At 43.0% G+C, this 144,179-nt stretch overlaps 3 protein-coding genes across 5 annotated transcripts in view; 2 read left to right on the forward strand and 1 right to left on the reverse strand.

Annotated features, from left to right (window-relative positions):
- Nucleotides 1-10,424: 10,424 nt before the first annotated feature.
- Nucleotides 10,425-27,345, reverse strand: dohh (deoxyhypusine hydroxylase/monooxygenase). The gene is made up of 4 exons (XM_072244110.1): nucleotides 27,027-27,345; nucleotides 20,204-20,280; nucleotides 15,325-15,559; nucleotides 10,425-13,058 (listed from the first exon to the last, which is right to left on the reverse strand). The coding sequence occupies exons 1-4, from the start codon at nucleotides 27,298-27,300 to the stop codon at nucleotides 12,745-12,747; spliced, it is 900 nt and encodes a 299-aa protein (XP_072100211.1). The 5' UTR covers nucleotides 27,301-27,345; the 3' UTR covers nucleotides 10,425-12,744.
- Nucleotides 27,346-38,366: 11,021 nt separating this feature from the next.
- fzr1a (fizzy/cell division cycle 20 related 1a) lies at nucleotides 38,367-95,644 on the forward strand. 2 transcript variants are annotated; one of them, XR_011883306.1, is made up of 15 exons: nucleotides 38,367-38,899; nucleotides 41,273-41,385; nucleotides 49,420-49,545; nucleotides 51,799-51,862; nucleotides 53,473-53,600; nucleotides 54,121-54,203; nucleotides 63,387-63,570; nucleotides 66,550-66,615; nucleotides 67,112-67,214; nucleotides 71,437-71,621; nucleotides 72,489-72,722; nucleotides 76,700-76,804; nucleotides 78,507-78,599; nucleotides 78,705-78,861; nucleotides 92,679-95,644. XR_011883306.1 is itself a non-coding variant. In XM_072244629.1 (14 exons), the coding sequence occupies exons 1-14, from the start codon at nucleotides 38,764-38,766 to the stop codon at nucleotides 92,718-92,720; spliced, it is 1,662 nt and encodes a 553-aa protein (XP_072100730.1). In that variant the 5' UTR covers nucleotides 38,368-38,763; the 3' UTR covers nucleotides 92,721-95,638. The 2 variants fall into 2 exon arrangements, 1 of the variants encoding a protein (XP_072100730.1); XM_072244629.1 differs by lacking the exon at nucleotides 78,705-78,861 and having other exon boundaries at nucleotides 38,368-38,899; nucleotides 92,679-95,638.
- A 24,504-nt stretch (nucleotides 95,645-120,148) lies between these two features.
- The window catches only part of mob3a (MOB kinase activator 3A), a 26,433-nt gene continuing 2,402 nt past the window's right edge, over nucleotides 120,149-144,179 (forward strand). Inside the window, exons 1-2 of one of the 2 annotated variants that reach the window (XM_072244184.1) lie at nucleotides 120,149-120,275; nucleotides 139,938-140,480. In XM_072244184.1, coding sequence (XP_072100285.1) covers nucleotides 140,063-140,480 — 418 coding nt within the window. In that variant the 5' untranslated portion in view covers nucleotides 120,149-120,275; nucleotides 139,938-140,062. Of the gene's footprint in view, nucleotides 120,276-136,113; nucleotides 136,225-139,937; nucleotides 140,481-144,179 lie in introns of those variants that run through there. The other variant, XM_072244185.1, reaches the window with a different exon arrangement.

Below are 144,179 nucleotides of genomic sequence, written 5' to 3' on the forward strand. Positions count from 1 at the left end.
CGTTTTGCATCTCTTTTCGTAATATTTACTTTTTTTTCTTTTATCTATATATAAATACAGTACTGTACAAGTCTTAGGCGTATATATATATATATATATATATTATATATGGAGAGAGAGAAATAGAGTGAGAGATTGGGGGGGAGAGCCTAAGACTTTTGCACAGTACTGTAGTAATTTTATATATTGCACTGTACTGCTGCCACAAAGAAAAACAAATTTCATGACATGTGAGTGATGATAAACCTGATTCTGATATGGGTCTCTACTGTGGGCTGAGAGTGGGAAGGGGAATCATGGTTGGGAAAAGGGGAAGGGAGAGGGGAGGGAGAGGAAAGCACTAGAGAGACATTCTGTAATGATCAATAAACCAATTGTTTGGAATCAAATGACCTTGCCCGGTGTCTCAGGGCTGGGTGTGTCTGCACCCGTGGCCACCCCCTACTCTGCAACCGCGTACCCGCTTACTCCTTCTCCGCCACCTGTCCCACACCCCTCCCACAGTGCTCCACTCTCACCAATCCCAACATCCTTTGCTCCCACTGTACTGCTGCCACAAGGCAATGAACTTCATGACATTGGTCAGTGATAATAAACATTATTCGGATTCTTAGTCTGATTCGTTATAATTGTATGGGAAATAAAGGCCAAAACCTAAACTATTCAATTCCATTTACCAAGCTGAGTCAGGAGACAGAAATATAAGAAAAGGGATTTATTTTTGTTTATTCAGCGAAGTATCATTTGATTTCACAAGTATTCAGAATTAGCTACACATGACAGTGCGTAACAATAATAGTGTTCACAAATCTTTGTCTCATGTTGGAACAGACTGCAAGTCTTCACAAGATTGTAAGGTGTCATTGTCATAGCTCCCCTCCATCTCACTAACATCAGCAGCTGGGGTGCATACTGGAAAGGTTAGCAGGTCTCATGGCTCGGTGTAATACGGATTTCAGGAATACCAGCTGCAACGTTGACTTGTTCTTCTGTTTCTTCAGCCTGCACCTCAGAATCTTCATCGTAGCTCTCCACCTTCCACTCCTCTGGATCAGGACTTGGCCCAAGGACACAATCTGTAATGGGAGATAAATACAACTGTTAAAATTAGCATCATTCTATCTGCCCTCAGTCCCACGCACCAGCTTCAGGAGCAGTTATTACCCTACAAACATCAAGCTCCTGAACCAGTATGGATAACTTCAATTACCACAACGCTGAATAATTCCATAATCTACACACTCCACTTTTAAAGACTACAACTTGGGCTCTCAGTATTACAACTCTTTACAACTCATGTTAGTCCATAAGACCATAGGATATAGGAGCAAAATTAGGCTCTTTGGCCCATCGAGACTGCTTCACCTTTCATCATGGCTGATCCATTTCCCTCTCAACCCCATTCTCCTGCTTCCTCCATAACCTTCACGCCCTGACTAATCAAGAACCCATCAACCTCCATCTTAAATGCACCCAGTATTTTTTATTTGCATAATTTGTCGTACTTTCATATTGGTTGTTTGTCTTTGTTTATGCCTCTACTTCCTTAGAAGTTTGCTGAGATTAGGCATGACATCTAAAACTTTGCCAGACTTCTATTGATGTGCAGTGGAAAATGTACTGACTGGCTGCATCATGGCCTGGAATGGAAAAACAAATGCCTTGGATTGGAAAATCCTACAGAATGTAGTGGATTTGGCCCTGCCATCATGGGTAATGCCCTCTCAACCACTGAGAGCATCTACATGAAATGCTGTCAAAGGTCGTCATTGTCGTGGCTATCCCTCGAGGTCGAGGATGATGGTCTTCATTCTGAAGAAGTGGCCCACAGAGTGAAGACTCCTGTGCGTGTACCAAGAAGCACACAATACTTCACCAATCAACCAACTGATTCCAATGGCATGCAAACCACGACGACTGGAGCTGAAGGATTTGTTGCAGCCTTCATCCGCCTTCACAGCCGTTGAGTTCGAAGTAACTTCGTCCGCCTGTCCCACCATTGAGGTCTTGGTTGGATTGTTCTCTGTCTTTGATATACAGAGGCTAGAACCCAAGATGGAGCTGACTAATTTTACATCTTTTAGTAGCTTCTTTCAGCACCCTCCCCCTACCAGACAGTAATGCAGCCTGTCAGAATGCTCTCCACAGTACATCTATAGAAGCTTTCGAGTGTTTTAGGTGACAAAGCAAATCTCTTCAAACTCCTCATGAAATATAGCCACTATCTTGCCTTCTTTATAGCTGCATCAATATGTTAGGACCAAGTTAGATCCTCAGACATCTTGACACCCAGGAACTTGAAATTGCTCACTCTCTCCACTATTGATCCCTCTATGAGGATTGGTTCATATTCCCTTGTCTTACCCTTCCTGAAGTCCACAATCAGCTCTTTCATCTTACTGACATTGAGCGCAAGGCTGTTATAAGGTTTATATATGGTAAAATGCATTGTTTGCACCAATGGCCAACATGCTTCTGGTGTGAACATAGCATGCCCACAACTTATTAGCCCTAACTATACCTCGTTAGACCGTGTGAAAAAACTGGAGTACATGAAGGAAATTCATGCGGCCACAGGGAGAACATACCAACTCCTTACAGATAGTGGCAGGAATTGAACTCCTATCGCGATCACTGTTGCTGTAAAGAGTTATGCTAACTGCCGTGGTACCTTGCTGCTCCCTATGAAATGTATAGGTGAAATCCACTGTAGTTACTCATCCAGGCTACTCTGATAACAATCCATCCTCCCTTGCACAAGCCACAATAAAGACGTGAGACTGCAGGCACATTGGAACACCATGACCTGGGCCTTCCCCTCCAGGCCACACACCATCACTGATCTCTCACCGTCAATCCTAGAACCACCAACCCACAGTTACTCTTTACTGTTTACCTATGCTGCACACTACATTGGGTGTATGGGGTGTCTAGAGTGGTGCAGTACCTCTGTTGAAGGGGCTTATTGTGTCCATTCTGGGGAAGCTTGTTCGCCTTTGGCCCGCACCAGACCCTCAGCTCTCACCTGTGGCTCCAAGTAGGTGTTTGCACGTGACAGTGGCCACACCCGAGTACAGCACTTCAACAGGCAGGCTAAACCAGGTGACTGTAGCTGGCGGGCCTCATGCCCCAGTGAGATAGGGACATGCCTGACTTAGCATGAAAAGTCAGCCCTGGTGGACTGGGTAGATGAGATCTACAGTGAGAGCCAACGGCCAGGAAGGTGATTCGGTAAGGCTCCATGGAGAGCGAAGGGCATGACCAGGCACAGAAGACATCATGGTTATTCACTGCAACCGAGAAAGTCCCCAGTTTGTGATGCTTGTTCGTACCACTGGACCTGGAACTTGAGGCCAAAAGAAAGGAACTGCCCCATTGCCACAGCTTCTCCACTTTACAAACTCTCCTGCACTGGTTTCCTGTCATTGTTGGAAGCGATGGACAACCACCACATTACATGCATAATGAATTGTATTTTATTAACTTATTTATGGTAATATTTTGGTTTGTGCACTGTATACGATACATGAATTGTGGGGGCACCATAGTCCAGAGGAAGGTTGTTTCGTTTGGTTGTACATACGTACAGTCAGACGACAATAAACTTGAACTGAAGCAGCACCTTTGGCAGGCCAACTTTGGTGGTTTAAAGTTCAAAGTTCAAAGTAAATCTATTATCAAATTACATATATGTCACCCTGGGATTCATTTTCTTGTGGGCATACTCAATAAATCTATAGAATAAGAATCATAATGGAATCAATGAAAGACAGCACCAACTTGAATGTTAAACCAGTGTGCAAATACGAAAAGAAAGAAATAATAAAAATAAATAAATAAGCAGTAAATATCGAGAACATGAGATGAAGAGTCCTTGAAATTGAGTCCGTAGGTTCTGGGAACATTTCAGTAACGGGGCAAGTGAAACTGAGTGAAATCATCCCCTCTGGTTCAGGAGCCTGACGGCTGAGGGGTGATAACTGTTCCTGAACCTTGTGGTATGGCAGCAGTGAGAAGAGAGCATGTCCTGGCAGAGGGGGTCCCTGATGATGGATGCTGCTTTCCTGCAACAGTGCTTCATGTAGATGTTCTCGATGGTGGGGAGGGCTTTACTCATGATAGACTGAGCTGTATCCACTACTTTTTGTACGATTTTCCATTCAAGAGCGTTGCTGTTTCTATCCCAGGCTGTGATGCAGCCAGTCACTATACTCTCCACCACAGATTTTCAGAAGTTTGTCAAAGTTTTAGATGTCATGTCAGATACTGAAAAACTCCTAAGAAAGTAAAGGAGGTGACTCACCTCCTGCTTTTAGGGATAAACTTACAGCAGGCCTGGCCAGTATCACTCAGGCCCATGTGTGTTTGAATATAAGAAACAGTGAATAATGAACATATTAGGTGCAGTAAACCTTTAACAAAAGTTTCAATTGCCACAGTTTAACTTATAGATTTCTACATAATTTTTATTCCTTTTGACTATGACATGCAGATGATTTCCCACTGAGAGACTTGGGTTGACTGACTTAATAACTGTATTCCCCCCACCCCACACTTCTTTTGTCATTTGCAACTCTCCATTCATTCAGTAAAACTTCCTTTCCAAAACAAAACAAAGACAATGGCCAGAGTCCACAGTGATTGTCCAACCTGCCTTTCCCATCAATTTAAACTGTGCACAAAAGGCTGTCGCCCTCTACCTCGTTGGCAGGTTAAGTATATTTCACAATCATACACAATCACATTTCCTTTTCCGGTTTCTGATACGGACAGTGTGGCGACATGGAGCTCACGATGATTTGTGAGCAGATTTTGTTATTGTATAGTGCTATCAAGCCGTTGTTGACTCATGTCAATCCTGTGGATAGTGTAGTTGTCCATAGGGTTTTTGTGGCAAGATACGGAAGTAGATTGCCAGGCCATTCTTCGCCAACATACTGCTGCTGCCCAGGCTGGGACCCGGCCAGATTCCAACTGAGGACCATCCGCCTCAAAATCCAGCACTGATACCACCACACCACCGGCCAGCCCTAATCTTAGAGCCACAGATTTTAGAACTGGCTTATTTACTTTTCTTTTATTTAAGAAATTATTGATTCACTATGTCGAATTCCAAAGCAGCAAAGGCTGTGAAGTGCAAAAATGCAGAATGCTTAATGAAACAGTAGGAAATGCTACACTGAAAGCTGATGAGGTCAGGAATGCACAGCAACGAGAAGTATTTATGTACAATACATAAACTGGTGCCACCTGCGTGTTTTGTTGCAATGCAAAAGTTGCTGGAGAACTTACCAGTGGGAAGAAGTGGAGTGATACTCAGAAACGTAACTTTTGAAAACGTCATTTAGCAAGCAAATCACATATGGACAGTGGCTAAAAGCTCCAGCGAGAAAATCCCGCTACAGGCCTGTTCTGTATGTTTTGTGAGAGAGCAGATGTATGAGAGTGAAAACAATAAAACAGTACAAGCCAGAGGAGATCAAAGTTTCTTATTGATAGCTATTATATTTCTTTTAAACAATGAACAACAAACTGGACTTAGAATAGCTTCAGCTTTACTTCCACTTCAAAATTCAGTGCGCACTTGTTGTCATCACTGGGCAAAAAGATGCACAGCACAAGAATTTTGCGCACAATGGTCGTTACAAATTAGAGGGAACAGTGCGTTGACCCATGACCGCTTGTGCTTGCTCCGACGTTCCAAAGGCATGCAGGTTAATGGGTCACATTGATGTAAATGGATGGCACAGAAAGAGCCTCCAAATAAAATTAAAATAATTTATAATTGGAGGTATCTTACGAGTATCTTACCTGCAAAGTTGTGAAATAAGTCCTTGATTAGGTGCCCAACAATGGCATATGCGACTGAGACAACAATCAGGCCTGCCAGAAGCAAGTAGAGAAGATATTTCGGAATGTGAATTGCATCTCTTGATGGTGGTTTGTAGTCTTTGTACATAACTGCCTCTCCAGATGTGTACTGGAAGGGATATTCTGCATAGTCTGGCATATTAGTCATACTTTTAACTTGATCTGTGTACAAACAGTGCTCGCATGTCTGGAGGTCCTCCTTCCAGCTGCCTAATGAATTGCAGAAAGGCTGCATTGCTAAATACATATTGTGCAGATTAACCCCAGCTGACACATTTTATTAAATGATATCCTTTATCCGCTCCTGCTCTTAATCCTCTAAAATCTCCATTCCTTCATGCCATTGAATGGGATCATGGATATGAACCTTTACTGACTACACCATGCAGGACATGCCCTTTTCCCACATCGGACAGGAGGTACATAAGCCTGAAGACACACACTCAACATTTTAGAACAGCTTCATGAACTAGATGGGCTGAAGGGCCTGTTTCCGTGCAGTATCTCTCAATCAAAAAAATAGAGGATTGGCGATGTGGAAGCAAGAGTCAGTGTTTTTTTACCATTCTCCTTCAGATTTCTGAACATACAGTGAACCATTGATCATTACCTCATTTTTTTTCCCAATGAAGAATCTCAGCTGAAACATCAAATCTTTATTCCTTTCTGAACTTGAGTGTTAAACCAGTGTGCAAATACGAAAAGAAAGAAATAATAAAAATAAATAAATAAGCAGTAAATATCGAGAACATGAGATGAAGAGTCCTTGAAATTGAGTCCGTAGGTTCTGGGAACATTTCAGTAACGGGGCAAGTGAAACTGAGTGAAATCATTCCCTCTGGTTCAGGAGCCTGACGGCTGAGGGGTGATAACTGTTCCTGAACCTTGTGGTATGGCAGCAGTGAGAAGAGAGCATGTCCTGACAGAGGGGGTCCCTGATGATGGATGCTGCTTTCCTGCAACAGTGCTTCATGTAGATGTTCTCGATGGTGGGGAGGGCTTTACTCATGATAGACTGAGCTGTATCCACTACTTTTTGTACAATTTTCCATTCAAGAGCGTTGCTGTTTCTATCCCAGGCTGTGATGCAGCCAGTCACTATACTCTCCACCACAGATTTTTAGAAGTTTGTCAAAGTTTTACATGTCATGTCAGATATTGAAAAACTCCTAAGAAAGTAAAAGAGGTGACTCACCTCCTGCTTTTAGGGATAAACTTACAGCAGGCCTGGCCAGTATCACTCAGGCCCATGTGTGTTTGAATATAAGAAACAGTGAATAATGAACATATTAGGTGCAGTAAACCTTTAACAAAAGTTTCAATTGCCACAGCTTAACTTATAGATTTCTACATAATTTTTATTCCTTTTGACTATGACATGCGGATGATTTCACACTGAGAGACTTGGGTTGACTGACTTAATAACTGTATTCCCCCCACCCCACACTTCTTTTGTCATTTGCAACTCTCCATTCATTCAGTGAAACTTCCTTTCCAAAACAAAACAAAGACAATGGCCAGAGTCCACAGTGATTGTCCAACCTGCCTTTCCCATCAATTTAAACTGTGCACAAAAGGCTGTCGCCCTCTACCTCGTTGGCAGGTTAAGTATATTTCACAATCATACACAATCACATTTCCTTTTCCGGTTTCTGATACGGACAGTGTGGCGACATGGAGCTCACGATGATTTGTGAGCAGATTTTGTTATTGTATAGTGCTATCAAGCCGTTGTTGACTCATGTCAATCCTGTGGATAGTGTAGTTGTCCATAGGGTTTTTGTGGCAAGATACAGAAGTAGATTGCCAGGCCATTCTTCGCCAACATACTGCTGCTGCCCAGGCTGGGACCCGGCCAGATTCCAACTGAGGACCATCCGCCTCAAAATCCAGCACTGATACCACCACACCACCGGCCAGCCCTAATCTTAGAGCCACAGATTTTAGAACTGGCTTATTTACTTTTCTTTTATTTAAGAAATTATTGATTCACTATGTCGAATTCCAAAGCAGCAAAGGCTGTGAAGTGCAAAAATGCAGAATGCTTAATGAAACAGTAGGAAATGCTACACCGAAAGCTGATGAGGTCAGGAATGCACAGCAACGAGAAGTATTTATGTACAATACATAAACTGGTGCCACCTGCGTGTTTTGTTGCAATGCAAAAGTTGCTGGAGAACTTACGAGTGGGAAGAAGTGGAGTGATACTCAGAAACTTAACTTTTGAAAACGTCATTTAGCAAGCAAATCACATATGGACAGTGGCTAAAAGCTCCAGCGAGAAAATCCCGCTACAGGCCTGTTCTGTATGTTTTGTGAGAGAGCAGATGAATGAGAGTGAAAACAATAAAACAGTACAAGCCAGAAGAGATCAAAGTTTCTTATTGATAGTTATTATATTTCTTTTAAACAATGAACAACAAACTGGACTTGGTAGTTTATTGGACTTAGAATAGCTTCAGCTTTACTTCCACTTCAAAATTTAGTGCGCACTTGTTGTCATCACTGGGCAAAAAGATGCACAGCACAAGAATTTTGCGCACAATGGTCGTTACAAATTAGAGGGAACAGTGCGTTGACCCATGACCACTTGTGCTTGCTCCGACGTTCCAAAGGCATGCAGGTTAATGGGTCACATTGATGTAAATGGATGGCACAGAAAGAGCCTCCAAATAAAATTAAAATAAATTATAATTGGAGGTATCTTACGAGTATCTTACCTGCAAAGTCATGAAATAAGTCCTTGATTAGGTGCCCGACAATGGCATATGCGACTGAGACAACAATCAGGCCTGCCAGAAGCAAGTACAGAAGATATTTCGGAATGTGAATTGCATCTCTTGATGGTGGTTTGTAGTCCTTGTACATAACTGCCTCTCCAGATGTGTACTGGAAGGGATATTCTGCATAGTCTGGCATATTAGTCATACTTTTAACTTGATCTGTGTATAAACAGTGCTCGCATGTCTGGAGGTCCTCCTTCCAGCTGCCTAATGAATTGCAGAAAGGCTGCATTGCTAAATACATATTGTGCAGATTAACCCCAGCTGACACATTTTATTAAATGATATCCTTTATCCGCTCCTGCTCTTAATCCTCTAAAATCTCCATTCCTTCATACCCTTGAGTGGGATCATGGATATGAACCTTTACTGACCACACCATGCAGGACATGCTCTTTTCCCACATCAGACAGGAGGTACATAAGCCTGAAGACACACACTCAACATTTTAGAACAGCTTCATGAACTAGATGGGCTGAAGGGCCTGTTTCTGTGCTGTACCTCTCAATCAAAAAAATAGAGGATTGGCGATGTGGAAGCAAGAGTCAGTGTTTTTTTTTTAACCATTCTCCGGCAGATTTCTGAACATATAGTGAACCATTGATTATTACCTCTATTTTTTCCTAATGAAGAATCTCAGCTGAAACATCAAATCTTTATTCCTTTCTGAAGACGTTGCCTGACCTGCTGCGTTCACCAGCAACTTTGATGTGTTGCCATTATATTTAGTATTCACCTTTGTATATTGATTAATTCACATCGATGTGCACAACAGACTTAATGATCTTTGTATCAGACACCTTTAATGACTGTGCCCATAGATTTAAGATGGATAAACAGTGATGATTTGTAGTCACCTTATAAGACATCTCTAGATACACTTTGAATTTCAAGCAGTAATGCATGTGTTCCACACTTCTATACACAAGATGTTCAACTGCAAGATTGTGAGGATTGCTGACAGAATCATCATTTCTCTCTCTCTCCCACCGCATATCCAGGACATCTACCAGAAATGCTGCATTTCCAACAACTTCTCCCAGGCTGTGAGACTACCACCCAGTAGACATTACGTACGACAGCACCAGTAGCAGTATGTTTAACTATATGCCACACACAAATTTTGTCAACTTGTACACCGACAGAAATTTTTGTCTGTTAGTATTATTTTAAGTGCTATAGGTTTTGTGCTTTGCACCTTGGTCTGAGGAATCTTTTGTTTAGCTGCTATAACAAACTTGAACTAGTCACATGGCATGTGTGTGTGTACACACACACACACACACACACGTGTTAACAGGAACATGAAGGGCTTGTGGGAAGAAATTAAGCTCCATCCTTTCCACAGTACAACTTGATTACTTTCTTAGCTCCACTAAGCTTGCATTGATCTAAACATTTCTGATCGCAGCCATACCTGGCACCAAGCTTACTTCTCCAAATGCCATCCATTTATACTTTTATTGATTGAAGTAACCAAAGCATTGAATTCAAGACTCAAGATACTTATGTTGCAGCTTTACATACTCTAGGGATACACATTGGGAGTATTATTCAATTGTGGTTGCCCTAATATTGTAAGAAGGCAGAGGCTCTAGAGAAGGTACTGAGATTAGAGTATGTGGAATAAGGAGAGGGTGGACCCAATGGAGTTGTTTTCTATAAAGTGGGAGAGGCTGAGAGGAGACCTCACAGATGTTTATCAGGTTATGAGAGGCATAGATACACAGTATCTTTTTCCAAGGGTTAATACTAGAAGGAATGGATCTGTGTTGGGTGGGGGTGGGGAGTGGTGGCAAGCTTCATATTTTAGAGTGATAGCTACCTGGAATGCACTGCCATTTAGATTTTTAAAAGTGTCTGAGACAGACATGAATTTGCAGAGAACAGAGGAAGATGAACATTACGTAGGCAGAAGTCAATAGTTTAGGCAGGCATTTAATTAGTTGAAATGCTTTGCCTCAATGCTGCACGTACCTTTGTCCTGTTTCATACATATTTGAAGCAGTGGCAACATGCACCTTAATATGGTTCCTTAAGGTTGTTATAGCCAAGGGCGGTAGTGGGGACAAGCTCCCATTACCTAATAAATGCTCTCAATGGTGTGTGCCTCAAATAGCCTTTAACAACCAAGTCCAGGTCCTGGCCTGGTGAAACAGTTTCTACTGACAGGACAAGGGGGATTACTGGTGTCTTAAAACCAGTCGCTTTGGGGAGATGGGCTTGTCAGCCATAGTTGGCAGCTCATCTAGAAGGAAAACTCTGATCTCAAACCTCTGCTGCCTTGTGGCTGTACCCTCTCATGGGGAAGGGTTCGGGAATAAACCTCAAGGTTAAAATCCAGAGCTGGAATTCCTAAAGCAGTCTTGCACTGAGTTCAATGCTGACTGGCAACTCCTGACACTGCTGGTACCAAACCATACCTGGCTACGCCAGTTCTTTGGGTTCATCAGATTCATGGAGAGGGGTAGCTTGCTACATGGGTAACAGCTTGCTCTCCATATCGTACTGCCCCAGGCTTGCGTATCTAGACAGCTAGGATGCAATATTCATGGTCAACTGACTGACAGGCCTCAGGCTCAGAATACCATACATTCCATAAGCTAACTAGATATCTGTTGCCCAATAAGCAGGCTTTGGCCTGGTGACACGTATTACTAAGATTCAAGCCAATTTCAGATTTTATTTTAACATAGAACACTACAGCACAAGCTCTTCAACCCACAATATCGTGTTGACTGTAACCTACTTTAAGACCAATCTAACCGTTCCCTTTTACCCACCCTCCATTTTTCTATCTGAAGAGTTCTTTGAAAGCCCCAAATGCATCTGCCTCTACCACCACCCCTGGCAGGGTGTTCCATGCACTCACTATTCTGTGTAAAGAATTTACCTCTGACATCCCCATTACACATTCCTCCAATCACCTTAAAATTATGCATCCCTGCTATTAACCATTCCCACCCTGAGTGCAGGTCTCTAACTACCCACTCAATGACTTACCTTGCACAAGTCACTTTTCATCCTCCCTTGCTCCAACCTTTCCTAGGATATGTTCTCTAATCCAGGCAGCATCCTGCACCCTCTCTAAAGCTTCCACATCCTTGATATAATGAGGTGGCCAGAAATGAACACAATTTTGAATTCCTTAATAAATTAGACAGAAGATGAAGACCAAGTCTGGTACATCTGACCCGGGTTTAGAGCCTCTTGTACTGGAGCAAGTAACAAGCCAAGAATGTTGTGCTCACTATATCGTGTCCCAACCTCTTCCAACATTCTCCCCCGTTACCTCAGCTTGTGTAGAATCTGCACATTCTCCATCACCTCACAGACCTCACCCAGCTGCTTCACACATGCTGGTGGAATAATCAGTTCCTGCAAGTTGTGCCTAGTCTGGCTGGATGGCAGGGAAGTAGAGTACAAGGTGAATTTAGTAGGGTGGAGATGCATCTCTACCAAAGGTGCTATAAGGCACTCCTCTGTTTTCCTGTAGGTCACTCTTGGACAAGGTATAGTACCTACTTAGCCCCCCTGATCAGGGTCAGGGTCACAAGAACCCATGGGAGCAGGTGGTAGGTGATGGATGGTTATATGAGCAGCTGGTGAACACACAAGTCCTAGTAATGTGACCACTGCCTTCAGGCAATCGCTGAAGAATATTGATAATAGCTGGGGTTACCTGTCTTGTAAAGATACTGCCCAGAAGGCAGCAATAACAAACCACTTCTGTAAAAAAAATTTTGCCAAGAAAAATGATGGTCATGGAAAGACCATGATCACCCACGTCATATGAAACAAAGATGACAGCAGGGAAGTGATTAGAAATAGACAGAGCCAGAATAGACTTAATGGGTCAAATGTCTTCGATCCATGTTGTAATAGGACACACAACAGATAAATAACGCTCCATGTATTGTTTTAAATTCTACAACATAATTCAGGAACTATATTTGAAAATACATGCCTCAAACTGGAGAAAGTTTGTTCTAAGAATTGAGTACTGTACTCATTGCATCAAATCCCAAAAAGCTTCCAACAGTCTTTTAGTGATTAACATAAGTCCCATAAAGATGTTAGAGTCTCCAAATCAGCTTCTCTGTAATTTGACCAAGCCATCAGCATACTGAAGGTCAGTACTGTTTTCATATTCAAGCATGTCCAATGCCACCTCACAGCTCTCTTTCACAACACGTTCCTTGTCGTACAAGTATTCTTTCAGTACTTCCATGCACGCTTCTTTGGCAATGGACCCCAAAGCCTCCGCACACTCATGACGTACCATGGGATTTTCATCCATGTTTCGCAATGCTGTTATCAGCGGAGGAATACTGGAATCATGTTGCATCTGACCAAAGACATAGCCAATTTCATGTCGAAATAAGGCACTGCTACACTGTAAACCTAGACAGGAAAATGCATATTCAGTTAGACATCACAAATTATATTTAGAGGATCCCACATGCAAGACCTGGGTATGTCTAAGTCTGGAAACTCATCAAGACTATAAACAATGAACTAATTTCCTACTTCACAGGGGCATCTTTTTCTGAACTGCATGGAAACAGTTTTCTGGTGTAATTTATGAGGTACAACCGCTTATTAATGCGAATACCCAATTGGCAACTCAACACATAAAAGCATGTAGACATATTCACGAGGTTGAGCTGTTGTTCAAACCGAACATCAGAATGGGGAAGAAATGTGATCTAAGTGACTTTGACCATAGTTTAAGCATCTCAGAAACTGCTGATCTGCTGGGATTTTCATGCACAACAGTCTCTACAGTTTACAGAGAATGGTTTGAGAAACCCCAAAAAAAAAAGCACATCCAGCGAGCGAGCAACACCCTGTTAATAAGAGAAATCAGGAGGAGGGCCAGACTGGTTCAAGCTGACAGGAAGCAGGCAGTAACTCAAATAACCACACGTTACAACAGTGGTGTGCAGAGCATCTCTGAACCTAGAAGTGGATGGGCGACAGCACAAGACCACGAACGTATTCTCAGTGGCTACTTTATTAGATGCAAGAGGTATTGAATAGTAAATAGCATCTGATGCACAAAAATTGTAGCTAAAAACCATTTAAATTAAAATCCATTGCCTTTATTTGTTATTTTGGGCAGAGAGAGAGCACTAGGTTTCCCCATCCCAAAAAGCCTGAAGACTAATGTTGAATTGAAGTGGATGATTTTTTTTAGTATGGCAATGAGGTGCCTCCCCTCCTTCTTCCTTCCCAGTTCTGATGAGAGGTCTTGGCCCAAAATGTCAGCAACTGTTTATTCCCTTCCACAGATGCTGCCCGAGTTGCTGAGCTCCTCCAGCATTGTATGGGTGCTGCTCTGGATTTCCTGTCGAATCACTTATGTTTATGAGATGCCTCAGCCACTTTCTAATGGCTACATCATACAGTTTAGAATGGTTTACTTTACAAAGAGCTCAGTCTAGATTTAATATTACAGGTGATATCTTGAATTACTTTTTAATTTAAAAAAATAATCCACTTTCTCCTTGAGCTGGCTTTGCTGTTCAGTAAGAACTTTTTAAAAAGTATTGAGAGATACAGCGTCAAATAGGCCCTTCAGGGTGTGCTGCCCAGCAACCTCTGACAACCCCAATTTAACCCTAATCCAATCACTGGACAATTTACAATGACCAATTAACCTATCTGGCAGCTCTTTAGACTGTGGGAGGAAAACAGAGGACTCAGAAAACCCACGCACTCCATGCTGAGGATATACAGGCACTCCTTACAGAATGGCATTGACATTGAGCTCCGAGCTCCAGAAGACTGAGCTGTAACGGCATCGCTCTGACTGCCATGCCACTGTGGCACCCTTTCAATCCTGGCAAAATGCTTCCATCCAATTGTAAACGCTAGAGATTCTGCAGATACTGGAAATCTAAAGTGCTGGAGGAACTCAGCAGGTCAGGCAGCATCTATGGAGATGAATGAACCGTCCTCAGGACTGGAAAGGAAGGAAGGAAGCAGCAGCCAGAATAAGGTAGGGGAGGGGAAGGAGGACAAGCTGTCAGGTGATGAGGAAGGTCGGTGGGTAGGGGAGGGAGACTGAAGTGAGAAACAGAGGGAATAGCTGGAGAAGGTAAAGCAATATAATAGGAGAGGACAGTGGAGTATTGGAGAAAGCACAGGGAGGTGACAGGCAGAAGAGAAGGTGAGAAGAGAGAGACAGATGAGAAGAGAAGGGGTAATGTTACTTAAAGATGTGATTATATAACATGGGTGATGTCCAGCTCTTACATTATAGATTTTCACAGTATGACAAGACACTAATCACTTGTATTCCTTGCCTTCCCAGTTCCAGTTTAAAGACAAGCTGGCAGGTTGATAGGTGAGACCAGGTGAGGGGGGAGGTGGTGAGTGGGGGGGGGGGGGGGGAGGAAGAAGAGAGATGAAGTACGAAGCTGGAAGGTGTTAGGTGGTAAAGGGTTAGTGGGAAGAATTTGACTGGAGAGGAAAGTACAGCACAAGAGAATGGGAAGGAGAGGTACCAAAAAGGGTGATGGCAGGTGAAGAGAAGGGTTAAGAGGGGAGCCAGAATGGATATGAAGAGAGAAGGGGGAACAAATTACCGGATGTTGATAAATCAGGCTGGAGGCTACCCATCCATGACTTTAATAATGTGACAGGAATACAATAAAATTCATACCATCTCCCAAAGCCAATACTGCTTCTTTGCTTCCAATATTCCGAAGGGCAAACATTGCTCGGTATCTATCAAACAAGGGCAAGGATTCATCCAGCAGCGTTTCCCTCAACTTGCTGATGTCTTTCTCAGAGGCTGGTGGAGCAGGATCAATGGAACAGAATTGGCTTTCACTCTGATCTTTGTTGTTCTGTAACCACTCAATTCGTTTCACTGCTAACTGACAGGTTTCAGCCACCTAAAAAAAATAAATACAGAAGTTAAATTTCTAAGTGTAGGACAGCTACAAGTGATCAAATTTAAATTAAAACTACCCAGTCTCTCTAAATCCACAACTTCCCTCTTTCATTTAGATTCCATTACAATCATCTAGAAAGAAAACTCCAACTTAGACAGGCATTCAGATGGAGGATGAAATAGTTAGATCTAAAACTAGTGTATTATGCTTGAACAAGGGAGACTACAACGAGATGAGGGGGGAGTTAGCTAATGTGGATTAGGAGCACAGGCTATTTGGTAGGGACAGTTGAGGAACAGTGGAAAACTTTCAAAGAGATTTTTCACAGTGCTCAACAAAAGTTTACTCCAGTCAAAAGGACAGTAAGTGTGGGGAGAGCCAACCATTGGATAACTAAGGAAATAAAAGATAGTATCAAATTAAAAGCTCGCGTACAAAGTCACAAAGAATAGTGGGAGACTGGAGGATTGGGAAAACTTTAAAAAGCAACAGTACAACTAAACAAGAAATAAGGAAAAAGAGAGTATGAAAGTAAATTAGCACAAAATATAAAAACAGCAAAAGTTTTTATAAATATAAAGCTGACGAGGGTGGCTAAAGTCATCAAAAGTCCCCTGTAAGATGAGAAGGGGAAATTGATATTAGGTGATAAGGAAATGGCTGAGGCATTGAACGACAATTTTGTGTCGGTCTTCACAGTGGAGGACACATCTAATATGCCAAAGAAGGATGTTGTGGACAAAATGGGAGGTGAGGACCTTGATAAAATCACTGTCACTAAAGAGATAGTGATGAGCAAACTAGAGGGTCTGAAGGTAGATAAGTCCCCTGGTCCTGATGGGATGCGGAGTTTTATAGTAGATGTGTTGATAATCATTTATCAAAACTCTTTAGACTCTGGGCAGGTCCTGGCAGATTGGAAGACAGCAATTGTCATGCCACTTTTTAAAAAAGGATGTGGGCAAAGTACGGGCAAATATAAGCCAGTTAGCTTAATGTCTGTAGTCAGGAAAATGCTTGAAGCTGTCACTAAGGAAGAAATAGTGAAACATTTAGAAAGGAGTGGTTCCATTATACAAACGCAGCATGGATTCAGAAAGGGCAGGTCCTGTTTGACAAAGCGCAGTGGATAGAGGGGAACAGATGTATGTCGTATACTTGGCTTTCCAGAAGGCATTCGATAAGGCGCCGCACAAGAGACTTATAAGTAAGATATGGATGCATGGAGTCAGAGGAAGTGTATTGGCATGGATAGTGGATTGGTTAACTGACAGAAGGTAGAGAGTTGGTATAAATGGGTGTTTCTCCGGTTGGCAGTCGGTGATGAATGGAGATGCCGCAGGGGTCAGTGCTAGGCCCGCAGCTGTTTACCAATTACATTGATGACTTGGAAGAGGGGTCTGAGTGTAGGGTAGCAAAATTTGCTGATGACACTAAACTGAGTGGAAAAGCAAATTGTACAGAGGACATGGAGAGTCTGCAGAGGGATATAGATAGGTTAAGTGAGTGGGCCAAGGTCTGGCAGATGGAATACAACGTTGGTAAATGCAAGATCATCCACTTTGGAAGGAATAATAGAAGAGCAGATTATTTAAATGGCAAAAAATTGCAGCATGCTGTTGTGCAGAGGGACTTGGGAGTATACTTGTTTATGAATTGCAAAAAGTTGGCTTGCAGGTACGAGTTATTAAGAAGGCAAACGGAATGTTAGCCTTCATTGCTAGAGGGATTGAATTCAAGAGCAGGGAGGTCATGCTGCAACTATACAGGGTACTGGTGAGGCTGCACCTGGAGTACTGTGTGCAGTTCTGGTATCTACACTTGAGGAAGGATATACTGGCTTTGGAGACAGTGCAGAGGTGGTTCACTAGGTTGATTCCAGGGATGAAGGGGTTAACTCATGAGCAATCGAGTCACCTGGACTATACTCTCTGAAGTTCACAAGAATGAGAGGGGATCTTATAGAAACATAAGAAATTTTGAAAGGGATAGATCAGATAGAAGTAGGAAAGTTATTTCCATTGGTAGGTGAGACTAGAACTAGGGGACATTGCCTCAAGACTCAGGGGAGAAGATTTAGGACAGAGATGAGGAGAAACTGTTCCCCCCCCCCCCCCCCCGAGAGAGTGGTGAATCTGCAGAATTCTCTGCCCAGGAAAGCAGTTGAGGCTTCTTCACTAAATATATTTAAGAAACAGTTAGATAGGTTTTTACATAGTAAGGGAATTAAGGCTTATGGGGAAAAGTCAGGGAAATGGAGCTGAGTTTACAGAGAGATCAGCCATGATCTTATTGAATGGCGGGGCAAGCTTGATGGGCTGGATGGCCTACTCCTGCTCCTATTTCTTATGTTCTTATCTCAAACCTCTGCTACTTTGCAGCTATACCCAATCATGGGGAAGGCTTCGGGAGTAAACCCCAAGGAAAAATTCTGAGCTGGACTCCATAAGGCAGTCCTATGAGGGCAATGCTGACTGGCAGCTCCTGCAATACCACTGGAACCAAACTATCAATCACTGTTGTTCACAAGAGAATATCTGCAGATGCTGGAAATCCAAGTAACACAAACAAAATGCTGGAGGAACTCAGCAGGCCAGGCAGCATCTAGGAAAAGAGTACTGTATTTTCAGGACTGCCGAAGGGTCTCGGCCTGAAACCTCAACTGCTTTTTCCATAGATGCTGCATGGCCTGCTGAGTTCCTCCAGCATTTTGTGTGATCTCTGTTGTTCCTTTGGATTCATCAGCTACGTGGAGAAGGGGAGTTTGCTGCATGAGCAACAGCTTGCTCTCCATATCATACTGCACTGGCTTGCATAGACTTAGAGGGCCAGGATGCAATATCCATGATCGACCCCGACCAATGTCGACTCTACTCTTTTCCACAGATGCTGACGGGCCTGCTGAGTTCCTCCAACATTCTGTGTGTTGCTCAGATTCCAGCATCTGCCGATATTCTCTTGTTTGTGAACAGCAGAGATTGATAGTTTGGTACCAGCAGCATCCTACTACCTATTAAATGCTCCCAATGGCATGCTTCTCAAATAGCCTCGGGCAACCAAGCCCAGCTCCTGGCCATCACACTTGGCTTAGCTACTAAGCCCAGCAGAACCATTTACACTAACAGAAAAAGTCCAGAGCTCCAGTCCCTAAGGCAGTCCTCTGTTGAGTTCAACACTGATTGGTAACTTCTACAATGCTGCTGGTGGCAAACTGTATCAGTCACTGCCGTTCCCTTGGATTCATCAGCTGTATGGAGAGGGAGTCTGCTCTCCATGTCATACTGCTTTGGCTTGTGTATCTAGACAGCTAGGACTCAACATCCATGGTCGACTCTGACCGGAGGCCTCAGTCAGGCTAGGGTTAAACACAGGTGGGATGCTAGGCAGCACGTCTCCTCGGACTGGAAGGACCTGTTCCACTGTCTCCAAATAAGTAAAAGGTACCAATGATAAAACGCAAATCCTACTAAATGAGCAACTCAAGACCAACTACCCCAGTGATTCACAATCCAGTGAATGTGACCGCATCAAGAGGGCATCGCTGTTTAAATGGTGAGGCTTTAATGAGAGGCAACTTAGTCTGAGGAGTCACAAAAAGTACCCAAAAATAAACATACTGTACATTCTGCAAGTCGGCTACCTAGGCTAATGTTGCCAGCAGACTCAGGGAGAGTTGGAACACGGATATTCCCCAGCATTGATGGTAACGTATACTGTATATTGTACAAAGGTGAAGAGCGGGGTCAGGATCTATGTTCCAAAAAAAAAAAAAAAAAAAAAAAAAAACTAATGGACTAAGTAATCCAAAAATCAGCAAGTCAGTTCAATTACTGAATCTATTTCTCTGTGATCGCCACTGATTTATGCTCCCTAATAATTCCGTTACCTTTCCCAAACACAAACTGGAACTTAAAAGGGCAAGACACATGTGCAGCAGCCTCCCACCCAGATGTTTGTTTTCCAGCTGGTGCCCTTTACTGATTGATCTCTGGACATGGAGAGTGGTGTCATTAATTCCCATCAATGGGGTCAAATTGAAGCAAGAAAATGAAGAACAGTAGAATTAAATGGCTAGTCACAGTTCTGAAATTACCAGAAACCCTGAGGGGGAGAAAATAACCACTTAAATAGATAAATTCTACACCAACAAGAACTATATGGTTATATAATGAAATGAAAGCAGCATTGGAATTTAATAAATTAATCCATGATTTGTCTTATAGAAAATTTGAAGTTATTACCACACATCTACCAATAAATTAATTTTCCCATTCAAAGTGGTGATACGATACACAACACTTTACAAGACAGGCAACCCAGATTCAATTTCGACTGCTGCCTGCAAGGAGTTTGTACGTTCTCCCTGTGATTGCACGGGTTTCTACCAGGTGCTCTGGATTCCAAAGATGTACCTGCTGGTAGGTTAACTGGTCATTGTAAATAGTCCTGTGATTAGGCTAGGATTAAGTTAAGGAGCTGGAATGGCTTGAAGGGCCGGAAGGGCCTATTCCGTACTGTATCTCAACAAATAAATCAAAATTATACTATACAATGAAAAGTGCATCTTTCAAAATCTTTAAACTAATACAAGGCATGCAATCTATTAAAATGATGATCTGTAAAATTCTGTTAAAAGTACCTTACTTCTATCACTGGATCATGTGAATATTTTCTTAATAATTCAAGGACCTCTGGTTTTCCGATAGCTCCTAATGCCTCTCCTGAAATAACATTACAAAAAAAAAAAGACATCAGTTCAAATGCAATTCAGGAAAAGTTCTTTGAATGTTTAATGGTAATCTGATCTAAACTGATTAGAAACATACACCATGACTGCAAATAGAAACAAAAGGCAATCAATTTGAAGCTGCTTTAAGACCAGTTATTGCTGGTATTGTCAACGGTATGAAGATCACAACTTCAGTGGAAGTACTTGCTGGACAAGGACAACGTCCCACGCGCCATCAATCAACAGGCCATGCCATTCAGAGACTTGGGCTTTTTATATTTTTTGTGATTATAAGACCATGAGACATAGGAGCAGAATCAGGCCATTCAGCCCATCGAGTCTGCTCCACCATTCCATCATGGCTGATCCCAGAATACACTCAACCCCATACAACTGCCTTCTCGCCATATCCTTTGACGTCCTGACCAATCAACTTTTGCCTTAAATATACATACAGACTTGGCCTGCACTGCAATCTGTGGCAGAGCATTCCACAGATTTACTACTCTCTGGCTTAAAAAAAAAATCCTCCTTCCCTCTGTTCTGAAAGGTCACCCCTCAATCTTGAGGTTGTGCCCTCTAATTCTGGATACACCCACCAAAGGAAACATCCTCTCCACATCCACCTTATCTAGTCCTTTCAACATTCAATAGGTTTCAATGAGATCATCCGCACCCCCCCCCCCCGGCATTCTTCTAAATTCCAGTGAGTACATGCCCAAAACTGCCAAAACCTCCTATGTTAACCCCTTCATTCCCAGAACCACTTCTGAACTCTCCAATGAGAGTTTAATTGACTTTATTACTTACATTCATACGAGTAAAAATCTTTACGTCACATCGCCATCTGAATGTGCAACTTATAGCAATTTATGATGAATAGTATGTACAACATGATAGTCAATATAACATAGAAATACAGTTGCGTCAGCATGAATTATGTAGTCTGATGGCCTGGTGGAAGATGATGTCCCGGCTTTTATGCTGTGGTAATGCTTCCCAGATGGTAGCAGCTGGAACAGTTTGTGGTTGGGGTGACTCGGATCCTTTTGGCACACCTATCTTTATAAATGTCCTGAATAGTGGGAAGGTCACATCTACAGATGCGCTGGACTGTCTGCACCACTCTCTGCAGAGTCCTGCAATTGAGGGAAGTACAGTTCCCATACCAGGCAGTGATGCAGCCAGTCAGGATGCTCTCAATTGTCCCCCTATAGAAAGTTCTTACAATTTTGGGACCCATACCAAACTTCTTTAATCGTCTGAGGTGAAAGAGGTGTTGCTGTCCCTTTTTCACCACACAGCATGTACAGACCACGAGATCCTCTGTGATGTTTATGCCGAGGAACTTAAAGCTGTTCACTCGCTCAATCCCAAATCCATTGATGTCAATAAGGGTTAGCCTGTTTCAACTCCTCCTGTAGTCCACAACCAGCTCTTTTGTTTTTGCAACATTCAGGGAGAGGTTGTTTTCTTGACACCACTGTATCAGGGTGATGACTTTTTCTCTGTAGGCTGCTTCATTATTATTTGAGATTAGGCCAATCAGTGAAGTGTCCTTTCTGAAATATGGGGCCCAAAACTGTTGACAATACTCCAAGTGTGGCCTTACTAGTGTCTTATAAAGGCTCAGCATTATCTTCTTGCTTTTATATTCTATTCCCCTTGAAATAAATGCCAGCATTGTATTTGCCTCTTTTACCACAGACCCACCATGTAAATTAACCTTCTGAGAGTCTTGCATGAGGACTCCCAAGTCCCTCTGCACCTCTGATGTTCGAACCTTCTCCCCATTTAGATAATAGTCTGTACTATTGTTCCTTTTACCAACATGCATTATCATATATTTCCCAACACAGTATTCCAGTGGTCCAATATCAACTCTCACCTCCCTTTTACTCCTTGTAATAACTGAAAAAACTTTTGGTATTCTGCTTTGTTATTGGCTAGTCTGTCCTCATATTTCATCTTTTCCCTTCTTACAACTTTTTTTAGTTGTCTTTTGGTGGATTTCCCAATCATCCAACTTCCCACTCACTTTCGCTATCTTATATGCTCCTGTCTTGGCTTTCATGCAGTCCTTAACTTCCTTTGTCAGCCATGGTTACCTAGCCCCGCAATTTGAGGCCTTCTTTCTCTGTGGGACATATCTATCCTGCACCTTGTGAACTATTCCCAGAAACTGCTGTCATCCCCATCAGTATCCCCCTCCAATCCACCTCCTCCATGCCTCTGTAATTCCCATTATTCCATTGTAATACTGATCCATGTGACTTGTGCTTCTCCCTCTCAAACTGCAGTACAAATTCAATCATGTTATGATCACTGCCTCCTAAGGGTTCCTTTACATTAAGCTCCCTAACAAACTCTGGGTTGTTACACAACACCCAATCCAGGATAGCCTTTCCTCAAGTCGGTTCAAGCTGCTCTAAAAACCCATCTCAGACTTTCAACAAATTCCCTCTTGGCAATCCAACACCAACCTGATTTTCTCAATCCCTTTGCATATTGAAGCCCCCCGCCCCATTACAATTGTGACATTACCCTTATTACATGCCTTTTCCAGCTCACTTTCAAATCTTAACCCCACATCTTGGCTACTATTTAGAAGCTTATAACTGATTCCCATAATGGTTTCTTTACTCTTGCAGTTTCTTGGGTCACCCTACAAAGATTCAACATTCTCTGCTGACCTTATGTCACCTTTCTCTAAAGATATAGTTCCTTCTCTTACCAACAGAGACACATCACCACTTATGCCTTCCTGCCTGTCCTTTCAATATAAAGTACATCCTATGATGTTATGCTCACAATTATGGGCTTCTTTCAGCCACAACTCATTGATACCCACAATTTCATCCCGACCAATCTATAACTGCGCTGCAAGTTCCTCCATCTTACTCCAAATGCTACGCACATTTAAATACAGCACCTTCAGTTCTACATCTGCACCCATATAACCATACAACAATTACAGCACGGAAACAGGCCATCTCGGCCCTTCTAGTCCATGCCAAACGCTTACTCTCACCTAGTCCCACCAACCTGCACTCAGCCCATAACCCTCCATTCCTTTCCTGTCCATATAGCTATCCAATTTTACTTTAAATGACAATATCAAACCTGCCTCTACCACTTCTGCTGGAAGCTCGTTCCACACAGCCACCACTCTCTGAGTAAAGTAGTTCCCCCTCGTGGTACCCCTAAACTTTTGCCCAACTCTCAACTCGTGTCCTCGTTTGAATCTCCCCTACTCTGAATGAAAAAAGCCTATCCACATCAACTCTATCTATCCCCCTCATAATTTTAAATACCTCTATCAAGTCCCCCCTCAACCTTCTACGTTCCAAGGAATAAAGACCCAACTTGTTCAACCTTTCTCTGTGACTTAGGTGCTGAAACCCAGGTAACATTCTAGTAAATCTTCTCTGTACTCTCTATTTTGTTATTATTGGATTATGAGGACACGCAGTCCTCTTTTATCATTTTAGTAATGCATGCATTAAGAAATGATACAATGTTCCTCCAATGTGATATCACAGAAACACAAGACAGAGCAAGACTGAAAAACTGACAAAAACCACATAATTATAACATAGTTACAACAGTGCAAGCAATACCGTAATTTGATGAAGAACAGATTATGGGCAAGGGAAAAAAAGTCTCAAAGTCTCTCGAAAGTCCCAACATCTCACGCAGACGGTAGAAGGAAGAAAACTCTCCCTGCCATGAGCTTCCAGTGCCACAAACTTGCAGATGCAGCATCCTGGAAGCACCTGACCACAGTCCAACTCTGAGTCCATCCGAAAACTTCGAGGCTCCGACCAGCTCTCCGACACCGAGCACCATCTCTGCCGAGCGCTTTGACCCCAGCCCCATCCGCCAGCAACAGGCAAAGCCGAGGATTTGGGGCCTTCCCCTCCGGAGATTCTTGATCACACAGTAGCAGCGGCAGCGAACCGGGCATTTCAGAAGTTTCTCCAGATGTTCCTCCGTGCTTCTCACATCTGTCTCCATCAAATCAGAATTGTGCACATTGTTGACATCTTTCCTGCAATTCGGTGACCAGAACTGTACACAATACTCCCAATTTGGCCTTAGCAATGCCCTATACAATTTCAACATTACATCCCAACTCCTATACTCAATGCTCTGATTTATAAAGGCCAGCATACCAAAAGCTTTCTTCACCATCCTATCCACATGAGATTCCACTTTCAGGGAACTATGCACCATTATCCCTAGATCCCTCTGTTTTACTGCATTCTTCAATGCCCTACCATTTACCATGTGTGTCCTATTTTGATTAGTCCTACCAAAATGTAGCACCTCACACATCAGCATTAAACTCCATCTGCCATCTTTCAGTCCACTCTTCTAATTGGCCTAAATCTCTCTCCAAGCTTTAAAAACCTATTTCATTATCCACAACTCCACCTATCTTAGTATCATCAGCATACTTACTCATCCAACTTACCACCCCATCATCCAGATCATTAATGTATATGACAAACAACACTGGACCCAGTACAAATCACTGAGGCACACCACTAGTCACCAGCCTCAAATCTGACAAACAGTTATCCACCACGACTCTCTGGCATCTCCCATCCAACCACTCCTCAATTCCACCCAGATAGCCTCTCTAGACAAGCCCTCTAATCTATCCTGTCAGAGCACCGCTGTAATATTTTCTCTGACAAGCAATGCAACATCTACCACTCTTGTCCCTCCGATTCGATCACACTTGAAGCAATTAAATCCAGGAATGTTTAGTTGCCAATCACACCCCTCCTGCAACCGTGCTTCACCAATAGCTACAGCATCATATTTCCAGGTATCAATCCATGCTCCAAGCTCATCCACCTTTCTTACAATGCTCCTAGCATTAAAATAAATGCATTTAAGAAATTTTCCACCTCTTACTCTGTTTATCACTAACAGTGCAAACAACTTTACTATCTCCTTTTCCTTCCTTCTCCCCTACATCTGTTCCTACTCTCTGGTTCCCCTCCCCCCTTGTATCTAGTTTAAATCCACTGGAGCCTCTCTAGCAAACCTACCTGCAAGAACGTAAACCATTCTGCCAGAACAGGTCTCACCTTCCCTGGAAAACTGCCCAATTATCTATAATTGTGAAGCCCTCCCTCCTGCACCACGTCTTCAGCCACGTGTTGATCTGCGCCATCTTACTATTTCTAAACCCCCCTGAACGTGGCACTGGTAGCAATCCTGAGATTGCTATCCTGGAGGTCCTGTCTTTTAACTTGGCGCCTAACTCCCTAAACTCACCTTTCAGAACCTCCTCACTCTTCCTGCCCACGTCATTGGTCCCTACATGGACCACGACATCTGGTTGCTCACCCTCCCTCTTGAGAATACCGAGAACTCGATCTGAGATATCGCAGACCTTGGCACCAGGAAGGCAACAGACCATCCAGGATTCTCGATCTCTTCCACAGAACCTCTTATCTGTCCCTTTTGAATTTTGCCTGTGGTACCAAATTAACTTTGTTCTGTCTGCATTTGTACCCAATTATTGGCTTGTCCTTCTTTGCATTCATGTTACACTCATCTACTTGTAAATCTGCTGAGTCGTCAGCTCTATCACACTGGTTCCCATCCTCCTGCCATATTAGTTTAAACCACTCCCAACAGCTCAAGTAAATCTGCCCGAAAGAATATAACCCTCTCGGAATCAAGAGTAACCCATCCTTTTGTACAGGTCTTATCTGCCCCAGAAGAGGCCCCAATTATCCAGAAATCTGAATCCCTGACTCCTGCTCCAATTCTTAAGCCACACATTCATCTGCCACCTCATTCTACTCCTACATTCACTGTCATGTGGCACAGGCAGCAATCCCAATATTACTGCCCTTGAGATCCTGCTTCTTAACAACCAATATTCTTTTTTTCAGAACCTCATCCCTTTTTCTTCCCATGTCATTGGTTATCAATATGTACCACAACCTCTGGTTGCTCACCTTCCCTTTTCAGAATATTATGCTTTCTACTATCATACCATATGTGCTATGTGCTGTTGATAGTGTGCTTTGCCACTTGGACCCAGAGGAATTCTGTTTTGTTTGGCTATATATGACAAACTTGAACTTAATATTCCCAGTTATGAATCACGTTGGGGGACAGGAATAATCCAAAACATTAGGTTATGTAAGCATTAAAACTAAACACAGATCTAGAAATGCTGTGAAATGCTTCCATATATTTTCTTTGGAAAATTATTTCTCATAACATTGGAAACAGCCATTTGGCCCATCAAGTGTGCACCAGCTACCTGGACACACATCAGTCCTGATGTAGTTGCATGACTCAAACATCAACTCCACATATGCTACCTGACCTAAGATTTTCCTTGTTTCTTTTTAAAGCAGCGTTAATGATGGAAAGAGTTAACTATCTTACGAACTATCCACCTGTCTAGCACCTACAGCCTCATGTGATGGCACCTACGGATTTGACACCTTCCACGTCAGTTACCTCAGAACATAGCACCGAATGAGACTATTTTAATCAAAAAGTTGGACATGGCACCATCACCCCAACAACAGTTACCTTCTCCAGTGCCAGTAATTAACTGCTCATTCACCACAATACCGTGTTAGTTTCCAACATGACGACACGCAGCACAAGTTTCACGACATATGCCAGTGACTCTGTGGCTAGTGTGTCAGACCCACGGAAGCAGGCAGAGGTGGTACACCTGCCAATGCTGCCCACCTGCTTCGTGCCGGACCATAGGCTCCTGGTTACCATCCTGAAGCACCCGCCTGAGCACCGGGATGGCCCGCTCGTCCTGCATCTGACCCAGGCAGTAGGCCAGCTCATGCTTCAACAACGCTGACTCGTCCGCGAACCCCCTCGAGATCCACTCAATGGCGGCCAGTCCACCCAGGTTGCGGAGGGTGAACAACGCCCGGAACCGCTCCTTCAGCGGCTTCGATACGTCCACCAGAATCCTGCCGATCACCTCCACCACCCCACCGTCCGCCATCTTTCACCAGCCGGAACCACGTGAAATCGCGCCTCAGCCCGTAACCACGTGACTCCGTCCGTGAAACCACGCCTCTGCCTGGAGCCACGTGACTCCGTCCGTAAAACCGCGCCTCAGCCCGTACCACGTGACTCCGTCCGTGAAACCGCGCCTCAGCCCGTACCACGTGACTCCGTCCGTGAAACCGCGCCTCTGCCTGGAGCCACGTGACTCCGTCCGCAAAACCGCGCCTCAGCCCGTACCACGTGACTCCGTCCGTGAAACCGCGCCTCAGCCCGTACCACGTGACTCCGTCCGTGAAACCGCGCCTCAGCCCGTACCACGTGACTCCGCCAGTGAAACAGTCCGCTGTCTCAAACCACGTGACTCCGTCCGTGAACCCGCGCCTCTGCCTGGAACCACGTTGCAACATCCTTGTATCCGGCCAATCGGAATCGGGTCCTGTGCTCTTTGGCCGGGGGCAAAGGACAGTGGCTTTGAGAGTAGGTTGCTTGTCCAATATTTGAGAAGCCGTGAAATGTCACGTATTTCATCAAATGTTTAAAAAGCCGTAAAGTTATATGTAAACACAAGAAATAATACAACAGGAGAAAACTGCAGATGCTGGAAATCCAGAGCATCACACAAGATGCTGGAGGAACTCAGCAGGCCAGGCAGCATCTATGGAAAAGAGTAAATTCTGTAGTTGCCGTAAATCTGAAGCAACACGCACAGAGTGCCGCTTTATATATAACCAAATCTGTGTTTGGAAAGACCATCAAGTTGTAGTTCAATCTCGTGTACCTCATTCAGTGCTTAAAAGCCAGAAGTTTAAGTTAAATCTCGGACTGGTTAGTTTTTTTCACGTAGGATCGTGAATATAAACATACAATGCTGGATGTATTTGCAGGTCGGGAGGTAGCTGTGATCAAACTAATAATTGATGTTTTGAGGCAAGGATCTTTCAAAATGGAGCGCCCCTCCAGCTAGGATATCTTCAACAGACGATGCCTCAGTTAATGGTAGCGGTCCATGGCATAAAATAGGTTGGGGACCCCTGATCAGGAAGAAGGTACAGGACTGAAGACCCACATCATATGATTCAGAAACAGTTTCCTCCCTTCCACCATCAGATTCTTTGAGTGGTCCATGAACGCTCCCCTGTTATTCCTTTGTATATACTATTTGTTTTGTAATTTATTGTCATTTTACAGTTACAAGTAAAAGTTTGTGAACCCTTTGCAATTACCTGGTTTTCTGCATTAATTATTAAATGTGGCCTGATCCTCAAAGTCCCAATAATAGGCAAACAAACACAGGACAGTCAATATAACATAGAAATACAGTTGTGTCAGTGGAAGAAGCTGTCCCAGAGCCTGTTAGTCCTGGCTTTTATGTTGAAGTAATGTTTCCCGGATGGTAGCAGCTGGAACAATTTGTGGTTGGGGTGACTCGAGTCCCCAATGATCCTTCGGGCCCTTTTTACACACCTGTCCTTGGAAATGTCCTGAATAGTGGAAAGTTCCCATCTACAGCTGCGCTGGGCTGTCCACACCACTCTGCAGAGTCCTGCAATTGAGAGGAATACAGTTCCCATACCAGGCAGTGATACAGCCAGTTGGGATGCTCTCAATTGTGCCCCTGTAGAAAGGACTTGAGGGCCCAAACCAAACTTCTTCAACCGTCTGAGGTGAAAGAGGCACTATTGTGCCTTTTTCACCATACAGCCAGTATGTACATACCACGTGAGGTTCTCGGTGATGTGTATGCCGAGAAACTTAAAGCTGTTCACCCTCTCAACCCCAGATCCATTGATGTCAATAGGGGTTAGCCTGTCTCCATTCCTCCTGTAGTCCACAACCAGCTCCTTTATTTTTGAGACATTGAGGGAGAGTTTGTTTTCTTGATACCGCTGTGTCGAGGTGATGACTTCTCTATAGGCTGCCTCATTATTATTTGAGATGAGGCCAATCAGTGTAGTATCATCAGCAAATTTAATTAGCAGATTGGAGCTATGGGTGGCAGAGAGTAAAGGAGAGGGCTTAGTACACAGCCCCGAGGGGCACCTCCGTTGAGGGGCAGAGGTGAGGGAGCCCACTCTTACCACCTGTTGGCGATCTGACAGGAAGCCCAGGATCCAGCTGCACAAGGCAGGGTGAGGTCTCTGAGCTTCTTGTCAAGCCTGGAGGGAATTATGGTGTTGAATGCTGAACTGTAGTCCACGAACAGCATTCTCACATAAGCATCCTTCTTCTCCAGACGTGTAAGGACGGTGTGTAGAGCTGTGGCTACTGCGTCACCTGTCGATCGGTTGTGTCTGTAGGTAAATTGTAAGGGGTCCAGTGTGGGTGGAAGCATGCTGCAGATGTAGTCCTTGACCAGCCTCTCAAAGTATTTGCTTATTATTGAGGTGATTGCGACAGGACACCAGTCATTCAGACATGTTACCTTGGTCATTTTTGGTACAGGGACAATGATGGATGTTTTGAAGCAGGAGGGCACTCTACACTGGGAGAGGGAGAGATTAAAAATGTCTGTAAACATGTCTGCCAGTTGTGCCGTGCACGCTCTGAGTACCCGCCCTGGGATGCCGTCCGGTCCTGCAGCTTAGCGACTGTCCACCCATTGGAAACACCTGTGTACTTTGGCCTCAGAGATGACCAAGCTACAGGTCTCTTCAGGGACTCAGTGTTGGCAACAAATTGAGCGTAAAAAAGATTTAGCTCATCTGGGAGAGAGGCAGCAACATTAGAAACTTCACTCCGTTTAGCTATGAACTCTGCGATGGCGTGCAGACCTTGCCATAACCTGCATGTGTTGTGTCTGGATCTTGTCGCTGTATTGTTGTTTCGCTGGCTTAATGACTTTGTGCAGATCATAGCAGCATTTCTTGAGTGCCTGTTGGTCACCAGCAGTGTAAGCTCTGTGTCCCGCAGTGAGTGCTACTTGCACGGAATTGTTTATCCAGGGTTTCTGGTTAGAATAGACCCTGACCGAGTTCTGGGGGACAACATTCTCAATGCACTCGGAGGCATCCTCATCATGGAAGACATTCCAGTTCACTTCATCAAAGCAATCCTGTAGCATGGAGGCCGTTTGGTCAGACCAACAGTGGACAGTTTTAACTACGGCCATCTCTTGTTTCAGTTTCTGCCTGTACCTTGGCAGCAGCAAGACGGAGAAGTGATCCAATTTTCCGAATGGCAGACAGAGGAGCGCTTTGTAAGTGTTGCGGAAGGGAGAGTAGCAGTGGTCAAGTATGCTATCTCCCTGTGTGCTCACCTGGATGTGTTGACAAAGCTTCGGAGAGACTTTAGTCAGTGACACTTTTTTAAAGTCACTGGCGACGATGAAGGCAGCCTCCATGAAATATAAAGCGTTGCTCCTCCATCCTGAGGGTTACCTCATCGTGGCACAAGAGGAGACTGTGGACCAACATGTAAGACCAGGAATGGGAATTGGAATTAAGATACTTGTTCACTGGGAAGTCCCGCTTTTGGCAGATGGAGCGGAGGTGCTCAACAAAGTGGTCCCCCAATTTATGATGGGTTTCACCAATGTAGAGGAGGCCCAGACACAATAGACGACCCCAGATTTGCAGGTGAAGTGTTGGCTCACCTGGAAGGACCTGTCTCCAATCCCCCTTTCCTCCAAGGCTTTCATCACCTCAGAAATTCATCAAACCTCAGACAAAAGCAATTTACTGTCATGCACTTCTACCATATTTAGATCTCAACTAATGCAACTTTCCCCTTTTTATATAAAAGCAGATCCATGATAAAGGACCACAATCACCCAGGTCATGAGAAAAGACCCTCATTACCCAGGACATGCCCTCTTCTCACTGCTACCATCATCACCCCAGACATGACGAAAGACCCCCATCATCCAGGACATGATAAGGGACTGTCATCACCCCAGACATGATGAAAGACCCCCATCACCCAGGTCATGAGAAAGGACCGTCATTACCCAGGACATGCCCTCTTCTCACTGATACCATCATCACACAGGACATGCCCTCTTCTCATTGCTACCCTCGTCACCCAGGACATGATAAGCGACTGTCATCACCCCAGACATGATGAAAGACCCCCATCACCCAGGTCATGAGAAAGGACCCTCATTACCCAGGACATGCCCGCTTCTCATTGTTACCCTCGTCACCCAGGTCATGAGAAAGGACCCTCATTACCTGGGACATGCCCGCTTCTCATTGTTACCCTCGTCACCCGGGTCCTGGCCTCTCCTCATTGCTACCATCAAGTAAGAGCTACAGGAGCCTGAAGACACAACCTCAGTGTTTTAGGTACTGTGCCTTCCCCTCTGCTATCAGAATTCTGAATGGTCAGTGATCACTACATCACTATTTTGCTCTCTTATTGTACTGTTTGTATTTTGTGCTTGCACTCAACTGCTACCACAAAACAATAAGTTTCACGGTAACAGTGATAAACCTGGTTCTGATGTACATTTTTTCTCTGAACCAAATATAAAAATCTATTAATGATTGTTTAACCAAATTATTGCAAAATGTCATTTGTACACAACAAATACAACAAGCTTTAACTGCAATAATTGAGGCAAATGGAGTTTTATTATTGGGTTGAGTTGTTCTCCAATCCTGGCAATTTACTTACAAATGTTTTGTCACCATAACGAGGAGACATCATCTGTTAACTGGAGTTTTATTGTAATTACGTCATAATATCATGACGTTCCTGTATTCAATATCTGTATTGAAAAATATTTACAATTTCTAAAAAGTTCTGCAACTAAAATATAACTTTCTGTTCTGTAGACCTATGAAGTAAACAGACAATACCTCACAGATTTCTTCAGCGTGACTGTCAACTGTTCTATCTGACATAATTTGGTTTGGTTGACGAAATTCCTCCTGCCCAAGAACACTCAGCCATTCACTGTTAAAACTGTCACAATGTTTCTCACGGACATTGTGAAGTACGCAAAAGGCAGTGATCATCGTTGGTTCCAGCTCAAGGCTACAATCGTTCCTCTTCAGAAGACACTGCCAACGTGCCTTGAGCTGTCTAAATGCATCATCTATTAAAGTCTGAGTTTGACTTAAGCACAAGTTGCTGGGGTGTTAACGCTTCAGAACCCATTGATGCAGTGGATATGCAGAATAGCCTGTAATGGTTTTTGAACAGTCAGGGAACAATAATTTTTTAGTAGCCATTCTCCACAGAACAGAATTCCTCACAAGTTCTGTATTGAGAGAACTACTGGAAAATCCAGTACACACAACCCTGAACTTCCCAAAGTCATCAACAACACATTGTAAAACAGAATGCCACCATTTTGTATTCAAATAATTTTTGTGATACTGTACTGGCAGGAGCTATGATGGGATGTAGCAATGATCATTAGCAGCAGCACACAGGGGGGAAATTCCACTTGCTGCCTAACACCTGAGCCCCAGTTTCAAATTCTCCATCAGAAGACAGCCTGAGGTACAACGGTTTGAGAAGAGATACAATGGCATGACATACCTCCCTTACACATTTACACATGGTTGAATGGCCTATCCCAAACAAATGGCTAATAGTTCTATATTCCACGTTTGTAGCAAGTCACCAAAGTGCCACCACAACCCTCTTTTCGAGGGGCAGCACGATACGTAGGTGAGAAACCCTGGGCTTCAGTTTGTTACAGGTGTGAAAAAAAGTTTCCGCAGACATTCTGAAATTTTCCAACCAATCACTAGGTTGAAATTCCTTCAAAACCACATGTTCCCACCATTCTGAGTCTCTCGGTTTACACCAGGTTCTTGTGCAGCAGTTACAGATACCACCTCCACGTGCCAGCACCATCTGCAGACAAAGAGTAAAATCTTTACAATATAAGTATATGCATTTAGAGATACAGTGTCAAATGAGCCACACCACCTAGCAACCCACCTACCTAACCCAAGCCTAATCACATAACAACTTACACTGACCAAACTTTGGACTGTGGGAGGAAACCCACACAGTCCTGGGGAGAATGTACAAAATTCCTTAGAGACGGTGCTGGAATTTAAACTCCGGAATGCCCCAAGCTGTAATGGCATCGCGCTAACCACTATGGTTGCACTAACCTTAAACATACAAAAATACCGCAGGATTTGATGTATTTTTTATATAAAACTATATTTTGAAGGGAGTTCTTATTACAATTAGTTCCTGTCTTAAGGTATCATTAGACCATAAGCAATAGGAGCAGAATTAGGCCATTCAGCCCATCAAGTTGGCTCCATCATTATGGCTGATTTACTATCCCTCTCAATCCCATTCTCCTGCCTTCTCCCCACAACTAATCAAGAACCGATCAATCTCCACTTTAGATATACTCAATGACTATTTTCCCCAGAAATGAGGAGGAAAGGCTTTCACCCCATAACCTTTGATACCCTTACTAACCATGAACCTGTCAATCTCTGCTTTAAATATACCCAATGACTTGGCCTCCACAACCATTTGTGGTAATGAATTCCACAGATTCGACATCCTCTGGCTAAAGACATTCCTCCTCATCTCTATTTTGAAGGGGTGTCCTTCAATTCTGAGCTTAGCATGCAAAAGAAAACATTGGCAATGATTTCATTCAATGTTGGACACTTTCCATTTCAGGCACTCAGTATCAGAATTAATTACTTTCGGGTCATCATAGGTTGTGCAGCAAACTGCAACAAAGATCTCTCCTGTTTTGCCAACAATATTTTACAGGGGAAGAAAAAATCCAGGTTACATACAATTTCGGAAGAAAACCTCCACGAAACCAACTTATTTAACTGTTAAAATAAATAGACCTACAGTGAGATCCAATAACGAGGAAGACTGTTCTGCGATGCTTAATGGAGAGCAAAGAGCATTTCGAGGCGCAGAAGAAGCCATGGTCACCCACTGCAACCAAGGAAAACGCCAGTTGTGACAGTTACACGTCTCACTGGATCTGGACTTCTGAGGTCGAAGGAGTGGAACTGCCTCATTGCAGTGGCTTCTCCACTTTAAAAACTCTCCCACACAGGTTCCCTGTCATCGTTGGATACAAGACAACCAGCACACAGAACTGATCTATCCAATATCCTCATCATCACTCTGCCCTTTTTATCTACTGATCATTATCATCATGGATCCTATACTGGAGCCCTGAGTCTGCAAATCTCTGCAGGTCCGCTGGGGAAATCAGCCCAATATCTGCAAAGCCCCAAGTCCACTGGAGGCTGGAAGCCTAAGATAGCCTATCCTGGGTTCAGAGAACTGTGTACATGCATAACTGGGATGAACATAGCTTGTTTTGCTATTGTTTGCTGTGTTCCGTGTCGTTCTGCTGAATATTGTGGACATGCTTTGTTGCCGCCAGAATGTGTGGTGACTTCGGACTGCCTCCAGCATGTTCTTAGGTTAAGGTAAAAAACACATTTCCTTGTATGTTTTGATGTACATCTGATAACTTAAACGCATCTGAATCTATCCTAAATGAGAGTAGCATGTAAATCTCATGCTGCATAATTCTTAGATAATAAAGACAAATGCTGAAACAGAGGAGACGCACTGGTAATGAACAGGAAAGGGGCCTCTCCTCACAGATCGGAAAAAGCTCCATCATGGGCACTGGCCTCCCCAGCATCGAGGACACCTTCAAAAGGTGATGCCTCAAAAAGGCTACATCCAGCATTAAGGACCCCCATCACCCATGACATGCCCTCTTCTCATTGCTACCATCAGGAAGGAGATACAGGAGCCTGAAGACACACACTCCAACACTTCAGGAATGGGCTCTTCCCCTCCACCATCAGATTTCTGAATGGACAATGAATCCATGTACACTACTTTTTTTTTGTTGCTCTCCTTTTATACTACTTAATTTATATCTTAAGATATATTTCTTTTTGTAATTTATAGTTTTTTATTATTACATATTGCACTGTACTGCTGCCACAAAGCAACAAATGTGGCAACATATGCCAGTGATATTAAACCTGATTCTGATTCATCATTTGATCAAGATAAACCCAGTTCCAGAATTGTTTAAACACATTTGCCTATTTTGCTCATCAGCTGTAGGTACACTCACAACACGCTGGAGGGACTCAGCAGGTTGGGCAGCAACCGTGGAAAAGATCAGTCAACGTTTCGGGCCGGAACCCTTTGTCAGGATTGTAGAGGGAAGGGGCAGAGGCTCTATAAAGAAGGTGGGGGGAGGGTGGGAAGGAGAAGGCTGGTAGGTTCCTGGTGAAAAACCAGTAAGGGAAAAGATGAAGGGATGGGGGAGGGGAGGCAGGGAGGTGACAGGCAGGAAAGGTGAAGAAGGAATAGGGGAAAACACAATGGGTAGAAGAAGGAGGCAGAACCATGAGGGAGGTGATAGGCAGCTGGGGGAGGGGGCAGTGACATAGGGATAAGGGAAAGGAGGGGGAGGGAATTACCAGAAGTTGGAGAATCCGTTGTTCCTACCAAGGGTCTGGAGACCACCCAGACGGTATATGAGGTGTTGCTCCTCCAACCTGAGTTCAGCCTCATCATGGCAGTAGAGGAGGCCAGATCCTTAGCTCTAGGTACAAGTCCTTGGATCAATACACCTCGTCTGAAACACTTGTCTTATTACCCCAAAACATTGCAACTTCTTATTTGTCTCTGTTTCCAGTAACATTCAATATTCCTAATAATTCTGACAGGATTACAATTGTAAATCTTAATCCCATTTGTAGTGTTGGAATATTTCAAAGGGTATCAGTGGATTTGCTTTTTTCTCTTTCTAGTAGATTTGAGATTTTGACTGAAATAGATCCAAGCAAAGAACCACCAAGGTTACCATTCATTCTGACAACGTGGATCTGCCTGGGAAGGCAAGTACTGCTGGCTGTCTGTTCCGACTGTCTCACAGGCAGTCCCCAATTTAGAGTGGAGACACGAGTGACTGCAGCTGCTGGAATCCGGAGTAATACACAAAGCGCTGGAGAAAATCAGCGGGCAAGGCAGCACCTGTGGAGAAAAATGGACAGGTGACATTTTGGGTAAGATAATATCATCTTTGGCCCTACCACCTCCCAGCTTCCGACTGTTACCTGCCTGTCAACCCCATCTCAGTTGGACCTACACCTATCAACCGCCAGTTCTTGCTCCAGCTTTTTACACTGGTTAACTCCCTTCTGAACTCAGCCACAGATGGTCCCAAACCCAGCAGTGAAAGCAGGGTTGGACACGGGGCTAACAACCCCATCCATTAAAAACCCCCAGCTAAATGCCAACCTCATTCCTGGGAGAGGAAGGCTTCTCGCCTGGAATAGTTATGCAGCCGCGTGGAATTCTGTGGAAGCTGCAGGGCTGGTCACCATTCTATCATCCAGAACCACCACTGGGACATGGAAAAAGAATTAAGGAAAAGAAGATGGGAATGGAAAGGTCACGCTGTGTAAGCCAAGTACCAACATCACCAGGCAAGCGTTAACGTGGAATCCCCAGAGAATGCAGGAGAGAGGCTGGCCAAAGAACGTCTGGCAACGCAACCCTGAGGCTGACACCAAGGAGATGGGCTACACCTGGGGACAACTTGAAAGAGGACTCTGGCAAGCTGCCGGTGGCCTATAACCCAGTAGGGGTGATGGGCATAACTACGTTCCCTCTATCTTTCAGATCAGGTGAAAGGTTTCACCCTGAAATGCTGACTGGTCATTGCTGCCTGATCCGCTAGTTCCCCCAAATGTCTTGAACGCTGAGCACCCAAGTTGTGGCAGGTTTCCGTTTCGAAACCAGAAGCGAGCCTGCAGCTGCTGGAGTCAGAGAGCACAACACAGAAACAGGTCCTTCAGCCCATTTATTCTGTGCCAAAATGTTATTCTGCCTAGTTCCATCATCCTGCACCTGGACCATGGCCCTCCATATCCCTCTCGTCCATGTACTTATCCAATTTATTCTTAAACGGCGAAAATAAATCCAAATCCAGCAATCTGGGGGTTTATTCCATACTAAAATCTGGAGCAAGACAAACAAAATTGAGGGAGGAACTCCACAGATCAGGCAATACAGGTGGCGGGAACTGCCCGAACTGCAGAGTCATAAACACAAGAGATTCTGCAGATGCTGCAAATCAAGAGCAACACACACAAAATGCTGGAGGAATTCAGCAGGACCTGGTGAAGGGTCTCAGCCCGAAATTTTGACTGTCTATCGAGTTCCATAGCTACATAGCACATAGTGCTTTGTGTGTACTAAGCTGATAAATTCCTCGAGTCTATGTCTATCCCTCTCTTCGTGTGTCCACATACATTCGTCACCCGAATTGGTTAACGCTGGGAAAGGAGAGGATGCCACAAAGCTGCTGTGATGGGAGAGCGAAAGGACATCTGCTGGCCTCACTGACTCAGAGTGTCTGTTCGGCCCTCCCTGCGCTGTTTGACCCGACACCACCTCTTCTGGGTTGTTGAGCCTCAGGGGTGAGGGGTGATGTGGAAAAGGACCCGTTCCCAACCAGCACAAGGTGACTGCAGCCGGCAAATTCATCTCGGATGGTCCTAAGTGCAGAGAGTCGGGCCGGGAACGGCGGGCAGGGGAGTCGGGCCGGGAACGGCGGGGAGGGGAGTCGGGCCGTCGCCCCGGTAACGGCGGGCAGGGGAGTCGGGCCGTCGCCCCGGGAACGGCGGGCAGGGGAGTCGGGCCGGGAACGGCGGGCAGGGGAGTTGGGCCGTCGCCCCGGTAACGGCGGGCAGGGGAGTCGGGCCGTCGCCCCGGTAACGGCGGGCAGGGGAGTCGGGCCGTCGCCCCGGTAACGGCGGGCAGGGGAGTCGGGCCGGGAACGGCGGGCAGGGGAGTCGGGCCGGGAACGGCGGGCAGGGGAGTCGGGCCGGGAACGGCGGGCAGGGGAGTCGGGCCGGGAACGGCGGGCAGGGGAGTCGGGCCGGGAACGGCGGGCAGGGGAGTCGGGCCGTCGCCCCGGTAACGGCGGGCAGGGGAGTCGGGCCGGGAACGGCGGGCAGGGGAGTCGGGCCGGGAACGGCGGGCAGGGGAGTCGGGCCGGGAACGGCGGGCAGGGGAGTCGGGCCGTCGCCCCGGTAACGGCGGGCAGGGGAGTCGGGCCGTCGCCCCGGTAACGGCGGGCAGGGGAGTCGGGCCGTCGCCACCCCTCCCCTTACCAAAGTCATCTTCTTCTGTCGCTGCTGGAAGAAGCGCCTGATGCGCAGCCTGCGCCACGCGTCGCTCCTCCTGCCGGTGCCCGCAGCAACCCGCACGGCCCGGCGCCTGGCGAGCAGCGACAGCAGCAAGAACAGCAACGGCACCGCCGCCTCCGCCATACTCGGGGCCGGAAATCCTCGCCGCCCGCTGACCCGGAAATAGCCCTGCTGACATCCCTGCGCTTGCCGCCGACCAAGCGATCGGAGCCGGACTCACTGAAGATCAAAGTCCAATTGAGAGTCGGCAAATACGACAGGCGTCACGTTGCCAAGGGAACCCGCCGTCAGGCGGCTGATCGGCGGAGTCCTGTATGTCTCCGTGGCAACGGCGCACTTCCTGCGCCGGTTTGAATTCCAGTGACGTCACAAAGGTAACGGTCGGGCCGCCGGAAGGAGGGAAGCCATGTTGTGCGGAAGGCTGGGCTGAGCCTCGGAGCCGGGCCGCAGGTAACTGGGGGGGTAGGGGAGGCGTGTGGGACCGGGTCCGGTGACCAGGGGAGGGGACTGTGTGTGGGACCGGGTCCGGTCAGCAGGGGAGGGGACAGTGTGTGGGACCGGGTCTGGTGACCAGGGGAGGGGAGTGTGTGTGGAGCCGGTCAACAGGGCAGGGGAAAGTATGTGGGGCCAGATCCGGTAGGAGAGGGGAGTGTGTGTGGGACCAGGTCCAGTGACCAGGGGAGGGGAGTGTGTGTGGGACCGGTCAGCAGGGGAGGGGAGTGTGTGTGGAGCCGGTCAACAGGGGAGGGGAAAGTGTGTGGGGCCAGGTCCGGTAGGGGAGGCATGTGTGTATGTGGGACCAGGTCTGGGAGGGGAGTGTGTGTGGGACCAGTCAGTAGGGAGGGGAGCGTGTGTGTAGGACCAGGTCTGGTAGGGGAGGGGAGTGGGTGTGGGACCGGTCAACAGTGGAGGGGACTGTGTGTGGGACCAGGTCTGGAAGGGGAGGGGAGTGTGTGTGGGACCAGGTCCAGTAGGGGAGGGGAGTGTGTGTGGGTCCAGTAACCAGGGGATGGGAAAGTGTGTGGGACTGTGTCTGGTTATCAGGGGAGGGGAATGTGTGTGGGACCGGTTCCGGTTACCGGGGGAGAAAAGTGTATGTGGGATCGGTCAGCGGGGCTGTAGGACTGGGAACAGTAACCAGGGGAGGGGAAAAGGTTCGGTCTGTGGCAGGTAACGTGGTGGCTAGCTGTTGTACAAGGTATGCTCCTCGGGTGAGTCATCATGCCAGTGTGTGTGTTGATCATAACTATATTTGCTGTGTATGACTGATGGTCTAGGGAAGACAACCTCCGGCCCCCGCCAAACCAGTGAGACTGAGGCGCCTTCCCGCCCCAAAGCCCTGTTTGTGTGGGTGCTGTGTAATTTGCTACACGACTACAAATTAGTGCCAGGAAATAACAGACAGTCCACTGCATACAATTAAGAGATTATATTTATGAATCTTAATTTGGCTAAAGGATTAGTAAAGAAAAGAACAAGAAAACGAAAAGGGCCCATTTTGGTGAAACAGTCAAATGTGTATCGGTGCTCGAAGTTTCTCCATAGGCACTGATCCTCAATCAATCTCGTCCCTGGCTTCGTCGAATCACAGTCCTGCTTCAGGTAGAATCCTACGACCGCTTCTCTCCTCTCGTACAAAAGCCCCAAGCCCAACCTCAGTGTCCCTCACCAGAGAAACCTCCTCTTAACTCAACCATCCCAATTGGATGGCACACATTTCTTCTCACCTCTTATCTCCAACAATAACCCAAACAAGCTGGAAACAGTACAGACTGCTTTTGCAGAACTGCTAAATGAAATACGTACAGCAACACTGTAAAAATATGAACCAGAGCATTAGATTTGTTTTGCAGCTTGGCCCTTAGAGTAATGCTCTTTTGTTTGGCTGTGTTCATGTACTGTAGAGTGATAATTGAACCCGAACTTGGACTTGTATTTGAGGTACCCAGTGTCTGGGCTACAGTTCCAGGATGGGTCACGTTGTTGGACTCTGTTTGTGGTGGGTACCTGGTGTTGCGGATATTGCCCCAGAGTGGATCACAGTGCTGCTCTCTCCATGTGTGGCTAGGCCCTGATGTTGGGGATACAGCCCCAGGGTGGGACACTGTGCTGGGCTCTGTGGGTTTGTTGTGTACCTGATGTTGGGGACGATGGTGAACCTGGTCTTGGCAGGTACTTGGTGTCTGGGTTACCACTTAGTCTTGGGGGATGCCCTATGCCAGAGGTTCTGACTGTGCTTGGTGCTGGTGGGTAGTTGGTGTACACGGTACAGCCCCTGGGGCAGTGATAGTGTTGGAAGGTGAGGGTGTGCCTGGCTCTGGCAGGTACCTGGTGTCTGGGCTACAGTCCCGAGGTGAGTCACAGTGCTTGGCTCTGTGTGTTTGAGTGGGTTGGAATTGGTGAATAAAAGGTGTCGAGGGCATGGCCCCAGGGTGGGAACTCAGTGTCGTGTTGTGTGTCACTGGTGCTGGCAGGTAGTTGATATCTGGGATCATGTTTACATCACTCCTGCTGAAGATGGCTATGTAAACAAGGCAGCACATTACATACTGAGTAACAGTTGTTGGAAATCTGAAATAAAAATATTACAAGTGTGTAGATGTGGCGATATCTATGGAAAGAGGGTGAGAAGGCATTTCAGTCCAACCTTTTGTTAGAAAATATGCAAAGAATGATTTATCAGAATATCCATTGGTTTATCCTCGGTGCTGTTGCTGTAGAATTGCCCAGATTTATCCTCAGTGCTGTTGGCGCAGAAATCACACAACATGGCCAAAAGCTTGTATTTGCTTTTAAGAAATGACTTCTCTTTCCTGATTTCAGAGCTGATATCTTTGGAAAACTACTGTCATTTTTCTCCTCTAATTATGGATCAAGACTATGAAAGGCGTCTTTTACGACAAATTAATGTTCAGAATGAAAATACAGTTCCTTGTGTAAGTACCATTTGTGTTAAAAGTAATGTTCAATGTAATCCATCCTTTTTTTATTGGCATGATGAAGAAGAAGAAAGCCCTTAACTCCAAGTGGAGTCATCGGGACGCTGTCGTGACGGTGCTTTTTTTTTCTAGCAGGCTTTCTTATTTTTACGAGGCCGAGTTGCTAGCTGAACGCTCAACCCAGCACGGATGCAAAGCGTGCAAGGCAGTCAGCTGGATTCAAACTTGGGAGCCTTTGCTCCGAAGTCTGGCGCTGATGCCACTACGCCACCAGCCGGCTAATTGGCATGGTGAATTACTGGAAATTATTTCATACCTTTGAAACTTCTGGGATGTAATCCTTTGCCAATGACTGACAACTTACGTCTGTGAGTTCCTTCAGCATTAGAGCACCCTAATACGGTGATACGGTCTTCTAATACCTTATAATCTGTTGGTGGTCCCATATCCTTGAGGCTCAATGATTATCAATCATGTATGTCAATAATTTGGACGATGGGATTAATAGATTTGTGGCTAAATTTGCTGATGATACAAAGATAGGTGGAGGAGCGGGTAGTGTTGTGGAAACAGACTGGAGAGAGACTTAAATAGTGTAGGGGAATAGGCAAAGAAGAGGCAAATGAAATACAATGTTGGAAAGTTTATTGTCATGCACTTTGGAAGAAATAAACGGGCAGACTACTATTTAGATGGGAAGAGAATTCAAAATGCAGAGACGCAAAGGGACTTGGGAGGCCTTGTGCAGGATACTCTAAAGTTAATCTCCAGGTTGAGTCAGTGGTGAAGAAGGCACATGCATTGTTGGCATTCATTTCTAGAGGTATTGAATGTAAGAGCAGGAACGGGGTGTTGAGGCTCTGTAAGGCACTCATTATACCACACTTAGAGCATTGTGTGCAGTTTTGGCCTCCTTATTCAGCTATTCAGGATTGGGTGTTGTGCAATGAAATAAATTGATTAGAGAGCTTAAGGTAAAAGAACCCTGAAGGGAAAGTGATCATAATATGATCAACTTCATCCTGAAATTTGAGAATGAGAAGCTAACGTTAGGTGTCTCAGTATTGCAGTGATTAAAGGGAATTACAGAGTCATGAGAGAGGAGTTGGCCAGAATTGATTGAAAAAGAACACTGACAGGGATAATGGCAGAGCAGCAATGGGTGGAATTTCTGGAAACAATTTGGAAGACACAGGATATACGCATGCCAAGGTGGAAGCACACTAAAGGCAAGATGACACAACTGTGGCTAACAAGAGAAGTCAAAGCCAACATTAAAGCCGCAGGAAGGGCACATATAATAGAGCAAAAATTATTTGGAAGTTACAGGATTGGGATGCTTTTAAAAATCATCAGAAGACAACTAAAAAAGTCACTAAGGTAAAGATGGAATATGAAAGTAAGCTAGCCAATAATATTAAAGAGGATACGAAATGTTTCTTCAGATAAAGTGTAAAAGCGAGGCAAGAATGAATATTGGACCAAGGGAGAATGATGCTGGAGAGGTAATAATAAGGGACAAAGAAATGACAGACAAACTGTATAAGTATTTTGCATCAGTCTTCCCTGTGGAAGATACTAACAATATGGTGGAAGTTCCAGGTCTCAGGGGTCATGAAATGTGTGAAGTTACCATTCTGGGGAGAAAGTTCTTTGAAAACTGAAAGTAGATAGTCACCTGGACCAGATGGTGTGCACACCAGCATTCTGAGGGATTGTGAAGGCATTAGTAATGATCTTTCAAGAAATGAGATTCTGGAATGGTTCCAGAAGACTGGAAATTTGCAAATGTCACTCCAATCTTCAAGAAGGGAGAGGGGCAGAAGAAAAACTATAGACCAGTTAGTCTGCCTTCAGTGGTTGAGAAGATGTTGGAGTCAATCATTAAGGATGAGGACTCAGGATACCGGGAGGCACATGATGAAATAGGCCACAGCCGGCATGATTTCCTGAAGGGAAGATCTTGCCTGACAAATCTGTTGGAATTCTTTGAAGAAATAACAAGCAGGATAGACAAAGGAGAAACAGTTGATGCTGTTTACTTGGATTTTCAGAAGGCATCTGACAAGGTGCCACACATGAAGCTGCCTAAAGCCCAATTTATACTTGTGCGTCAAATTGACGGCGTAGCCGCATACCCTATGCTATAGCCTGACGTGCACTTCCCCAAAAATGTAACTTCGCGGCGACGCAGACCGCAACAACTGTGATTGGTCCGCTTGGTAGCATCGCATTTCCTTCTACGCCGCAATAGCTTCCATTTGGGCGACTGAAGGGCAGGGAAGGACCTCTGGCTGCAATGCTTTCCATAAAGCTTTACAGACCTCGGAAATTATGGAGGACCCTGTGCTTGATGCCAGTTTGTAGCTAGCTGCTACAGCCTGTTGACTTCCACCTGAAGCTAAAACTTGATTGGTGATTGCCAGTCTCTGAGTATACTGTGCGTACACTGATACAAAATAAGTGGTGGGAGACGATGAACCAAATCGTCAAATCTACCTGCCGACATCTGAAAAATCTGGAAATGCATTTCCTCATACATGTCTCTCTTAGTGGCCGGACAAGCACAGAAAATTCACCCTCCAGTTTCAGTCGCCATTGTTTGAAGTTTGAGTTTCTTCGTGTTGAGTTTCAACACGAAGAAACTCAACACAGTGGCAAAGAAACTCCACCGCCAACTAGCGTTTTGGTGGTGAATTGCAGAGAGACGCAGACACACCAATGCACAAGTATAAATGCTCACAAGGGCGTAGCCCACTTGCGTAGGCTACTGCGTAAGCTAGTACGCACAAGTATAAATCAGCCTTAACAAGCTACAGGTACTACAGGAAAGATTCCAGCATGGATAAAGCCCTGGCTGATTGGCAGGAGGCAAAGAGTGGGAATAAATGGAGCCTTTTCTGCCTGACTGCTGGTGACTAGTGGTATTCCACAGGGGTCTGTATAGGGGCTGATTCTTTTTGTTATATATAAATAATTTGAATGATGGAATTGATGGCTTTGTTGTAAAGTTTGCAGATTATATGAAGATAGTTTGCGGGGCAGGTAGTTGAGGAAGTAGAGAGGCTACAGAAGGACTTAGATTAGGAGAATACACAAAAAAATGCCAGTTGCATACAGTGTCGGGAAGTGTATGGTCATGCACTTTGGTAGATGAAATGAAAGAGTTCACTGTCTTCTAAATAAAGAGAGATACAAAAAACTGAGACACAAAGGGACTTGGGAGTGCTTGTGCAGGATTTCCTAAAGGCTAATTTGCAGGTTGAGTCTGGTGAGGAAGGCATTCATTTCAGGAGGACTAGAATCTAAAAGCAAGGATGTAATGTTGAGACTTTATAAAGCACTGGTGAAGCCTCATTTGTAGTATTTTGAGCAGGTTTGGACACCTTATCTTACAGTGTGCTGAACTGGAGAAGGCTGAAAGGAGATTCACGAAAATGATTCCAGGGTTAATTGGCTTGTCATGTGAAGAGCAATTCCCTCTGCACCTCTGATGTTTGAACCTTCTCGCTATTTAGATAATAGTCCGCACAATTGTTCCTTTTACCAAAATGCATCATCATGCATTTCCCATCTCTATATTTCATCTGCCATTTCTTTTTACCCATTCTTCCAATTTGTCGAAGTCTTGCTCCACTCGCATTGCTTCCTCAGCACTGCCTATCTTCGTATCATCTGCAAACTTTGCCACAAAGCCATCAATTCCATTATCCAAACCCTTGACAAACAATGTGAAAAGTAGCGGTCCCAATACTGACCCCTGAGGAACACCAATAGTCACTGGCAGTCAACCAGAAAAGGTCCCCTTTATTCCCACTCGCTGCCTCCTGCCTGTCAGCCATTCATCTAACCATGCCAGTATCTTTCCTGTAATGCCATAGGACTTTATCTTGTTAAACAGCCTCATGTGTGACACCTTATTAAATGCCTTCTGAAAATCCAAGTAAATGACATCTACTGCCTATCCCTTTGTCCACCCTGGTTGTTACTTTCTTGAAGAATTCTGACAGATTTGTCAGGCAAGATTTCCCAATACAGAACCCATGTTGACTTTGACTTATTTTATCACTTGTCTCCAAGTACCCCAAAACCTCATCCTTAATAATAGACGCCATCACTTTCCCAACCACTGAGGTTAGGCTAACTGGCCTATGATTTACTTTCTTTTGTCTTCCTCTATTCTTAAAGAGTGTGACATTTGCTATCTTCCAGTCCTCTGGGACCATGCCAGAATCAAGAGAAAGATCACGACCAATGCATCCGTTATCTCTTCATCTCTTAACCTCTTGACTCTTAATCTCTTTCAGGGCTCTGGAATGTAGTCCATCTGGTCCAGGTGACTTATCCTCCTTAAGACCTTTGAGTTTGCCGTGCACTATTTCCTTTATAATAGCAATGGCATTTACTCTTGCTTCCAGACGCTCACAGACTTCAGCACACTGCTGGTGTCTTCCACAGTGAAGACAGATACAAAGTACCCGTTAAGTTCATTTGCCATTTCTTTGTCCCCATTACGACCTCACCAGCATCATTTTCCAATGGTCCAATATCAACTCTCTTCTCCCTTTTACTCTTTATATAATTGGGGAAAAAAAACTTTTGAGTACCCTGCTTTATATTATCGGCTAGTTTGTCCTCATGTTTCATCTTTTTACATAGCTTTTTTTAGTTGCCTTTTGTTGAATTTTGAAAACTTCTTCCCCTGTAGCATGTACCTGTCCTGTGCCTTGTGAACTATTCCCAGAACCTCCTGCCATCCTCTTCAGTTCCCTACGCTTCTGAGCCACAGGACCAGACTCAGTGCCAGAGTCATGGCCACTGTTACTTCCTTGCCCCAGGTAGGTATCTCTCTCACACCCTCCAGCAGATAGGTCCCCATTGAGTGGGATGGCCACAGAGGTGCTCTCTACTATCTGATGTTCTTCCTTCCCTCTCCTGACTCACTCATTTATCTGTCTCCTGTAGCCTTAGGGTGACTACCTCCCTGAAGCCGTCATTGTCGTGGCTGTCCCTCGAGGTCGAGGATGATGGTCTCTGTTCTGAAGAAGTGGCCCACAGAGCGAAGACGCCTGTGCGTGTATTTGTTTAACGTGTGCTTGATGTTGCACTCCAAGAAGCATTTCACAAATTAACCAACTGATTCCAATGGCAAGGAAACCACGACGATTGGAGCTGATGGATTTTTTTTGCTCAAATCGTCGTGACGGCCTTCACAGCCATTGAGTTCAAAGTAACTTTGTCCACCTATTCCACCGTTGAGGTCTTGGTTGGATTGTTCTTTGTCAGGGACCTCACCCTCAACCTTACCACCATTGGTTACCCTATCAGGAGTATAGCTCCAGACGGCATCGCTCTCGGGATCACAGAACCAGACAAGCTTTTCCACCACGACAAGGTGACAGTCCACGGAAAAGCTCCCTGAAGTTCCTGTTTATCAAAGATTCAATTTAATGTCAGAGAAATGTGTACAATATACATCCTGAAATGCTTTTTCTTCACAACCATCCACGAAAACAGAGGAGTGTCCCAAAGAATGAATGACAGTTAAATGTTGGAACCCCAGAACCCCCCCCCCCAGCTCCCCTCCCTCCTGCGCGTAAGTGGCAGCAAGCAACAATCCCCCCTCCCCCTACCGGCAAAAAGGAGCCTCTGCACCCACCAGTGAGTACTCAAGCATGACCAAGGCAATAGCAAAGACACAGACTTGCAGTTACTCCAAAGACTTCATGTTTCACCGAGTGTACAACATACCACAGGCCCTCCCTCTCTCTCCCTAGTAAGGGAGGAGGAGGTTTCTCTGTTTTCGCAGCGAGCGGGATGACATAACAAACAACTCACTGGTTTGCGATGTTAAAAGTCTGTTACATTGGTTTGTTCAGAGCTCTGTGCCTGAAGATCTCAAAGATCTCAGGTCTCCGGGCACACTGCTGTAGATATTTCGACTCCCCCCCAATGACACAGACGTGTCTCCTGCCGTAACACAGACCCTCGATTCGCCTGTCTGCAGAGCCCTGAGATCCTAGGCTTCCAAACCTGAGATGGACTCTTGGGGGGTCTTTGGGGTTCTAACATTTAACTCGTTCATTCTTGAGGCATTCCTCTGTTTTCGTGGATGGTTGCGAAGAAAAAGCATTTCAGGATGTATATTGTATACATTTCTCCGACATTAAATTGTACCTTTGAACTCTTAGGCTGAGCCCTTGGTATGCCGAACAATGGCCAGTTATGAAACCCCGAAAGTGGGTCCCATTCCCGCAAAGAACCGATGTTGGTGTGCAACTCCAGGTCAGGGTCTTCAAAAGAACCCTGAAAGGGAAAAATAAAGATGTTAAAGATGGAAATGGAGCTGTTTCTGAAGATGCAAGCAAAGGAGTCGCCGTTTAGCGCCATCATCACTCTGCTCTGCCTCCTGCTCTCACTGCTTCGCTTTCCCTAACAAGCTGAAGGTCTTCAAGCTACAGCTCCAGTACCCAAACATGGTCTCTAAGGAGCTGCATCTTGATGCACCTGTTGCAGTTGTGGCCATCAAGGAGGCTACTAGTCTCCTGGAAATCCCACATCGGACACCTGAACAGAACACTGGCTCTGTAGAGACACCCCTATTCTCTTTTGAGTTAATTCAAATAAGAAAAGGAATGAACTTACCTTGCCCCTGCCTGTTCTTGCCAAAGCCCTGACGAGCCAAAGCCTTACTACTCATCAGACTACTCCGATGACTGTTCCACTAGGCGATTTTTCTCTTTTATAAAGACTGGGTTTTTAAAGCTCTTCGCCAGACTTGCGCAAGAATGCTTCTGTCGCATCTGCGCAGTACTCCAATCTTGTATAGATCGTGTATGGTATTTACGCTTTACAACACTAAAGCACTTCCTTTATTCAATGAAGACATGACTGGGGCTAGAAAAGCAGAGGTTATAAGAATAAATACAAAGGAACGTCTTGCTTCTTTTAAAGATCGTGTCAACAACTGATTCTAATGGCACCACCAAAACAGTGGTATGGGTTGGTGCAGCGACATGGGAAATTTAAAATTAGGCTGGTTGAAAATTATGTCCAAACCAGTGGTGGAACTGGATTACTAATTGCCAGATTGGACCTGTGGTCAAATACAGGTGGTCAACCTGTATTTTTTGTGTTAGCATTATGCCTTTGTCCATTTTGACTAAAAGTTAATGGAAGAAAATGCTGCTAAAATGGTGAAAGCATTTGAAAGGTCTAAAGCAATAACCAAATTCTTGCCTTTGTATTTAAAAGACATGAATACTAGAAAGTAAATGTGTAACAGTTACTCTACATACACCACTCATACCATAGCTGGAGTATTGTCAACATACAAGTGTCGCTCTTTGGATATTGTGCATTCAGCTGGTCTAGCATAGAATTACCTGAATCATACTTAGCTCTATAAGTATAGTTAGTGTAATCTTTCTTTATTAAAATGTTAATCAGGAAGAGTTGTTGAAAGAAAGCCAAACGTCTTTGTGGTGGTTAGTGAAGGGTTAGAGGGAATGGTTTTAAAACTTGGGTCAATTCTTTCAAGAGCAAAGACTGAAAATGCTTGTAAACTTATGCAGAAAAATAATCTTCTGGAGGATAAATGCCAAAGGAAGGATTGGCATTTTAGGTCAGGAACCTGAATCAGAAATTATCATCCTTTTCCAAATAGGACTTTTTGCTCATTTCAATTGATATGTCATCTTTTTTGCTAATTGTAAACAATTCCTGTTAATAAGGGAAAATGTGTATTGGTTATAAATCCTATTTCCCATTTGGAAAATGACTAGAATATTAACTATTTTCTCCGAACAGAAGTTCAGTTACTGCTTTTTTCCAGAATTCATTGAATTGCAGTAATTAAATTTTCAGGTTTTTTGAACACGAATCAAATTTTTAAAATGAAGCAGTAGTTAATATAAGGCAGTATAAAGCTATTAAATTTAATTACTCTACAGCTTTACTACAAAAACACATTTTGAAACAGTTTGGCTTGAACTTAATGTCATTTTCCTTTTTTTGATTTTTGTTTTGCAGATATCAGAAGTTAGAAGAACATTAACACCTTCCAATTCACCAGTATCATCACCAAGTAAAAGTGGTGACCGCTTTATTCCATCAAGAGCAGCAGCTAACTGGAGTATAAACTTCCACAGAATAAATGCAAGTTCTTTTCATAATCATTTGGCTTTGCAGATATAATGGTGGTAAAAGTACATTAAGGGGTAGACTGTGGTGACTGAGCCCTCCAGTCAAGAGGCTACTGTGTTAATTGGCTTCAGAATACTGACCGACTACATCTGAATCCATTTGATGAAAATATAGCCTGGATATGTGATTCTTCATTCTAATTTCAATGAAGTTACCAGGTTCTTTTTCTGAATGGAATAAGTAGAAGCCATTGTCGTAATTGATTAACCAAGTTTCTGTTAAATAAACCCCATCTTTTCTGGACAGTAGAAGTACATGGCTACACACTACACACGTGGTTTGTACATTCTGGCCTACCTATCAGTAGTGAACAATTTTGAATTGTACATTTACCAGTAACCTGAAAAGCAATGGGTAGTCTGTGGCAAAAGAAAACACCCATGCGATAAGTGTATATTGGATATCATAATTCATCATTAGATCTGCAGGCTATTTCTAGGAAAATGCTATTTAAAGATCTCAGCACTGAATATATATAACCTAAAATATAACCTAATGTACAGTGGTGCTAGAAAGTTAGTGAACCCTGTAGAATTTTCTCCATTTCTCAATAAATATGACCTAAAATGTGATCAGGTCTTCAAATAAGTCCTAAAGCTAGATTTTTTAAAATAAATAAATAATACAAAACAATTATACTTGTTCATTTATTTATTGAGAAAAGTGATCCAATATTACATGTATTTGTTGGAAAGAATATGTGAAGCTATTTGGAGTCAGGTGTTCCAATCAGTGAAGTGAGATTGGAGGTGTGGATTGTAGACGTATCCTGCCCTATATATTAAAAAAAATCACAGTCAGGTGACTGACAGAGACTGCTATTCTCAAGAAAGATCTGTTTTTGTGCACCATGCGTCAATCAAAACAACTTTCAGGGGACCTTAAGAGGAGAATTGTAGGGGTGCATGAGGCTGGAAAAGGCTACAAAAGCATTTCTAAAGAAATGAGCATTCATCGGTCCACAGCAACCAAAATTGTCTATAAATGGAGGAGGTCCAGTACTGTTGCTAATCTCTATATGAGTGGGTGATGTGCGAAGATCACACCAAGAGCACAGCATGCAATGCTGAAGGAGGTGAAAAAGAACCCAAGGGTAGCAGCAAAAGACCTGCAGAAATTTCCAGAACTTGCTAAAGTCTCTGTTCATGTGTCCACTATAAGAAAAACACTGAACAAGAATGGTGTTCATGGAAGGACACCACGGAAGAAACTACTGCTCTCCAAAAAAACATTGCTGCAGGTCTTAAGTTTGCAAAAGACCACCTGGATGTTCTACAATGCTTCTGGGACAATGTTCTGTGGACAGATTATACAAAAGTTGAACTTTTTGGCAGAAATGCACACTTCTATGTTTAGAGGAAAAAGGATACTGCACACCAACACCAAAACCACATCCCAAGTGTGAAGCATGGTGGAAGGAGCATCATGGCTTGGAGCTGCTTTGCTGCCTCAGGGCCTGGGCAGCTTGCATTCATTGAAGGAACAATGAATTCAAAATTGTATTTAGACATTTTGCAAAGGAATGTCAAGGTAAGCCTAAAGCTTAATAGACGTTGGATAACGCAAAAGGCAGTGATCCAAAACGCATGAGCAAATCAACATAGAATGGTTTAAAAAGAAGAAAATTCATGTTTTGGAATGACCAAGTCAAAATCCTGATATTAATGCTATAGAAATGGTTATGGAAGGTCCTGAAGCAGGCAGCTTATGCAAGGAAGCCCACCAACATCCCAGAGTTGAAGCAGTTTTGTGGGCATTTGTGTTATTTATATAATTGGGTTATCTTTACCCAGTTTTAGGACGTGTGAAGATCTGATCGCATTTTAGGCCATATGCAGAAATAGAGAAAAATCTACAGGGTTCACAAACTGTGTAGCACTACTCTAGAAGATTGAGCAATTTGATAGAGCAGTGGAAATGGGGCAAATGTAACCAGGCTTCTTATCACTGAGGTTGGGTGACACTACAACTAGAGGTCATGGGTTAAATGTAAAAGGTGAAAAGTTTAAGAGGAACTTGAGGAAAAGCCATCTCTCAGAGGGTGCTTACGAGCTCGATTTCAACTGTTATCAGTAGTTTGGATAGGTACATGGATTGGTAGATGTATGGAGGGTTATGGTTCGGGTGCAGGTTGATGGGACAAGGCACTTTAAATGGTTTGGCCATTTTTCTATGACACTATAGATTGTTTCTCGTCTCTTTTAGGAAAATGAAAAGTCTCCTAGCCAAAACAGAAAAGCAAAAGATGTAACGTCTGACACTGGCAAAGGTTTAGTACCTGTTTAGATATTTTAATTTTTCACGTATGTGGTTCTGTAGTATTTACACATATGGAATAGGCATGTTTCCAGATTGTATATGGACTTTTAAAAGCTAATAAAGTATAAGAGTGCAGGGGAATTGATTTGTTTTGCCCATTTTCTTCTTATATTAATGGGTTGTGAGCCTCTTGCTGGCAGGCACAGAATAACCTGACAACACCATACTGGTTCCAACACCTGTATGTTGTGTCTCAGGTTTGATATCCAAGCCCTGGTGCAGAGTACTTGTCTCTAGGAACCAAGCTGTAGCTGAAAAGTAGATTGAACTTCTGATACTATATAAATTTTTTTTAGACATCTCATGTACAGTAACCACTTCTAGAATAACAAAGATTTTATTTATTGACTTACCGTGCTGAATAGGACCTTCTGATCCTTCAAGCCGTGCTGCCCAGCAGTCCCCAATTTAACCCTAGCCTAATACGGTACAATTTACTATGACCAATTTACCCACCCAGTACACCTTTGGACTATGGGAGGAAACCAGAGCACCCAAAGGAAACCCGCTTGGTCACAAGGAGGATGTACAAACTCCTTACAGAATTCCTTGAAGTCCCCTGCAAGAGAGAGCACAGAGTTGCCCATTTACTTGTAGTGTAATTCCATTACATTATAAATAATATCTACCGTATATGTGTAACCCAAATCATCGGCCAAGCCGATGTGAGGTTTCCTGTGAAAATATCTCGCTACTCTCTAGTTGTAAAAAATGCTTTATTTGGCATTAAACATAATCTTAACTTTCCCATATTTTGTAAGCAAACTGTTACATTGTTTGTCCTCTGTCAACGATGACTATGGCATTTTCATCTAACAGAAATAAAATTAATTTTAATTATTTGCACATTTATGGGGAAATTATACTCAGGTCCTCAGTCCTACAATGTGTAATTAATAGCAAATGTATTACACATTTGCTTTATGACCATCACAACATACTGTGTTCAATTCAAAGAACTTGACTGTAGAAATGAAATATTGAAATCTAATAAACGTGAAATTTGGTTTGAAAATTCATGAACTCTAAGAGGAATGTATTACTATCCTGCCTTTATGGTTAAAGCTCCAAAGAGGGCCTGTACTGTGCTGTAGTGTTCTATGTTCTCTGCATGCCCGATGATTAGGCTAGCATTAAATTGGGGGATTGCTGGGAGGTGTGGCCGAAGGCCCTTCTCTGCACTAAATCTTAATGAATAAATAAATTTTCATTTTCACATGTTTCATTCAGTTCATTCTCATCATACTCAAGCCTCTGATAACAGAAAATCCACTGAGTTGCCACCAACAATGAACAAATGAACTATGTAACAAATAATGTTACTGCAGTGCAACACTATGACCTGCATTTTGAGTTTATTGTACAGGATTTATTATTGGTAAATCATGCAGCTTTTGCATTTTAATATCCTTTACATTCTTCATCCTAAATAGTCCAGGATAAAAGCTTTACAAGTGATGTGGTAAATGTTTCAGTAAGACGCAGTAAGTAAGAAATTTTGTATTCACATTGTGCTATCCTTTAAATTTAACATTTCCTGTGAATGTGTTTTGTTTATAGATGGACTTGCTTATTCTGCATTACTTAGAAATGAGCTGCTTGGAGCAGGCATTGAAAAGGTGCAGGACCCTCAAACTGAAGATAGGAGGTTACAGCCTTCAACCCCTGAGAAGAAAAGCTTATTTAAGGTATGATCTCCTCATCCCATAAAACATAGGTCTGTTAACAAAATGCTCAAGAAATTCAGTAGGTTGGGCAGAGTCTGTTCACTCCCATGTACATATTCTTGAAGTAATTTCATGGCCACAAATGGAGAGATGGGCAGGCGGACAGATGGACAGAGACACGGACACCCAATAGGAATTGTATTGGCATCCTGTCCTGATGTTACCTTTGGATCCCATGAGGCTTCAGTCATTCTTTTTTCTCATTTATGTGCTGACACTTGATGAGTGTTTTGAAAATGAAGTGAATCTGCTTCCATTATTCTTCTAACCATGGAACTCCAGGTAACAGCTACCAAATCTGAAGTTGTACAGACCAATTATTTTTTTGAACATTGTATTTTTCATCTCTCCAAGTAATCCATTAAACTGCTTTTGTATGCTCCATTGGGAATTATTTTAAAAGAATTGAAATAGGATTTCACGCAGAATTCAAGCACATTTTATTGGCTTAACTCTATTATATGATTCTTTTATTTTCCAGTATTCTCTTAGCACAAAGCGTGCAAATCCTGATGATGGAAATGACATTTCTCCTTATTCCTTATCTCCTGTTAGCAATAAAAGGTAACCTAGATTTTGCGATTCTGTAGTGAGAACTCTGACATTGCAATGATTCTCTGTTTAAATGACCTTTATATTGAAGATGTGTTTTAATTGCTTTTACAGAAAATTTGCAGAAATCCTTAATTTTTCAGTTTTTGCAATGGAGCAGTAGTGATAAAACAATTCTAGACACCTTTATTTTAATCCTAGTTCAATTATAGCTAAGTATGAAAAATTAGTGAATGAAACAGCAAACTGTATCTGTGTTTTATACTAGTTTTTTTTACTGATCTATTGATTCTCCTTCAGTCTCGGATCTGGAAAGGTCTGTCAACAGATATTAATGAATACTTGAAATCACCCAGTTGTTTGGAATTTGAAACCACTTGGGTGAGCTCTTGTTAAAGATGCTGATAAGTTACTGAACACGGAGTATTAAATTGAATTCACTTTATTTCTTACATCCTTTGCATACATGAGTAAATATCTTTGTTACATCGTCTGAATGTGTAATATATAGTAATTTGTAATAAATACTATGTACAACAGGACAGTTAATATAACATAGAAATACAATTATATCAGCGTGAATTACTCAATCTGCTGGCTTGGTAGAAGAAGCTGTCCCTGAGCCCATTGGTCCTGGCTTTAATGCTGTGGTACTGTTTCCTGGATGGTAGCAGCTGGAACAGTTTGTGGTTGGGGTGACTCAGATACCCAATGATATTTCGGGCCCTTTTTATGCACCTGTCTCTGTAAATGTCCTGAGTAGTAAGAAGTTCACATCTACAGATGTGCTGGGTTGTCCACACCACTCTGCAGAGTCCTGCGATTGAGGGAAATACAGTTCCCATACCAGACAGTGATGTAGTCAGTCAGGATGCTGTCAACTGTGCCCCTGTAGAAAGTCCTTATGATTTGGGGACTCGTGCCAAACTTCAACCATCTGTTGTGCTTTTTTCACCACACAGCTGGTATGTACGTGAGATCTTCAGTGATGTGTATGCAGAGGAATTTAAAGCTGTTCACCCTCTCAACCCCAAATCCATTGATGTCAATAGAGGTTAGCCTGTCTCCATTCCTCCTGTAGTCCACAACCAGCTCCTTTGTTTTTGCAACATTGAGGGAGAGGTTGTTTTCTTGACACCAGTGTGTCAGGGTGATGACTTCTTCTCTGTAGGCTGCCTCGTTATTATTTGAATTAGGCCAATTAGTGTAATATTGTCGGCAAATTTAATTAGCAGATTGGAGCTGTGGGCGGCGATACAGTCATGCATGTACAGAGTAAAGGAGGAGGCTTAGGATACAGCCCTGAGAGACACCTGTATTGAGGGGCAGGAGTAAGGGAGCTGACTCTTACCATCTGCCGGTGATTTGATAGGAAGTCAGCTGTACAAGGCATGGTGAAGGCTGGAGTCTCTGAGCTTTTTGTCAAGCCTGGAGGGAATTATGATGTTGAATGCTGCACTGTAGTCCAAGAACAGCATTCTCACATAAGCGTTCTTCTTCTCCAGATGTGTAAGAACAGTATGTAGAACTGTGGCTAATGCTCCCGTATTCATTCCTTGTTTGAATGAGCTTATTTTCCAGTGCAAAGATTCAGAAAATTAAACCTCAATAGTACAATAAGTATTTTTAAGGCATCTGTTAGTCTTGCGGGACCATGGATCTGCGCCTGGAAAGTCTTCACTCTCCAGGGCGCAGGCCTGGGCAAGGTTGTATGGGAGACCAGCAGTTGCCCATGCTGCAAGCCTCCCCTCTCCACAACACCAATGTTGTCCAAGGGAAGGACATTAGGATCCATACAGCTTGGCACCAGTGTCGTCGCAGAGCAATGTGTGATTAAGTGCCTTGCTCAGGGACACAACACGTTCCCTTGGCTGGGGCTCGAAATCATGGCCTTCAGGTAGCTAGTCCAATGCCTTAACCACTTGGCCACGTGCCCACACTACAATAAGTATACTGTTTTGGATACTGTTGGTGGGGCGACCTACCAGGGACAACTTGCAGTGGTGGCGTCTCTGGCACTGAGACTGGACCCTCAGCTCAGAAAGGAAGGAGGGAAAAGAGGAGAGCAGTAGTGATAGGGGAATCGATAGTTAGGGGGATAGATAAGAGGTTCTGTGGAAGAGATCGAGAATCCCAGATCATCTGTTGCCTCCCTAGTGCCAGGGTCCGCAATATCTCGGGTCGAGTTCTTGGTACTGAACTGGAAAGGGATCAGTATCCTGGTGGGCAGGTTTGCTAGAGCTGTTGTAGAGGGTTTAAGCTAGTTTTGCAGGGGGGTGGGAATCAGAATGTCAGTGCAGAGATTAGGGTAGAAGGACAAGGGCATGATGCTATGTGATCTGAGTTGGTGAGGAAGGACAGGCAGGGGACAAAACATAAATGTTGCCAGTTAGAGGGGTTGAAATGTGCCTATTTCAGCGCTAGGAGTATTAGGAATAAAAGGGATGAACTTAGAGCATGGATCAGTACATGGAACTACGATGTTGTGGCCGTTACTGAAACTTGGCTGGAAGAAGGGCAGGATTGGCTGATGCATGTACTGGGGTTTAGGTGTTTTAAAAGGAATAGGATGGGAGGTAGAGAAGGTGGGGTGGGGGAGTAGCATTACTGGTCAGCGATAGTGTTACGGCTATAGAAAGGGAGGACGCTGCAGAGGGAGTGTCCACTGAGTCGGTGTGGGTGGAAGTCAGAAATAGGAAGGGATCAATCACTGTGCTGGGAGTAGTCTATAGGCCCCCGAGGAGCAGATAAGCAGGCAGATTTTAGAATGGTACAGGAAATACAGGGTCATAGTTATGGGTGATTTCAACTTCCCTCATTTTGACTGGCACCTCCTGACTGCAAGGGGGATAGATGGGGCTGAATTTGTCAGGTGTGTTCAAGAAGGATTCCTGACACAGTATGTGGACCGGCCGACGAGACGAGAGGCCATACTGGATCTAGTTCTGGGTAATGAACCTGGTCAGTTCTCGATAATGAACCTGGTAATGCTCTTGGTGGGGGAGCATTTTGGTGAGAGTGACCATAATAGATAGATAGATACACATACTTTATTGATTCCGAGGGAAATTGGTTTTCGTTACAGCTGCACCAACCAAGAACAGAGTACAAACATAGCAATACAAAACCACAAACAATCAAATAATAATATGTAAACCATGCCAGACGAAAATAAGTCCAGGACCAGCCCAATGGCCCAGGGTGTCCGACCCTCCAAGGGAGGAGCTGCAAAGTTTGATGGCCACGGGCAGGAATGACTTCCCATGATGCTCAGTGCTGCATCCCGGTGGAATGAGTCTCTGGCTGAATGTACTCCTGTGCCCAATGGTGTAAATGATGTTACACGCTGACGTCAGGTTGGTAGAGGGAGGGATGTACACAACAACCACAATTGCTTGTGAGATTTCCCTTGGCAAATAATATGGTCGGAGTCCAACGGCAAAAAGTTCAATATCTGGCTACAAACATGTTCCTTGATCGTAATATGACCAGGATTGCACCATCTGTTGTTAACCAGAACAGCAAGCCCCCCTCCTTTACACTTGCTGCTCTCAGTGCACTTCCGGTCAGCCCGAACAGTCTGGAAGCCCTTTATGGAGAAGTTTTGGTCGGGTATGTCCTCGTACAGCCACGTTTCAGTAAAACACATAACACTGCACTCCCGAAATGTTCTCTGACTCCTGGGTAGCGCCGTCAACTGGTCCATTTTATTACCCACCGAACTCCTCTTCTCCATAAGTCTCTATTGTCTCGACCCAGTCCTGTTCCCTCCCTTAGCTTCAGCGTAGCTGTGGAAAAGGATAAAAACAGACAAAATGGGAAAGTGCTTAACTGGGGAAGGGCTAACTATGAAAGGATGAGGCAGGAACTAGTGAGAGTAAATTGGAAACAGATGTTCATGGGTGAAAGCACAGAAGTAATGTGGAGGAAGTTCAGGGACCACTTGTGCTGGGTTCAGGATAGGTTTGTCCCACTGAGACAAGGAAAAAATGGTAGGAAAAGGGAACCGTGGCTGACGAAACAAGTGAGGCAACTCGTCAAGTCATCACTTTTTATTGTCATTTCGACCATAACTGCTGGTACAGTACACAGTAAAAACAGGACAACGTTTTTCGGGACCATAGTGCTACATGGAACAATACAAAAACTAACTGAACTACGTAAAACAACGCAAAAACTGCACTAGACTACAGACCTACCCAGGACTGCATAAAGTGCACAAAACAGTGCAGGCATTACAATAAATAATAAATGAGACGATAGGTACAGTAGAGGGCAGTAAGTTGGTGTCAGTCCAGGCTCTGGGTATTGAGGAGTGATGGCTTGGGGGGAAAAACTGTTACATAGTCTGGTTGTGAGAGCCCAGATACTTCGGTACCTTTTGCCAGGTGGCAGGAGGGAGAAGAGTTTGTATGAGGGGTGCGTGGGGTCCTTCATAATGCTGTTTGCTTTACGGATGGAGCGTGTGGTATAAATGTAATGGTGGGAAGAGAGACCCCAATGATCTTCTCAGCTGACCTCACTATCCGCTGCAGGGTCTTGCGATCTGAGATGGTGCAATTTCCGAACCAGGCAGTGATGTAATTGCTCAGGATGCTCTCAATACAACCTCTGTAGAATGTGGTGAGGATGGGAGATGGACTTCTCTCAACTTTCGCAGAAAGCAGAGACACTGCTGGGCTTTCTTTGCTGTGGAACTGGTGTTGAGAGACCAGGTGAGTTTCTCCGCCAGGTGAACACCAAGAAATTTGGTGCTCTTAACAATCTCTACGGAGGAGTCGTCGATGTTCAGTGGAGAGTGGTCGTTCCGTGTCCTCCTGAAGTCAACAACCATCTCTTTTGTTTTGTTTACATTCAGAGACAGGTTGTTGGCTCGGCGCCAGTCCGTTAGCTGCTGCACCTCCTCTCTGTATGCTGACTCATCGTTCTTGCTGATGAGACCCACCACGGTCGTGTCATCGGCGAACTTGATGATGTGGTTCGAGCTGTGTGTTGCAGCACAGTCATGGGTCAGCGGAGTGAACAGCAGTGGACTGAGCACACAGCCCTGGGGGGCCCCCGTGCTCAGTGTGATGGTGTTGGAGATGCTGCTTCCAATCTGGACTGACTGAGGTCTCCCAGTCAGGAAGTCTAGGATCCAGCTACAAAGGGAGGTGTTCAGGCCCAGTAGGCTCAGCTTTCCTGAGGAAATCTGCAGATGCTGGAAATTGAAGCAACACATATCAAAGTTGCTGGTGAACACAGCATGCCAGGCAGCATCTCTCGGAAGAGGTACAGTCGACATTTCGGGCCGAAACTCTTTGTCAGGGCTAACTGAAAGAGGGCCTCTCCCCCTCCCACTTTCAAACCTCTTACTAGCTCTTCTTTCAGTTAGTCCTGACGAAGGGTCTCGGCCCAAAACATCGACTGTACCTCTTCCTAGAGATGCTGCCTGGCCTGCTGCGTTCACCAGCAACTTTGATGTGTGAGGCTCAGCTTTCCAATCAGTTTCTGAGGAATGATTGTGTTGAATACTGAACTGAAGTCTATGAACAGCATTCAAACGTATGTGTCTGTTTTGTCCAGGTGGGTTAGGGCCAGGTGGAGGGTGATGGCAATGGCGTCGTCTGTTGAACGGTTGGAACGGTACGCGAACTGCAGGGGGTTCAGTGAGGGGGGCAGCAGGGTCTTGATGTGCCTCATGACGAGCCTCTTGAAACACTTCATGATGACGGATGTGAGTGCAACGGGATGGTAGTTGTTGAGGCAGGACAGTGAAGACTTCTTCGACACGGGGACAATGGAGGAGGCCTTGAAGCACGTAGGAACGACAGCGCTGCTCAGGGAGATGTTGAAGATGTCAGTGTGAATCTCTGCTAGCTAGTCTGCACATCCTCTCAGCACTCTGCCATGAGTATTGTCTGGTCCAGCAGCCTTCCGTGGGTTGACCCTGCACAGGGTTCTTCTCATATCGGCCACGGTAAGACACAGCACCTGGTCATTTGGAGGAGGGGGTGGTCTTCCTTGCTGCCACATCATTTTGCGCCTTAAAACGAGCGTAGAAGTTGTTCAACGCATCTGGGAGGGAGGCATCACCAGCACTGGCAGGTGGTGTTGTCTTGTAGTTGGTGATGTCCTGAATGCCCTTCCATATGTGCCACGTGTTGCCGCTGTCCTGGAAGTGGCTGTGGATTCGCTGGGTGTGTGCACGCTTTGCCTCTCTGATGACCCAGAACAGTTTGGCCCTCGCTGTTGTTAGGGCTGCCTTGTCGCCTGCTGTGAAGGCGGAGTCATGGGTCCTCAGCAGCGCATGCACCTCCGCGGTCATCCATGGCTTCTGGTTAGCGCGTATAGTGAGGGACTTGGAAGGAGGAAGCGTATGTTAGATATAAGAAGCAAGAGGGGCTCATGAGAAATATAGGGTAGCCAGGAAGTAGCTTAAGAAAGGATTTAGGAGAGCTCGAAGGGGGCATAAGAAGGCTTTGGCTTGTTGGATTAAGGAGTACCCCAAGGCGTTCTATGCGTATGTGAAGAACAGAAGGATGACAAGAATGAAGGTGGGGCCGCTAAAGGATAAAGAAGGCAACATGTGCCTGGAGGCGGAGGAGGTTGGGGAGGTCCTAAATGAATACTTTGTTTCAGTATTCACAAGTGAAAAGGACCTTGATCAGGGTGAAGTTGAAATAGAACAGGCCTGTGTGCTGGGCAATGCGGAGATTAAGCAAGAGGAAGTGTTGGATCATCTTAAAAACATCAAGATTGATAAGTTCCCAGGACCAGACGTGATATACCCCAGGTTGCTGTGGGAAGTGAGAGAAGAGATCGCTGGAGCAGTAGCTATGATCTTTGAATCCTCTTTGGCTACAGGGGAGGTGCTGGAGGATTGGAGAATGGCAAATGTAATTCCCTTGTTTAAAAAAGGTAATACGGAGAATCCTGGGAATTATAGACCGGTGAGTCTTAAGTCGGTGGTCTGCAAACTATTGGAAAGGATTCTTAAGGATAGGATCTACGAGCATTTGGAGAAGTATAGTCTACTCAAGGATAGTCAACATGGCTTTGTGAAGGGAAGGTCATGCCTCACAAGCCTAATTGAATTTTTTGAAGAAGTAACAAAAGAAATTGAGGGTAGGGCGGTAAATGTGGTCTACATGGATTTTAGCAAGGCATTTGACAAGGTCCCCCGTGAGAGACTCATCCAGAAAGTCATGAGGCATGGGATCAGTGGAACCTTGGCTGTTTAGATTAAACAATTGGCTTAAAGGAAGAAAGCAGGGTAGTGGTGGAAGGAAAGTATTCTGCCTGGAGGTCGGTGACTAGTGGAGTGCCGCAAGGATCTGTCCTGGGACCCCTGCTCTTTGTGAATTTTATAAATGACCTGAATGAAGAGGTGGAAGGATGGGTGAGTAAGTTTGCAGATGACGAAGATTGGAGGAGTTGTGGATGGAGCTGTAGGTTGTCGAAGGTTACAAGAGGATGTAGACAGGATGCAGAGTTGGGCAGAAAAGTGGCAGATGGAGTTCAATTCGGATAAATGTGAGGAGATGCATTTTGGAAGGACAAACCAGAAGGCTGAATACAGAGTTAGTGGCCCGTTACTTAAGAGTGTAGATGAACAGAGGGACCTTGAGGTTCAAATCCATACAGCTCTCAAGGTTGCTGCCCAGGTTGATAGGATAGTTAAGAAGGGTTATGGGATGCTAGGCTTCATTAATAGGGGGATTGAGTTGAAGAGTAGAGAGGTCATGTTGCAACTCTACAAATCTCTGGTGAGACCACACTTTAGAGTATTGTGTTCAGTTCTGGTCACCTCATTATAGGAAGGATGTGGAAGCTGTAGAGAGGGTGCAGAGGAGATTTACCAGGATGTTGCCTGGATTGGAAAACAAGTCTTAATGAGGCAAGGTTAGCAGAGCTGTGACTTTTCTCTTTGGAGTGTAGAAGGATGAGAGGGGACTTGATAGAGGTCTACAAGATTATGAGAGGCATAGCTAGGGTGGATAGCCAGTAACTGTTTCCCAGGGCACAAATAGCAAACACCAGAGGGCATATGTACAAAGTTAAGGGAGGGAAGTTTAGGGGAGACATCAAGGGTAAGTTTTTTACAGAGGGTTGTGGGTGCCTGGCATGACTTGCCAGGGATGGTGGTGGAGGCTAAAACATTAGGGGTATTTAAGAGCCTCTTGGACAGGCACATGGATGAAAGAAAAATAGAGGGTTGCGGGGTAGTGCAGGTTAGTACTTTTTTTTAAGGAATATATGGGTCGGCACAACACCGAGGGCCGAAGGGCCTGTACTGTGCTGTAGTATTCTAGTGTCTGATAACTTATCTGTGACATTGGCAACATTGTATGGATTTCTTGAGAACTCTACACTGCTCTGCTGGCATAGCTGTTTGTAAGAAGTTCGTACATTTTTCCTGTGACCATGTGGGTTTCCTCCGGCTTCCTCCTACAGTCCTAAATTGGTAGGTTAATTGGTCATTGTAAATTATCCTGTGATTATGCTAGGTTAAATTCGGGGATTACTGGGTGATCTAGCTCGAATTGCTAGAAGGGCCTATTCTACATTGTATCTCAATAAATAAGAAACAATGCCAATTTGATCATCTCCAGTCCAGGCAACAGATCATGATGTTTCTACATTTGCAGCGATGGTTGCAGTCATTAGCTTGAAAATTAACAGCAGAGAAATGGGGCAACAATACTGTTCTTCCTTTGCCCTGGGATGTATTCTCATCATATTCTTCTATAAGACATCATTCCAGGTGGCTTTAAAATCTTAAGTTCCATTAGGTAGGTTTTTAGAATTCATTTTTAATTATAAAATTAAGCAATTAATAAAAGAAAAATACAGAAATCAACTTTATCATGGAGCAGATATTATACATATATATGATTTTACATAATATACAATTTCAGTAATTTAAAACATACTTTTTTCTAATGATGTTTTTATCATTAGAAAAAAGTGTTTTAAATTACTGAAATTGTATATTATGTAAAATCATATATATGATATGTATAGTATCTGCTCCATGATAAAGTTGATTTCTGTATTTTTCTTTTATTTATCAGATAAGCATAAATAACATGAGTAATGTAGTAGCTTTTTCCTAAAATGAGTACCTTTAATCCTAGTATCACATGGCACGTACAGGAGATGATTTAACAAAAGTGACTGGTCTCTTAATTTTTATTTTTCTTTCTCAAATAGCCAAAAATTGTTGCGGTCACCAAGAAAGCCTACAAGAAAAATCTCAAAGATTCCTTTCAAAGTTCTTGATGCACCAGAACTTCAGGATGACTTTTACTTGAACCTTGTGGACTGGTCTTCCTTAAATGTATTAAGTGTTGGACTTGGCACATGTGTGTACCTCTGGAGTGCCTGTACGAGCCAGGTGAGCCTCCAGCTTCCCCTTTCTCCTTGTTCTCGTTTCAGTCTTCCACTGCAGCATTCACTTCCAGCACATGAGAATATTTAGGGTATCACATACAGAATACTGGAGAAACTCAGATCGGGCACCATCTATGGAGGGGAATAATTAGTCACTGTTTCAGGTTGAGACTCTTTATCAGGACTGGAAAAGAAGGAGGAAGATGTCAGAGTGAAAAGGTGGGCGGGGGAAGGGAAGAATGACAAGCCACAGGTGATAGGTGAAGCCATGTGGGTGGGAAAGATGAAGGACTGAAGAAGGAGGAATCTGATAATAGAGGAGAGCAGCTCAGACAGGTATAGAAACATCTAACATTTTCAAGTCAATGTTGCTTTCTCAGAAATGAACAGGTGTCCTTAAAGTTGTAGGGCGGTGGGGTGGGAAGGTTGGAAACAGAGGGAAGACTAGAGAGAATAACATAAATGTTTGGGGTAGGGTGGAGACCAAGGTTCTTGTATTTCCTTATGACGGAAAAGGAGGCCATTTGGCCCATTTGGAAGATGCATCAACGGTAATTAAATATGTGAACTTGTTCTTTCTTTTCAAATCTTTTTATTATATTATACAAAAGAAATAACACAAGTACATTGAAGTAACAACACTTACAATCTCTCAAAAAAAACATTATCTTAAAGATTGAAAAAAAAATTGTGATAACAAAAAAAACCTACTAAGCAGAAAAGTGAGGGGAAAAAAAAGAACCCATTAGGTGTACAACCCCAGAGCCATGCGTCATACAAAAAGCTTCTAAAAATAAACATCAAACCGCCAGCAAGAAAAGAAAATATACCAAAAAATTTACAATTCGATCGTGGAAAAAATCTATCAATTAGCTCGGATGATAATAACGAGCAAATGAGCCCCATCTTTTCTCAAAATCAAATAAAGGTTCAAAGGTTCGACTTCTAATTTTCTCCAAACTAAGACATAGTACTTGAGAGAACCATTGTGACAAAGTGGGAGCTGATGTATCCTTCCACTTCAACAAAATGGCCCTCCTAGCTATCAACGTAACAAATGTAATAACATGTTGGTCAGACACGGAAGTACCATGAATATTTTGAGGAATTATTCCAAAAAGCACAGTTAATTTATTAGGTTGTAGATTAATTTTAAGTGCTTTAGAAATTGTTGAAACAACCAACTTCCAGAACTGTTCCAATATAGAACAAGACCAAAACATATGTGTCAGTGTAGCTATCTCAGTTTTACATCTATCACAATGGCTATCAACATTAGAAAAGATTTTAGAAAGTCTCTCCTTCGGCAAATGATAATGATGTACAATTTTAAATTGAATCAATGAATGGCTAGCACAAATTGAAGAAGAGTTAACCAACTTCCAAATCCGCATCCAATCCTCTGTCATAAAAGTCAAATTGAGTTCCTTTTCCCAATCCTGTTTAATCTCAGATAAAGGACACTTATCCCATTGTAATAATAGATTATAAATTCTTCCGTTAGAACCCTTGATCGAAGGATTCGTACTCGTAATAGTAACAGGTCAGCCTCCAATATGTAAGGAAAGTTACTTAAATATTTTTGTAAAAAATGTCTAACTTGAAGGTATTGCAGAAAGTGTGAGTATGAAAGAGAATATTTATCAATTAATTGTTAAATACAGTTTTAACCCCTCAAATGAATAGATTGGCTGCTATAGCTGAATTTTCTAACAGGATGAGTGAGGGGAAAGAACCAAAATGCATCATTAGGAGATCCTACATTTAGTATTGATGGACAAAAGAAAAAAGTATCAAATCAAACTAATCCCATTCATCCCATATTTTATCCCTGTGAACTGTTCTCTCACATGCCCATCAATTCCACCCTAATTCACCCGCTACTAATCTAATGTACAGTACCCAACTAACCTCCCAGCCAGTATGTGTTTGAGATGTGGGTGGGAGCACTTGGGAAAGACTCATTTATATCATTTTTGTAACTTATTGTCAGTTATCTCTTGTGCTAATAGGTAGGAAAAGCACCCATCCTGTTAGAAAATTCAGCTACAGCAGCCAATCTATTCATTTGAGGGGTTAAAACTGTATTTAACAATTAGCCAGGTAAAGCCATCCCTGCTGTAAAGTATAGCAGAAGTAGCATCATTCTATGGGGATGCTTTTCAACAGCAAGGACAGGCAATCTGGTCAGGATTGGTGGGATGATGACTGCTGTTAAGTGCAGAAAAATCCTGTGTAAAAACCTGCTAGGCTTTACCAGATAGCTTAAACTGTGGAGGAAGTTCATTTTTCAGCAATGCAGTGACACAAAGTGCACTGCCAGAGCAACCATGGAGAGGCTTCAAATGAAAAAAAATTGATGTCCCTGAGTGCCCCCTTCAGAGTCCTGACCTTAACCCAGTTGAACATCTCTGGTAAGACCTCGATTGTCCATCACCACTCCCCAACTAACGTGGCACAGCTTGAGCAATTTTGCAAGGAGGAATGGACAAATCTTGCTCCATCACATTGTCCATTAAAACTACCGGCTGTTATTGTTGCAAGAGATGGTTCAACTAATTACCGAGCAAAAGGGGATGAATAGTTTAGAACTGCTGCCATACCAGTATTTCAATTTTTAATTTTTCATGCTTTACACTTTTCCCTGTTTTTTTTTGGGCTCTACTGTGAAAAAAGGAGCATGTGATTCGCATTTGGGTCAGGTCTGTGTCGTTTGCATTCAGATTGGACAATCTGCATTCTTCCTTCTATTTTGTTAATAGCACGTGCTTTGGAGACAGCTCATAAAATCTAAATGTTAATGAGAGGATAAAAAGAAGGAAGTACAATTTGGTGTACTAAATTAATGTTATTGTGAAATGCAATATTTTTTTAAAAAGTTTAATTTGTTAATATTAGAAAGTTCATGCAGTAGCAATACAGAGTACATATTTTTATAAAAATAATGTTTGCACAAATTATAGACTGACTTTCTGCCTTCTAGGTGACCAGACTGTGTGATCTTTCTATAGATGGTGATTCTGTGACATCAGTCGGCTGGTCAGAAAGAGTAAGTATCAGTTTTTTGATTTTAAGAATATAACTATGGACAAGTTTTATTTAAAGTGAACTTTCATGTAACTATCTTCTAAATCATTTAATTTGTGAAAACATACATCAAAGGAGGAGGTTTTTCATTTATATGGATTTGAAATGTATTTGTATACAACTGGTAAATTTGTAATATAGAAAATATAAAAAGATGTGTGTAGGCCTTTGCATCTCTTGTGAATTATATATTCATTATGACTTCATTTCAAAATATTTGGTGTCTACGACTAGTAAATTCTTCAACTAAAATACTGAGAATTTATCTCAAAAAAAAAACAAAGTAAATTTAAATTGCACCCAAAAATTTTGGTTATTGTTTTTTATTTTAGGTCATGACAGACAATTGTATAATGCACTGATTTAATATTCAGACAATGAGATAGCAGTAATTGTCTTCCAGGTTCAGGTAAAAGCAGAAGAGGGATTTAGAATGTGGATTATTTAATTTAATCTAGGGAAATTTGGTAGCTGTTGGAACGCACAAAGGATACGTTCAAATTTGGGATGCAGCTGCAGGGAAGAAATTATCTACACTGGAAGGTCACTCAGCTAGAGTGGGTAAGTTGTTGCACTTAATTTTATTGAAATCTTTAATGACTAATCCTATACTTGGTCAGGAGCATTTGTAAACAGCTCTCAAATCTGCTACAGCACTTGGAATGGAACAAATCACAATGAAGGTATGAAACAAGGGAAATAAACTTTAGAGCAACTAATTTCAATTGGTATCTTATTTAAGTTGCCATAGTCCCCTGAAGGTCGTGTCAATGGCTACATAAGACCCAGCTTTAAAATAGAGCCATAGTAATTTTCATAACCTACCATTAGGAATTATTAAGATTGGGTGATATACTGTATAATCAGTGTTTCTCTTTTTTCACTCTGTGTACAATGTGCTTTCCTCATATTTTCACACAGTCCACAACTCAGCATTTTGCACAGTAATTTCTTTGATCTGTGTTTTGTCTAAGTAAATATTTACAAGCCTTGCTCAGATAAACGAGGGAATAGCTTCAGGTGATTGGAAGAAGGTGTAGGGGTGATGTGAGAGGTAGATTTTGTACAGAGTGGTAAGTGCTGGAATGCACTGTCAGGGGTGATGGTAGAGGTAGATGTATTAGAAACATTTAAGGGACTCTTCAATAGGCATATGGATGAGAGAAAAATGGAGGGCTCTGTTGAAGTGAAGAGTTAGATTAATCTTAAACCATGGGCTGAAGGACCTTCAGTGTGCTGTAATGTTCTGTGATGTTTGGGGATGGAAGCTGGGAAAACTACGGTTGCACCATGGGGTACTTCATATTGAGTCAAACAGCCACAGAAATTTTGGTTTAATGTGCTGTAACCATACAGGTGCTGGTACCCTGGGGATGGCCTCTAGATGAATCATCTACAGTTATATATGAACTTGGACCTAATCACCTGAGTATTGGTACCTCTGTGGAATCTCAAATTTTTCAAAAGAGCTCTGCAGACCCTCAGCTCATACAAATTCTCCAAAAATGAAACCAAAACTTAAAGCTGTTTAATAGTCTGCTGATACAAGTTACCATTCACAGATCAATTTGGCAAGACTTCATATACATGCTTAAAAATGAAGGGCAGCAAAACAATTTAAATTCAATAAATATGTAATAAAATCTTAGGGAGTGAAACTAATGAGTTGTTGATCCCATCTAGTTCACTTCAGTGAAATCTGTCCTTGGCTGTGTGTGTGTGAGAGAGAGAGAGAGATATTGGAGCCACAACAATTGATTCCTCACTACGCCAGAATAGGTCTATCAAAAGTAATAAGACCAGATAGATATGCAGCATTGTTTTCATTGGTGTTGTAGATGTCAGAGGCACCCCGGTCATGCAAAAGTCATGATGACAATCTAGGAATGTGCTAAATTAAGAGCTGTCCCACAAACTTGTTAATTAACAACCTGGTTTACTCATACTAACAGATTTGTATCTTCTACCTGATAGCTCAGATTCTTCCATCACCATCCCTGGGTATATCTTGTCCTGCTAGCAGAAGTGGTGGCACAGGGATAAACTATCGACAAGGAGTGGTCCTCAAGTTCTCAAGATTGGCAGTGGACCGTAGTAAGAAAACCGCCAGCTCTTTGTCCTCATTCAGTTGATGTATTGGTACTCTTCCAATTTGAGCATCACTTGGAAAAGCAAGGCTGCACAATCAATTCTGGGAACATCAAGAGAGTATAGCAATTGGTTGTATCATGGCCTGGTATGGAAACACCAATGCCCTTGAATGGAAAATCCTATGAAAGATAGTGAATACAGCCTAGTCCATCATAGGTATTGACCTCCCACCATTGAGCACATCTACCTTGGAGTGCTGAAGCAGGAAAGCAGCATCCATCATCAAGGATTGGCATCATCCAGGTCACATTCTCTTGTGCGAGCCTTCGATCCCATATCACCAGGTTCAGGAATAGTTATTATCCCTCAACCATCAGGCTCTTGAACCAGAGTGGATAACTTCACTCACCCTTCATTAAACTGTTCCCACAGCCTATGGACTCACTTTCAAGTATTCTTATCTCACGTTTTCCATATTTACTGCTTATTTGTTTCTATTTTTTAAATTTTTCTTGTATTTACCATGAATGTCCTCTAGAAAATGAATCTCAGGATGGTATATAACCTATGTACTTTGATAATAAATTTATCTTTGAACTTTTTTATCACCCAATGTGGCGTGATTGTACTGCTGCTGCCGCGTATGATGTACTGATCGAACTCGGGACTTTATTTGGCAATAGATGCAGCAGAGTTATATTCGACCATCAAGAGTCGCATCAGGGTGGCATATGTTCTTCATTCTCATAAATCCAAGACTGAGCCTTCACGCAAACAGCTGCACTTTAGAATCGTATTCATGGCAGACGGGAAGTGCCAGACCTAAAGCATCTCAACACCCACAGTTTGCATCAGAGTTCTGAAGTTGCTGCCACATGAAACAAGTTGGTGACAAACTCTAAGTAAATAACTAATGAATGACAATTTCACAAATATTCCCATTCTCGTTGTTGGCACGGTGCAGAATGATGAAACTGAAATTGCTGGGATCATCAAGAACTGTGGACTGGGTGATTCATCGTGACATCTTCTTGTCATCATCAAGGATGTCGGTCACATATCAAGATACCAAGAAACAGTGGTGTCTACCGTCTATAGCAATGGCTACACCTGCTATGGTGATCAGATTCTAATATCCAAATGTGCTCCAAGACTTACCACAGTTCCAACCCACCTGTTTCTTCAGTTATCATGCTGACACATATCAATAAAACCAGACAATCTGGGTGCTGTTTTATGTTGAGCTATTAAGTGATGCAAGATATGTCACACAAATGTCAAGTATCTCCTACCTGAAGAATTCTAACCCATTTTATATGTTGCTTTGCTGGAAATCTGACAACTCATTTTGCCTTCATCAGATTTCTTGTGAGGATTTTCTTAGGGGGTCACTATTGATCAGAAACCTTATTGCACTTGAGAGGTCAAACTTCACTACACTTAAGCTTCACTATTGATGTTGAATTTTCTGTGAGGAATAAATGACTTCCACATCCAAAGGCTTTCTGACATTTGCAGGGAATCTCCTGAATCTTCAAAGCTGCTTCTGTCATCTACAAGGAGATTCCTTGCTCTTCATTGTCTTCCTACCCTCTGCAAGTGAGGTGGAATGCACTCTACTAATTTAGGCAAGTGTAGCTCCAGCAATATCTAGATCCTTAGTGCTGTCCAAATAAAAGCCCACTGAATTGACAGCCGCATTTCACTATTTTAAAAATTCACTCTGGTCAATGGTGTACTGTGGTGATTTACCAAGGCCCAGCCAAAGCTGGGACCTCTATCACTTCAAGACCAGGAATGACGTGCGTGGGAAAGAATTCCGCGAATTCTCCTCCTAGTGGCATGTTATAATATTGAGGTTGAAATACTGAAATGAAGCTAGGTCCAAATCGAAGAATATCTAAGTAATTGTTATGGGAGCATCACAATGGTTCAAGGGGTGTCTCACCAACATCCTTATTGAAATTATTATAACGGGCAATAATTGGCCTTACCAGGATGCCTGTACCTGTGAATGACTGAGTCAGCGATCAGGGTTCAATTCCTCCCACTGTCTAAAGGAGTTCATGCATTTTCCCCGTGACCATGTGAGTTTCTCCGGATGCTCTGGTTTCCTTCCATATTCCAAACACGTACGAGTTAGAGTTAGTGAGTTGTGGGCATGCGCTGTTGATGCTGGAGGCGTGGTGACTCTTGTGGGCTACCCAGCGCATCCTTGCTGATTTGATTTGACAAATGACTATTTCACTGTACGTTTTGATATTTCAATATACATGTAACAAAGAAAGCTAATCTTCTGTTGTGGGATACTCTCAGCACATATTCACACTGCGTTGGTCATTGATGCAAATACCACATTTCACTATGTTTTAATGCACGTGACAAATAAAATTAATCTTTTAAAAAAAATTCAAAAAGATAACTTCTGGTTTGAAGCTTTAGTCAAGTAATTTATGAAATGGCTTCCTTCAATTGGAAAAATATTTAGCACAAAAATAGGCATGTGAAGAAATTGTAGATTTTTATATATATATATATATATATATAGCACAGAATTAAATGATTTTTACTAGTCTCAACAGAGTTAATTACTTTCCAATACAAGTGACATAACTTTCTGTTTATAACATGGGGTCAGTAGCTACACATTTTCAGCACTACTACAGTACATCTCAAGTGGATTGTGTTGCAGGGGCCCTGGCATGGAATGCAGATCAGTTGTCATCAGGAAGTAGGGACCGTCTGATTCTCCAAAGAGATATTCGCACCCCACCACTGCAGTCTGAGCGGAGGCTTCAGGGTCACCGGCAGGAAGTTTGTGGTTTGAAGTGGTCGACTGATCACCAGCTACTGGCATCTGGAGGAAATGACAACAAGGTAATAAAATTAATGACATAAAATACATGGCCATGGGCTGGTTTTAATTCAGCTAACTTGGGCTGACTGAAATCTTGGTTAGCTCAGCATTCATATATTTGGAAGGTCATAATGGGTTAATGGGTTGCCAACTACTGATCCCTATCCAGTCATTGGAACAGAAGGGGGAACTTTTACTCTGCCCCAACCCCCCAAACACTTTTACCTCTTCTCCTGTCCTATCAGATTCCTTCATCTTTAGTCCTCCACCTTTTCCATCCTTCGCCTCCCAGCTTCTTACTCCATTTCCCCCTCCTCCACCCATCTGGCTTCTCCTCACCTTCTAGCTTTTCCTCCATCCCCTCCCCCCACCCCCCAGCTTTTTAATTCTGGCTTCTTCCACCTTTCTTTCCGATTCTGATAAAGGGTCACAACCTGAAACATTGACTGTATTTTCATTTCTGTAGGTGACCTGCTGAGGTCCTCCAGCATTTTATGTGTTGCATTTGCTCAGAATCCACTTTGCGTGATCCTGTCACTGATAAGTCACCCACTGCATTCAATTCTGCCGCATGCTTGTGGGAATATGCATAGGTGAAGCACGGTGAAAATAGCATTAGATTTTGAATTAAAATTGCCACAAAGAACATTGTCGATTAGATCATACCTGTCAATGTTTTCTGTTTTACATGTAAGGTGTATTTGCTTAAGCCATTTCAGTTAAATCTCCTGCTCCCAACTAAATAACTGGCACTTCGTGTAACTGGTTTTGGGAAATCTGTTTTGGTATGATTTGCTTTCATAATCAAGGGGTGTTTAATAACAGTGAGCTTTATTTTGTGCTGAAAATATAATTTTTTTTTTGATAAATGTTACCTTTTTGTTTAGCTTCTGGTATGGAATAGCTCCACTTCAGGACCAGTGCAGCAATATACAGAGCATCTTGCAGCCGTAAAAGCCATTGCCTGGTCTCCCCATCAACATGGTCTCCTTGCGTCAGGTGGTGGAACTGCAGACCGATGTATTCGATTCTGGAACACCCTCACCTCTCAGCCTTTGCAGTGCATAGATACAGGTTCCCAAGTGTGTAACCTCGCCTGGTCCAAACATGCAAATGAACTAGTAAGTACAGAGTATTTCACTTGGATTCTTACACTTTGATATTGGTAATAGTGAAACTGTTAGACCCGTAGAAAATATCATTATTTTTAGAAAGTCTGATTTGGGTTGCTTCTTCTGCACCCGCATGTAGAACTTCTCAATCTATCTCCTGGTCTGCCAAGGCCTGAAGTAGTGATTAATGCTGATCAATTCATAAAATGTATAAAATTAAACTTCTAATTGGATTTGATGTGCTTCTTAAATTTAACTTTTATTACCTGTTATTGCTTCAACAGATTTTAGGTTTTGACTAATTTAAAAATCTCATGCCTAGGCCAGTAGGGCTTCATGAACAATTAACTATGGGAGGAATGTGTATTTACTGAGAACACAGTTTTATGGGTTTTATTCTATCAAGGAGTAAATGTTTTCAGACTGGTTAGCAAATATGCTGTAGATTTCGCTTGTACTTTTGGAGCTATTGTGTATAAGACCATAAGACATGGGACATTTGGCCCATCAAGTCAGCTCCGTCATTCAATCCTGGCTGATCCTTCCCCTCAGCCCCACTCCCTGGCCTTTTCCCCCCTAACCTTTGATGCCATGGCCAATCAGGCTATCAATCTCTGCCTTAAATACACGCACAGACAAGGTGCACACATGAGGCTGCTTAGCAAGATAAGAGCCCGTGGAATTACAGGGGAGTTACTAGCGTGGGTGGAGCATTGGCTGATCAGCAGAAAACAGAGAGTGGGAATAAAGGGGTTCTATTCTGGCTGGCTGCCGGTTACCAGTGGAGTTCCACAGGGGTCGGTGTTAGGACTGCTGCTTTTTACGATGTATGTCAATAACTTGGACAATGGTATTAATGGATTTGTGGCTAAATATTCCAATGATACAAAGATAGGTGGAGGAGTGGGTAGTGTTGAGGGAACAGAGCCTGGAGAGAGACTTAAATAGTGTAAGGGAATGGGCAAAGAAGTGGAAAATGAAATAAAATGTTGGAAAGTGTATGGTCATGCACTTCGGTGAAAGAAAGAAACGGGCAGACTATTACTTAGATGGGAAGAGAATTCAAAATGCAGGGATGCAAAGAGACTTCGGAGTCCTTGTGCAAGATGCCCTAAAGATTAACCTCCAGGTTGAGTCAGTTGTGAAGGAGGCAAATGCAATGTTGGCATTCATTTCTAGAGGTATAGAATATAAGAGCAGGGATGTGATGTTGAGACTCTGAAGGGCACTCATGAGACTGCACTTGGTGTATTGTGTGCAGTTTTGGGCTCTTTATTTTAGAAGTGATATATTGACATTGGAGAGGGTTCAGAGAAGATTCACAAGAATAATTCCAGGAATGAAAGGGTTACCGTATGAGGATTGTCTGGCAGCTCTTGGGCTGTATTCCCTGGAGTTCAGGAGATTGAGGGGGGATCTCATAGAAACATTCCGAATGTTAAAGTGCCTGAACAGATAAGATATGACAAAGTTATTTCCCATGGTAGGAGAGTCTAGGACAAGAGGGCACGACTTCAGGATTGAAGGACATCCATTTAGAACTGAAATGTGGAGAAATTACTTTAGTCTGAGGGTGGTAAATCTGTGGAATTTGTTGCCACGAGCAGCTGTGGAGGCCAAGTCATTGGGTGTATTTAAGGCAGAGATAGATGGGTTCTTGATTTGCCATGGCTTCAAAGGATATGGGGTGAAGGCAGGGGTGTGGGGATGGCTGGAAGAATTAGATCAGCCCATGATTGAATGGCAGAGCAGATTCAATGGGCTGAATGGCCTACTTCTGCTCCTATATCTTATAACTGTTCACAATACTCAAGGTGAGGCCTCACCTGTGCCTCATAAAGCCTCAGCATCACATCCTTGCTCTTGTATTCTAGATCTCATGAAATGAATGCAAACATGGCATTTGCCTTCCTCACCACTGATTCTACCTGCAAGTTAACCTTCCTGATGTTCTGCACAAAGACTCCCAAGTCCCTTTGCATCTCAGATTTTTGGATTTTCTCCCTGTTTAGAAAACAGTTTGCACATTTATTTCTACTACCAAAGTGCATGACCATGCATTTTCCAACATTGTATTTCACTTGCCACTTTCTTGCCCATTCTCCTAATCTTAAGTCCTTCTGCATCCTACCTGTTTCCTCAACACTACCTGCCCCTCCACCAATCTTCATATCATCTGCAAACTTGGCAACAAAGCCATCTATTCCATCATCTAAATCATTTATATGCAGCATAAAAAGAAGTGGTCCCAACACTGACCCCTGCAGAACGCCACTAGTCACTTGAAGCCCACCAGAGAGGGGTCCTTCTATTCCCACTGGCTGCCTTCTTCCATTCAGCCAATGCTCTAACCATTTAGTAACTTTCCTGTAATACCATGGGCTCTTAACTTGGTAAGCAGTCTCATGTGTGGCACCTTGTCAAAGGCCTTCTGAAAGTCCAAATATACAACATCCACTGCATCCCCTTTGTCCTACTTGTAATCTCCTCAAAGAATTCCAATGGGTTCATCAGGTAGAATTTCCCCTGAAGGAAACCATGCTGACTTCGTACTATCTTGTCCTGTGTCACCAAGTACTCCATCACCTCATGCTTAACAATTGTCTCTAACATCTTCTCAAACACTGAGGTCAGGCTAACTGGTCTATAATTTCCTTTCTGCTGCCTTCCTCCTTTCTTAAAGAGTGGAGTGACATTTGCAATTTTCTAGTCCTCTGGCACCATGCCAGTGTCCAATGATTTTTGAAAGATCATTTCTACTGACACTGCAATCTCTAACACTACTTCTTTCAGAACCCTAGGGTGCAGTTCATCTGGTCCGGGTGACTTGTGTACCTTTAGGTCTTTTAGCTTTGTGATCACTGTCTCCCAAGGGTTCCTTTACCTTAAGCTCCCTAATCGCCTTCAGTTCAGTACATAACATTAAATCCAGTATAGCTGGTCCCCTAGTACGCTCAATGACGAACTGCTCTAAAAAGCCATCTCATAGGTATTCAACAAATTCACTTTCCTAAAATCCATTACCAACCTGATTTTCCCAATCTTCCTGCATGTTAAAATATCTCATGACTATCATAACATTGCCCCTTTGACATGCCTTTTCTATTTCCCATTATAATCTGTGGTCCACATCCCAGTTACTGTTTGGGGGCTTGTATTAAACTGCCGTCAGGATTCTTTTACCCTTGCAGTTTCTTAACCCACAAGGATTCAACATGTTCCGATCCTATGTCACATCGTTAATGATTTGATGCCATTCTTTACCAGCAGAGCCACGCCATCCCCTCTGCCTACTTTCCCATCCCTCGGATACAATGTGTAACCTTGGGCATTCAGCTCTCAACTACAACCATCCTTCAGCCACGATTCAGTGATTGCCACAACATCATACCCGACAATCTGTAAAAGTGCAACAAGATCACACACGTTATTTTTATATACTCTGTGCATTGAGATATAACAGATATAACATTTTGGGTATTATATTTGCTACCCTTTTTGATTCCGCATTCCTAATGCACTGATACTCATCCTATTGGCCAGAATTTTGTCCTGTCATCTACCTCCTCGTCCTGACAGCCTGGTTCTATCTTTGCTTTTTTAACCATCTGTCCTATCCTGAGTCCCTTCACTCTGGTTCCTCCCCCCCGCCCAAATTAGTTCAAAACCTCCCCAACAGCCCTAACAAAGCTGTCCACAAGAATACTGGTCCCCATCGGGCTCAGGTGCAACCCGCCCTTTTGTACAGGTCATACCTCCCACAGAAGAGATCCCAATGATCCAAGAACTTGAAGCGCAGCCCCCTGCACCAGCTTCTCAGCCACGCATTAATCTGCCAGATCATCCTGATTCTACCCTCACTGGCAATCCAGAAATTACTACCCTGAAATACTTGTAATATTGACTGAACAACAATTGAGAATTTACATATTTTATCATTAAGTTTTGCATTTTTTTTTGTAAAGCAATAACTTTTACACCCTTAGGTGAGTACTCATGGTTATTCACAAAATCAAATCCTGGTGTGGAAGTATCCTTCATTGACGCAAGTAGCCAAATTGACTGGGCATTCATACAGAGTGCTGTACTTGGTGAGTTGATTCTTTTTACATAGCTATATAACACTAGAACTGAAATTTGCTTTGGCTTTGTAATGAACTCCATGTATCCAGCCTTGTAAAGCTGCAGAGCTGATTAGACTTTCTGAATAACTGATAATGCTGTTTTACTTAGGCCCATCTGCCCCACGGGGGCAGAGGCCACTGACATTGTCTTGTCTTGGGCCACCCTTTCAAGTTCCCTCCAGGTATAGTCCATCGAAGATCCTTCCTTTCTAGGCGTTTCTATAGCTCTGGGTTTTTACAGGATGAGGTTTCTAATCCCATGCCTAGCTTCCTCCTTTCACAGCTGGGCTTTGGATTGTCCATGGTGGAGTTGATTATGTTTTGCTCAAGTTAAATTATGCCTCGGCAGCCTTTATCTTTTTTAAGCGCCTGAGTGGTGAAGGATCAGATTCTAATTTTGCACATTCTGGGTATTACCTTGAGGATGCCGATCCACACCTGTCGGTTTAGTCCACAACAATCAGTTTAACATTGGGTTTGGATTCTAAAGCATCAATAAAGTAGTCCTACAAATAGCTGCCAACACATCATATGGGTTATGTTATATTTTGTAACAAGATATGCTCACAGAAACTGGCTCCCTTAAGGTTTAAAGATTAGCTTTATTTGTCACCTGTGCATCAAGACAGTGTCAGTGACCAACACAGCCCGTGGATGTGTTAGGGGCTGTCCGCAAGTGTCGCCATGCTTCCAGCACCAACATAGCATTGCCTGCAATTTACTAACCCTAACTCGTATGTCTTTGAAACGTGGGAGGAAACCCACACAATCATGGGAAGAACATTCTCCTTGCAGACAATAGTGAGAATTGAACCCAGGTCACTGCCACTATAAAGCAGTTGTGCATCTGTACTAGGATTGGATTGTTCTGAGAGGAAATGATCTAGCATACTTCTCATGAGATGTTTAAATAACTCAATGTTGGCCCTAACCCCCCCCCCCCCCGGGGTTCAAATCCAGTCAGTCTGCCTCCAGCTGACCTACATTGTAATGCAAAAGTTTGGATGTTATCTGGTGTTTCTCTAACATATCATGCAATTAATTTGAACGGATAGGGGTGACAAGAAGTACTGTAGTTAATGTAATGCTTCACAGTGCCAACACCTGGGTTCAATTCCCGTTGCTGTCTGTGAGGAGTTTGTATGTTCTCCCCCATGACCACATGGGTTTCCTCTGGGTATTCTGGTTTCCTCCCACATTCCAAGGAGGTATGGGTCAATACGTTACTTTGTCACATGGTTGCAAATAAGGGAGTGGACTCTTTGGGCTGGAAGGGCCTGTTACTCTAAATAAAAAAAAATCAAGATTTGTAAATGAAATTGTGAATATTGAATTCCAAAGAGGAGAGTAAAGGTGGATTTAAGTATTCTGTTAGCCCATTCTCCAGCAACATTGGTTATGTGAGACTCCCATCAGTGCTTCCCAGTTAGAAAAGATTTAAGATGGACAAAAGAAAGGTAGTTGATAAAAGTAGATTTTGTATATTTTTTTAAAAAAAACAAAGTGACTGTCCTCTTGTATTTAGAAAATGAATGTACAGAATAGTGGCAGAACTCAGCAAGTCAGGCAGCATCTATGGAGAGGAATAAATGATTGATGTTTCAGGCTGAGACCCTTCATCAGGAGAATCTCTTGTGTTTAAATTGTACATTTTCTCTTTAATCCCTAGGCAATGTCCCCAGATGGAGAAGCCATCGTCACTGGTGCTGGAGATGAAACACTCAGATTCTGGAACGTTTTTAGTAAAACTCGTTCAACTAAGGTATGTGATGTTAGTGGGTAGCTGTGGTGATATTGGGCCAGTTTATGCCAATGATGATGTGGGAGTTCCCTAAATAACCAGTTGTCTGTTGTGTGTGTGTGTCAGTGGGTTCAGGACCTCTGTACCTGCATTATATTGTATCGCAGTGTGGAGCCTGCTGGAGGTTAGATGCCATGCGCCTGATATCCCACTGTGGCTATACTCAACACAGACCTTCCAGATGGAGTCGCCATCCTTTTTAACAACTCCGACTATTCACCAGGTGATGTTTGCTCCCTCTCCACCCACAGCAACCCTATTCCTGTGCCCAAAGAAGTAATCTCTTGATTACATTAATAGTTCCTTATTTATGTCAGTATTGAAGCTAATGAATAGATGCCTCCATACACTCAGTGGTCACTTTATCAAGTATCTAATAAGTTCGTGGTCTTTCATTGTTGAAAATGTCTACATGGTTTTATGCATTGAGTTGCTGCCACGTGATTGGCTGACTTGATATTTGTATTAATGAGCAGGTGTACCTAATTTCCTGTTGGTCAAGATGGTGCCATTGAACCACAGCGACGTATTGTGGGCTGCATATAAAACTTCTAAATATATCTCTTATGAATTATTCTGCCTGCAGTCTACAGTCTGTATTTTCCCTTTAAGCCATGTAGTTTTAAACCGTCTTAATAAACTAGTGATTTCACAATCTTTTGAAGGACTTGGCATACTTAACTGTCAAGGATGAACAGCACCTTTAAGCGGACAGAGTTACATCATCATGGCCTTAAGGGAGGTGGGGGAGGATGGAAACCAAGCGGAAATGCCATGGAATGAAGGTTCAACTATCCACCATCTTGTTAGCAAATATACAATCACTGGAGAACAAGATTGTGGACCTAAGGACAAGATTGCTATATCGGAGGGAAATGAGGAATTGCTGTGTTCTCTATTTCATGGAGACGTGGCTCACTCGGGACTGCTGATTTGGACAAGGCAAAAGGTGGGGGTCTGTGTTTCGTGACAAACTCTTAATGGTGCTTGGACGCAGTGGTCTTGTCACACTGTTCCCCTGATCTAGAACATCCGACGATTAAGTGCTAACTGTTCTACTTACCAAGAGTTTTCCTCCGTGATCCTGATTGCAGCTTACATACTACCAAAAGCCAATGTTAATCAGGCACTCAAGATACTGAATGCTGCCATCACCAAACAAGAAAAAGCTTACCCCAACTACTTTCAAATCATAGTGGGAACTTTCGTCAGGCTTGTTTGAAGAAATCTTTGCCCAATTATTATCAACATAATCTACAGCACCAGGGGTCCCAACATACTTGCCAGCTGCTATACTACTGTTAGGAATGCCTACTGTTCCATACACACAATGCTGGAGGAACTCAACATTTTGTGTGTGTTGCTTGCTTTTCCAGCATCTGCAGTTCAGGAAATCTGATCACTTGGCTATCCTTCTACCCCCCCACACAGGCAGAGGCTAAAGAGCAAGGCTCCAGAGATTAGAACCTCACAGGTGGTCGTGTGGAGGCAGAGGAGCGGCTACAAGATTGTTTCAAGCCAGTGGACTGGGCTGTGTTCAAGGACTGATCAATGGATCTGAATGAAGACACCATGGTTGTCACAGTCTTTATAAAAAATAGTTATAGAGAAGTGTGTCTGCATAAAACAATTCTGTCTTCCCTATCCAGCATAAACCATGAGATCCGCAATCTGCTGAGGGCCAGATCATTGGCCTTCATGCCTGGTGACCAAATAAGATACAAAAGGTCCAGGTAGGATCTCCATAAAGCCATCTCACATATGAAGTGGCAATTCCGGACCAAACTTGAATCACTGAAGGATGTTCTCCACTGTGGTAGGGTTTGAATTCTATTACCTCCTATAAAGTGAAACCAAGTAATATAGGTGACAACAAGGCTTCACTCCCAAAAGATCTCAATGCCTTCTGTGCTCACTTTGACCATCAAGACATGGAGGAATCTTTAGTCCCACAGCCCACGATGACCCTGTAACTTCAGTCCCTGAGGCTGATGTGAGAGCATTCTACAGGAGGGTGAATCCATGGAAAGCATCTGGCCCAGATGGGGTACCAAGCCGAGTACTAAATACCTGCGCTGATCAACTTGCTGAAGTGTTTGCCGATATCCTTAACCTCTCGCATCAGGAGTCTGAGGTACTAACCTGCCTCATTGACCATCATCCAGTAGCACTTATCTACTGTAATAACGTACATCTACTGGGGATAACGTCACTTGCCACAACATTGAAATGTTCCCACAACCTAGACTCACTTTCAAGGATCTCTTGTTCTCGATATTTATTGCTTATTTATTATTATTTCTTTCTTTTTGTATTTGCACAGTTGTCTTTTGTGCACTGGGTGAATGCCCAAGTTGATGCAGTCTTTCAATGATTCTGTTATGATTATTCTATGAATTTATTGAATATACCTGCAAGAAAATGAATCTCAGGGTTGTGCATGGTGACATATACGTACTTTGATAATTTATTTTTGAAATCTTGATGATGTGGTCTGAGAAGTGATGAAGCATATCAGCTCCTGCCTGAGAAGCGACTTGGATCCACTCCAATTTGCCTACCAGCACAACAGGTCCACAGCAGATGCCATTAGTTCTTCACTCAACACTGGAACACCTACCTGGACAGCAAAGATGTATACATCAGGATGCTCTTTATCAACTACAGCATGGCATTCAATACTATCATCCTCTCAAAACTTATCATTAAGCTTCAAGACTTTGGCCTCAATACCTCCTTGTGCAACTGGATCCTTGATTTCTTCACTTGCAGACGCCAGTCAGTTCAGATTGGCAAAAACATCTACACAATCTCCATCAGAACAAATGCACCACAAGGCTTTGTTTAGCCCCCTGCTCTGCACACTTTATACTTATGACTGTGTGGCTAATCACAGCTCCTGTGCTGTATTTAAGTTTGCTGATGACACTACTGTTGCTGACTGAATCAAAGGTGGTGAAGAATCAACATACAGTAGGGAGATTGAAAATCTGGCTGAGTGGTGCTACAACAACAACCTCTCACTCATTGTCAGCAAGACCAAGGAGATGTTTATTGACTTCAGGAGGAGGAAACCAGAGGTCCATGAATCAGTCCTCATCAGAAGTGGAGAGGAACAGCAACTTTAATTTCCTTGGAAGTTTACGAAGATTAGGCATGACATCTAAAACTTTGATAAACTTCTGTAGATGGGCGCCACAGTAGCATAGTGGTTAACATGGCCCTATTACAGGCAAGGGCATCAGAGTTTAATCCTGGCATCTTCTATAAGGAGTTTGTTCTTCCTCCCAGTAGAATGCATGGGTTTTTATCGGGTGCTCTGGTTTTTCCTCACAGTCCAAAGATGTACCAGGTAGGTTAATTGGTCATTGTAAATTGTCCCATGATTGAGTTGGGGTTCTCAAGTGTTGTGCGGCAGCATGGCATGAAGGGCCTGAAGGACCTATTCAGTGTTATATCTCTAAATAAATAGATGTGTAGTGGAGAATATGTTGTCTGGTTGCATCACAGCCTGTTATGGAAATACCAGTTCTCTTGAACTGAAAATCCTACAAAAAGTAGTGAGTATTGTCCTCCTCACCATTGAAACCAGCATCCACCATCAAGGACCTTTGCCACCCAGGCCATGTTCTCTTCTTTCTGCTGCCATTAGGAAGAAGGTCCAGGAGCCTCAGGGCACACCAGGTTCAGAAACAATTATTACCTGTCAACCAACAAGCTCTTGAGCCAGAGGGGATATCTTCACTCACTCCATTGCTGAACTGTTCCCACAACCTATGGACTAACTTTCAAGCACTCTATCTTATGTTCTAGATATTTATTGCTTATTTGCATTTGTGCAGTTTGTTGTCTTTTGCATATTGGTTGTGTATCCTGTTGGGTGCGCTCCTTCATTAATTCTTTTGTTTCTTGGACTTGCTGTGAATGCCTGCTAGAAAATGAAATTCCGGGTTCTACATGGTAGCATGTGTACTTATATAATTTTACTTTGAACTAATTAAGTGACCACTGAGTGTATAGTGTCATATTATTTCTGGTGGTTCAGCTTCACCCAAACTATTTATTGCAGCCACGTCGTAGCTGGGTACTTGTTAACAAGTTTGCAGCTGAACAGGAGGATGGGGACTTGACATTTTGCAAATGGGGGTGGAAGAATTACAAATGGTCTAGTGGGGGATCACAAGCCACATCTAGAATTGGTGAACCAAGCTTATGTACTGTACTGGTTGGAAAATGTTTTGCATGCTAATGGTAATAGGAGAGGATGCTTCCTCCAGTGGGGGAGTCCAGGACAGGGCACAACCTCAGAATAGTGAGGTGTTTATTTAGAACAGAAAGGGGGAACTTCTTCAGCCACAGGGTGGTGAATCTGTGGAATTCATTGCCGCAAATGCTATGGATGCCATTCGGTATTTTTGAAGTGTATGTTGAAGGTTCTTGATTAGTAATTCTCAATTGGCCTAATTCTTTTCCTATGTCTTTAGGTCTTATGCTCATGATTCTCAAAACTAACAGGAGTTAAAAATGTTATAAGACATAGTAGGAGAAGAATTAGGCTATTCAGCCTGTCACATCAATTCGATCATGGCTGATTAATTAATCTGCTCAATCCCATTCTCCTGCCTTCTCTCTGTAACCTTTGACACCCTTACTAATCAAGAAGCTATCAACCTTTAAATACACCCAATGACTTGGGTATATCTCTCTGACACAGTCAAGTGAAGTCAAATTTATTTATATAGCACATTTAAAAACAACCCATGTTGACCAAAGTGCTGTACAGATCAGAGCAGAATAGCTAAAATTACAAATAGAAACACAGACATAACCAATAAGGCAAACAGCTTATAGGCACAAAAAAAAACAACACAAGGGCCTAGGCACAAGCCAAAAATCAGCCACGTCAGGAGGATTCAAATGCTAGTGAATAAAAGTAAGATTTAAGCCTGGATTTCAAAGAGTTAATAGAGGGGGCAGATCTGATAGGGAGGGGAATGCTGTCCAACAGTCTAGGGACTACAATAGCAAAAGCGCAGTCACTCCGGAGCTTAAGTTAGATCGCGGGACAGCCAGGAACCCCAAGTCAGCCGACCTGAAGGACCTGGAAGTAGAATAAGGGGTTAGAAGGTCTGTGATATAAGGGAGAGCCAGCCCAGTTAGGGCTTTATAAACAGGAGAATCTTAAAATCAATTCTGAACCATACTGGCAGCCAGCGGAGGAAGGCCAGGATAGGAGTAATATGGTCCCTCTTCCAGACACCTGTCAGTAGCCTAGCTGCAGCATTTTGGACCAGTTGCAGACAGGACAGGGACAACTGACTAATCCCAGTATACAGGGAGTTGGAGTAGTCCAAGCGGGAGGATATAAGGGCGTGGATGACTTTCTCGAGATCTTTGAAAGAGAGAAACTGCTTAATTTTGGCAATAGTACGAAGCTGGAAAAAACTGGCTTTTACTACTTGTCACGTACCCCGTGATGGGTTAAAGAACCAGCAGAAATGGAAAACACTTTGGAGTCCGGTATTGCTATTAACTAATGGTATTTATTAGTAACTACGCAATACAGTAATATAAAATCAGATATATAAAACAGGTTAGCAATGATTATATATAAGTAAGTGTGGAAATGTATATGAAAACCAAGCTTCTTCAACTCTAGGGGTAAATGGATACAGTCTTACGGTGATGAGTAAAGTTCAGTTCAGTTCGTGGTATTGAGTTGAGTAGTGATGGAGAGAGAGAGGGAGAGATTTGAGTCTTCAGGTGAGCTGACGCTGTCGATCTTCCCGTTGTCCTCCGAGATCCTTTAGAAGTCACCGACTGTGACCAAAACAAAGGGGGCCATTCTGTGGTGGAATTATCAACCCAGGCGAGGTTTGGACACACGAATAACTCCCCACCAGTCACACCCTTTTCACACTGCGAGAGCCACTGATCGATCCTCCAAAACCCACCTTTTCTGTGGGCACAACAAATCCCATTCAGTGTCCAAACCATGTGTCTGTAGGTCTAACAGCTGACCTTCTATTTATCTCACCATGCTGAACACCAGCTGTCCATCAAGTAACTCTTCCCTTTTCTCTCTGTAAGAACTTGGAAGCTACCAGTGTCCTTGCAAAGTATAAACATTCTGTGAGCCGTCTTCGCCTCTCTCTCTCTTTCTTTCTCTCTTTTCAAACGCACAGTTCATAAGCGTAATTCAGGACCCCGTCACACCCCCTTCCTTTAAAAAAAAATTTTGACGCAAGCAAAATTTTATTTTAACTGTAAATTACAAAGTTTGAAACAATACATGTATAATCAGATAACAGCAAAATGCGTACAATTTCTAACTTAACATCTAGATAAACAATCAGCTATAATATTGACAGTACCTTTCACATACTTAATTTTCAGGTCATATTCTTACAATATCAGACTCCAATTCAATAACCTTTTATTCTTATCCTTCATCTTAGTTAGAAACACCAATGGATTGTGATCTGTGTAAACCGCAAGTGGTCTCTGGGCAGGACAAACATAGACTTCAAAATGTTGTAAAGCCAGAATAAATAATAGCAACTCCTTTTCAACAGTGGAATAATTTTTCTGGTGCACATTAAATTTCTTCGAGAAATAAGCTACTGGTGCTCAATGTCATCCACATCCTTCTGCAACAGTACTGCCCCAGCAGCTTTGTCACTAGCGTCTGTCGCTATAGAGAATGGTTTTGCAAAATCAGGTGCTTTGAGCACAGGATGATAACACAGGATGGTTTTCAGGCATTCAAATGCCTCCTGGCAAAGATCACTCCATACAAGTCTTTCACTCTTCCCTAAGAGTTTTGTTAGGGGGAGAGTGATGTCTGCAAAGTTCTTACAAAACTTACGATAATACCCAACCATTCCCAAAAACCTCCTCAAAGCTTTCTTGCTGGTCGGAACAGGAACCTCAGCAATAGCTTGAACCTTGGCTTGGACAGGAGCTAGTTGGCCCTGACCTACTACATAGCCCAGGTATGTAACTGTGGCATGGCCAAACTCACTTTTAGCGAGGTTCACTGTAAGATTAGCCTTGGACAGCCTTTCAAACAGTTTTTCTACTGCTGCAATATGCTCTTCCCACGTGTCATTCCAGACCACTAAATCATCGATATAAGCCCCTGTGTTTTCTAAACCTCTAATCACAGAATTGACATTTGAAATGTCCCTGGAGCATTTTTCATCCCGAAGGGTAAAATATTACATTCATACAGCCCAGAAGGTGTGACAAACGTTGAGATTTCTCTGGCCCTTTCAGTCAAAGGAACACACCAATATCCTTTTTGCAGGTCAATTTTTGTGAGGTACTCAGCCTTTCCCACTTTATCAATAAAGGCATCCAGTCATTTTCTCTAAGTTCATTCTGTAAGGATGCTCTTTGATGGCTGGGCTGAGTTTACAGTGACGTCATGCACTGCAGCTCTACACTGTCGTAGAAAGTCAGGATATAAATCTTTCCTTTCAATTGTTTTTGCGGTGTAGGTTCCAACTGATGGACCTTATCAGTAATATTTTTCAAAACAATAGTGCTTCCGAGCTTTGTGGAGACTACACTGAGTACATTAAAATAATCTGGTATCTCGGTACCAGCATCCTAACAGTACCCGCAGGTGCTATCCTATCAAACCAATGTTCCACTTTAATTTGGGAGTTTTGCAAATTCTGTTTTGCAAGGTCACAAGCGTTAAGTCTCTCCCAGAATTTCAAAACATAATTAAGCACGCTGGCACACACTTTTGGGTTAGACCATTGCTCTCTGAGCAAGGTCAAAGGTCCTTTGGGCCTGTGGCAGAAAATGAGCTCAAACGGGCTAAATCCCAGGGACTCTTGAATGGTGTCTCTCACAGCAAAAAGTAATATGTGTATCCCTTCATCCCAGTCCCTGTCATTCTCATAAAAGTAGGTTTTAATCATAGTCTTTTAAAGTGGAATGAAACCGCTCCAAAGCCCCTTGAGACTCCGGGTGGTAGGCAGATGACACAAGTTGTTTAGCCCCCAGCTCAGAAACTATTTGCTGGAATGTTCTTGAAGGAAAGTTACTACCCTGGTCAAATTGAATTTCTTTGGGCAGACCCGCCAGTGTGAAAAACTTACTGAGTGCTTTTACCACAGTCTTGGCCTGGATGTTTCTGAGAGGCACGGCTTCAGGGAACCTAGATGCAGCACACATAACAGTTAGCACCTACTGATGACCAGCTGCAGTCTTTGTTAATGGGCCTACACAATCACTATGACCCTAGAAAAAGGTTCACCAAAAGCAGGTATCGGTTTAAGTGCTGCCACTTGAATAATCTGATTAGGTTTCCCCTCAACCTGGCAGATATGGCAAGTCCTGCAATAATTCACACCATTCTTTCTTAAACTAGGCCAGTAGAATTCCTTCATAATCCTGCTCACTGTCTTTCTCACTCCAAAATGTCCATCTACAGGCATCTTGTGGGCCAGGTTTAAAATATCGGCCCTGTAAACCTTTGGAACCACTACCTGATGTTCAGTGGCCCAGTCCTCACTTGCAGGCACAGTGGCTGGTCTCCACTTCCTCATCAACACCCCATCTTTAAGATAATATCCTACTGACGCTTTCTGAACCTCCTCTTCTGTGAGAGCTGCCTCCTGTAAAGCCACCATTTCAGAATCTTTATTCTGTTCCTCAATAAATTCCTTTCTCAATAAGGACAAACCTTTCTCATACACCTTACTCTCATCAGCTTTACTGCCCTCTAAGTCCTGCTGGAATATGGAAGGTAGAAAAGTCTCTGATGAATCATCATGAGCATCAGCAGACTTTTTAAACATGCTTCTGGTTACTACGCATGTGGGATTAACTTCAGTTTTTCTGTGTGAATTCTTAGCAGCAGCTTTGCTCATTAGCTGAACTGAATACACATCACCTTGGAGAGGTGTCAACCTCCCTCCATTGTTTACTAAACTCAGCACTATCACCAGACTTACAACTACTATGTGTATATTGTGGGAGAGGCCAAACAATTCATTTATCTTATTCCTATGACCTTTATTCTCACCTGTCTCCGTAGTAACTTCTTTAAAGGGCTTCTCAAAACCATAACAATCCTCCTTATCCACAACATCATTGTGAACAACATCATAACCTTGAAGGTGTTTACCTCCAAATGTCAGAACAAAATTCAACAGAGTGGCACATACTTCTTCAGCAGGCCCTTGTCCTGCAAGCAGGGTCAAAGGTTGTGAAACCAATCCAACCTTCAAGTATTTATTCAAAAGTCTAGAAACTACACTTTTCTCAATATCTTTAGTAACATTTACCTCACTAATTTTCATCTCATCACTAACTTTTAGAACACTATCTAATACAAGTGACTGAGAATCCTCAATTTCCAATGGTACCAAGGTTAACCCCTTATTCACTGAACCAAGATCATTAGACACAAAAGAACTGCATTCCTTTTCAACTGAGTCAGACACCTCAGACCTTAACTGAGTTTCAACACAAGGTTCAGTACCCTGTGAATCCACAGGTACTTCAATAACCTGAACACAGGCAATCGGGACAGCTGCCTCTTCTGGGCTTTCATCACTTGTCCCAGTTTCAAATTCCCCCGATCCTCCCAGCTCCTCTCCGGGAAACTCTCGTCTGGAGTAAGCTCAACCTCGTGGGTTAAAACAATTTCGTCTGCTGTTTTAGCAGAACCCCGCAGGGTGGCGGCATCCTCTTCATCTAGGTATGCTCTTACATCATCGGGAACAAAATTCATCGAACAAAACAAGCTCTTTACAGAGTACCTGGAGGCATATGACAAGATAGGCAGAACTCAGCATGGATTCCTTAAAGGAAAATCCTGCCTGACAAACCTATTACAATTTTTTGAGGAAATTACCAGTAGGCTAGACAAGGGAGATGCAGTGGATGTTGTATATTTGGATTTTCAGAAGGCCATTGACAAGGTGCCACACATGAGGCTACTTAACAAGATAAGAGCCCATGGAATTACAGGAAAGTTGCATACGTGGATAGAGCGTTGGCTGATTGGCTGAAAACAGAGAGTGGGAATAAAGGGATCCTATTCTGGTTGGCTGCCGGTTACCAGTGGTATTCCGCAGGGATCAGTGTTGGGGCCGCTTCTTTTTACATTGTACATCAATGATTTGGATTATGGAATAGATGGCTTTGTGGCTAAGTTTGCTGACGATACGAAGATAGGTGGAGGGGCCGGTAGTGCTGAGGAAACGGAGAGTCTGCAGAGAGACTTGGATAGATTGGAAGAATGGGCAGAGAAGTGGCAAATGAAGTACAATGTTGGAAAGTGTATGGTTATGCACTTTGGCAGAAAAAATAAACGGGCAGACTATTACTTAAATGGGGAAAGAATTCAAAGTTCTGAGATGCAACGGGACTTGGGAGTCCTCGTACAGGATTCCCTTAACCTCCAGGTTGAGTCAGTAGTGAAGAAGGCGAATGCAATGTTGGCATTCATTTCTAGAGGAATAGAGTATAGGAGCAGGGATGTGATGTTGAGGCTCTATAAGGCGCTGGTGAGACCTCACTTGGAGTACTATGGGCAGTTTTGATCTCCTTATTTAAGAAAGGATGTGCTGACGTTGGAGAGGGTACAGAGAAGATTCACTAGAATGATTCCGGGAATGAGAGGGATAACATATGAGGAACATTTGTCCGCTCTTGGAGTTTAGAAGAATGAGGGGAGACCTCATAGAAACATTTCGAATGTTGAAGGGCATGGACAGAGTGGATGTGGCAAAGTTGTTTCCCATGATGGGAGATTCTAGTACGAGAGGGCATGATTTCAGGATTGAAGGGCGCCCTTTCAGAACAGAAATGTGAAGAAACTTTTTCAGTCAGAGGGTGGTGAATCTATGGAATTTGTTTCCACGGGCAGCAGTGGAAGCCAAGTCATTGGGTGTATTTAAGGCAGAGATTGATAGGTATCTGAGTAGCCAGGGCATCAAAGGTTATGGTGAGAAGGTGGGGCAGTGGTACTAAATAGGATAAAATGGATCAGCTCATGATAAAATGGCGGAGCAGACTCGGTGGGCTGAATGGCCTACTTCTGCTCCTTTGTCTTATGGTCTTATGGTCTTTCGAGCTGTAAAAAAAAATCAGCAGGGTCTAACACCAAACCTCTCAGCTGCCACATCTCCCTCTCGAACTGTCTCTGCTTTTCTGCCTCTCCAGCCTCATGGACCCTCTGCTTTTCTGCTTCATCAGCCTCGAGCTGTTTTACTTGTAATTGCAACTGAACCTAGCCTCAGTAAGTATGTTACCTTCAGCGAATAACTCTAGCGCCTCCTCATCAAACGTTCCCTTAGCTATATAATGCTGGGCTATTACCGTCTGCATCTGAGCTTTCCTCATTTTACTGCTCACCTTTAGTCTTAACTTTTGAGCGATTTGAGCACATTCCTCGTAGCATCATCCAACGCCTCGGGTTGGTTCCAACAGAAACCTCTCAGCACTAACGTCCATTTCTGCTGTTTTTCCACACAACCAAATCAAAAGGGATTTTCCCCAATCAATTCAAATAAACCCCCACACAATTTTTTTAGAATGGCTCCCACCAGTTTGTTCATTTCCCGGACGCAGGCCCCAATTTTGTCACGTACCCCGTGAAGGGTTAAAGAACCAGCAGAAATGGAAAACACTTTGGAGTCCAGTATTGCTATTAACTAATAATATTTATTAGTAACTACGCAGTACAGTAATATAAATGCAGATATATAAAACAGGTTAGCAATGATTTTATATATAAGTAAGTGTGGAAATATATAAAAACCAAGCTTTTTCAAGTCTAGGGGTAAATGGATACAGTCTTACGGTGATGAGTAAAGTTCAGTTTGTGGTATTGAGTTGAGTAGTGATGGAGAGAGAGGGAGAGATTTGAGTCTTCAGGTGAGCCAATGCCGTCGATCTTCTCGTTGTCCTCCGAAATCCTTTAGAAGTGACTGACTGTGACCACAACAAAGGGGACCGTTCTGTGGTGGAATTATCAACCCAGGCGAGGGTTGGACACACGTATAACTCCCTACCGGTCACACCCTTTTCACACTGCGAGAGCCACTGATCGATCCGCCTGATCGATCCTCCAAAACCCACCTTTTCTGTGGGCACAACAAAGCTTATTCAGTGTCCAAAACCATGTGTCTGTAGGTCTAACAGCTGACTTCTATTTATCTCACCGTGCCGAACACCAGCTGTCCATCAAGTAGCTCCTCCCTTCTCTCTGTGTAAGAACTTAGAAGCTGCCAGTGTCCTTGCAAAAGTGTAAACATACTGTGAGCAGTCTTCGTGCCATTCTTTCTCTCTCTTTTTAACAAGATGTGTGTGTTGAACAACTCTCTCTCTCTTTTCAAAAGCACAGTTCATAGGGGTAATTCAGGACCCTGTCACATACTGCATTAACTTGCTTGTCAAGCTTAAAGGTGGAATCAAATATCACACCAAGGGATTTAACATGGGGTTTGACAAGGGTAGACAGGTTACCAAGACTGTTCATAATCACTTTGATGGAGTCAGGGGAACCAAATAGGACAACTTCAGACTTGCTTTCATTCAGCTGTGTAAAGTTTTGTGCCATCCAACACTTTGTCCTCAAGGCAGTTCATGAGGGTGACTAGATTTGACTGGTCATTTGGTTTTAGGGGGAGATAAAGCTGTGTGTCATCAGCATAACAGTGGAAAGGAATGTGTCAAGAAAACCACCTCTCCCTCAATGTCGCAAAAACAAAGGAGCTGGTTGTGGATTACAGGAGGAATGGAGATGGGTTAACCCCTATTGACATCAATGGGTTTGGGGCTGAGAGAGTAAACAGCTTCAAGTTCCTCAGCATCCACATCACCGAGGACCTCACCGGCGCCTCTTTCACCTCAGAAGGTTGAAGTTTAGTATGGGCCCCCAAATCCTAAGAATTTTCTACAGGAGCGCCATTGAGAGCATCCTGACTGGCTGCATCACTGCCTGGTATGGGAACTGTACCTCCCTTAATCGCAGGACCCTGCAGAGAGTGGTGTGGACAGCCCAGCACATCTGTAGGTGTGTAAAAAGGGCCCGTAGGATCATCTGGGGACCCGAGTCACCCCAACCACAATCTATTCCAGCTGCTACTATCGGGGAAGCAATACCACAGCATAAAAGCCAGGACCATCAGGCTCCAGGACAGCTTCTTCCACCAGCCCATCAGACGGATGAACTCATGATGATTTGAGTGTACTCTATATTACATTGACTGTTCTATTTATTATAAATTACTATGATTGCACATGGCACATTTAGACAGAGACGTAACGTAAAGATTTTTACTCATGTATGTGAAGGATGTAAGAAATAAAGTCAATTCAATTCAAACAACAGGAATTCTGCAGATGCTGGAAATTCAAGCAACACACATCAAAGTTGCTGGTGAACGCAGCAGGCCAGGCAGCATCTGTAGGAAGAGGTGCAGTCGACGTTTCAGGCCGAGACCTGAAACGTCGACTGCACCTCTTCCTACAGATGCTGCCTGGCCTGCTGCGTTCACCAGCAACTTTGATGTGTGTTGCTTCAATTCAATTCAAATTCACTTGGCCTCCGCAGCCAACTGTGGTAATGAGTTCCACAACTTCACCACCCTGTGGCTCAGGCAGTTCCTCCTCACCCCTTTTCTAAGGGGACATCTCTCTATTCTGAGGCTGTGCTGTCTGGTCCTAAACTCCCTCACGATAGGAAGCATGCTCTCCATATCCACTCTAAATAGGTCTTTCAGTGAATCCCACAGATACAGCACTTTCTGGCTGAAGAAATTCCTCCTCATGTCTGTTCTGAAGGGATGTCCTTGTTTTCTGAGGCTGTGCCTTCTGCATAGTTAATGATAAAATACTTGCGTAATGAATGTGAAAACATAATTTGAACACTGCTTAATGTCTGATTTATAAAAACAGTACACCTTGAGCTCAGAAACAGACTATTGGAGTATAAATAGATGAACTCTGAGGGTGGGGGGAAGAAGATTGTTTTTCTGAAGATGAAATATCTTTTGTGTTGATTTACAGGAATCCATATCTGTGCTAAATCTCTTTACGAGGATACGATGAAAATAGAGGAAATAATGTCAAATAGGGAAACTGGCAACAATCCCATAACTATACAAGGAATTGTTTCATCATGCCAGTGCTGACTATTTTCACGTGGATGGATCCTAAAGGACTTTTTGAAGAAACTTGCTGCTCATTCCAAACAGCTCGAACTTTTTAAAAAAAAACTGTTTGCAATTATGTCTGTTTACAAAGAACTGTTTGAAAAGACTGCCAAAGTTTTGAATTAAGTGTAGCTAAAGTGCTATATTCTAATTTTCTTTGTACAGTTATGTAAAGAGCCAGCTACTTTTCATTGTCAGATAAAATGTGATATTGATACATTTTATTTAGTGTTAACTGTAAATATTTTCAATGTAGGAAAGGTACATTAAATATAATGTGTAAAAATGCAGTGAAAATGCATCCCAAGGCTTGATTGTGGCTTCCAGTGTGCCTACACACACAGCATTACCAAAATTTTCAAATTATTAAGCAGGAAGATTACTAATAAGTGTTTTATTACAAATTGACTACTATAGATTAACATCATGTTGGACTGCACAATAGTATTAGTATTTTAGTAACAATTTGGTGGAAATTCTGATTATAAGCATCCATTGAAGTATAAGCCCTACAATTTGTGGGTAGATTAAATTCTTGCTGCTTGTAATGTTGAAAATGATCTTGTCTCAAAAGTGTACAAATACGGATGGGAAAGCACTTGAATTTTGTTAGTTAAAACCTTAGTGGTGTCCATTAGCAAGGCTGTTAATGTTTGTACACTCCTGTAATTTAAAACCATCTGTGATATTTTATTCTGTAAACTGCTGTCATTGTCTGTAATTGTAAATGAACCTTCTGGCTCAATGGATTTGAGTAAAGTTGTTTGAACTTAAAATTGTTAGCCATTATGACTGCAAATTGTAATATGGTCAGGGAGACGTGACAGGTTTTGAAGTTTAGCAATATATACGTCTTTGACACATTTCAGAACAGGACTTGCAGAAAGTTAGTAGAAATAGGAAAATTGCAAACATGTCTTGGAATGATGAGGATTGTTTTGCTGATTATTTTTATTCCATCATTCAGTGATTTTTTTTAAACAGTGTTTGTGGATTTTGCGTATTTGAGGGTTAGATATTTGGATGGGTCCTGTTTTTTTTTAAAAATTGGGAAATGAAAACTGTCGACCACACTAGCCCTCTAATCAGCTGCCCACCAGTCTACTTTCCAGCACAGTCCCCGCATCTTTTGATTCTCTCTGTCTGCAATATACTCAATATGCTTGTGTACTGAGTGTAAAAAAAGGCTACTCTAATGATCGGTGCTCAACACCATTAGTGTTAGGTAAAGAGAACACAAAATAAAAGGCTTTCCATGAAATCCCTTATCCTGTGACCATTTGCCATAGTTGTAAACAATCCGGTAAAAGAACTTGGGCTCCATCTATCAAGCTTCTTAGTCCCGGGGCACTCATGATCTACTCTCCTCTCCCAGAAGATCCCTTCTTCTCCAGCCCTTTACCTTTTCCAGCCATCACCCCTCAGTTGCTTTCTTCATTTCCCTCTCCTCCACCTATCATCTACCTATTATTCTGGCATCTATCCCCTTCCTTTCTAGTCCTGATGAAGGGTCTCAGCCCAAAACATGAACAGTTTATTACTCTCCATTTATGCAGCCTGACCTGCTGAGTTCCTCCAGAATTTTGTTTTTGTTGTTCTGGGTTTCCAGCATCTGCAGAGTCTCTTATGTTTAAGCTTTTGTTTTGTCATAATGCAGTTATCTCTGATTCTTTTGAACTCCGGCAAGTATAGGCCCATTTTTTTGTTCAGCATCACCTTGTGAATCAATCCTCAGCTCCAAATGCTTCCAGCGAGCCCTTTGTCTCCTCTCAAAGGCAAATGCAGCCTTTCTTAGCTACAGAGGCTGAAACTGCTCACATTATTTCGTGTTACTTGATTGAGAGGTGTACAAGACTGCCACATAGTCGCAGTAAAAGCCAACATACCTAGTATTTTCCTCTCTGATTCCTTGTTCTATCTGCATGTCAACTTTAGTTCATGCACAAGGAAACTCCAAGCCCTCCCCACACCAACAGTTTCCCACATTAATGCTTTTCCAAGTCTTCCAAAGTATTAACTTCAATTTTCCAAAAATTGCACTCATTGGCAACTGTTAACTACAGGAGTGGAAGCCGCTGTGGTCCTCTGCTGTAACACATCACTTGAAGGTTTGATGTGTTGTGCATTCAAAGTACATTTATTATTGAAGTAAATGTACTATATAGAACTCAAATAAAAACTGTCAAACTGATGTACTCTTCTGCAAATCACTGGTGTAATGCATGGTTATTTCCTGTCAGCTTGAACCTGTGATCATTCTCCATAAGACATCGGAACAGAATTAGGCTATTTCATCATGGCTGATCCATTTCCCTCAACCCCATTCTCCTGCCGTTTCCCTGTAACTTTCATGCCCTGACTTATCTAGAATCTATCGCCACTGCCTTAAATACACTCAGGCCTCCACAACCTCCTGTGGCAATGAAATCCACAGATTCAGCACCCTCTGACTAAAGAAATTCCTTTTCATCTGTGTTCTGAATGGACGTCACTCTATTCTGTGGTTGTGCCCTCTGATCCAAGATGGCCCACTATAGGAGATATCTTCTACACATCCACTCAAGGCCTATCACCATTCCATAGGTTTCAATGATATTCCCCCTCCCCCTTTTTTCCTAAATTCCACCAAGGACAGACCCAGAGCTATCAAATGCTCCTCATATGGTAAGCCTTTCATTCCTGGTGTAACTTTCATGAACCTCCTTTGAACCCCTCTGCTGTCAGCATATCCCTTGGATAAGGGGCCCAAAACTGCTTATGGTACTCCAACTGAGGCCTCGCCAGTCCCTTATAAAGCAACAGCATTACACCCTTGTTTTTATATTCTAGTCCTCTTGAAATTAATGCTAACATTGCATTTGCCTTTCTTACCACTGGCTCAACACCTGCATGAGGACTCCCAAATACCATTGCACCTCGGATTTTGAATTTTATGCCTGTTTAGAAAATAGTGTAGGCTTTTATTCCTTCTACCAACATGCATGACCATCCACTTCCTGATACTGTATTCCATCTGCCACTACTTTGCCCATTTTCCTAATCGAAGTCCTCCTGAAGCCTCCCTGCTCCCCCAACACTAGCTGCCTCTTCACCTATCTTTGTACTGGCCACAAAGCCATCAATTCCGTCATCCAAATCATTGACATACAACATAAAAAGCGCTCCCAACATCTTCCCAACCACTGAGGTCAGACTAACTGGCTTATAATTTCCTTTTTTTTTGCCTCGCTCCCTTCTTTGAAGAGTGGAGTGACATTTGCAATTTTCCATTCCTCCAGAGCCATGCCAGAAAATATTGATTTTTGAAAGATCATTATTAATACCTCCACAATCTCTTTTGCCACCTCTTTCAGAACCCTCGGATGTAGTTCATGTGATCGAGGTGACTTGTCGACCTTCAGACCTTTCAGCTTCCCAAGCACCTTCTCCCCAGTAATGGTACCTGCTCTCACTTCTGCCCCTGACACTTTTGAACTTTTAATATAGCACTAGTCATGACTGGTGCCAAATACTTACTCAGTTTGACCACTATTTCCTTGTCTCCCATTACTACATCTCCAGCATCATTTTCCACTGGTCTGAAATCTACTCTCATTTCTTTTACTCTTTATATAAATCTGAAAAATCTTCTGGTATCCTCTGATACTACTGGCTAGATTTCACCTTTTCACTCCTTGTAGCTTTTTCAGTTGCCCTCTGTTGGTTTTTTAGAGCTTCCCAATCCTCTAACTTTCTCCACTAATTTTTGTTCTATTGTGTGTCCTCTTTGGCTTTTATCTTGGCTTTGACTTCCCTTGTCCACCACAGGTTTATCATGCTACTTTCAGAATACTTCTTTGGGATGCAGCTATCATACACCTTCCGTATTGGTCCCAGAACTCCAGCCACTGCTGCTCTGCTGGCATCTTGTTCCAACCAACTTTTGTCAGTTCCTCTGCTTTTGTAATCCCCTATACTCCATTGTGATACACATTTGACTTTAACTTGCCCCTCTCAAATTGCAGGGAGAATTCTATCATATGATGATCACTATCTCCAAAGGGTTCCTTTACCTTAAGCTCCCTAATCAAATCCATTTCATTACACAACACCCAATCCAGAATAAATTATCCCCTAATGGGCTGAACCAACCACAAGCTACTCTAAAGTGTCATCTCAGGCATTCGACAAATTCTCGCTTGCCCCAACCTGATTTTTCCAATCTACCTGCATATTGAAATCCCCCACTACTATTGTAACATGGCCTTTCTGACAAGTGTTTTCTATCTCCTGTTGAAATTTGTAGCCTACATCCTACCTGCTGCTCAGAAGCCTGTATATAGCACCCTTTGGGGTCTTTTTACCTTCGTGGTTCCTTAACCCACAACAATTCTACATCTTCCAGTCCTATGTCACCTCTCTCTAAAGATTTGATTTCATTTTGTTTTACCAATAAAGCTACACCACCCCTCTGCCTACCTGTCTGTGCTTTTGATACAATGTGCATCCTTGGAGTTTAAGCTCTCAACTATAATCTTCCTTTAGCCACGACTACTCAGTGATGCCCATAATATCATACCTGACAACTTCTCCTCTGACCTCACTCATTAACAAGGCATTTTTGCCCACGGAACTGGCATTCACTGGATTTTTTTTGTTTTTCGCTCCATTCTCTGTAAACTCTAGAGACTCTTGTGCTTGTAAATTCCAGGAGATCAGCATTCGATGAGATACTCAAACCCCATCTGGCATCAACAATTATTCTATGCACAAAGTCACTTAGATCACATTTCTTTCCCCCTTGTGATGTTTGCTCAGAACAACAACTGAACCTCTTAACCATGTCTGCATGATTTTATGCATTGAGCCCCTGGCACATGATTGGCTGGTTACATATTTGCATTAATGAGCAGGTGGGTCTAATAAAGTGGCTACTGAGCATTTTCCATCTCTGACTTTCATTCACTTATCTCACTGCAGCAATGGCAGTTCAAGGAAAGAGTCAAATACTCGCACGGATGATCGGCAGGATCCCAGAGCAACCAGACTGTACTCCCCGCTAACAGGGAAGGTAGATTGAGAGCAAATGGGGATGGGTGGGAGGGAGAAAGAAAGAATTGAACACCTTGAGTTAATTTATTAATTTAATAGATGCTGCATGACCTGCTGAGTTCCTTCACCATTCTGTTTGTGATACCAAAGATATGTTTCCTGTGGTCATTTCTACGCCAGTTTATTGTCATTCAACTGTACAAATGCATATAGTGAAACAAAACAACATTCCTTAGGACTGTGTTGCACAACACAGTACAAATAACAAATACATTACCAATATTTAAATATATTCCAGAAGGTTTACATTTAGCAAAAGGTGAATTTATGATACAAGTTAACAAGTAAACAGTATAACACTACTGTGTGATGAGACCTGGCTGGTGTCAGGGAGTTCAGTAGACTCCCGACATGGGGGAAGAAGCTGTTTCCCATCCTAACAGTCCTTGTCCTAATGCTACTGAACCTCCTGCTTGATAGGAGAGATCATTGATAACGATAATACAAGTTGACAGTGACCATAATTATATAAGATTTGTTGAAATGTTGTTGAATTGGGGAAAATGCTTTGCGTTTAGTTTAAACAGTATTGTTTGGAGCAGGAAACAAAGTCTAACCTTGGTATCCTTGAAGTAGACGCCACACAGTATTCTTTTTCTCTACTGTTTGAACATGACAAATGTACCTATCTAGTGATCTTCAACTTTGCAGCTAAAAAGCTTTTAGTTTTCAATTTTGTTCTGATTTCATAAATTGAAGTTCTTATTGAAATGCAACTTTAACACAAGAGATTCTGCAGATGCTGGAAATCCAGAACAACACACACAGTACTGGAGGAACTCAGCAGGTCAGGCAGTATCTAAGGAGGGGAATAAACAGTCAACATTTCGGGCCAAGACCCTTCATCAAACTGGAGAGGATGGGGGAGGGGAAGGAGTGTAAACTGGCAGGTGATAGGTGAGGGGGAGGGATGAAGTGAGAGATGACAGCTGGAAAAGGTAAAGGGCTGAAGGTGAAGGAATCTGATAAGAGAGGAGAGGTGACCATGTGAGAAAGGGAAGGTAGAAAGGCACCAGGGAGAGATGATAAGCAGGTGAAAAGAGAAAGAGGTCACTGGGGATCCAGAACTGAGAGTGAGAAATGCTACTTGAAATGTGATTACATAACATTGTTGGTGATGTTCAGCTCTTACAGTATTAGTTTTCACTGTATGATTTGCCTTTCAACTGGAATACTGGGTTTCCAAAGATGTGTAAGATTGCTGTAGATGTTTTGTCTATAACGGACACTTTTCAGGTGCTATTTATAAAAGATGTGATAATATTATCCTTACTAATTAACTAGAATTCCATTATCTGCCTGGTTAATACTTAGCAGTTAATACCTTGGAGATTATCCACAAATTTATGACTTTAAATGCAAATACCATGTACTCACTTTTGAGGTCTCAGATATGAATACACAAGGGAGCAGCATATTATTACGATAATATGCCTTGTAATAAAAAATTACAGTTGTTGAAAAAAACCATATGAAGAATTAACACAAGGAAGATATTGCATTGTTTTTATTTTAAAGAATTAGAAGCATAGAAAACCTACAGCACTATACAGGCCCTTTGGTCCACAAAGTTGTGCTGAACATGTCCCTACCTTATTGTTCTGAATCGAGACTAAACGTTTGTAGAGTAAAGGGGCTGAATTCACTAAATCCATGTCTTTTTCTCTTAACTCTTTTTGAAACTTGTATTATTGTAATAAGTGAATGGGGTACAATGCAGCAATGGTGTCCTTGTTTATGAAGAATCAATGCAATTTAAACACTTACCAAATTCACCATTATGTGAAGGGGGATACTTCTTCACTCAGGGTGGTGACTAGCTGCCAGCAAAAGTGGTGTGTAAAGGTTCGATTCAACATCTAAGAGAGGTTTGGATAGGTACATGGATGGGAGAGATGGAGGACGATGGTCAATGGATCGATGAAGAATCTTCGTTCAGCACGGACTAGTTTCTGAGAATATAGCCATAATCTATATATGACACATAACAGAGTCATAGAGCACTACAACACAGAGTCCCTTTGACCCATCCAGTCCATTCTAGCAGGGTCTTCGGCCCAATTCCATCTGGTCCCTAGGACTCCATACCTTTCTCAACCACATACCTATCCAAACTGCTTACAATCTTACAAACTGATTTGTATTTAGATACTGCATTTGAAGACAAGAGGCTGTTGATCAGCAAAAATGCAGTCAACTGGATAAGTCGCAATGTAAAATGAGATGACATAGGGTCGGAAGGTGTTGAATCATTGTGAATAGAGCTAAGGAACCACAAGGGTAAAAAGTCTTGTAGGCTTTACCTATCGGGTGTTGAGGCTCTATAAGCACTCATGAGACCACACTTGGAGTATTGTGTGCAGTTTTGGGCTCCTTATTTTAGAAAAGATACACTGACATTGGAGATGGTTCAGAGAAGATTCACGAGAAGGATTCCAGGAATGAAAGGGTTACCGTATGAGGAACATCTGGCAACTCTTGGGCTGTATTCTCTGGAGTTCAGGGGAATGAGGGGGGGTCTCATAGAAACATTCCGAATGTAAAAAAGGCACGAACAGATTAGATATGGCAAGGTTATTTCCCGTGGTAGGGGAGTCTAGGACAAGAGAGCATGACTTCAGGATTGAAGGATGTCCATTTAGAACAGAGATATGGAGAAATTACTTTAGTCAGAAGGTGGTAAATCTGTGGAATTTGTTGCCACCAATGGCTGTGGAGGCCAAGTCATTGGGTGTATTTAAATCAGAGTTAGATAGGTTCTTAATTAGCCAAGGTATCAAAGCGTATGGGGAGAAGGCAGGGGAGTGGGGATGACTGGAAGAATTGGATCAGCCCATGATTGAAAAGTGGAGCAGACTTGATGGGCCAAATGGCCTACTTCTGCTCCTATATCTTATGGTCTTATGCTCTTAAGTCCCTGGTGGGAGATATATACACACCCCCAAACAGTAATAAGGATGTAGACTACAAATTACAACAGGAGACCGAAAATGTATGGCAAAAGGGCAATATTATAATATCATGGGGCATTTCAATATGCAGGTGGCTCAGGAAAATCAGGTTGGTGCTGGATGCCAGGAAGGGGAATTTCTAGAGTGCCTACAAAATGTTTTTTTAGAAAAACTCGTGGTTGAGCCCACTAGGGGATCAGATATTCTGGACTGGGTGTTGTGCAATTAACCAAAATTGATTAGAGACCTTAAGGTGAAAGAACCCTTAGGGGTAAGTGATCATAATATGATCGAATTCACCTTGAAATTTGAGAAGGAGAAGATAAAGTCAGATGTATCAGTATTACAGTGGAGTAAAAGGAATTACAGACGCATGATAGAGGAGTTGGCCAGAATTGATTGGAATAAAACACTGGCAGGGATGACGGCAAAGCAGCAATGGCTGGAATTCCTGGAAGCAGTTCAGAATACACAGGATGTATACATCCCAAAGAGGAAGAAGTATTCCAAAGGAAAGATGACACAGCCATGGCTAACAAGAGAAGTCAAAGCCAGATGTCAGGGGCCAAGAGAGAGCATATAATAGAGTAAAAATTAGTAGGGAGTTAGATGATTTGGAAGCTTTTAAAAACCAATAGAAGGCAAGTAAAAAGTCATTAAGAAGGTAAAGATGGAATACAAAAGTAAGCTAGCCAATAATATCAAAGAGGATACCAAGAGTTTCTTCAGATACATAAAGTGTAAAAGAGAGGCAAAAGTGGATATCGGACTGCTGGAAAACAATGCTGGAGGGGTACTAATGGGGAACAACGAAATGACAGATGAATTGAATAGTATTTTGCATCAATCTTCACTGTAGAAGACACTAGTGGTATGGTGGAAGCTCCAGGTGTCAGGGGTCATGAAGTGTGTGAAGTTACTATTACTGGAAAGAAGGTTCTTGGGAAACTGAAGGGTCTGAAGATAGATAAGTCACCTAGATCAGATGGTGTGCACCCCAGAGTTCTGAAAGAGGTGGCTGAAGAAATTGTGACGGCATTAGTAATGATCTTTCAAGAATCACTAGGTTCTGGAATGGCTCCAGAAGACTGGAAAATTGCAAATGTCACTCTACTCTTCAAGAAGGGAGAGAGGCAGAAGAAAGGAAACTATAGGCCAGTTAGTCTGACCTTAGTGGTTGGGAAGATGTTGGAGATAATTATCAAGAATTAGGTCTCAGGGTACTTGGAGGCACATGATGAAATAGGCCGTAGTCAGCATGGTTTCCGTAAGGGAAAATCTTGCCTGACAAATCTGTTGGAATTCTTTGAAGAAACAACAAGCAGGACAGACAAAGGAGGATCAGTGGATGTTGTGTACTTGGATTTTCAGAAGGTCTTTGACAAGGTGCCACACATGAGGCTGCTTAACAAGCTACGAGCCCATGGTATTACAGGAAAGTTTGTAGCATGGATAACGCGGTGGCTGATTGGCAGGAAGGAAAGAGTAGGAATCAAGAGAACCTTTTCTGGTTGGTTGTTGGTGACTAGTGTTCCACAGGGGTCTGTGTTGGGACCAATTCTTGTAACTTGTCAATGATTTTGTATGACGGAATTGATGGCTTTGTTGCAAAGTTTGCAGATGATACGGAGATAATGTGGAGGTGCAGGTGGGTTTGAGGAAGTAGAGAGGGTACATCAGGGCTTAAACAGATTAGGAGAACGGGCAAAGAAATGACAGATGGAACACAGTGTCGAGAAGTGTATGGTCATGCTCTTTGGTAGAAGAAAATAAAAGGTTGACTATTTTCTAAATGGAGAGAAAATATGAAAAACTGAGGTGCAAAGGTACTTGGGAGGCCTTGTGCAGGATTCTCTAAAAGTTAATTTGCAGGTTGAATCTGTGGTAAGGAAGGCAAATGCAATGTTAGCATTCATTTCAAGAGGTCTAGAATATAAAGGTGAAACTTTATAAAGCATTGTGAGGCCTCACTTGGAGTATTGTGAGCAATTTTGGCCCCTTATCTTAAAAAAGATGTGTTGAAACTGGAGATGGTTCAAAGAAAGTTCACAAAAATGATTCCAGGATTGAAAGATTTATCATATGAAGAGCATTTGTTGGCTCTGGGCCTGTATTCACTGGAATTCAGAAGAACGAGGGGCGACCTCATTGAAACCTGTGGAATGGTGAAAGGCCTCAATAGAGTGGATAGTGGGAGAGTCTAAGACCAGAGGACACAGCCGCAGAAAGAGGGGTGTCCTTTTAGGGCAGGGATGAGGAATTTCTTTACCCGGAGGGTTGTGGATCTGTGGAACTCTTTGCCACAAGCAGCCGTGAAGGCCAAGTATTTAGCATATTTAAGGCAGAGGTTGATAGATTCTTGATTGGTCAGGGCATGAAGGGATATGGGTAAAGGCAGGAGATGTGGGCTGAGAGGAAAATTGGATCAGCCATGATGAAATGGCAGAGCAAAATCAATGGGCCAGATGTCCTAATTCTACTCCTATACCTTATGGTCCTATGGTCTTATATCACAAACCATAGTTCAGGAAATCACCTTGGGAAGGTTGTCGTTTCAAAGCTACGGATAGAAACCAACAACTCTATGAAAAAAATGATCAAATGTGGAGACCAATTTTGTTCCATTTTAGAGATCTTCTGTACCCAGTATTGATTTTGTTTTAGTGAGTTTTTTTTTTCATTTCTCAATTTTGCCTTTATAAAGCTGTTAAAATGTACAAAGATAGTAAAAGAAAAACTTACAAGTCATCCATACAGATTATTTTGTTCTAATAGCGCATTGAGATAGTACAGGGGAAAACAGTAACAGAATGCAAAATAAAGCGTTACAATTCCAGAGAAAGTGCAGTACAGGCAGACAATAATCTACAAGGCCATAATGAGGTAGACTGTAAGGTTAAGGGTTCATCTTATCATGCTAGGGGACCATTCAACAGTGAGACAGAAACTATCCTTGAACTTGGTGGTACTTACGTTCAGGCTTTCTTATCTTCTGCGCTATGTTGCCGGCGGGGGGGGAGGGGGAACGGAGGGAGAAGAGAAAATGTTCAGAGTGAGAAGCGTCTTTGATTATGCTGGCTGCTTTATCAATCACTCTTCCTTCGAACCTGCACAGCCGCACAGTAACTGAAATGCTTCCGTGCACATAGCCTTTGTTGCCACACAACTGGAATTTTCTTTTATCTCATGTGCCACTCAGATGGAATTTTCAGGCCATGTAAAAATATCCTGCTCGGATCAGAGTAATGCTTGCTCTGCACAGCTGTTAAAAAGAATTAGAGGGAACATTGATCAGGATCAAACCAATTCCAAGCTAAGCAACGCAGAATCTTGACAAATACCCTGAGGGAAAAGGATGGGGAAAGATAAATATATCCAGGGCAACTATTCTGAGGGTAATTGCAGAAAGTGGGCAGCCTGGTGCTATGATTAATAGAGCTGCTGGTCTAGTAAAACACGATAGATTCAGATTCAATTCTGATTTCTGAGACTGTCTTTGTGGAATTTGCACATTCTCTGTGTGGGTACATGGGTTTCCTCCATGTGCTTCATGCCATAAGCATGGATTTTCCATAGGTTAATAGATCAATGTAGTCACTGTGTAGAATACGGGAGTTAGTCGAAGTACTTAGATGTCACCACATACAACCCTGAGGTTCATTTTCCAGCAAGCATACTCAATAAATCCAATAAGCATAATCGATTCAATGAAAAACCACACCAACAACCGGTGTGCAAAAGACAACAAACTGAACAAATGCAAAAATAAAGGGAAAAAAGAAAGAAAGAAAGAAGCAATGACTATTGAGAACATGAGATGTAGAGTTCTTGAAAGTGAGTCCTTAGGTTGTGGGAACAGTTGAGCGAGGTTATCCCCACTGGTCCAAGACCCTGATGGCTGAGGGGTAATAACTGTTCCTGAATCTGGTGGTGCGAGTCCTGAGGCTCCTGTACCTTCTTCCTGATGGCAGCAGCGAAAAGAGAGCATGGCCTGGGTGGTGGGGGTCCCTGATGATGGATGCTGCTTTCCTGCAACAGCATTTCATGTAGGTGAGCTAAGTGGAGGGAGGGCTTTACCTGTGATGGACTGGGCCGTATCCACTACTTTTTGTAGGATTTTCCATTAAAGGGCATTAGTGTTTCCATATTAGGCTATGACGCAACCAGCCACCACACATCTGTAAAAGTTTGTCAAAGATTTGCATGTTATAAAGAATGTGGAGAATAAAAACTGGGATTAATATAGGATTGGAGTAAACTGTTGCCCGATGTTTGGACTCTGTTTCTATGCTGTATTTCTGACTGTAAAATTGTTAAAGATAAAGATCTTAAACATTAGCTTTATTTGTCACATGTGTGACATACAGTGAGATGAAACATCTGTGTCAATGGCTAACATAGTCTAAAGATGCGTTGGCGGCAGCCTGAAAGAGTTGCCACACATCCAGCCGCCCCACGGCATGCCACAACTTATGAACCCTAAACTGAGCATTTTTGTCCAGAGCACCCAGAGGAAATCCAAGCAGCATCAGGGGGAACATACAAACTCCTTGCAGACAGCAGCCGAAGTGAACACGGATCCCAGGCACGTAATTAGCCAACAGCTACACTACCGTGCCCCCCACAACCACCTGCTTTCCTTGTCCACCAGGTGGAGCCGAATGGGGCAAATCGGTGCTTCACAATTAATATTTTTAAACAGGAATTTCAAAACCACTTGCATAGAACAAGTGTGCAAGTGCTCGTAATTCAAGTGCACACAATTGCAGCGTGCACTCCAAGAAGTACCTGGACTTGCTTCCTACTAACCAGATTTGAGACTGATGGAGGCGAGGAGCTGGGTTTTCCTGCCCCAGCAGTCAGCTTGGCTGGCGTTGTCCAGCATTTTGAAGGGTGAGGTTAAGAGGCCTTGGGCATTATAGCCTGAAGCCTCAAACTCCAAGTAAGTTTATTACCAAAATATGCATATGTTATAGACAATAGACAGTAGACAATAGGTGCAGGAGTAGGCCATTCGGCCCTTCAAGCCAGCACCGCCATTCACTGTGATCATGGCTGATCATCCACAATCAGTATCCAGTTCCTGCCTTATCCCCATAACCTTTGATTCCGCTATCTTTAAGAGCTCTATCCATCTCTTTTTTGAAAGCATCCAGAGACTTGGCCTCCACAGCCTTCTGGGGCAGAGCATTCCATATATCCACCACTCTCCGGGTGAAAAAGTTTTTCCTCAACTCCGTTCTAAATGGCCTACCCCTAATTCTTAAACTGTAGCCTCTGGTTCTGGACTTACCCATCAGCGGGAAGATGCTTTCTGCCTCCAGCGTGTCCAATCCCTTAATGATCTTATATGTTTCAATAAGATCCCCCCTCAGCCTTCTAAACTCCAGAGTATACAAGCCCAGTCGCTACGTTACCATTTGTTACCATATACTGCCTTGGGATTCATTTTCTTACAAGCATTTACAGAAAAATAAAGAAATATTATAGAATTTACAAAAAAAATACATAAAGTCTGACAAAGTGCAAACGAAAACAAATTGTCCAAATAAAAAATACTGAATACAGGATGCCTAACAGATTTGGTATATCATTAAAAAACTTTGATTAACTTCTACAGATGCACAATGGAGATGATCCTAACTGGTTGCATCACAGCCCAGTATGAAAACACCAGTGCTTAGGAACAGAAAAGGTAGATACGGCACAGTCTATCACAAGCAAAGCCCTCTGCACCATAGAGCACATTTACAAGGAGCACTGCCACGAGAAAGCAGCATCTACCATCAAGGAGCCCCACCATCTCTTCTCTTCTCACTACTACCTTCAGGCAGGAGGTACAAAGCCTTATTTCCCACAGCAGCTGATGAAGAAATAGTAATTACCCTATAATCATCAGGCTCCTGAATGAGCGTGGATAACTTCTCACCTTGACTCTGAACTGATTCCACAACCTACACACTCACTATCAAAGACTCTACAGACCATGTTCTCAGTTTTATATTTTATTTCCACAATTTGTCATGCAAACTTGCTGTTTGTCAGTCTTCATTAACAAATAGTCTTTCACAAATGATATTGTATTTCTTTCTTTAAATGCCTGCAAGAAAATGAATTTCAAAGTAGTACTGCATTTGGTAACAAGCATACTTTGGTAATAAAATTTACTTTAAACTTTGAAAAGTGTCAAGGTCCTTTGAGCTATCAATAAATGTCTTGTCGGCAGGGAGGTTTAGAAGTTATTACAGTTAAGAAAACTATTTAAAGGGGATGATACAAAATAGGTGACAGTGTAAGTTGGAAATAGACTTTGGGGGAATAGAGATGGGCTGAATGAATGGGTGAGGGAATGGCAGATGGTATTATATGAACATGTGAAGTAGATGCAAGACTGGGCCATTCAGTTACACTGTCATTTAATGAGATCACAGTTACATTAACCCCACATTCCTGTTTACCCTCCCCCCCCCCCCCCCCAGTAATCTTGCACTCCCTTGGATATCTTACCTCTGCCTTAAAAATATTCCAAAAATTTTCTTCTTTGGGTAGAGCCTCAACAAAAGTTTTCCTCTCTTCTGGCCAAAAGCAGGAGGCTGATTATATTTGAAGTGTTTATTCCTCAATTGATGAGAGTCATTATCATCTCCATCACCAGCCTGTTAGCTCCCTTCAGGATATGTGGGTGTTTGCTCTTCTACACTACAGTAGATGCAGGCCTGCCCATTGTTTCTTCAAAAACAACTTGCCTCTTCTTGGTAATAGTCCGGAGAGGCTGCATGTTAACATCCTTCAATAAGGAGACTTCAGTCAGGCTTGTTTGAAGAAATCCCTGCCCAGTTATCATCAGCATATAACCTGTAGCACCAGGAGCCCCAACGTACTCGAGTGGAGTGCCTCTGTTCTCAATACTTATTGGTTATATGTTATTTCTCTCTTTTGTATTGTCACAGTTTGTCTTTACACATTATTTGTCCATCATGCTGGGTGTGATCTTTCATTGTTTTTATTATGTTATTTGGTATTTACTGTGAAACCCTACAAGAAAACAAATGATCAGGGTTGTTTATGGTGACATATATCTATGTAGTTTGATAATAAATTTGATTTGAACTTGACTATATAAAAGTACAAGCAAGTATAGGAAAATTAAACTACAAAAAATGCAAGGGAAGTATCAATTCTACACCCCCCATCCACCAACACTGGGCCCCCTGGTAGAGTAACAGTTACCGCGATGCTATTACAGTGCGGGATGTCGGAGTTCAGAGATCACTCCCGGCTTTCTCTGCAAGGAGTTTGCACATTCCTTCCCGTGACCGTGTGGGTTTCCTCCGGGTGCTCTGGTTTCCTCCCACAGTCCAAAGACGTACAGTACCAGTTAGCAAATTAATTGATCATTATAAATTGTCCTGTGATTAGGCTAGGGTTAAATTGGTGGGTTGCTGTGTGGTACGGCTGGTTGGACTGGAAGGGCCCATTCCATGATGTATCTCCAAATAAATAAATGGCATTGATAAACAATTAACCAATAAAATAGCCAGATTCAAATAATGTGACACCTGCCACTGACTGAAACGTACAAAAGCAACTACATCGCAGTTACTGGAAAATCCACTGAACTGTAAATTTTGACCTTTACAACACTCCTTCAGTTAGTATCTTCTGGATAGATCATGAAACCGTATACTTCACTTCTTTTATGTCTTTTACATTTGCCTTTCATCTTGAATGTAATTCTGGACTGTTGGAGCCTGTGATTTGCAGTTTGGAGGTGTTCCTGCGCTTTGCATTCTCCGAGAGGATTCCGGCAGGCAGAGACACCTTGCAGCTACCTCATGGGGAGAAGGCTGTGAAACGATGTTTGAATCCATCTAGCCAATTAAAGCTTCCACAGCTCGCTAATTAAAGCAATGAGGGAGATTGAAACGTCGAGATGAATGTGGAAGGAGATGACCGGCTGAGTGCCTTTTTACTGCTGGGGGATCTACAGAGGGAAAGACTGCCTTTTTATCACTGGTGAGATCTCTCTGCTACGGAGAGGGCAAGGCCTGCCACTGTGCCAGAGAATGCTACCCACGTTTTCTGTGTTTTGGATATGGACTTGGACTATAGACTCTTTTTCACTCTTATAGCTTTTTAAAAATATTCTGCTTTTTACCCAATCTTCCTGTTTTTCTGTGCGCAGGGGAGAGGAGGGTTTGTGGTTTGATGGAGCCTGTTCCTTTTTCGTGTGAAGAGCAGGGATTTAGGGGTTGATGATTGTTCTGTCATTCTTTTCTTTTTTGGTTTTGAGGCTATCAGAAGAAGAATTTGAGAGTTGTATGCTTTGATAATAAATGAACATTTGAACAATTACGTGTGTGTATATATATATATATATATATACAAGCAAGCACAGGAAAGTTAAACTACAAGGAAAATCATTACCCCACACCCCAATCCAAAACGCTGTAAAATTGTAGCCTCTATTTATTTTCCTTTTGCTTTCAGAGTGGATAATCTTGCACTTTCCCACATTACAGTCATAGTGTCACCTCAGCCATCCGGATCTTTCTACAGGCTATGTCTCCTTTGTACCGTAGGCGAATTTAGTTACAGAGTAGCTGTCCTTTTACCAGAATCATCAATGTCACTGAGACCCAAGCATTGATCGCCATAGTTACGCATACAAAGGTCAAAGTTCAAAGTAAATTTATTATCAGAGTACATATATGTCACTATATACCCCTCGAAATACATTTTCTTTCGGGCATTCACAGTAGAACAAAGAAAGACAACGGCACCAATGAAAACTACAAAGACTGACAAGCAACCAATAGTCAGAAGAAGAGAAACTGTGCAAACACAATTAAGTAAATAAATAAATAGGGAGATAGATAGATAAAACTGGGAGCACGAGCTGCAGCATTCTTGACAGTGAGTTCAGAGGTTGTGTTCAGTGATCAGTTCGGTGCTGTGGTGTGTCAAGTTATCCATTCTGGCTCAGGAGCCAGTTGAAAAATGAGCCATTTATCATAACTCCTGTTTTCTCTTTAGTTATCCAGTTCCTCTTCCATGCTTTGCATTTTGATGACCTTTTTTATGTGGTACCTCAGGTTCAAGTTCAATTATCATTCAACCATATCCACGAATACAGTTAAACAAAACAGCGTTCCTCCAGGCTATGGTGCCAAATACAGAACCAACAGTCACACCCAGGACATAGAGAACATAATTATAATAACAGAAATATATACAATCACAAAAAATAACATCGCCCAAGTCCCTGATTGTCATGGCCTGTAGCCTGATGGTGCGTGGGACGTTGCCCCGGAGCCATGTTTCTGCAAGAACAAGCCGCACCAATTACTCACCAAATGCCTTCGGGAAATACAAATGTTTGTTCCCGTTATCCATGCTTTTCATTGCAATCTCAAAGAATTCTAGCAAACACATTCTCTTTCATAAGTCTATGTTGACAGCACGATTGTCTTGTGATTTTATAAATATCCTTCTGTGGAAGCTGTGGGGAGGCAAGGGTTAACACAATGACAGATTGCAAGTAGAGTGCAGACAGCCCAGTCAAGAAAGGTCTTTGAAGACCACAGCTTCCCTTTACAGAGCCATTTTCAGTCACTGGAGACAAGGTAAGGATTTAACAGAAGGATGTGAAACACAGGGTGCCAACAATTACTTTACTAACTCCAAGTATCATTGGTTGTCAGCTTGTGGTTTCTATTGACTTTAACACCTCTATTCCTCAAAGTGCAGAATCAAATATCGCTGTGATGATTGTACGTTCTAGTATCAATTGTTTGGCAACAATAAAGTATAAAGTATATTGTGAATGGTGATTGCTCTCCCAAGTAAGGAACTCAACCATACAGTTTACTAAATGGTCGATATTGTAACTGCTTGTCAATTCTACATAAAAATGGCATTTTTCTATTCAGATTCCAGACCGTGGGGTGACAGGAACCATGCTGTTCTCCCTGTGCACAAGCAAAATAAAGTATGGTTGAAGAATGAGTGTGAGTTTTCAGAGTTCAGTTAATCGGTTCTGACACTGCCATTACCGCCCTCAAGAACATGCTGAGTCCTTTACAGATCTAACGACAGCCTCACTTGGAGTACTGTGAGCTGGTTTGGGCGCCTTATCTTAGAAAAGATGGGCTGAAACTGGAGAGGGTTCAAAGGAGATTGATGAAAGTGATTCCAGGGTTGAATGGCTTGTTGTATGAAGATCGCTTGTTGGCTCTGGGCCTGTATTCACTGAAATTCAGAAGAATGAGGGGTGACCTCACTGAAATGTATCAAATGGTGAAAGGCTTTGATAGGGTGGATGTGGAGAGGATGGTTCCTATGGTGGGAGAGTAAAAGACCAGAGGACACAGCCTCAGAATAGAAGGGCGTCATTTTACAACGGAGATGAGAAGGAATTTCTTTAGCCAGAGGGTCTGTGGAATTCTTTTGCCACAGGCAGCTGTGAAGGCCAGGTCTTTATGTATATTTAAGGCAGAGGTTGATGGATTCTTGATTGGTCAGGGCGTGAAGGGATATGGGAGAAGGCAGGAGATTGGGGCTAAGAGGAAAATAGGATCAGCCATGATGAAATGGCAGAGCAGACTCAATGGGCCCAAATGGCCTAATTCTGCACCTATATTATGCATGAAAGTAATGAGCACCCCATTGTATGAATACGACTCACAGTAATAAACAGTCATCCTGGGTGTCTTGGTGGGAAGATCCAGACATATCTCTCTCTCTCTCTCTCTCTCTCTCTCTCTATATATATATATATATATATATATATATATATATATATATCTCCCTCCCCCCCCCTCATGAAAAGCTGTATTGTGTTGGCAATTTTCAATACTCTGGGCCTCCCCAGAATCTGGGAAGTTCTGATATATGTGCAAAGTAAATTTATTATCAAAGTACATATACATCACTATACACAACCCTGTGATTCATTTTCTTGTGGGCATTCACAGTGAATGCAAATAAATACAATAGAATAAATTAAAAACAGCATCCAACAGGATGAACAAATAACTCATTTGTAGAAGACAGAAAAACTGTGCAAATGCAAAAAGAAAAAAAAGCAAAATAATAATAATAACAACAAGTCAATAAACAGGCAATGAATATCGAGAACATGCGATGAAGAGTCCTTGAAAGTGAGTCCACAGGTTGTGGGAACAGTTCAGTGATGGGGCAAGTGAAGTTGAGTGAAATTATCCCCGCTGGTTCAGGTGCCTGATGGTTGAAGGATAATAATTGTTCCTGAACCTGGTGGTCTTGATCCTGAGGCTCTTGTGCCTTCTTCCTGATGGCAGCAGTGAGAAGAGATTGTGACTTTAAGCTAACTTAGAAGGGACAGGACTCCAAAAAAGTCATGTTACATCAATCATGAAGATATGTCAGAGCTGTGGTACAGGACGGTGACAGGGTACAGTATAGAGACTGGGTACAGGATATTGACGGGGTACAGGATAGTGATGGGGTACAGGACAATGAGAGGGTGGAGGATATTAGCTGTGATACAGGATAGAGACTGGGAACGGGATAGTGAGGGGGTACAGGATATTAACTGTGGTACAGGACAATGAGGGAGTAGAGGATATTAGCTGTGCTACAGGATAGTGATGGGGTACAGGATAGTGACGGGGTATAGGACAGTAACAGGCTACAGGATATTAGCTGTGGTACAGGACAATGAGGGGGTAGAGGATTTTAGCTGTGGTTCAGGATAGTGACGTGGTACAGGATATCATCTGTGGTACCGAATAGTGACGGGCTACAGGATATTAGCTGTGGTACAGGACAGTGAGGGGCCGGGGTGGAAGTGTTGATGGGCCATGTTTAAGATAAATATTAGCTTTATTTGTCACAGGTTGATACATGAAAACATGCAGTGAAATGCGTCATTGACCAACACAGTCCAAGCATGTGTTGCAGGCAGCCAGCGTAGCATGGCCACCACTCACTAACCCTAATGTAAACGTGTTTAGAACGTGGGAGGACTGGAACACCTGGGGGAAATGCATGCAGTCATGGGGAGAAGGTACAAACTCTCACAGACAGTGTCCGGAATGCATCCCTAGTCACCGGCTCTGTAAACCATTACGCCAGCGGCTACACCACTGAGGACAAACCATACCAGGCAAGGTCATTTGTGCAATGTGCCAGAGATTGTTCTGGAAACGTCTTGGAAATGAGCAACTTCAGATTTGCTCATGAGTAATGAGGAAGTGATCTTGTGGTTGAAGAACCCCTAGGCATTGGTGACCACAATACAGTATTGTAAAATTCTGAATGCAGCCCGGGAGTTGAACATCAGAGGACCAAAACCACAGTCTTCAATTTAAATTAGGGTAACAATAATGACAGGGAGGGTGCAGTTGTCTAAGGTGGACTGGGGAAATGAGTTTACCAACAGTTTGGTGAATGAACAGAGAGTCAAACAGCTGGTCCTGAAGGAGCCGCGTGTCTATTTTTCCTCTGCATTGTCTTTTGTGTTACCATTTGTTATTAGTCACATGGGTGGGGGCATGGTAGAAGTGATGAGCTTTAGTTTTAGTGATTTTGCCTTTGGAAGTTCAGCTAGAGTCTAGAGCTAGGGTGATATCTTTTTTGTTGACTGCCTAAAGCCACTTAATAACATTTAAAATTGCTTAGTTAGCTTAATTACATTGAAGAAAACTTAAGTTTCTTTAATACTCTGAGACTATTATATATTTATATATTTTGTTATATCACTAATCTTAGTGTCAATAGTTCTTATCACTTTAAACCATTTCAAAAAGGGTTGATAGCTATAATCTGTAAACGTTTATTGAACTCACAAATGATATCTAATGATAAAATTAAACATGATTGGGAATCAGAATTTCAAGAGTCATTTTCAGATAATCAATTATATATAATTATATATTATATACTACCTTAACACTATGTATGACTTTGATAATGTCTATATCAATCTCGGTTTGTATTGTTATTGATATTGTGACGAGAATACACACATAGATTAAGATGTTAGCTGGCCTGTGCTGGCACCAGTGGGATCAGCAGTTGGTCTGCCACCTGTCTTCAGGAGAGAAAGAGATAAGGAAAACAATGGAGCAGCATGTGGAGATGTTAATGAAGGGGAAGGAGAACTGTCAAGATCGGCTCCCCCTTTGAACCCTGAACTGTTTGAAGCGATGGACAGGGGATACCCCAGCAGGGGGATAAAAAGGGACAGGTTCGCTAAGGCAGGACACACACGACACCCGAGGTAACGAGACCCTGGAAGCGGTGCGTCTCTCACAAGTCGGTGGGAAGTACCGGGCCATAGACGCACAGGGTGGAAAGGCACGATCGGCGGGAACCTGGTCCACCCTTGTCCACCCTTGCCTGGGTGCCGGGTTCACCACAGGGAAACGATCGTATCTGGAAACGGAGGGGTCACGGTCGGTGACCTCAGATGACATCACAAAGGACTCGTCCGAAAGCTGACTGCGAAGGTCTGTGTGGAAGCCGTTTTGAATATTCATTCGTTGTTGCTCTCTCTCTCCTTCCCCCCACTGTCCATCGCCACAGCAGCGATTACTGCGAACTGAACTGAACTAAATTGAACTGAACTTTGCGTCACTTTGAAACTGGTCATTTACCCCTAGACAACGATAGAGCTTGATTGATCCTATTATCTTAATTCTGTGTGCATGTGTCTTTAACATTGCTGAACTGTTGCATTTATTATCCTTTTGATTAGAGTACTGTGTTGCTTGTTTCTTTAATAAAACTTCCTTAGTTCTAGTAATCCAGACTCCAACTGAGTGATCCATTTCTGCTGGTTTGGCTACCCAGTTACGGGGTACGTAACAATATATATATATTTGAGAGAATTCTCCTCTTGTTTGTTTTTATGTTCCTTTCAAATCAATAAAAAAATTAATAAAGAAAGAATAGTTCTTAGCACTTCAAGATTATTTTGCCGTTTTCGAATATATTCTTCGACTCTGGAGCCTTGTTATTGGATTTGAATGGAAGAAGTGCAATACAGGATTAACCCCCACCCCTGTGCTTTGACTCTAAGAGGGGATGGTTTGTTCGAGTAGCAGCTATAGTTCCATACCAATCAGCAGGGAATTACCCCAATTAGATAGATTGATTACCCTGGTGACTAACGGCAACAACATAGACAGTCACAACACAACATCCGTGGTTGACCCCAATCGACGGAGGCCCCAGACAAGAACGAGTAATTCCGTGAGAAATGGGCATAATCTGTAGTTAACAAAAGGAGGTCAAGATAATGTCCCGTTGAAAATTTAATGTTATCTTTGACCTCTTTTGTTAACTACATCATTAAGATTGAACGAGTACAGGGAAGATTTATGAGGATGTTGGCTAGACTAGAGGAGCCGAGTTGTAAGGAAGGATTGAATATGTTGGGACTTTATTCCCTGCAGTGTAGGAGAATCAGGGGAGATTTCATAGACTTATACAGAATTATCAAAGTTCAAAGTAAATTTATTATCAAAGTATATATATGTCACTATATATAACCCTGAAATTCATTTTCTTGCAGGAAGCCACAAAGCAAAGAAACACAATAGAATTCACCAAAAAACATACACCATAAAGACAGTTAAACATCTAAAGTTCAAAGTTCAAAGTAGATTATATTTTCAAAGTACATAGACGTCACCATATACAACCCTGAGACTCATTTTCCTGTGGGCATACTCGCAAACCTATAGAATAGTAACTATGGCAAGATCAATGAAACTTCAACCGGAGTGCAGAAGACAACAAAAACTGTGCAAATGAAAATGTAAATAAATAGCAGAAAATAATGAGAACAAGAGGTAAGAAGATAAATATTCCTTAAAGTGAGATCATTGGTTGCAGGAACATTTCAACGATGAGGCAAGTGAGTGCAGCCTCGTATCCCATCCATTACTTATTTTTATACACACATTCTTTCTCTCTCTCTCCTTTTTCTCCCTCTGTCCCTCTCACTATACCCCTCGCTCATCCTCTGGGTTTTCCCCCCCTCCCCCTTTTCTTTCTCCCTGGGCCTCCTGTCCCATGATCCTCTCATATGCCTTTTGCCAATCACCTGTCCAGCTCTTGGCTCCATCCCTCCCTCTCCTGTCTTCTCCAATCATTTTGGATCTCCCCCTCCCACTTTCAAATCTCTTACTAGCTCTTCTTTCAGTTAGTCCTGAAATGTCTCGGCCCGAAACGTCGACTGTACCTCTTCCTACAGACGCTGCCTGGCCTGCTGTGTTCACCAGCAACTTTGATGTGTGTTGCAGCTATCCCCTTTTGTTCAGGAGTCTGATGGCTGAGGGTTAGTAACTGTTCTTGAACCTGGTGGTGTGAGTCCTGAGTCTTTTGTACCTTCTACCTGATGGTGGCAGCGAGAAAAGAGCATGTCCTGGGTGATGGGGGTCTCTGATGACGGATGCTGCTTTTCTACGACAGTGTTTCATGAAGGATGTTCATAGTGTAAATGGAAGTAGTCTTTCCACTGAAGTTGATGCAGACTAGAACTAGAGGTCATGGGTTAAGGTTGAAAGGTGAAATACTAAGGGGAATATGAGGGGGAGCTTATTCAACCAGAGTGTGGTACAAGCCGGCAGTATAAGTGGTGGATGTAGGATCAACTGCAACATTTAACAGAAGTTTGTTTAAGTACATGGTTGAGAGCTATGGTCAGGTGCAGATCGATGGAACTATGCAGAATAACAGTTCAGCATGGACTAGATGGGCTGAAGGGCCTGTTTCTCTGCTCTAGTGCTCTGTGACTCTATGGTCAATTGTTTTGTTCCATGTTGATTAGATGGCTTCTCACAGATGAAGTTCCAGCTTCAGTAGTCTGCAGTAGCCAACATTACCAACCAACTCACTCAACTAAGAGGGCTGATAACCAATTTGTTTTAATTTATTTTTATTTTGTTTCTTTAGAGTTACAACACAGTAACAGGCCGTTCTGGCCCAATGAACCCGTGCCACCCAATTACACCCACATGACCAATTAACCTATGAAATCATATGTTGACTGTGCCACCCGTAATGTTTTCCATGTGCTCTCCTCAAGGATCACCTGTGGAATACATTCATGCAATCTGATGTAGGCAGAATCCCACAGTTACAAAGCAAGAAGCTGTGTACGAGAAAAAGAGAAAACATTTCAATGATCTTCCAGAAACTCAAGAGCTTCTGCAGATACTGGAAATCCAGAGCAATAGACAAAAGGCTGGGGGTGAATAAAATGTCTAAAACGTCAACCGTTCCATAGATGCCACCTGACCTGCTGAGTTCCTCCAAGATTTTGTGTGTGTTGCTCTGGATTTCCAGCATCTGCAGGATCTCAGAATCGGAATCAGGTTTATTATCATTTCGTGTGTCATGAAATTTGTTAACTTAGCAGCAGCAGTTCAGTGCAATGCATAATCTAGCAGAGAGAGAAAATAATAATAATAATCGATAGATAGAACATAGAATAGTACAGCACAATACAGGCCCTTCGGCCTACAATGTTGTGCCGACCCTCAAACCCTGCCTCCCATATAAGCCCCCACCTTAAATTCCTCCATATACCTGTCAGGTAGTCTCTTAAACTTCACGAGTGTATCTGCCTCCACCACTGACTCAGGCAGTGCATTCCACACACCAACCACTCTCTGAGTAAAAAGCCTTCCTCTAATATTCCCCTTGAACTTCCCACCCCTTACCTTAAAGCCATGCCCTCTTGTATTGAGCAGTGGTGCCCTGGGGAAGAGGCGCTGGCTATCCACTCTATCTATTCCTCTTAATATCTTGTACACCTCTATCATGTCTCCTCTCATCCTCCTTCTCTCCAAAGAGTAAAGCCCTAGCTCCCTTAATCTCGGATCATAATGCATACTCTCTAAACCAAGCAGCATTCCGGTAAATCTCCTCTGTACCCTTTCCAATGCTTCCACATCCTTCCTATAGTGATAGATAGATAGATATATATACTTTATGGATCCTGAGGGAAATTGGGTTTCGTTACAGCTGCACCAACCAAGAACAGAGCATAAATATAGCAATACAAAAACCACAAACAATCAAACAACAATATACAAACTATGCCAGATGGAAATAAGTCCAGGACCAGCCTATTGGCTCAGGGCGTCTGACCCTCCACGGGAGGAGCTGCAAAGTTCGATGGCCACAGGCAGGAACAACCTCCTGTGACACCCAGTGATGTATCTCGGTGGAATGTGGCCGGAGTCCAACAGCAAAAGGTTCAATATCCGGTACAAACACTTTCCTCAATTGTAATATGACCCGGATTGCACTATCCGTTGTTAACCAGATCAGTAGGCACCCAACTCCTTTACGCTTACCGCTCTCAGTGCACTTCCGGTCAGCCCTAATGGTCTGGAAGCCGTCCATGGAAAAGACTTGATCAGGTATGTCCTCGTGCAGCCCCGTTCCAGTGAAACACATAACATTGCACTCCCGAAATGTTCTCTGACGCCTGGCTAGCGCCGTGAACTCGTCCATTTTATTACCCACCGAACTCCTCTTCTCCATAAGTCTCTGTTATCTCGACCCGGTCCTCTTTCCTCGCCCTTGTGATCCCCCTCTGCATCCTCTGCGTGTTTTCCTCCAGATTTCAGCAGGGGTGTCCGCCGCTCTGCTCGCTAAACCGGCTGGCATAAGCTCAATCAGCTGGTCCCTGGAATAAACAATGCGACCATACTGCTGCCCCGCTAATGAGATGTGTCCGAATGTAACTATTTCCAGCGCTAAAAACCCAAATAAAACTCTCTCCACCAGCATGTTAGAGAGGGTGCAGCTTCAACGTGTTACTGTGAAAAAAAATACAACAAATAACATAAGTTAAAAAAGTAAGAAAACTAGTCGGAATGGCTGTAACAGGCTGCATGCACGACCGGTGCAGGCACACTAGCAGAGAGAGAAAATAATAATAATAATAAATAAGTAAATCAATTACAGCATACTGAATAGATTAAAAATCGTGCAAAAAGCAGAAATAATATATATTAAAAAAGTGAGGTAGTGTTCTCGCGTTCAATGTCATTTAGGAATTGGATGGCAGAGGGGAAGAAGCCGTTCCTGAATCGCTGAGTATGTACTTTCAGGCTTCTGTATCTCCTACCTGATGGCAACAGTGAGAAAAGGGCATGCCCTGGGTGCTGGAGGTCCTTAATAATGGATGCTGCCTTTCTGAGACACCGCTCCCTGAAGATGTCCTGGGTACTTTGTAGGCGAGTACCCAAGATGGAGCTGACTAGATTTACAACCTTCTGCAGCTTCTTCTGATCCTGTGCAGTAGCTCCTCCATACCAGACAGTGATGCAGCCTGTCAGAATGCTCTCCACAGTACAACTGCAGAAGTTTTTGAGTGTATTTAACTGCGCTTATAATAATAACAACTTATTTATTGCATATTTTCCACATAGACAATGTAGTTCAAAGTGCTTTGCAATGGAATGAAGTGAAAATGTGAAATAAAAGACAAAAGGATGTTTGTTAAAAGCAAGGTTAAATAAATAGGTTTTGATTTAAAAGTGCCAACTGAGTCTGTATCCCTTATAGTTTTAGGTATTGAATTTCACAGTTTAGGAGCATAGTTCAAAAAAAACTGACCTGCCAATTATCTCTTGAGGAAAATTGTTTAAGTTTAGAAGACTGACAGAAGAAGACCTGAGAGCTCAATCAGGATTGTAAAACAAAAGATGTACTCCGGTCCCAGATCATTGAGGGATCATTGCAGATAAGATGTTTTGTTGTTGCAGTTTTATCCTTTAAATTGGGGCAATAGATTGCTTCTGCACTTTGGGAACAATCAATTTCCTCAGGCAGTAAGGCTGATCAACACCTCCACCCACCCACTAACTCTCCCCTTCACACCCCCAACCACCACTGCTACTTTATCATATCCTGTCAGACATCTTACGTACAGACACTCCTGTACCTAGTATCACTTTATGGATATACAGTCGTTTATTCATAGTGTTTTTTATTATTGTGCTCTTTATCCAAATGTGTTTTTGTGCTGCATCAGATCCGGAGTGACAATTATTTCACTCTCCTTTACACTTGTGTATATGAAATGACATTAAACAATTTTGAATGTTGAGATGACCCTGCCTAAACCGGTACCCTGCCAACGCCCTGCAGCGGGACAGTCGTTATGAACTACGGTTCCCGGCGTGCATGGTGGTCTACGCGCCTGCGCGTCAGGACTACTCTTCCCGGCACGCATAGCGGTACACGCAAACGCACAGTGCAGGCAGCCGCCGCAGACCGAGAGTCGGATTGCCGATGCGAACTACTATTCCCGGCACGCACGCCGGTCTCGGCGCTTGCGCAGAAGGGGGCGGCAGCCGGAGAGTGAGCGCGGCCGGTGGAGGAGGCGGCGGCGGCAAGCGGTAAGTTATCGATGTCGGAGTGGGTGGGTCGTTCCAGTCCTGGCAGAGAAGAAGGGAGGATGTTCAGGTGTGCCGGGCCCGGACACCCCACTCAGCTGGTGAGCTGGAGTTGGGGAATGAAGCGGGAGTTTAATCCCTTCACGGCGAGGCTGAGGTGTCCCGGATCCTGGGCTCACTATCCTCACTCTCTCCCTCCCTTCCCCACTCAACCCCTCCCCTCCCCATCCACCCCACTTCTACCCTCCCGTCCCCACCCACCCGCTTCGGTCCCCTCCCATCCCATACTGTCCAGTCCCGTCCCCACCCCACCCCACCTCTCCCTCCCTCCTACCTACCCAGAATTGCTAAATTCCTCCAGCATTTTGTGTGTGTTGCTCTGGATTTCCAGCATCTGCAGAATCTCCGGTGCTTATTGAGAGCCATGTGCTTGGTCTGATACTGTGTCGAACAATGGCGAAATATGGTCAACTCACTTAGATAAAACAGTGGTAATTTCCCTTCTGCAACAGTGAGCTGAAAGATGTTGCAAATAATCTGAAACCACAGGTTAGAAGGAGGCTGGTGCATTGCAAATGAGCGGTTTAGTCGAGCTTAATAGCCGGTGTCAGTGACTTGGGAGTCCTCGTGCGGGATTCTCCAGAGGATAATTTGTAGATTGAGTAGGTAGTGAGGGAGTCAAATGCAATGTTAGCATTCATTTCCGGATGACTAGAGTACAGAAGCAAGGATGTAATGCTAAGCAACACACAAAATGTTGGAGGAACTCAGCAGCCCAGGCAGCGTCTATGGGGGAAAAAAGTACGGTTGATGTTTTTGGCCAAAATCCTTCAGCTGGACTGGAGAAAAAAAAAGCTGAGGAGTAAATTTTAAATATGGAGGGAGGGGAGAGAGAAACAAGTGAAATCTGGAGAGGGAGGGGTGAGGAGCTAGGAAATTGATTGGTGGAAGAGACAGAAGGCCATGGAAAAAATAAAAAGGGGGTAAGGAGCATAGAGGGAAGGCCGTGGGCAGGCGAGAAGCTGAGATGAGAGGGAAAAGGGGATGGGAAATGGAGAAGGATTGGGGGTGGGGTGGGGGGGTTGGGAGACATTACCGGAAGTTTGAGAAATCTATGTTCGTACCATCAGCTTGGAGGCTACCCAAACAGAATATAAGATGTTACTCCAACCTAAGTGTGGCCACATCACGACAGTGGAGGAGGCCACGGATGGACATGTCACAATGGGAAGTAGAATTAAAATGGGTGGCCACTGGGAGATCCCTCTTGTTCTGGCGGATGGAGTGTAGATGCTCGGTGAAGTGGTCTCCCAATCTATGTCGGGTCTCACCAATATACAGGAGGCCACACCGGTGACACTTCACCTGTGAGTCTTTTGGAGTAATTTACTGTGTTCGGTGCTCCCGGTGTGGCCCCCTGTATATCGGTGAGTCCCGACGTAGATTGGGAGACCACTTCAAGCATCTGCACTCCATCAGCCAGAACAAGCAGGATCTCCCAGTAGCCACCCATTTTAATTCCACTTCCCATTCCAATATCTCCATCCATGGCCTCCTGCACTGTCGTGATGTGGCTACATTTAGGTTGAAGGAACAACACCTTATATTTCCGTTTGGGTAGCTGCCAACCTCATGGCATGAATATTAATTTCTCAAACTTCCGGTAATGCTCTCTCCCCGCCCCCCCTTCACCATTTCCCATTCCCTTTTCCCTCTCTCACCTCACTTCCTTGCCCACCCATTGCTTCCCTCTGGTGTTCCTTCCCTCCCCCCCCCCCCAACTTTTTCTTCCTTCCATGGCCTTCTGTTTCTTTCACCAATCAACTTCCCAACTCTTTAATTCATCCTCCACCCCTCCAGCTTTCACCGATCACCTGGTGGTTCTCTCCCATCCCCCCCACCTTTTAAATATACTCCTCGACTTTTTTTCCCCCAGTCCTGCAGAAGGGTTTTGGCCCGAAGCGTCGACTGTACTTTTTTCCATAGATGTTTCCTGGCCTGCTGAGTACCTCCAGCATTTTGTGTGTTGCTTGGATTTCCAGCATCTGCAGACTTTCTCTTGTTTGTGATGTAATGCGGAGACATTGGAGGGGGTTCACAAGAATGATTCCAGGAATGAAAGGGTTAACGTATGAAGAGCTCTGGGTCTGTACTTGCTGGTGTTTAGAAGAGTGGGGGGAATCTCATTAAAGCCTATTAAATATTGAAAGGCCTAGATAGAATGGATGTGGAAAGGATGTCTCCTATATTTGGCGAGTCTTGGACCAGAGTGCACAGCCTCAGAATAGAGAGACTTCTTCTATTTCAAACAGAGGAGGAATTTCTTTAGCCAGAGGGCAGTGAATCTGTGGAATTCATTACCACAGACAGCTGTGGAGGCCAAATTATTGGGTATATTTAAAGCAGAGGTTGATATGTTCTTGATTAGTCGGGACATTAAAGTTACAGGGGGAAAGCAGGGGAATGTAGTTGAGAGGGATAATAAATCAGTCCTGATGGAATGGCTCAATAAGTTGAATGTTTTAATTCTGCTCCTATGTCTTATGGTCTTGTATTGCAGGAAGGTAAACAGGTAATTAGATTTATAAACTATTTTTGAACATTAAGTATGTTTTATTCATTTTACTTACTGTTTATACATTTTATACGGAAGTGGTTGTGTTTACTTGGGGAATTGCCCAGTGTATCCAAATGCCATGAAGTATGTAAGGAGTTATTTGACTACCCGTGTGACCTATTTCCTGCACGGTTGCAGGAATGTTTATCATATTGAAGATCGGTTCTGTTTCTATGCTGAGACTATTCTCTCTCATGATCACATCCTCCCTGACCTGTGACTGGCAGGACAAGTTAAGAGCAGTGTAGAGATGAAGCAAACATTACTGTCTGTCCTCCTCATCCTCGGATTAACAAGTAAACAAGAGACAGCTGTACAGACTGGGCCTCATGAAAATCACAGATGATCTGCTGAAACAGAGCAGATTCACAACACCCCATCTAATATGCTGGTTATTTAGTAAACCAACTTTAGTCTATTAACTCCTGACTGTTGTATAATGCATCCTATTTTTTTTATTACTTCTAACCATCTAATTTGGGCTCTGTTTTTCATTTGTCATCCATTTTCTAAAGATAAGCTTTATTTGCCACATGAATATCGAAACATCAAAACATACAGTTTGCATCAATGACCAACACAGCCTGACAAGAGTTGCCATGCTTCCAGCGCCAACACAGCATGCGCACAACTTACTCACCCCCAACCCATATGTCACTTTGGAACAACACACATCAAAGTTGCTGGTGAACGCAGCAGGCCAGGCAGCATCTCTAGGAAGAGGTACAGTCGACGTTTCAGGCCGAGACCCTTCATCAGGACTAACTGAAGGAAGAGTTAGTAAGAGATTTGAAAGTGGGAGGGGGAGGGGGAGATCTGAAATGATAGGAGAAGACAGGAGGGGGAGGGATGGAGCCAAGAGCTGGACAGGTGATTGGCAAAGGGGATATGAGAGGATCATGGGACAGGAGGCCCAGGGAGAAAGACAAGGAGGGGGAAACCCAGAGGATGGGCAAGGGGTATAGTCAGAGGGAGAAAAAGGAGAGTGAGAGAAAGAATGTGTGTATAAAAATAAATAATGGATGGGCTACGAGGGGGAGGCGGGGCATTAGCGGAGGTTAGAGAAGTCGATGTTCATGCCATCAGGTTGGAGGCTACCCAGACGGAATATAAGGTCTCGGCCTGAAACGTCGACTGTACCTCTTCCTAGAGATGCTGCCTGGCCTGCTGCGTTCACCAGCAACTTTGATGTATGTTGCTTGAATTTCCAGCATCTGCAGAATTCCTGTTGTTTGTGTCACTTTGGAACGTGGGAGGAAACCAGAGCACCCAGAAGAAACCCATGCAATCACCGGGAAAATGTACAAACTCTGGCACAGTAAAGCATTACGCTACTGTACTGTCCTATCCAGCTAACTCTTACATTCCATTCATATCTTGTGTGGATTGATTATTGTGTGCAGTTGTCATTTCCAAACTTGTTCACTATGGTCCATTAAGGCTATTGCATTTCAGTATTATCAGTATCTTTGTACAAAGCAGTTCATTTACTAGATGCCTGCTATCTTACCATCAGAACCTCTGAGTTTTGACAAAGGGTAAGCACAAACAATTCTGCAGAGGCTGGAAATCGAGGGCAACATGCATAACTTGCCGGAGGAACTCAGCGGGTGAGGCAGCATCTATGAAAATGATTAAACAGTTGATGTTTTGGGCCAAGACCTTTCATCAGGACTGGAGAGGAAGGGGGAAGAAGTCAATATAAACAGGTGGGGGGAGGAAAGGAGGAGAAACTAGAAGGTGATAGGTGAAGGCAGGTGGTTGGGAAAGGTAAAGGGCTGGAGAAGAAGGAATCTGGTAGGAGAGAAGAGTGAACCATGGGAGAAAGGGAAGGAGAAAGAGATAGGCAGGTGAGGAGAAGAGGTAAGAGGCCAGAGTGGGGAGTAGAAGGAGGAGGAGAAAAGTTGGGGAAATTGAGGTTGGAGGCTACCTAGATGGAATAGGAGATGTTGCTCCTCCACCTTGAGAGTGGCCTCATTGTGGTATAAGAGGTGGCCATGTGCCAACATGTTGGAATGGGGATAGGAATTAAAATGGTTGGCCACTGGGAAATTCAGTCTTGGTAGATGGAATGAAATGTTCAACAAAGTTGTCCTCGAATTTATAACAGGTTTCACCAATCTAGTGGAGGCCATATTGGGAACACTGGATAAAATAGACAACCCCAACAGATTCATAGGTGGAAGGACTGTTTGGGGCCCTGACTAGAGGTGAGGGAGGAGGTCAATGGGTAGGTATAGCAGTTTGTTGCTGTGAAAATCCTTTCCTTCATCATTTTCATCTTTGTCAAACCCCAACCAACAGAGGCCTTGGATGTTGCATCCTAGCTGTTTAAGTCAATGCGCAAGCCAGGATAGTACAATATGAATCCCTTCGGCCCATCTATTCATTGCAGAATTTTTATTCTGCCTATTCTCATCGACCTGCACCTGGATCATACCCCTCCCATCTATGTACCTATAAAAGTTCTGTTAAATGTTGAAATTGAACCCACATCCACCACTTGCATTGGTAGCTCATTCTACATTCTCACCACCCTCTGAGTGAAGAAGTTCCCTCTCATATTCCCCTTAAATATTTCACCTTTCACCCTTAACCCTGGCCTCTAGCTCTATTCTCACTCAATTTCAGTGGGAAAAAGCCTGGTATACTCCTTATAATTTTGTACCCTTCTATCAAAACTCCTCTCCATCTCTTGTGCTCCAGGAATAAAATCCTAACCTATTCAGCCTTTCCCTATAACTCAGGTCCTCAAGTCCCAGCAATACCTCTGTAAGTTTCCTTGTTAAGAACTGTACACAATACTCCAAATTCACCCCAGAATACTGCAAAATTTTCCATCAATGTTATATCATGCTTGTTATTTATAGGTATTTATTTATAGACAATAGGTGCAGGAGTAGGCCCTTTGAGCCAGCACCGCCATTCACTGTGATCATGGCTGATCATCTACAATCAGTACCCCGTTCCTGCCTTCTGCCCATATCCCTTGACTCCGCTATCATTAAGAGCTCTATCTAACTCTTTCTTGAAAGCATCCAGAGAATTGGCCTCCACTGCCTTAGGAGGCAGAGCATTCCACAGATCCACAACTCTCTGGGTGAAAAAGTTTTTCCTCAACTCCATTCTAAATGGCCTACCCCTTATTCTCAAATTGTGGCCTCTGGTTCTGGACTCCTCCAACATCGGGAGCATGTTTCCTGCCTCTAGCGTGTCCAATCCCTTAATAATATATGTTTCAATCTGATCCCCTCTCATCCTTCTAAATTCCAGTGTATACAAGCCCAGTTGCTCCAATCTTTCAACATATGACAGTCCCGCCATCCCGGGAATTAACCTCGTGAACCTTCACTGCACTTCCTTAATAGCAAGAATGTCCTTCCTCAAATTTGGAGACCAAAACTGTGCACAATACTCCAGGTGTGGTCTCACCAGGGCCCTGTACAGCTGCAGAAGGACCTCTTTGCTCCTATACTCAACTCCCCTTGTTATGAAGGCCAGCATGCCATTAGCTTTCTTCACTGCCTGCTGTACCTGCATGCTTACTTTCAGTGACTGATGTACAAAGACACCAAGATCTCGTTATACTTCCCCTATTCCTAACTTGACACCATTCAAATAGTAATCTGTCGTCTTGTTCTTGCCACCAAAATGGATAACCTCACATTTATCCACATTTAACTGCATCTGCCCACTCACCCAACCTGTCCAAGTCATCCTGCATTATCTCAACATCCTCCTCACATTTCACACTGCTACCCAGCTTTGTGTCATCTGCAAATTTGCTAATGTTACTTTTAATCCCTTCATCTAAATCATTAATGTATATTGTAAATAGCTGTGGTCCCAGCAACGAGCCTTACATTACCCCACTAGTCACCTCCTGCCATTCTGAAAGGGACCCGTTAATCCCTACTCTTTGTTTCCTGTCTGCCAACCAATTTTCTATCCATGTCAGTACCCTACTCTCAATACCATGTGCTCTAATTGTGCCCACTAATCTCCTATGTGCAACCTTATCAAAGGCTTTCTGAAAGTCCAGGTACACTACATCCACTGGCTCTCTCTTGTCTATTTTCATAGTTACATCCTCAAAAAATTCCAGAAGATTAGTCAAGCATGATTTCCCCTTTGTAAATCCATGCTGACTCGGACCGATCCTGTTACTGCTATCCAAATGTGCCACTATTTCATCCTTTATAATTGACTCCAGCATCTTCCCCACAACTGATGTCAGGCTAACTGGTCTATAATTCCCTGTTTTTTCTCTCCCTCCTTTCTTAAGAAGTGGGATAACATTAGCTACCCTCCAGTTCTCAGGAACTGATCCTGAATCTATAGAACATTGGAAAATAATTACCAATGCGTCTACGATTTCTAGAGCCACCTCCTTAAGTACCCTGGGGTGCAGACCATCAGGCCCTGGGGATTTATCAGCCTTCAGTCCCATCAGTCTATCCAACACCATTTTCTGCCTAATGTGAATCTCCTTCAGTTCCTCCGTTACCCTAGGTCCTCCGGCCACTATTACATCTGGGAGATTGTTTGTGTCTTCCCTAGTGAAGACAAATCCAAAGTACCTGTTCAACTCGTCTGCCATTTCCTTGTTCCCCATAATGAATTCACCCATTTCTGTCTTCAAGGGCTCAGCTTTGGTCTTAATTAATTTTTTCCTCTTCACATACCTAAAGAAGCTTTTACTATCCTCCTTTATATTCTTGGCTAGCTTGCTTTGTATCTCATCTTTTCTCCCCTTATTGCCTTTTTAGTTATCCTCTGTTGCTCTTTAAAAGTCTCCCAATCCTCTGGCTTCCCGCTCATCTTTGCTATGTTATACTACTTCTCTTTTATTTTTATACTATCCTTGACTTCCCTTGTCATCCATGGTCGTCCCTTACTCCCCTTAGAATCTTTCTTCCTCTTTGGAATGAACTGATCCTGCACCTTCTGTATTATTCCCAGAAGTACCTGCCATTGTTGTTCCACTGTTATCCCTGCTAGGATATCTTTCCAGTCAACCTTGGCCTGCTCCTCCTTTATGGGTCCATAGTTCCCCTTGTTCAACTGTAATACTGACACTTGTGGTTTTCCCTTCTCCCTCTCAAATTGTAGTATTATGGTCACTACCTCCTAATGGCTCCTTTACCTTGAGTTCCCTTATCAAATCCTGTTCATTACACAACGCTAAATCCAGAATTGCCTTCTCCCTGTTAGGCTCCAGTACAAGCTGTTCTAAGAATCCATCTTGGAGGCACTCCACAAACTCCCTTTCTTGGGTTCCTGTACCAACCTGATTTCCCCAGTCTACCTGCATGTTGAAAATCCCCCATAACAACCATAGCATTACCTTTGCTGCATGCCAATTTTAACTCTTGATTCAACTTGCACCCTATATCCAGGCTACTGTTTGGGGGCCTGTAAATAACTCCCATTAGGGTCCTTTTGCCCTTATAATTTCTCAGTTCTATCCATACCGACTCTACATCTCCTGATTCTGTCCCCCCCCTTGCAAGGGAGTGAATTTCATTCCTCACCAACACAGCCACCCCACCCCCTCTGCCAATCAGTCTGTCCTTTTGATAGGACATATACCCTTGAATATTCATTTCCCAGCCCTGGTCCTCTTGCAGCCATGTCTCTGTTATTCCTACAACATCATACTTGCCAATTTCCAACTGAGCCTCAAGCTCATCCACTATATTTCTTATACTCAGTGCATTCATATATAATACTTTTAATTCTTTACTCCCCTCACCTTTCACATCGATTCCTTTTCATAGTCATAGTCATACTTTATTGATCCCGGGGGAAATTGGTTTTTGTTACAGTTGCATCATAAATAATAAATAGTAATAATCATGGAAATAATAAATGGTAATAGAAAAATAGTAATAAATAGTTAAATAGTAATATGTAAATTATGCCAGTAAATTATGAAATAAGTCCAGGACCAGCCTATTGTCTCAGGGTGTCTGACCCTCCAAGGGAGGAGTTGTAAAGTTTGATGGCCACAGGCAGGAATGACTTCCTATGACGCTCTGTGTTGCATCTCGGTGGAATGAGCCTCTGGCTGAATGTACTCCTGTGCCCACCGATTACATTATGTAGTGGATGGGAGACATTGACCATACTCTGCACTTTTGCACTTGGCCATACTCTCCGATCCCTTCCTGAGCTTTCTGCCCTGTTAATTCTGTTGTCTTTCTTAACTTTGCTGATTCTCTCTTTCCCTTTAACTCCTTCCTTGTATTTCCTACCCCCCCCCCCCCACTACTTAGTTTAAACACAACCATATAGCAGTGGCGACCCTGGCAGATTTATATTTGCATTTATACAGCTTGTCATTCATTGATCCTGGTTACAGTTATTATTCTATGGATTAGCTAAGTATGCCTGCAAGAAAAAGAATCTCGGGGTTGTATGTGGGGACATGTACATACTTTGATAGTAAATTTTACTTTGAACTTTAAAACACTGGAGAGGTACATTTTCTGTTATAGTGTTATATCTGCTTTCTCTCGTGACACTGGTTTACTAAAAGGAAGAGCTGAAAATATAACCCAACTATTTTCCCTACTATTTGAAAATGCTGAGTAAGTCAATGTTTAAGTTTTTACAATAGTTATTTGCTCAGTGGCCACTTTATTAGATACAGGAGTGGAACCCTGTGTGATCTGCTGTGGCCTATCCACTTCAAGGTTCAATGTGTTGTGCATTCAGAGACGCTCTTCTGCACTCCATGAAGGAGCGGTGTCTCAGAAGGGCAGCGTTCATTATTAAAGACCTCCAGCACCCAGGGCATGCCCTTTTCTTACTGTTGCCACCAGGTAGGAGGTACAAAAGCCCGAAGGCACACACTCAGTGATTCAGGAACAGTTTCTTCCCCTCTGCCATCCGATTCCTAAATGGATGCTTAATGCTTGGACACTACCTCACTTTTTCAAGATATATTATTTCTGTTTTTGCACGATTTTTAATCTATTCAATATGCATATGCTATAATTGATTATTTATTTATTATTTTTTTTCTATATTATGTACTGCATTGAACTGCTGCTGCTAAGTTAACAAATTTCACGACACATGCTGGTGATAATAAATCTGATTCTGATTCCGTCAGTTGAACCAGTATGGCTATTCTTCTGACCTCTCTCATTAACAATGCATTTTAGCCCACAGAATTGCCACTTATTGGATGTTTGTTTTGTATTTTGTACCATTCTCTGTAATGAGATAGTTGTGTGTGAAAAGCCCAGGAAATGAGCAGTTTGAGATGCACAAGCCACCCCGTCTGAAACCAACAATTATACCGTAGTTGGAACAAAAACTGAACCTCTTGACTGTGTCTACCTGCTTTTATTCATTGAGTTGCTGCCACATGATTGGCTGATTAGATATTTAGATTCATGAGCAGGTGTACCTAATAAAGTGGCCACTGAGCATAGATCTTGTAGGTGCAGTATTGTTCATTTCTCCCCACCTTCAATCTTCTTAAAATATCTTCTTCCTGCAGTAGCTGCATCTTTAACCACTGGTTACTAAGCTACAGCCACAAAAAAGAAAACAAACTTTGTTTTTTTTTCTAGTATCTGTTTGAGCTGATGGTGGAGAGAAATGCAACCAACGTGATCCTACAGTGCTGTCATGAATTGACATACGAAGGAAGGGTGGGGAATTCCCAGGTCATTTCTGAATCACACAATGTTTCTTAGTATTTGAAGAAAACCCCAATATATGACTGTCCAGGCACCACAGTTCCCAGCGTTATTTAATATACACAAGTTTCAGAATCGGGGTTAATAGCTCTGGCATATGTCACAAAATATTTCTGGGGCAGCAATAAATAGCAGTAATGATATAAATATAAATTACAATAATAAATATAAACATGTATACTTATATATAAAATAACTACTGCAAAAAAGAAAAATGCATATAATGAGATTGTGTACAGTACATCACAACTGATGCTTCATGTGTGATAAGCCCTGCGTGGTAGCAGGGAGTTCAGTAGTCTCACAGCCTGGGGAAAGAAGCTGTTTCCCATCTTAATAGTTCTTGTCCTAATGCTGTGGTACCCCGTCTGATGGTCGTGGTTCAAAAAGATTGTTAGATCATAAGACATTGCCGAATTAGGCCACTTGACCCATTTGGTAGTGTAGCGATTCATCAGACTACAATGTACAAGTAAGTGGTTGAAGAAATTGCCGGTGAATTCACAAAAGGTACTAGAATTGTAGAACTGAAAACATTGGTTGTAGATCGATTTATTGTAAAGTACACATTTGTACTGTTTCTCCAGTCCAGTTCCTGGCAAGCTGATATTTTTTTACACAGATCAAAGTTCAAAGTAAATTGATTATCAAAGCATATATATGGCACCGTATACAACCCTGTGACTCATTTTCTTACGAGCATATTCAGTAAATCCAATAACCGTAATAGAATCAGTAAAATACCACAGCCAGCAGGGTGGGCAACCAGTGTGCAAAAAAGAACAAATTCTGCAAATACAAAAGAAAATAAATAAATATTGAGAACATGAAATGAAGAGTCTTCCAAGGTGAGTCCAAGGGTTGTGGGAACATTTCAGTGATGGGCGAGTGAAGTCATCCCCTCTGGTTCAGGAGCCTGATGATTGAGGGGTAATAACTGTTCCTGAACCTAGTGGTCAGAGGCCAAATGCTCCTGTACCACCTCCCTGAAGAGAGCACGAGCTGGGTGCTGGAGGCCCCTGATGATGGATGTTATTTTGCTGCGACCATGCTCCATGTAAATCCGTAGTTCCATGTGGAATTGTGCGGGAATTGTTCTCTTAAAGGAGGACAGTGCGCAGCGAGACTCCTAATAAGAGGCTGATAGGGCATAATTATTGCAACGTAAAAGGTGGACAAAATCAGAGGGTGAATACTGGACTGAAGGTGCTATATTTGAATGTGTGCACTCTGAGGTAGTTGAACTAGAAGCACAGTTACAGATTGGCATGTATGATGTAGGCAATTCTGAATCACGGCTGAAAGATGATTATAGCTGGGAGCTTAATGTCGAAGGATACACGTTGTATTGAAAGAATAGCCCGGAAGGCAGGGGCGGTGGCATTTTTGGTTAAAACAAAAGTAAATTAAATCATTAGAAAGAGGTTACATAGGATTGGAATGTGTTGAATCATTGACAATAGATCTAAGTAACTGCAAGGGTAAAAAGACTCTGATGGGAGTTGTATACAACTCCCCAAACAGTAGTGAGGATGTGGTCTACCAATTACAATGGGAAATAGAAAATGCATGCCCAAAGGGCAATATTACGATAGTCATGGGGGATTTCAATATGTAGGTAGATTGAGAAAACCAGGTTGATGCTGGATTCCAAGAGAGGGAATTTCTAGTATGCCTATGAGATGGCTTTTTGGAACAGCTTGTGGTTGAGCCCAGCAGGGGTTCGGTTATGCAATGAACCAGATTTGATTAGAAAGTTTAAGATAAAAGAATCCTTGGAAGCAAGTTTATTGTCACTTAACTATAAACATGTATATAATGTATATAACCATATAATGCATACAGAAACGAGATGTTTCTCCAAACCAGAGTACTGCACACAATACAATAACATGATGTGATCATAATATGATTGAATTTACCCTAAAATTTGAGAAGAAGGAGCTAAGGTCTGTTGTATTAGTATTACAGTGGAGTAAAGGGAATTACAGGGGCATGAGAGAGGAGTTGGTCAGAATTGATCGGAAAAGAACACTGGCAGGGATGATGGCAGAGCAACAATGGCTGGAATTTCTGGAAGCAATTCGGAGGCACAGGTTGTATACATCCCAAAGAGGAAGTATACTAAAGTCAAGGACACTCACCTATGGCTAAAAAGAGAAGTTCAAGCCAGAGGGAGGTCATATAGTAGAGCAAAGATTAGTGGGAAGTTAGAGGATTTGGAAGATTTGAAAAACCAACTGAATCAGAATCAGGTTTATTGTCACCTGCATGTGACGTGAAATTTGTTAACTTAGCAGCAGCAGTTCAATGCAATACATTTACTAGCAGAAAGAGAAAAAAAAATAATAAATAAAATAAAAATAATAATAAACAAGTAAATCAATTACGTATATTGAATAGATTTTTTAAAATGTTACAAAACAAAAATACTGTATATTTAAAAAAAGTGAGGTAGTGTCCAAAGATTCAATGTCCCTTTAGGAATCAGATGGCAGAGGGGAAGAAGCTGTTCCTGAATTGCTGAATGTGTGCCTTCAGGCTTCTGTATCTCCTTCCTGATGATAACAGTGAGAAAAGGGCATGCCCTGGGTGCTGGAGACCCTCAATAATGGACACAGCCTTTCTGAGACTCTGCTCCCTAAAGATGTCCTGGGGACTTTATAGGCTAGTACCCAAGATGGAGCTGACTCGATTTACAACTTTCTGCAGCTTCTTTCGGTCCTATGCAGTAGCCCCTCAATACCAGACAGTGATAACTAAACAGAAGGCAACTAAAAAGTCATTAAGAAAGTAAAGATAGAATATGAAAGTAAGCTAGCCAATAATTAGAAAGGATACCAAACGTTTCTTTAGATACATATGTATAAAAGAGAGGTGAGAGTGGATATCGGACCACTGGAAAGCACTACTGGAGAGGTAATGGCAGACAAGGAAATGGCAGATAACTGAATAAGTATTTTGCATCACTCTTCACTATGGAAGACACGAGCTGTATGGTGGAAATTCCAAGTGTCGGGGTCATGAAGTGTATAAAGTTACCGTTACTGGGGAGAAGGTTCTTTGGAAACTGAAAGGTCTGAAGGTAGATAAGTCAACTGACCAGATGGTGTACACATCAGGGTTCTGAAAGAGGTGGCTGAAGAGATTGTTGAAGCATTAGTAATGATCTTTCAAGAATCACTAGATCCTGGAATGGTTTTGGAAGACTGGAAAATTGCAAATGTCACTCCACTCCAAGAGGAGGAGAGGCAGAAGAAAGGAAACTGGAGGCTAGTTAGTCTGACCTCAGTGGCTGGGAAGATGTTGGAGTTGATTATTAAGGATGAGGCCTTAGGGTACTTGGAGGCACATTATAAAATAGTTCATAATCAGCATGGTTTCCTCATGAGAAAATCTTGCCTAACAAATCTGTTGGACTTCTTTGAAGAAATAACAAGCAAGATAGACGAAGAATTGGTTGATATGTACTTGGATTTTCAGAAGGCCTTTGACAAGGTGCCACACATGAGGCTACTTAACAAGCTATGAGCCCATGGTATTACAGGAAAGATTCTAGCATGGATAAAGCAGTGGCTGATTGACAGGAGGCAGAGAGTGGGAATAAATGGAGCGTTTTTTGCCTGACTGCTGGTGACTAGTGGTAGTCCACAGGTGTCAATGTTGGGACTGATTTTTATTTTAAATGTCAATGATTTGGCTGATGGAATTGATGGTTTTGTTGTAAAGTTTGCAGACAATATAGAGGAACAGGTAGTTTGAGGAAGTAGAGAGGCTACAGAATAATTTAGATTTGGAGAATGGGTAATAAAGTGGCAAATGGAATATAGCGTTGGGAAGTGTATGGCCATGCACTTTCTAAAAGAAATGAAAGGGTTGACTACTTTCTAAATGGAGAGAAAATACAAAAGAAACTGAGGCACAAAGGGTCTTGTGAGTCTGTGAGCAGGATTCCCTAAAGGTTAATTTTCAGGTTGAGTCTGTGATGAGGAAGGCAACTGCACTGTGAACATTCATTTCAATGGAATGCAATAGCAAGAATGTAATGTTGAGACTTTATAAAGCACTGGTGAGGCCTCACTTGGAGTATTGCAAGCAGTTTTGGGCACCTTATCTCTGAAAGGATTGCTGATATTGGAGAGGGTTCAAAGATTTACAAAAATTATTCCAGGTTTGAACCGCTTGTCATATGAAGAGCATTTGATAGCCCTGGGCCTGATTCACTGGAATTCAGAAGAATGAAGGGTGAAAGGCCTTGATAGTGGGTGTGGAGAGGATGGTTTCTATGGTGGGAGGGTGTAAGACCAGAGGACACAGCCTGAGAATAGAGGGGCAACATTTTGGAACAAAGATGAGGAATTTCTTTAGCCAAACAGAGGTGAATCTGTGGAATTCTTTGCCACAGGTAGCTGTGGAGGCCATATTTATGTATATTTAAGGCAGAGGTTGATAGGTTCTTGACTGGTCAGGGCATAAAGGGATACTGGGAGAAGGCAGAAGATTGGGGCTGAGAGGAAAATTGATAAGCCATGATGGACCAAATGGCCTAATTTTGCTCCAATATCTTATGGTCTTGTATCTCCTCAAGCTAGTCCAGGCAGACATCTGAGGTTCTAGGACAGGTCAGTTGTGTACCCAAGCCACTTTTTTTTGCAAGATGACAAAGATAGTTATTTGCCTAAGCTTTTAGTAATTGGTAGTAACTGGGGAAACTCGACTCCAGAACTATTCACAGAATCTGAATAGTCGGTTATTTGAATGAATTGCTTTTTGGTGGTTCTTTCGCCGTATCCAACGATGACAGGGAACCTGTGTGGGAGAGTTTTCAAAGTTGAAAAGCCCTTGCACTGGGGCAGTTCCACTCTCTTGACCTCGGAGATCTGGGTCCAGTGGTAGGAGTATTCATCACAAACTGGGCTCTTCCTTGCAATAGAGGACCATGACTACTTCTGTGTCTTGTCATGCCCTTCACTCTCCACGGAGCATTGCAGAACCACCTTCCTGGCCATTGGATCTCACTGTAGATCTCATCTGTCCAGTACGCCGGAAATGACTTCACGTGCTAGGGCAGACATCACCGGGGTACGAGTCCCGCTTGCTACCTTCACCTGGTTTAGACCCACCTGCCAAAGCAGTGTACTGGGGTGTAGCCACTGTCACATGCAAACAGCTACTGGAGCCACAGGTGAGAGTGAGTGTCTGGTGGGGCCTAAAGCTGAGTGAGCTACCCTGGAATGGACACAATGAGCTCCTTCACCAGTGCTGCTACCCTCCCTGCACACCCCATACAGCTCCAAATTTCTTGTTAGTGGCTGGGTATTTCATGTAATAATTTAAAAAATCACACAGGAAATGACACGCCTGGGAAGTTCCCTAAGTATTATATTGTTGCTGGATTTCCCCGTGCTTTTATTTGCCGTGGTACATTCCAGTAGAGTTGCTTGAGAGAATCTGAAATCATATAGTGCACAGATGTTTTGCTCCGTCATTCATTTAATGTTTATATTCAAACAGTAAAATCGCATCTTCAGGAAAATAGTGACCTAAGATAAGTTATTTTTGTGTTTAAACCTGTACTCTGAATCCAGCGATGGTAAAAGAAATTTATTTGTGTAGAAAGGTAAGTGAATGCATCATTTTGAAGGTAGGGGAAACATTTTGTTGCCTGCAAAAAAAATTTGAATGTACCAGTAAAACAAAACATTCTTTTACAGAGAGGCAACATGAATATTTTTTTTAAAATACTGTAATGTTTGGGGTGTATTTTGGCTTTCAAATTTCATAATTCTCATCAGTCTCTGAGGTTTGCTGTTTTTTGAAAATTGATTTGGAGATTAATGCTCTGAAAGTGGAAGAACCAAATGCATGCAAATTGCTGCTGAATGAATCACTCTCGGAAGAGTCCCTTATGTAAAAGGTAAAAGAGCATTATAGAAAAAACCCTTAATATAAACATGAGATTCCGTAGATGCTGGAGATCTTCAGCAACACACAAAATGCTGGAGGAATTCAGCAGGTCAGTCAGCATCTAAAGGATGGGAATAAACAAGTTTGGGACTAGAAAGGAAGGGGCAGAGGCCAGAATAAGAATAAGGTCCTTATTATAATTGTAGTGCTATGCAGAAGTCTTAGGCACGTATATATAGCTAATGTCTTTTTGCACAGTACTGTAGTAATTTTATGTATTGCGCTGTCCTGCTTCCCAAAAAAAAAACAAATTTAATGGCATATGATAGTGATGGTAAACCTGATTCTGATATGGGTCTCTATTGTGGACTGAGAGTGGAAAGGGGGAGGGAGCAGGAAGCACCAGAGAGACATTCTGTAATGGTCAATAAACCAGTTGTTTGGAATCAAATGACCTTGTCTGAAGTCTCAGGCCCGGGTGTGTCTGCAGCCACACCACCCCCTGCCCCTGGCACTCCTTCTCTGCCACCCATCCCAGACCCCTCCCTCACTGTTACACCCTCACCATTCTCAATATCCTTTGCTCCTGCCAGGTTTACAAATTCACTCACTGTTCCCATTGACAAATACAGTAGTGTGCAATAGTCTGAGGCACCCTAGATATCTCAGTTTTGCACAGTACTGTATTTTTGCGCATTTTTATTCATCTTTAATATAGCTGATGTATACAATTGCTCCGTATTTAAACAGTATATTGTGGTTGTTATAGGAAGGCAGTGTTCTGAAATAATGAGGATCAACATATCAATAAGTACCTAAATTCATAATTTGAGCAATTATGCAATTTGTACATCTGCAATTGCCCATATTTGTTCATTCAAGATATTTCTGGAGGGTGAAACACGCAGTGAGTTTTCTGGTGTACAAACCAAGAGCATCCTAGGTTTGATGTATGTCAGGCTGGTCTTGTCCTGAGGTGTTAACTATTCAGTAGGGAAGTTAAAAGACCATTCTGGGTTCTCTTTTTGAATCTTGCTAATTTGGGATCATTAAGTCCATATTTATTATTTTCTGATTTTATATTGAATTTATAACATTCTGTATTTCATGTTCTGTGTTCTGTCAATTACTGTTGTTAGAGGATTGGACTCTGTAGTTCATGTTATGCATTTCTGATTTCTAGTTGCTCCTTTTTTTGTTGCTATTTTGGGTGACTTTGAATTGGGACAACCTACGGATAACGAGCACTGAGCTGACTGAATACGTCTGGATTCTTTCGATTTTGTTATATATTCTGTTTTTCGCTTTTTTTTTTGTTACCTTTTGTGCGATTCTTTTTCACTTGGGGGGAAAGGGGTTGATGTTTTTCTTTGAACAGGTTCCATGGTGTTTCTTTGTTTCGCGGCTGTCTGGGGAGATGAATCTCAGGGTTATATACTGTATACATACTTTGATAATAAATGTACTTTAAGTCAGCCTGCGCTTGTCAAATATTCAGTCGTCTTCAAATTACAGTTTATGGATCTACACGTACACATGTTACTTTATGTCAAGGGACGTCCATTTAGGACAGATGAGGAATTTCTTTAACCAGAGGGTACTGAATCTGGGGAATTTGTTGCCACAGGTGACTGTGGAGCCCAAGTGATTGGGTATATTTAAAACGGAGGCCGATAGGCTCCTGAGTGGTAAGGACATAAAAAGTTACAGGTAGAAGGCAGGAGAATGGGGCTGAAACAATAATAAATCAGCCATGATGGAATGCTGGAGCTGAATCGATGTACTGACTGGTCTAATTCTGCTCTGGTGTCTTATGGTCAAAGTTTACATGTGCTTTTGCCCAGCTGAGAAATGCAAACTCCTCTTGTATGATTAATGTTCATATGAGGCAGTTGTTGAGGCCGCAACACACTGTAACGGAATAAATGGAAGGTTCATGTCCGTGACTGCTTTTGTGCTAGCTTGCCTTCAGAGGGAATATCTGTTGTGTGGGATCAGGAGCAGGATTGATCCAACCAGAGGTGAAAAAAGGATAACTGATTAGAATCAAAATACCTGTAGTAATTGGCACAGGTCAGATGGAAGAATCTCTCTTGTATTCCAGTTTTCCTGGCTGATTGTAAATAAATCTGTTGGTCCATCAGAGGTTCCATTCACACGTGGAAAGATAGTTAAGCCTATCCCTCCTACTGGGGTATGGGGTATGTTTCAGAGATGAGGACTTTTGAGTTTCAGTTGCAGATTCTCTTTCTGGGTTTTTAATGGGATGGGTTTGCTTGACCCATGCCCAATCCTCCTTTCACAACCGAACTTGAAACCGTTCTTGGCAGAGTTACAAGAAAAGGTGCTGTTCATAATTTCTTCAACACAAAGAAAATATCATGTTGGAGCATGAAGCTGTAGGAATGAAGTACTGTGTCTACATATAAGCCTGAATGTGGCATCTCAAAGCATTTAAAATAACTTAATCCAGGTCAGAGACTTAATATCTACATAGCACAAACTACCCTATCTCAGAGAAGTGGCTCAAATATTACTTTTTGAATTATTTCAAAATTTCAAGCAAATGGCTTTAAAAAAAGCCTTGATGCATGATGTGAATCATCTGTTTTCTGACTAAAGCAACTAAACCAATAACTTTCCACAGAGCCAAGGCATGTGTTAGAGGATTGGTCTTCCTGTTCGCTCAGGACTGTGTGCAAACTTGTACTGTAGCCAAACCACTGCCTTTACTTGCCTGTGGAGCTCTGACCCTACGTGACTCATTAACCAGAGGAAGTAGGAGGGGAATTAACCACTGATATAATAAACTTCTTTGCAGTAATGTACTTCCTCAATCACCGGCGTGTATGTATGGTGTAAGGTGATTAACACAAATTAGACATGATTTGCTGAGTGCAAACAAGAATGATATTTAATTCCTTTTGAAGAAGCCATATTGTTTTCCAAATCAACACACACAAATGCTGGAAGAATTCAACAGATCAAGCAGCATCTATGGAAATAAATAAACAGTTGTCATTTCGAGCCAAGACCCTTCATCAGGATGAACAGAACTAATGAAAGGTCTCGGCCCAAAATGTCAACTATTTATTCCTCTCCATAGTTGCTGCCTGATCTGCTGAGTTCTGCAGCATTTCATGTTTGTGTTTGTTTTTCTGCATTTCCAGCATATGCAGAATCTCGTGTTTGTTTTCCAACTGACTGCTGTTATTCGATTTAGACCTGAATGAAATAAAAAGCAATCTATGTGCTTAGGAGTAATTTTAGCACTAATTATTACATGAAAAATTACTTTGCATAATTCTACATTTAATCCCCTTAAGTTTATGACTGGGACAGGTGTAATTTCTAAAGAACCAACCAGAAGTGTGATATAGTCATGAAGTATAATATGATTTAATTTTTGTTTTCTGTTTTTCACAGAACTGAAGCATTGAGCAAAAGGAACTTCTTGAGGTGCGCAAGCAGAGTAAATTGTCTCAAGTAGCCCTCTTTATCTTGAAGAATTGCCAGTCCACCTCTTTGCAGACTGCCGCCAAGAGTTTAATATGGCCGTGGCCTTGAAACAAGTGTTCAATAAGGACAAGACTTTTCGTCCCAAGCGCAAGTTTGAGCCGGGTACGCAGAGATTCGAGTTGCACAAGAGGGCACAAGCATCGCTGAATGCTGGTCTGGATCTGAAAGTGGCAGTTCAGCTTCCCTCAAATGAGGATCTCAATGACTGGGTAGCTGTCCACGTGGTGGATTTCTTCAACCGTATCAATCTGATTTATGGAACTGTATCGGAGTTCTGCACTGACGCCACCTGCCCTGTCATGTCTGGAGGACCTCGGTATGAATACAGGTGGCAAGATGAAAATAAGTACAGGAAGCCCACCGCCCTCTCAGCACCACAATACATGAGTCTGCTTATGGACTGGATTGAAACCCAAGTCAACAATGAGAGCATATTCCCAACCAATGTTGGTGAGTTGGAAAAATTGTCGTCTCTTGTTTTTGCAGGTAGTATGGAAGGTACATGCAATGTTAGCATTCGTTTTGGGAGGACTAGAATATAAAACCAAGGATGTAATCCTGAGGCTTTATAAGGTATTGGTCAGACAATAACTGGAGTTTTGTGAGGAGTTTTGGGTTCCATATCCAAAAAAGGATGTCCTGGCATTGGGGAGTGTACAGAGGGAGTTCACGAGAACGATCCTGGGAGTGAAAGGGTTGATGTGTGAGGAGTGTTTGATGGCTCCGGATCTGTACTTCATTTGAAAGGCCTAAATAGAGGAGATGTGGAGAGGATGTTTCCTATATTGGGCGAGTCTAGGACCAGAGGGCATTGAATCTGTGCAATTCATTGCCACAGACAGCTGTGGAGGCCAAGTCATTGAGTATATTTAAAGTGGAGATTGATAAGTTCTTGGTTAGTCAGATCATCGAAGGTAATGGGGAGAAGGCAGGAGAATGGGATTGAGAGGGATAATAAGTCGGCCATGATGGAATGACGGAACAAATTCAGTCATGGCTGATTTATTTTTCAACACAGAACGATGGTCTGATTTTCCTCCTATGTCTTATGTCTTTTCCTGTAAGTTCCCTATTTTCTCTGAGAAAATGTTGTACTCATTGATAGATACAGCAACTGGCCTTTTGGCCAGTCGAATCTGCTGACCACAAACACCTGGTTACACTAATCCTCCTGTAATGCTATTTTGTATTCTCTCCACACTCACATCAACTTCCCTCATCAGATCCTCTCACTCATCTACACCCAGGCCGTGATCCAAAGAGGCCCGTTCATTCACCAACTCACAGGTCTTTGCGACCTGGGAGAAAACCAAAGCCCCTGGGTGGGGTGGGGGGTGGGGAATCCCTTGTGGTCGCAGGGAAAATGTGCAAATTCCAACCGTGATTTCTGGCGCTGAGAGGCGACAGCTCTGATAACTATTTCGCTGTGGATCTCAATGCCATTCAGATCCCGTTTAAACAAAAACAGCAAATAAAAAAGGTTGTGTAAATTTTCTGAATGACTGAAGGGCTGCCAATTATCTGACTTCATGCAAGTTAGTGTTTTTATTCAAATATAAATGGACATTCCGGTAAAGGAGGGGCTGTCTACATTATGGACTATGCACCTGTTGTGTTTGCTGGAGTTTAGAGAATAAGAGGGCATCTCAGTGAAACCTATCAGATATTCATAGGTCTGCAGTGGATGTGGAGAAGATGTTTTCAATAGTGGGGGGGTTTAGGATCAGAGGGAATAGCCTCAGAATACAGGGTCATCTACAATACTATGCAAAGGTCTTAGGCACATATATATAGCTAGGATATATTGCACAGTACTGTAGTAATTTAATGTATTGCTCTGAACTGCTGCTGCAAGACATCATCAAATTTCATGACATATGTGAGTGAGAAATCTGATTCTGATATGGGTCTCTATTGTGGACTGAGGGTGGGAAGTACCAGAGGGACATTCTGAAATGATCAATAAATGTATTGTTTGGATTCAAATGACCTTGCCTGGTGTCTCAGGGTTGGGCATGCCTGCACCCGTGCCACCCCCCACCTCCCGCGGTACTCCACCTTCGCACAGCCTCATGATAAAATGTCTCTTTAAACTGAGATGAGGAATCTCATTTGGAGGCACAATGGTAATGTAGCGGTTAGCGCGACACAGTTACAGCTCAGGGCATTCTAGAGTTTGCAGTTCCATTCTGGCGCCATCTGTGAGGAGCTTTTATGTTCTCCCCATCACCACATGGGTCTCTGGGTGTTCTGGTTTCCTCCCGCATACCAAAAACGTACTGGGTAGTAGGTTAATTGGTCAGTATAAATTATCCTCGGCTAGGGTTAAATAGGTGTGTTGCTGGCTAGTGCAGCTCTTTAGACTGGAACATTCTGTTCTGCCCTGCATCTCTAAATAAAGTGTTTGTTTATTTAAGGACACAGTGTGGAGTGCGTCCTTGTGGCTTATCGATCCACACTGCCCCAGCAACGCCTGACAACCGCAATTTAATCTTAACCTAACCACGGGACAGTTTACAATGACCAGTTAACCTACCCAATGCACCTTTGGACTGCGCGAGGAAACCGGAGCACTGGTGGGGGGGGGGGGCACACATTCCACAGGGAGGATCTACAGAGACTCCTTACAGGCAGCACTGTCATTGAACTCCGAACTCCAACTCCCCGAGCGGTAATAGTGTCTTGCTAACTGTGGTACCCAGAGAATCTCTTCAGCCACAGATGATGAATTTCTGGAATTTGTTGCCACAGATGGATGTGGAGGCAATGCCATTGGGTGTATTTAATCTAGAGATAGGTTCTTGATTGGTAAGGGGTTACTGGGAAGAAAATAGTATAAGGCTGGGAAAAAAAAGCCATGATTGAATGGCAGAGCAGATTCGATGAGCTGAATCGCCTAATTCTGCTTCTGTGTGTGTGTGTGTGTAGGTGGGGGAGGGACAGGGCACGTTTTGCTGGTGGTGGTTCATTTCATGTTGGGTTCTGTGTTCTGCCAAGTATTGTGGGGTGTCACGTTGGAGCCAGAATATATGGCGACCCTTGCGTGCCCCCAGCACACCCTTGGGTGTTTTGGTTATTAACGAATTTCACTGTATGTTTCAATGTTGATGTGATAAATAAATGTGAATATTGAATTTAATTTTATTTGTAGACACCAAATCCCTCAGAAATAGAAGATATTTAAAAAGTATTGATTAACCTATCGATCTATGACTAACCTGTAAAGAAATATCCATAAAAACACCATTCAGTTTGACAATTTCAGTGATGTACACTCAACTGATTTCTATTGTCATTCAAAGTTATTCACTTGCCCTGTGCACCCTTCATATTTTGCTTCAGTCATTATTAATCAAGGAGATGGTTTCAGATTGAAAGGAAAGCTTCGATCTCCACTCCTCTATACTGCCATGATGAGGCCACTCTCAGGTTGGAGGAGCAACACCACCTATTCCATCTGGATAGCCTCCAACCTGAAGGCATGAACATCGATTTCTGAAAATTATGGTAATTTCTTGCCCCTCCTCCTCCTCCTGTCTTTCTGCATTCCCCATTATGGCACTCCTCTTATCCCTTCACTTCTCACCTGTCCATCATCTCCCTCGGGTGCCCCCCTGCTCTTTCCTCCCTCCCCCCCGGTCCACTTTCCCCCTTTTGATTACTCCTCCTTTGGCCTGTTACCTTTTCCACCTATCACTTCATTACCACTTCCCCCACACACTCGCCTTGCCCCTTACCTGCTTTCAGCTTTCAGTTTTTGGCTTGTACTCCTTCACCTCCCCCTACTTTTTCTGGCTTTCCCCGCCTTCCTTACGAGTCCTGATGAAGTTTCTCAGCCCAAAGCTTTGGCTCTTTATTCCTCTCCATTGATGCTGCCTGACCTGCTGAATTCCTCCAGTACTTTGAGTTACTGCTATCTCCACTGCATGGAAATATTGAATGGTGGTCAGCATTCAGATCAGCAAGTGAATTAAACCAGAAAAATGCACATGTAGCACTGGTAGAACTCAGCAGGTCAGGCAGCATCTATGGTGAAGAATAAACAGTCAACATTTTGGGCTGAAACCCTTCATCAGAACTCAGCCTGAAACTTTGACTATTCCCCTTCCTCGATGCTGCTTGACCTGCTGAGTTCCTCCAGCACTTTGT

This window comes from Mobula birostris, chromosome 26, assembly GCF_030028105.1.
Source record: "Mobula birostris isolate sMobBir1 chromosome 26, sMobBir1.hap1, whole genome shotgun sequence".
NCBI classification, from domain to species: domain Eukaryota; kingdom Metazoa; phylum Chordata; class Chondrichthyes; order Myliobatiformes; family Myliobatidae; genus Mobula; species Mobula birostris.

Bases quoted from the DNA above. Each gene is read 5' to 3' on its own strand.
- dohh (XM_072244110.1), bottom strand. From the start codon at position 27,300: ATGGCGGACGGTGGGGTGGTGGAGGTGATCGGCAGGATTCTGGTGGAC. The intron at 20,281-27,026 runs GTGGGCAGCATT...ATGTTATTTCAG, and splicing joins TATGGTCCGGCACGAAGCAG to GAGAGGCATTAGGAGCTATC. The intron at 13,059-15,324 runs GTATGAATTTTA...TTTCCTGTCTAG, and splicing joins AGTATTGGCTTTGGGAGATG to GTTTACAGTGTAGCAGTGCC.
- fzr1a (XM_072244629.1), top strand. From the start codon at position 38,764: ATGTCTCCGTGGCAACGGCGCACTTCCTGCGCCGGTTTGAATTCCAGT. The intron at 67,215-71,436 runs GTAAGTTGTTGC...ATTGTGTTGCAG, and splicing joins AGGTCACTCAGCTAGAGTGG to GGGCCCTGGCATGGAATGCA. The intron at 72,723-76,699 runs GTAAGTACAGAG...TTACACCCTTAG, and splicing joins CCAAACATGCAAATGAACTA to GTGAGTACTCATGGTTATTC.